The sequence below is a fragment of the Rhinolophus ferrumequinum genome, chromosome 24, assembly GCF_004115265.2.
Source record: "Rhinolophus ferrumequinum isolate MPI-CBG mRhiFer1 chromosome 24, mRhiFer1_v1.p, whole genome shotgun sequence".
Classification (NCBI taxonomy): Eukaryota; Metazoa; Chordata; class Mammalia; order Chiroptera; family Rhinolophidae; genus Rhinolophus; species Rhinolophus ferrumequinum.
In genome coordinates this window covers 30659957-30804135 of record NC_046307.1, presented here as the reverse complement: position 1 = coordinate 30804135, position 144179 = coordinate 30659957, and the positions used below count along the sequence as shown (strand labels likewise).

At 35.4% G+C, this 144179-nt stretch overlaps 1 protein-coding gene across 1 annotated transcript; it reads right to left on the bottom strand.

Annotated features, from left to right (window-relative positions):
* Window positions 1-60721: 60721 nt before the first annotated feature.
* Window positions 60722-114550, bottom strand: GABRA1 (gamma-aminobutyric acid type A receptor subunit alpha1). Its single transcript, XM_033096730.1, has 10 exons — window positions 114087-114550; window positions 111703-111791; window positions 108171-108283; window positions 95028-95095; window positions 88673-88893; window positions 86298-86380; window positions 79788-79931; window positions 70346-70498; window positions 65540-65742; window positions 60722-63060 (listed from the first exon to the last, which is right to left on the bottom strand). The coding sequence occupies exons 2-10, from the start codon at window positions 111774-111776 to the stop codon at window positions 62749-62751; spliced, it is 1371 nt and encodes a 456-aa protein (XP_032952621.1). The 5' UTR covers window positions 111777-111791; window positions 114087-114550; the 3' UTR covers window positions 60722-62748.
* Between the last annotated feature and the right edge of the window lie 29629 nt (window positions 114551-144179).

The window sequence follows — 144179 nt, the reverse complement described above, 5'->3', positions numbered from 1 at the left end:
TATAATAAGACTGCAGGATACAAGGTTAATATACAAAAGTCAATTGCTTTCCTGCATGCCAGTAAGGAACAATGGAATTTTAAAATTAAAAATGTTAATGTCATTTACAATAGCAGCAACAAAAAAATGCAATAGTAAGGTATATATCAACAATATATGTAGTCTATATGTGGAGAACACTGATTAAAGACAAATCAAAGATCTAAGTAAGTAGAGTTCATGGATTGGAATCAGTGTTATTAAGATGTCAGTTTATCTTAATCTGTAGATAAACACAATCCCAATCAAAATTCCAGCAATTAGCAACTAACTCTATATTTGATATTGATGTTGATATGATATTGAAGGAAAAATAACAAGGAAACACACTATCTTATTTCAAAACTTACTGCAAAGGTATTGTAATCAAGACAGTGTGGCATTAGTAAAACAATAGATAATTAGATCAATGGAACTGAATACAGAACCTATATACAACAGACCTACAAATGCAATCAACATCTTTGACAAAGGCAAAAGGCAATTCAGTGGAGAAAGGAAAGACTTTCAAACAAATGGTGCCAAAACAAATGTATATCCATATGTAAAAAAATTAATCCAGACACAGACCTGATACCTTACATAAAATTTAACTCAAAATGGACCATGTAATTAAATTTAAAACTCAAAACTATAAAAGTTCTGATTGAAAATATAGAGGAAAATCTACATGAACTTGGGTGTGGTGATAACTTTTTGGATATAAAACCAAAAGCACAATTCATGAAAGAAAAAACAACAAAAGTTAGACCTTATTAAAATTAAAACTTTCTGCCCTACTAAAACATTATTAGTAAAATGAAAAGTCACATACTGTGACAAATTTGCAAAATATATCTGATCAAGAACTTGTATACAAAATATACAAATAAATTTTAAAGCTCAAAAATAAATAACTGGATTTTTGAAATGGGAAGAAAAACATCTGAGCAGATACTTCATCAAAGAGGATATCAAGATGGCACATAAACATATGAAAAGCTGTTGAACATCATTTGTCATTAGGAAATGCAAATTCAGAGTCAGTATAATACAATGCACATATGAATGGCTAAAATCCAAAAAAAAAAACCTGACAATACCAATTATTGACAAAGATGCAGAGTTCTAGGATCTCTCCTTCCTTGGGGATGTGAGTGCAAAATGATACAGCAACACTGGATGACAGTTTGCTGGTGTCTTACAATGCCAAACATAGTTTCACCATGTTCCAACAATCATAGTCATAGATAGCTAACTGATTTTAAAACTTGTGTGCTCACAAAACCTGTATATGAATGTGTACACATTCAATTCATAATTTTCAGAAACTGGAAGCCATCCATTACAAAACTTTGCCTCTCCATTCACCTATTGAAAGACTGGAAGCGAACGGATAGTCGAAATGTTGCATCCATACACTGAAATACTATTCATCAGTAAAAAATAACAGAGAATTAAAAACAACAACAAAACAAAACAAAAAAATTAGTGAGTGAGCCAAATGGCAAGCCACCCTTAGCCAAAAGAAGTAAAAACAAAAACAAAATTCGCCAAGTCATTATTTTTTTAATTAGCCAAAGTCTTGAACAAGCATTTCTCAAGGTTACCAACTGATCAATGACAAAAAAGTGAGCAATATCATTAATCATCAGATAAATACAAATCATTAACACAGTGTAATACAACTGTGCACCCAACAAAAATGACTAATGTTAAAAAGATTTGACAATACCAGATGTTGCCAGCGTACTGCCTGTTCCTTTGCTAGTAAATTAGTATTGCCACTTGGAAAACCATTTGGCAGATTCTAAGAAAGTTAAACATATGTGTACTCTGTGACCCAGCATGCTCAAGCAGTTTTTTAATTTTAATTTTCTACAAAGTCTAAATTAAAAATAGCTCAAAAGTCTATCAAAAATAGAATGGATATAATCTGAAAAATCACAAATTCTTCAAGCCTCTGAAACAGCCTCAAACCCACTGAACTTTGAGGCATTAATGTTAGGTTGTAGCCACCCTAAGTTAATTAGACCCACACTGATAGATGACTACTAAAATTAGAATCTTGCATTTGGAGATGATGGAAATGACAGCCTAAGTGAATTTTGCACCCTCTTGAGAAAATGTTAGGAACAAGGTACCATCTGCTGGGTGCATGTACACGTGTCGGTGCATAAGAATCCATCATGTCCTTTGGAGAACAATAAAGTGGCTGAAAATCAGAAGTTCACATTTTGAACAGTGTATTTCACAGGTCTGTTAACTTTACACCAAATATTCTTCCTGATATTTTCGGGAACAAAGAACAATAGGTTATAGAATATAATTTACAACATTCTAATTATGATAGTAAATTTGAGTAAAAGTTAAACACATCTTAAAGTATTAAATACGTAGATACTCAATATGGGTGGTCACACATATTCCCAAATACGTTTTTACAGTAAAGTGATGAAGGATAGTCAAAATATTTCACAATATAAATAAAATACATAACAAAGGTCACAATAAAATTAGAAATGTAATCAATCTCAGGTCACTTATACAATAACTTTAGATTACTGATAGGTAACAAAATGATGTTCAAAATTCATGAGAATTCTTGCAGTTTTACAAATGAAAATTCAAAATTTTCACTTGGTTTGTTGTGCAATATTTTGGTTTGCATTTTTTTAATCAATGATTTTTGAAGAAAAAGATAAACTAAGAACAATACTGTAATATCACTTAATCATAACAAAATAAATAGAAAATAGTCATTCATAGGAACAATTTCTCATAATTATCATCCTGACTGTGCCTTTTGTCAGTAGCCTAAGGTTACTTGGCATTGGCGAATGTCTTAGTCTGCTAGGGCTGCCATAACAGAATACCACAAAGTGGGCGGCTTACACAACTGAAATGTGTTTTCTCACAGTTCTGGAGGCTGGAAGTCCCAGATCAGGGTCTGACAGGATCAGTTTCTAGTAAGGACGCTCTTCCTAGCTTGCAGATGGCCATTTTGTCCTCACAGGGTCTTTTCTCTAAGCAAGCTAGAAGAGAGCGTGAGCATGTCAGTGTCTTTCTTTAAAAGGACTCTAATCCTAGAGTGCAGGGCACCACCCTCAGACCTTATTTAACCTTCACTTAACCTTCCTTAGAGACCCCATCTTCAAATCCAGCCACAATGGGGCTTAGGCCCTCAACATATGGATTTGGGGAGGTACACAAACATTCGATCTATAACAGCAAGATTTTTTTTTTTCCTTTTGACAAAAAAAATGAGTATACTAGTGAAGAGGGAATAACATTCTTAAGCTAAAGTATCAGTTTACATTTTATGAATGATTAGTTGCATGTCTGACCTCCAGGAAGATGAGCGATACTAAAATTTTTCTTGGTTAAAATTCACTTTTAGTTAGGAGTATACCTCACTTGCTTGTTTGATATCTATATCTCCATAAATACAATAGTGAGAAACTCAGTTTCATAGTATTTAAAATACTATAAAAAAGAAGTTGTAATTGGATCTTGTTATGGACCCAGGGTTTCAAGAACAGAATTGCAGTGTAGTAGAGCCTGCCAGAGTCCTGCATGTGAACATTTGGCAATCATTATTCTCTTCCCTCAAGCAACTGCAATGCCAGCTGTGAGGTCCTTGAACTTCCAGAAAATTAAAGATGTCCACCTTCAAGTAGAAATTTAAAAACTATAAAAGTCATTTGTGGAAAGAAAGTGGGCAATTCTGATTGATAAGGCATAGGGGACTTGTGAAACCTTTTGTCCACTCTGTCTTACGGAGTCCTGAAATTTATGTCTCACTATAAATACGATGAATCAAAGCATGCTCCAACTCAGAATGGGGAGGTCTCGTCCCTATATCCAAACACCCTGATATAAAGGTGATTTCTGAACAATGTTTTTCTAGAGTTTTAGCGTTAGTTTTCTCCTTTTTTCAATTGCCATGCTTTTGTTGTTGTTGTTTTTTTTGTTGGTGTTATTAGTTTTCAAGATGAATGTAAAAGAAGCTTGTAAATTTCAAGTTCTAGCAATGTGCTTTTATTTCATGTCTTGTGGATTTTCTTAAAGTAAAGGAAAAGAAAGAGGGGAAAGAGATTGTGACTTCACCAGATGAATAAAAAGTCAACCCCTTTTCAAAAATCTTTTCCCCCCTTAAATTTGCAACCCCTTTGGAACTTTCAGTTCATTCTTTAAACTATGAAAAATGCTTTAGGTAATTTTGATAGTCCACCAAAACACTAACATTTTCACATGATGTTGAAAAGCCATTATAACTTGAAATTTTAAAATGAACCATCAATTTTAGTCTCTGTTGTTTTAGAACTGCAGTTAAGTGTGCCATATGTTAGCTAATCTGCAAATAATACGTCTGTGATCATTTGTGGAATTTCCCTCCTCCAGACTTCTATTCCAAGCGCCACTTAAATAAACGAGCATCTTGTGAGTTACAGTTACCACACTTTCCTGCTATGCGCTGAAGATTTTGAAGGCCTCCATGTAGCCACACATAAGCATAATCTGAATTTAGCAAAAATGATTAGGTTCATGGGGGGAAGAGAGACAGAAAGATGATAGAATTTTACTACCTTTTCATCAATAGTTGAAAAACTCGCTTTTAGTACTAAGATTCTATAATTCATTAAATAGCTCTGTTAGGAATAATAAGTAAGTAATAACAAGTAATAGATAGTTTTACCTTCAAGAAACATATGATTGAAGGGTATGATTGAAGGGACACTGTACAGACACCAAACACAGCCATAATTTGTAATAGATGCACGGGAGAAAAGTAGGACTTAGAAGAGTAAAGAAAAGGGAAAAGTCACATAAAATCACACGTTGGAAGCTCATCTTTTCTCCTGGTCAACTATTCATTTTTCAAGGCCCCACTTAATGTCACTTCCTCCATATATATTTTCCTGGCCCACCTTTGGCACCTCACCCACAGACACATGGAAATCTTCCTTCATCCGTGTTCTCACAGCACTTAGCTCATATTGCTAGGACTTTCATGGTCTGAGCCTTTCCCTTCAGCTTGCGCCTAAAGAGCATTACAACTTCATCACAAAAGCTGTTTCTTTTTTCTCTTTCCACAACATGAAGGAAAGCAAGAGTTAGAATGCAAGAAGGACAAGCAGTCTTTGGACCAAGTTTAGGAGGGGATGTGTCACTCGATGCTTGGAGATTAAAAGGATGTATTAGAACATTTGCTAGGCACCTATGAATCAGATAATCTGTTATGGCCTTCAGAACATGTGAAGAAAAATAAGACTTCCTCATTAATTAACATTTGGTTGTAAATCCCACTGCATAATAGCAACAGTCCTTAGATACTGTGTCATATGGGTCATGGTTTCATAATCACATAACCCTGTCTTCATAGACACATAACACCTGAATATTATACTTTTCACAATACATTGAAATAATCTATTTAAGTTTGTAGTGAGGCAATATTTTGCTATAATAACTGCTGGAGATAGCTTTTCCTATCAACTATTCTCTCTTACCCCACACTCCACTTTTTGCATAGCTGTTCACATTAAAATAGATCAGAGTAATGAATCACACAGAAAATAAGCATCTCTCTCTCTCTCTCTCTTTCTCTCTCTTCCCCCTCTCTTTTGAAACTTTTTGGAGATAATTTAACCTTGAAAGCAAAAGATTTTAGTTTTGCATGAAGTTGGTAATCTAGAATTCAAAAGGCTAAGCCCTGAAAGAAGTTTATGTCATAAAAACATAATTGAAAAAAAAAATGAAGACAGACAAATCTACCCTTACTCATAAAGCCTAGGAATTACTGTCAATATCTGAACCCAGGATTTCCAGGACTATGTAATTAGCTCTTTCTCTTACAAACAATTTATTGAAATTATTTGAGTACTATTTATGAGGTCATACATTTTATTACTATAAAATATTAGCAACATTATTGTGATGTATTTTACAGCTCCCTGCTTTCATTAAGTTTAGGATTCTCTGCATATAAAAAAAAGCAAAAACAACTACAGCAACAGTCGTGGAAACATGATAGAGGTTTTTCTCTCACTCACATGAAAGAAGTCTGGAGGTCGACAAACCAGGGCGGTTAAGAATGTTCCACACTGTGACTCAGGATCCCAGGCTCCTGTTGTTCTGCTCCAACACTCTAGCACATGGCTTCCATTTGTAAGGTCACCTCACAGTCCAAGTTGGCTGCCGGAGTTTTGGAAAGTCATTGCATGGCAAAAGAAGATGTAAGATAAAAATATTTAGCTGGATTTAGCTCCTAATGAGCCAAATTTGTGGAAATGTGACATAATACTTCCCCTTACATTTCATAGGCAATAAGTTAGTCACATGACCCTACATAAATGTAAGACTGAGAAATATAGTCCTTTGTTCTATGCAGCAATATGTTTATATTATATATATATGTGTATATATATATATATATATATATATATATATATATATATATAAAACAGAAGAAGAGAATGCATATATATACAAATAAAACAGAAGAAGAGTTGGATACTGAAGTAGGAAAATGACTGTCTTTGTTTCCCTGAATTATAAGAGTGATGCTTTCTGATTAGACTGTATGGATAGTAGAGAGGTGTAGAAAAAAAATGGATTAAATTTCACCCATAATCTTATTTCCTCAAGATAAGCATTTCTTTACATCACTGTGTATTTCTTCTCTTGCTTTCATCAATGAATAGTTTGTAGGTTACTGTTTTAAAAAAATTTGATGGCATGAGGATTTGCAAAGTGGGCATAAAAGTAGTGTTTTGGTATTGGAGACAGGTAAGCTAGACTAGTTTTGAGACTTTATACTGGAGAACAAAGATGGTTAATAATGACTGAAAATAAAGGGCCTTAAAAGTTAATGGGATTTTTTCCTGTGTTCAGCAGGATGCTTTATGAATTTTTCACAATATGCATCTGAATATATATTTTAGAAATTCCAAATAGATGTTTGGAATATTCTAAAAAGAGAAAAGACTAGAAATAAAAGTTTTACAGTGACTATCCAGTCATGAGATAACAAAATCCTGAAGAAGGGTATGTAATGTGAAGTGAAAGGAAAGTAACATTGTAAAAATGAGAAATGATGGGATATGACGTAAGCTGAATAAATAGTTGATGATAAGAGGTCCTATCCTTATCTGAAAGTATGGATTAATAAAATAATAGGTAGTAAAGTAGGGCCATGAGAGAGAGAAAGATAAGCCATAAATATTTAAGGTGATTTGGAATCATAAGGTTTATAAACATCAGAAGCAGCATTCCCACTGTACATGGGTTTGCCAAGGGCAGACTTCAGAATGGTTCACTGTTAGAGGCTAGAGCAGGCTGTAATCAAACTCCGGCAGTATTCAGAAGGTCACAGTGAGGGTTAGGCAGTGACCAGCCGCCACGGTCATGGACATACTAGGTGTCCAGAGAGAAACAGAACAAGGCTTAGAGGCCCTGCAGGTCAATGTGATTTAGAAAAGGCGAAGACTCCCAGAGGTCAAGAAAGGTCAGTCATGGCACTGTGACCATCTTTGGTTGCCTTGGGAGATTTTGTTTTGTTTTGCTTTAACACTCTTTCTGGGAAAGAACTCGTGTCTTGATGGGGACTACTTGGCAAATGATTGCAACATTTTGGAAAGGGAGATGCTTGGTGTCAGATGATGGTAGGAGCAAGGATAAGAATAGTGAATTAGCAAATATATGAGTTTATTTATGCAAAATATCTGCTTCATCTTTTGAAATGTTCTTCAGGCCCCTAGCATTTCCCAAGAATAAAATGAATGAAGTTTTCCCTTGCCAAATGCCAGATGGCTGCTGTCTTATTTGTGGAATTAAAAATAATTGAGCAAATCACTCTAATTGTTTTGCCCCATCTTCCAACCCACAAGTCTTTCTATGTCTTTCTTCCAGACAATGGATAGATAAACAAATGCTGTCAATTTGATTGTCCTTGTTTAAAGTCCAGACCTCAATTCATCCTGAAATCAGAATTTGATGCTAAGTTTGCCAAAAAGTTATTAAGGAGCTATCATAGATCTAGTCTTCTTCACTACTGCTAGGGAAGTGATGCACTGAAAATACAACTATTTCACTGTTAGAAATGTATCTCCTTTTAATTTGTATATTCTAGAAATAAATTTTAAAAAGGAATTTAATCCAAATTCTGCAAAATAAAAAATTATATCGGTATCTGTCTCATACAGTTTTGGGGAGCATAGAATGAAAAATATGTATACAGTTTGTAGCATAGATCATCAGACTGGCATGTTGGATAGGCCTGACCAATAATACTTGGTAGCTCTTATGGGCTAACTTAGCCATCTTATATTTATTATAAGTGAATTACATTTTTCATGGTCCTGAAATATAGGCTATCCAAACTCCTCTCTATAAATTAGAAACGAATGCATAGTATGGTAAAGTAAGATTCCCGTGGTAACATAGCTAATAGGGAGAGCACTGAGATTCGTACTCAGATCTGTCCAACTTCAAAGTAATATTGAATTGTTCATTTCAATATGAAATTACATCTCATATTAGATCTGGCTTCCAAACTCCTCTATTATCAGAATTAACTCCTAATTTTGCTATAATTATAAGTTCTTAACTTTAAGTTGTTGCTTAACATGAGAAGAAACAATACTAATTACATAATATCTTACTATTTTTATGTCTTTTATAAGTAGAATAACAGATCTGTCCAGGTTAATAAATACTTATTAAGCACCTAATAAGTGTTAGGTTCTACACAAGTTTAGAAATAAAAAACACAAAACATACAAATTTTCTAAATTTCTCAAATTTAAAAATAGTATGAATTCAAATATTGGTAGAGGTATAGCAAAATGGGTGACTTAATTCAATATTGCTGGGATTATAAACTGGCAAAATAACCACGGTAATTAGGTATTATCTACTATAATGGGAAATATTGAATATCTGATTCTACTACAGATCCATAATCCAAATATTCATTTGCACACGTGGAAGAAGACATGGAAGGATATTTTTTGTGATATTATTTGCAGCAGACAAAAGAAAGAGAAAAGAAAGAAAGAGAGAGAGAGAGAGAGAGAGAGAGAGAGAGAGAGAGAGAGAGAGAGAGAAAGAAAGAAAGAAAGAAAGAAAGAAAGAAAGAAAGAAAGAAAGAAAGAAAGAAAGAAAGAAAGAAAGAAAAGAAAAGAAAGGTATCACCCTAAATTTCAATAAAACGGCGAATAGTAATTATGGTATAAAGATGCTCTGGAAAAGTATGAGGTAGATATAGAGATGAGGGAGATTTATATCAGCTTTTTCAGAAAGATTAAGACGTAGTAGACAATGTTTCAGAAAAAGCATGCTAGTATTTAAAAACATTTTGCAAAAGAACGAACTTTTTGCCTAGAGAGATTAAATAACTTTCCAAGGCTCACTCGGGTCCCTGAATACAAACTTAGATCTGTCTGTACCTATAGACCATGCCCTGCACTAGGGAGAATCGGAGTACTCGGTATGGGGAGAATCTCAGAGATGGCCTAGTTCAGTGTCTTGCTCTGTATATACCTAAGGCTTGACAGGACTGCAGAAGGGAGTAACCTGGCTTTTGCTCTTCCCACCCTTACTGCCCTTTTCTGTTTCAACTAGAGCAGCTGTAAAGTTGGGGAGTTATTTAAGAGTTGGATGGGAATTTTTTTTTTCTTAAAGTGTTCTAGTCTAATACCTATGTGAATCATGACTACAATTTAAAAATAAAGAAACTGTAAAAGAAATAAAAATAATAATAATAATAAGGAAACTGTAGCCCAGAGAGGGAAAGTATGTTGCCCGGAGTCACAGTGCAGAGCCAGAAATCAGAGCGGGTCCTCTGAGTCCAGAGTGCCTTCTAGTACATGAGCCATGCTGCATCTATGCATTCTCAGCTCTTACCTCAGTGCCTCTGAACTGTAAGAAAACGTCCCTCCTAGGAAAAGTGGCACGTAAGAAGTCATCTTAGAGAGGCATCAAACAGCAAACAAATGGAAGTGGAGCCTGAAGAGGTGGAACTGAAGCTGCAGATGGATGAGAAAGGTTGAGGAGACTTTTCTTCAAAACATTGTGCTTTCAGCATACATTTTCAGAGGTTCTGTTTTTCTCCTGGAGCTGGAATAAATTTTCAAAGGGGACTAATTGCACTCTTTGAGGAAAAAAAAAGTAATTGCTTCGCAGTTTAATTGAATGTGGATAAATTAGTTTCCACCGATGGTTTATTTGTCTCCTTTTAGTAATGGGGACTTTGCTGAAAATGAGCAGCAATGAGCAGAGGAAACCAGCTCTTAGGGCTCAAACTGATGGGTGTCTGGAACATAAACACTGGTCTTGTTTTTCTCTGTTGAAATTTCAAGTCATATTTGTCTTCTTTTGTTCACCCTCCATCATTAGTTCCTGTGACCTTCACAGGTCACCAAGAAGCTTCAAAGTTGGAACTACTGTTTCACAATGTTGTAGGACCATACTAGACTAGAGAACAGAACACCTTCTTTAAATTAACTTGGGGACATTCCTTTTCACCCCACAGCCTCGCCTTTCTTGCCATCTGTAATTAGAGCTAAAGAAAATAGATTAATTCCAAGAATATCTATTGATTAATAGTTAGGGAGTAATGCTTCTTCTCACTCTAGCTGTTTTCTTTCATGTGAAAGGAGATCACTTCACATGCCTAGGGGCTTCTCTTTGTCTCTTTGCAAACTGATTCTTTGGGGTGGCAGTGACTTTATCTGATTAGATTGAGAAGAGTAATCTGGCCAGGCTCAGTTTAGCTCCTTGTTTTTTCACTGTAAGCCAGAAATCTTACTGATCCTCTAGGAGTATATTCATTTGCCACAGGCCAGACCCAGTCTGGTGTTGCCTGAGCCAGGGAAGGAGAGTCGGCTGATTCCCATTTGGTTCTCATACTAACGCACAGCCTGGAATGTAAATAGTGCTTTGACCTTCATCTGCCGCTCTTGTTCTCTCTCTCTCTCTCTCTATCTATCTCTTTTTTACCTGGAATGCATGTGGAAAAGAGGTGGCCCCTCAGAGACTTTGACACCTTCAATGTGCCGCCACGCTTCTAGATGTGGATGCAGCGGTGACGTGGACAGATGAGGACTCTTCGAGTAGAAGTTGCATTCTGGGGAAAGAAATGAATAATAAAAAGCAACAAACAAATATATAATTGTTTTATGATGATGAGACAGAGTAATTAACTGAGGGGGGTTACTTCACATTGAGTATAAACGTACTCTTGAATTGGGTCTGAATCAAGAGAAATAGGCAGGCATGTGAAAATTTGGGGGGAACAAATTCCCCAGGCAGTAGGAAGAACAAGTGAAAAAGATCTCGGCATTTTCAAGGAATAGGAAAAAATGCTGTTATGACTGGGACAAGTGATAGACGAGAGAAAAGGTAGGGAAATTAGAACAAAGTAATAGCCAGAAACTTGTCTGTTCAAATGACAGAAATGAAAGGTACATTATTTGATAGAATATCACAGGCACACTACTATTTTTCAGGTGATCATAGGGAAATATAGATAGATAGTTGGATAGATAGATAGATATTCAGATATTTCTTTAAAGTGAATGTAAAGTTTAGAAGAACAAGGAGTTTGATTACTGAAAGAAAATTTAAGTGGATATTTTGTTTGCTTTTGTTGTTTTACTCATTTTTTTCATACCTAGCACCCATTCTCTATTCTCCATTTTCATTTTCAGATATACCTATGATCATACACAAAAATGACTGAGATATTTTGTAACCTCAGTGTATAATGTGTGCGTACACACACACACACACACACACACACACACACAGATAATCAGAGGAGAGAGAGAACCTATTGGAAGTTTTAAGGAGATAAGAAACTGACAGCTGGAAGTCACAATATCTTGGTAGTTTTGGTCTATTTTTGCCATCCATTGTGGATTTAAGTAAGCCCTCTTGATCTCAGTGTTTTTGGTTTAGTAAAAATCAGGACAGTCCCTTCTCTGCCTTTCTCTCAGCTACCCAGTGGAAGTAAATCCGTTCAATTCTACCTGTGAATCATTTCTTAAACTCTCTCTCTCCTTTCATCCCCACATTATCTAGACAAAATCTTTCTGATCATCCTCCTACTTTTTCCTACCTCTACATTCTTTCACAGTTTACAGAGATTTAATAACAATGCAACAAAGAAAGAGTATAAAGAGAAATGATGAAGAGCTAGATTAAAGTATGTGGTTCATTTATCTGGTGAATAGCACAATGCTCCTGTGAAATTATTCATTCTCATATCAACGGGTTAAGAAATGTGGAGTAAACACACTTAATTCTGCAGTGTTGACAAGGAGTGTGGGGCTCTGAGCTATTTAAAATAGCGGACAACACATGGATAGCATAAGAAATATTCTGTGTGGCCCACAATTTTTATTTTTATTTTAAGAAATGGAATGCTAAATTTAAATTGGAGGAAATTTCACATAACATTCAAATATCCAGCCCCTCTTTAGCATTTGGATTATCTGGAATTACCCAGGCTACATTTTTGGATAGCAACAATTATCTGACACTGAGCAGAAGCTGTGCCCTCTGGAGAACACATGCCTACTTGTGACTTTGTTCATCTGTACCCTGCTCACTCCATGAATTTATATTACTTGCCTCACTCCTATAGGCAGTGAAATATATTTCTCATGACTTAAGCAAAGACAATGCAGGCCGATGTCCCTAAAATAGAAAGGTAATTAAATTAGGCAGACATGGCTTTGTGTATCTGCTCTTTACCTTGCTTGCCCTTCGGATGTGCACAAATCCCAGGTATGCTTTAGTTTCCTCATCTGCAATAGGAGATGGTAATATTTACCTCATAATGCTGGTATGTCACTGAAGCATTTTAAAGTATTTGAAAGCACAGTGAAAGACAATTTAAAGGTTAGTAATTAAGTAGTTACTGCTGAAGAAGAGTTGACAGAAATCGCAGGAGCAGTGCTGCATTGCTACATTGAGGACTAGTGGTCTGGAGCCAACCCTGCCTTCACCAGCATACTGGTCATCTATCTGGGAATGTTCCAGGAATCCATCGTGTTTTAATAACATCTTGATTTTTCTTTTCCGCATTGGAGAACAAACCCTTCCAGAATGACAAGCCACTTCTTTTGGTTCTGGTGGTGTGGAATTCACCTGCGGCTTTCCGAGTAATTGTGCAACTCAGACTTGAGCATTTATAGCACTGTGACCCTTTCACTCTGCCCTCCCTCACACATAGAGAGTGATTAGTTCAGGGATGGGCATGGAGCCGAACTAGAGCGAGAGATGTACACGATGCAGGCAGGAGATGTTGTTGAGATGATCAAAAGAATGTTTTTTTCCTTGTCCGTGGGGTGGTGAACATATAACGTTGGCCACCTAGTGGACAGGGCTTGGAAGAAAGTGTATCTAACACAAGTCAAGTAAAGCTGACTGAAAAATGGAGACTGAAAAAGAAACGCTGACTGAAAAAGAAAGACAGAAAAGACCTCAGGGTATTGTTTGAACATGGATTAAGCTGTTTCTGAAGCTAACCCTTCACCTACACATTCTTATTACCAGTCCTTTCCCCCAACTCCCTGCAAGGTTTGATGAATATCTTTAAAATTTATTTCTGCTAATTGTAAGCAGCAGACTGCTGATTAATCTTTATACATATTGATATCTATTTATTTATCTATCATCTATCTATCTATCTATCTATCATCTATCTGTCTATCTATCTATCTATCTATCTGTCATCTATCTGTCTGTCTATCTATCTGTCTATCTATCTATCTGTCATCTATCACCTCCAAAATTAGTAATTTCAACATCATTGTCTATTAAATTGGGTCACTTTGAAAGAACTCACATTTCAGTTATTTCTGAATAAGTTTTGTTAATCATTTTTCTCTAAGTTAAGATGTAGGAATATTAACTTTTAGTACTCAATTTAATTTTAGTATTCATCTGAACACTACGGGAGGGAGAAAGCAATAGATATTTAAAAATCCACTCGTAGGTCCTTCTAGGAAATTTCAGTGACTTTGATTCTGAGAACAACATCAAATGCCAAAAATCGTTAAGCACCCCTTAGACTTTGCCACCTCAACCTCAGGGAATTGTATCACCAATCAGCCCATTTCTTGAATATTCGGGAAAATTTCAATATGAGCTCTGTATTTGATGATACAGAGTTATTATTAACATTGTCAGACATAGTAACAGTATGTTCATTAAATAGGCAATGACCTTGATTCTTAGGTGGTGCGTTTTAAAACTCGAGGGGAAGTGCCATGATGTGTGCCAATTATTTTCAATGTTTAAGTTCATATATATGCACTGATAACAGCAACTTTCGTTTGGAGAAATTACTGCTCCACCGTGATCAATTCTTATGCTTCATCTTCCAGCTCCAGAAAGGCTGGAGCCAGGCCTGACTATATACCATCATCCCCTTGTTTACAGTGATTGTTTCAAGATGGGCATGAGATGCAAGATCAATGAGACACATTATCAGGACTGTGACTTCTTCCATTTTGAGTCTATGAGTCAAGAGATGCCAACAATGTCACCAGTTTCCAGTGAGGGCCTACATTAAAATGGAGCCAACGCAGAAGAAAATAGAATAGAGAAATAGAAACTGATGACTGATGAAATTGTTTGATTCCCTGTATCCAGCCATGCCCAGAACCTCCCCTGAGTCTTTCATTTATACAAGCTAACAAATGTATAGTTTCATTTAATCTAAATTGGATTTTGTCTCTGGCATCTGGAGGACTTCTTATCAATACCTACAGCATCAATACTTTATGCCTCGATATTTAGCCTTTAATTTTATAGTCCATTATGTAATTCATGAATGACTCATGTGGATTAACTTTTCTCTAATTCAGTCAAAAATGCCAGTTCTTTAAAAGTGTAGACCATCCATGCCTTCAACCCCTAAAATATCTCTCATTGGACCTTTATATATTATTATGTAGTAGATACTAAATAGATAATAGTTGCTAATGAATATTTGTTTATTAATGGGGAATAATTGTGGATGGTTGCTCTTTGTTAAAGTACATTTGATGAATAAACTAGTGACCCAAGAGAAGAAAATTGCCATCCTAGAGGATGAAATAACTTTTATATACACCCCTATTATTCAGAAGTCCAGTTGGGTTTATTTCATATTTTTTTGTAGTCAAGAAACACTAACATTTATAACAACTGCCTAAGAATAACAATGATACTGATAATAGCTAACTAACACTAATTGAACACTTTCTGTATGCTAGATACTCTGCTGGCTACTTCAAGTGCATCATCTCATTTAATCATATAACAACCCTATGAAGTATATAACTAATTAGTGTTTTCATTTACAGATGAGGAACTTGGAGCTCATCATGATTAAAGGCTTATCCTAATGCCTTAGAGTGGTAGTACTTCAAACTCAGGTAGACGCCCCTGACTGTGCTTTGAAGAAAGTCCATTAATATTTTTACAAAAGAACAGGAATTCTACTACCAAAGACTTACACCTTATCAAGGTAAGGAAGATGTGTGTTGAAGTCAAATCATTACAAATATTCTTCCACATTTGGTAAAAATTTATGAAGCACTCTTTGCATAATCTAGTAATACAGAAATACTAAAACCCAATTTTTAAGTATGTAGAGATTTGCTAGGGGAAAAAACAAACAACAAACAAACAAAACAAAACAAAACAAAAAAACACCTGAATCAAACATGATCTTTTTGGCTCTGTAATCTGTTCTTGGCAAAAAAAAAAAAAAGAAAAAGAAAAGGCATAATATTTCAGAAAACAGTATTGTAGGTTTATTATTGAAAGAGTTACCATTCTTCATGTCTTCTGAGCACCACATTGGCGTTATGTCCTTTACAGGGCATATGTCCTTATACAGAGTGAGATTCATTACTTTTGTGATGAATTAGAAACGTCTGTGAGTCTGATAGATTGCTTGTCTAGAAAGGACAAAGTAAAATACTATTAATTCTTTATTAAGGAAAAAGAAGTATCAACATTGCCAGTAAAACACTGATATGTTTATACAGCTAACCAAAGGTTTATATTCATTGAATGTTTTTTCTTATGTCAGATTGAATTTATACCTCTGTGATTGGCTTTATAGAAATAAGTACATATTTGTTTCATTTATTAACATGTGATTATACAGCTGTTTTTAATGAAAGTTTATTGGGGCGACAATTGTTAGTAAAGTTACATAGGTTTCAGGTGTACAGTTCTGTAATACATCATCTATATATGACATTGTGTGTTCACCACCCAGAGTCACTTCTCCTTCCTTCACCATATATTTGATCCCTCGACCCTCATCTGCCACCCCCTTCCCCCCTTACCCTCTGATAATCACAAAACTATTGTCTGTGTTTATGAGTTTTTGTTTCTTCATTTGTTTGCCTTGTTCTTTTGTTGTTTTCAGTTTTATATACCACATATCAGTGAAATCACATGGTTCTCAACTTTTTCTATCTGACTTATTTCGTTTAGCATAATAATCTCAAGATCCATCCATGTTGTTGTAAAAGGCAGTATTTTGTCTTTTCTTATGGCAGAATAGTATTCCATTGTGTTATATACCACATCTTCTTTATCCAATCATCTATTGAACCAAAATATATAAAGAACTCACACAACTCAACAACAAAAAAACAAAAAATCCAATTAAAAAATGGGCAGAGGATCTGAATAGACATTTCTTCAGAGGACATACAAATGGCCAATAGACATATGAAAAAATGCTCAACATCACTAATCATCAGAGAAATGCAAATAAAAACCACAATGAGATATCACCTCACTCCAGTTAGAATGGCTATCATCAACAACACAAATAGTAGTAACAAGTGTAGGAGCGGCTGTGGAGAAAAAGGAACCCTCATACACTGTTGCTGGGAATGCAGACTGGTGCAGCCGCTATGGAAGGCAGTGTGGAGGTTCCTCAAAAAATTAAAAATAGAATTACCATATGACCCAGCCATTCCTCTCCTTGATATCTACCCAAAAAATCTGAAAACATTTATCTGTTACCACATATGTGCTCCGATGTTCATTGCAGCTTTATGTACGGTGACCAAAACATGGAAACAACCAAAGTATACAATCTTTTTAAAAGGGAATTGAGTTCATGTTTTTACTACAATATGTATCAGTTACTTGACCTCGAAGAATGATCTTGATATAATGATTATACAGAAATCTAAATTATTTTGAAATAATAACTCAACTGGAAAAAGAAAAAAGAAGAAAACAGAAAAAACAGACTTCTAAACCCAGGAAAGTTTATTCTGAGATATTTTAAGAGTTAAATCTTATTTTCCTTCAACTTTTTAAAAGAACAGTCAGTTCTTAAAACAGAAATGTAAAAAGATGGCCTAAAACCTTTTTGAATCTTAAAAGGTCAAACTTGATTGTATGAAGTTATTTTTAGCTGTGCACTGCAATATCTTTAGCAATCAAGAAGATAGGATTTTTATGCTTCTACTTTTATCTCACATGATGCAAAGACCAAAACCTGGTATTAAATTATTATTAATTTCTGTGCAATATGTATTTATAGAGTGATTTCTTTAGCACATACTCATAATGAAAATGATTTCCAGAGCCCAAATTAAAGAGTCAAAAATGAAAAAAATATTTTAAGAAAATGATCTATAATCTGTTTAGCTTGTTATCATAAATTGACTTTACTATTGTAATACCAAAGCAAAGAATTTCTTAACAAAGCTCAGATTATGGATTCTTAACTATATAATTAAAGCTATTTCATAGTCTAAGATCTGAGGGACAAAGCTAGACTCTGGTATGATGTAAGACAATCAACATTTTAGTAAGGATAAAGGCCATAGAAAATCTGATTAAAGGATGTTTTTAAAACATCGATTTTAAAACTTTATGGGGCATAAAGCAAATGCCACAAGAAAAATGAATTTTGTGAGTGTAAGCCTTGGATAAAAGGATATGGGTCATCTGTATTTCTGACTTGGTAGGTATTTATGAATATGAAGAAAAACATTTCTTTGTAAGGAATATGCGTTACAAAGAGATCTGCAATCCTTTTCCAAAAACCCTGTAAATATCTTCATGAGATGACTAGGCTCTAGATTCAATATCTCCACAGTGAATATAAGAAAACATAATTCATAGAACTAATGGGCAGGGGTGCAGGTCAGATATCCAGGCTAAGAATACATATATAAGAGCAGACCTGCGAATTGTCTAGAAGCAAAGCAGACAAATCCATCCAGTGGAAAGTGTTTCTAATTGAATCCTGCAGGGATTAAATTCTTTAATCTCTCAGTACACATTTTCTTTCAGTTAAAATGAAACCTAAAGAGTTGAAACAAAAATAAATTTAAAAAAATAAATAAAAAGTATTTGTTTTATAGTTATTTATTATTTTATTTTCATAGCTAAATTTTCTATTAGACTCATAGACTCAATTCACACAAAAAAGTATACACAAATTATAGAACCCAAGTCTATTACCTAATCAATAACTGCTAATAGTGAGAAATGCATATGCAAAAGGCTCTGTTTTAAGCACGTAAGGTTACATGCATTAAGTTATATAATCATTACCCTATGAAATGTATGAAGTGGATGCTAGTATTTTTCCAGCCTATCACTATAGGCACAGTGAAATTGAGCAACCTGACCAAATATTCAGCTGGTAAGTGTCAGAAGTGAGCCTTGAACCCAGATATGTTCCACACCCTGTGGTTTTTTTTTTTTTTAATTTTTATTTAATTTATCAGGGTGACGTTGGTTGGTAGAATTATACAGGTTTCAACTGTACAATTCTATAATACATAATCTGTATCTTCTTAACCATGATACTGCACTGTCTCTCTCAAAAACAGAGACACTCTTATATTTTTTAACATTTATTAATAAGAGAGTTGCCGCTCCCTAGTTGATGTTTGCTAGGAACAAAAATGTGTCATAATGACCCTTGTAGAATACAAAGAAATGTACCATCTTCTCAAGATTACTGTGAAAGTCTCTGGCTTTAAAAGATTTATTACTAAAACCAAAACTAAGTTAGGAAATTCCAGATAGGATGCAGACATGTACCCAAACTTTTCAGAGAAACTATGGTAGATTTCATCTATTTTATTTTATTGTAAAGTCTTTATTTAGAAGCAATATAACATGAATTACTTACAAGAGTGTCTGGCACATTGTGCTGTCTCAGTGACTATTGCATATATTGTAACTACAATACATGTATGTTTTGGAAGACGATGGGGATTTGGGAAGATGACAGGTTTGACTCTATTTAAAAATGTTATGTCTGACATTTCGAAATAAAATGTGTTTTGAAAATTTCATTTGAAAAATTGTTTTATGAACTGGTGAATGGATGCAGAAATTGTATTCTGTCCAAATTATAGAATACTCAAATAAAAAGGAATGAACTACTGATAAATTTAAAAACATGGATGAGTTTCAAAAGCACAATACTAAGTAAAAGAAGGAAGACACAAAAGACTGTACATTATGTGACTCTATTTACATGAAACAATAGAAAAGTCTAGGCTGTAGTAACAGATATAGATCAGTGATCACCAGAGGCCTGAGGTAAGGGGAGAGGATTGACTGAGGTAACCGGCAGGAGGGAAACTTCTGAGATTTTCTTGTGTATGGCAATGGTTATTATGACAGACTATCTATTAATATCTACCCACCTATCTATTTATCCATCTATTTATCTGTACACATGTATAACATATACAGATGAACAAGGAAAATGTGAGGGCTGGAGAGAGTAGGAAATGGGGAGGTGATAATCAATGGACATAAAATTTTAATTATGCAAAATGAAAAGTTGAGAGACTTGCGATACAACATTTTGCTTATTAACAATATTTTATTGTACACTGAACATTTTCTTTAGAGGGTACATGTTGTGTTAAGTATTTTTATCACAATAAATAAGTTATAAATACGTAGATCAATATATACTCATAATTGAAGATAACTCATTTCTTAATAACTAGGAAAAAAAGAGCAAACATAAGAAAAAATCAGTAAGAATAAATGAAGAAACCTGATCTATATGAGAAATATAGAGTGCTGTACTAACCCAATGCCAAATAAATAACGTAGAACACTTACTAAAATATACCATGTACTGGGCAATAAAGAATTATCAAAATAATGTAAAGATTAGTAATTATACAGAGTGCATTCTCTACTCATAAAGAATTTTTTTTTTTTTTTTTTTATAAATAACAACAGGACAGTAACTAACTTTCCCCCTTTCCAAATGCTTGGGAAATAAGTAATACCATTCTATGTAATCCAAGTGTTAAGAATTTACATGGGAACTTAGAAAATGTTTTGAATTAAATTACAATGTAAAAGCAACATTTTAAAATCCAAGGAATGGAATGACATATTTATTGGAAATTTATAGCTTTATATTTGTAAAGTATATAAGTATAGATATTAAATCTTCTAATTCTGCTCTAATAGGTCACTTTACTGAAATTGTTTGAACATTTAGTAATCAGTGCAATTGTGATTTCACCTATTGAAACTAACCATAATAATTCCTCCAAGTTCATCATATTTTAAATTATGTTTTTTATTTTAAATATAAATTTATCTTATTTTAACATAGATTTTTAAAATTTTTATTGCTAAATATAACATGTATACTCTGAAAAATTCACTTACTTTATAAAAATTATATCACAATAAAGGCAATTTAAAAAAAATTAAAAATCCAAATTTGAACTCCACTAACATCTTATTCAGGAAATTAAAGAAAGAATTTGGGATTATAGCTTAATATTTTAATTTAATACTACGTTTTTCTATATTTTCCTTTTCTTTTCTTGTTTTTTTCTTTTCTTTTCTTTCTTTCTTTTTTGTTTATGAGAAGTTTCCTGTAACTCTTATTCTCTTGGTTCTATATGTAATGTATCTTTTTATCTCTGGGTACTTTAAGATTGTCTATCTCTGATTTTTAGCAATTTTATTATGATAAAATTCACCTATTTCAATAAATGTTTCACTCTTTACTATCAAGTTTGACCTTTGAAGATTTAGGACATCTTTTATTCTTTAAGGTCACCCAAGTAATACATATTAGTAGAAAAAAAACTACTCAACCCATGTAAGAAAAATGTATACTTGGATGTTAAAAAGTTAAATGCTCATTTTATTAACAAAAAATAATCAAAAGTCAGAAATTAAACTGCACATCAGAAAAAACATTTAATGCATTTAGGGAATATAAGCCTTTATTTAACTAGATAAAGGCATCATTTTTACTGAGAACATTGGTTCTTCTGTTTTCTTAACAAAGTTGTCATAATATTTTCTTTTGTTATTTTTCTTTTGTTTCAATAAAGTCAAAAATCCTTAGGAAATCATAAATGCATTCCTGGAATAGAATGAGGAGGTCTGTATTCTATATGTGCACTGGTATTAACTAACATTAAAACCTTGCTTAGAGTTTCCTTAAATTTTGCTGTTTAGGATCTTTTTTTTTGATAAAGATTACATAAACCTTGATTATGCCACAGTGGTGTCATGGTCAACTGAAGGCAAAATGAGGAATTTGACAGTTTTCAACTTAGCAGTGTTTAAGAAGTCACTATGACTTGATTTATTATCAGGAAAGTTCTGAAATTTTAGACAGTATGACATTCAGGCTAAATATTTTTCTCTTAAAATTGTATTAGCAGTCAGTCATTATAGCAATTCTTATCTGGATGATAGCTACATATCCTGGGAGAAAGGGGTCATGACTCATCAAATACCAGCCAAGGGAGGTTTGCCTTGCAGGAATCTTTGATAGAAATTTCCAACTGTACTCTTTAGACCTATACTGTGTAGGGTAAGCAATACACATAAGTGGCCTATCAGATTGTGATCTATAAATGTACTTATTTACCATCAACATAAAATCTTCACAAAATGTATCGATACTAAATCCAGTAAGTAGATTCAAAACATTTTTGGAAAAGATACCTTTTACTTTTATTTATATTACTTGAAAATAACAAGAGTGCCTTATAGGCTGAAGACATTTCTCATTGAGGTTAATGTGTATTTTTTTGTAGGATTACTTATTATTTCCCCCCCTTCAATTAAATCAATGGATTTTACTCTCCCTTACCTGCTTTGTTCACCTGGCCAGGTTTTTTTGATATTTCAAGGCTCAGTAAAATACCACCTTTTTTACAAGCCTTTCCTGTCTTTGCACAGGTAGAATTGATAGTTATTTCCCATATGTCCAATAAATGCTTTTCACTTTATTACACTCTATTTCACTAGATACAAAACACCAGGCTCTGTTACAGACACTTTGGTTGTATTCTCATTTAATCCTCCCAACAATCCATGTGATAGATAAACTGTAGTATTAGCACTCTAAATTTCCCAAGGAGGAAATGAAACATATCTCCTAAATTCCAATGAGCAATAAGTACCACAGATGAGATTTCAAGCCAGAGGGACTGCGTCCAGAATGGATGCTCCTGTCCACAATGCATGCACCATATGCTTATCTCTATGTTAGAAAAAAGAGAACAGAAATATTTATAGCAATTATATTACATAGAAAATAAAACATGAAAAAGTCTATATTGTGAAATATATATGTATATATATATATATCCCCATTCTTCCTATCACACATAGCCATCCATCCAAACTATCTCCAAATTCTCTAAATAGTATTTACCCTCCGATTCTCTAAATCTCTAATCCTTTATGTCCAATACGTCACCATACCTCACCTGGAAAACCTCTTGCAATATCCCTTTAACTGATATCTTTGCTTTCAGTCATGTTTTCAGATAATCTAAGATCCACACGGCGGAGTCTTTTAACATGTAAATCATATTATGTCATCCCAAGTTTAAAGTTATCAGTGGCTGTCCACTGCACCTGTGTAAGATCTGACTCAGTTTCCTTTTCCAACATCACTCGATGCCACATTACCCCTCATTTAAAATTGTGCTGGAATACTGGCTTTTCTTTTCTTCCAAGATTCCAAGATCCCCTGCTCCCATCCTCCAACTTACTGCTGTTCTGTCTGCCTAAAACAACACTTAATTCTACCTGACCTACTCTTTCAACTCACAATCATATTGACACCCACAGATGACTTTTTTTTTAATCTTTCAGATCTAAACTGAGATACTGTCTCTGCAAAGAGGCCTGTATTGTTTTTCCTAGTACAGCGCTATACTCAGTTCCTCAAACAAGCTCATTAAACCAGTAGGTGTTTTTGATGTGACCCAACACTCAGACATTCATGGAGTGGTCCACAAGCAACTAACATACGGGTTACCCCGACCTCGGCCGCGGGCCATACACACACACACCAGAGACCCACAGGGCAACGCGAGATTTCCTCCGAGATTGCGTCTTTCCCAAGATGCTTTGCTCGGTCCCGGGCTGGCTCTCTAATTGTTGGCTCGTGACCTCAGGAGCTTCCAGGGTGAAATCTGAAACTGGCTGCGTACACGGAGGGTAAGGGGAGACCGAAGAGGGAAGGAGAGCGCGCTGGATTGGTAGGTGGCAATTTTAATACGCAAGGGGACCTACATGTGAGGCTTGTCTTGACGGCCCAGAGATGAGTAGATCTGGGCATCCACCTGCCAGAATCTTAAAAGTTTTATTTAGTGGCCTTAACAGGGTTTAGTCACCTACCGTGTTTCCCCAAAAATAAGACCTAGTGGGACAGTCAGCTCTAATGTGTCTTTTGGAGCAAAAATTAATATAAGACCTGGTCTTATTTTACTATAACACCGGATATAATATAATATAATATAATATAATATAATATAATATAATATCAGGTGTAATATTATATACTTTTGACCAACATTCCCTGGAAATTTGAAATGTGGGTTTCCCTGTACTGGATATTTAACAATCACTCAATCTTTAAATGTATATTCATTCAGGAAATCATTAGGTATTTCAAACACAATTTTATGTTCCTACTGAGCATTAGGAACAAAATAGTAAATAAGAAACACTTGGCCCCTGCCCTCAAGGGGCTCGTAATCTATTGGGAAAAGACAGATGAAAAGGCAATTACAATGCGCGGTGATACCTAAGAACTATGAGGAGGAAATATAGGGTACCACAGGAACACACAGAGGGTCACTTAAAAAAAGTTAGCCTTGGGGAAGGAGAGAAAGTGATAAAAACATGGCTGATACTGAAAGATAAGTAGTTTTCTATATGTAGACAGTTGGAGACAGTGTATCAGGCTGAGAGAAGAGCATGCGTGTTGGCACACAGGCAAAAGCCAGATCAATGGGCACTTCCTGGAGTATTCTAAAGACATGGGTGAGATCTGACTGGTTTTGAGTTTAAAAAGAACATGTTTATGGAGTTTTAACTAGAGAAGACAAGGTCAGCATTATGGAGTAAAGTTAGAAGGCTGTCACAGGAACCCAAGCTAGAAATGGTAGCAGTGAGAATGGAAAGAATTAACATGGTTTTGTGAGTTGGTTAGGAGAGCATCAACAGGACATTATGCCTGGTTAGATATGATTGAAGAGGCTTGAAAGGTTTTAAGGATGATATCCAGGTTTTTTGTTATGCCATCTGTTAAGCCCCCTGGCTCTGGTCAAACTAAGATTATTCATGGAAAAAGAAGTAATAATTGTGAAAACAAACAATTGTGTGTGTGTACACATACGCGTATACATGTGGGAAGGGAGAGGAGAAAGAGAGAGAATTTTGTTATTAAGCTGATAGTGAAGAGTTGGAAAATATGCAGTGCTAATGAGAGCTGTGGGAAGGTCTCTGGAAGAACAGCTTTGTTCTTACTGTTGTACTTTTTTTTAAAAATCACTTGTCTCCTCAATCAAAACAGGCGTTAAGGCAGAGTTTTCTTTCTGATCAGTGCCCTCATCACTGACTATATGAATGTGCAGAGTCTACACACATAAAGCAGGTCAGAATTGCTAAGAAGTCAGTGCTCCAGGAATTACCCTCAACCAGTGAAGGACAGAGGTGCTGGAAAAATAAACCAGCTGCCCACATTCCTCAGTGGGATAATTCTAAAGTATGGTAGGCAGAATCTTCCAGAAGGTGCCCAGGAGAACTGAGCCCCATTGCTCATGGTGGAATCCCATTCGTTAACGTTAAACTCTTTATTGAGTTTTCGCTCATCTTTGCCTCATTATTGCTCTTTTTGTCATGCGTCCTTGGATCGTATCCTCAATAAATTGCTTGTAACTAGGTGCCGTTTCCTTGTTACTATAACTTTCTACATATGTTGTCTAATATTTTCTGTTAATTGTAAAACAACAGAATTTCTTGACTTAGGAAAAAAACGATGAGTATGTGTAGGTAGGAAGGAGAGCCTACGATAATTGATTAGGCTTCTTATTTAGGGTAATTGACTAGGTTTCAGATCTGTGTAGTGAATGAAGTACAGTATCTTTAACAGGCATTATTTCTTTTGGTAGAGAATATTTGGTATGTCGTTTGATTTTGTGATTCACATTTGTTCTGTAGGAACTTTAGTTTCTACTACTGTTTTGTTCACTCCCTTTACTGCTAAGCTTCTAAGATATGTCTGGTCCTTCTTCAGAAGTACTATTTCCAGACAGTCACTTCTTGTTCTGAGAAATTTCAAGTCCTTTTCTGTTTATTTCCCTGTAGCCAGGGTTCTGATGCCCCAGGGTCTCGGATCTGTTCTTATTATGTCCTCGCTCAGGTGAGACTTACTTTCTTTTAGGGAGTGCTTTCACCTGTTTTCAGCTATCAAGGTGTTCGTGCTAGAGCAGGCCGAGCAAAGCCTGGGCGTTTATCTTCCTAACGTGTAAATTGAGAATACTGTAGTAGGACCCTGTGTTCTTTACATTGTAGGCATGGATTTATGTTTTTCATTTTTGTTTGGAATGTCTTCCTATGAATCTTATCTGTATGGTTATCGAAAAACAGATTTTCATTTAATTAGCTGCCATTGTCCTATAAACCTGAAAACCCACTTTTATGAATTTGAAACTTAGCTTAAGGAATCTAATTTTTTTTTCTCATAGCCAACGTGGGATATCAAAGAATGAAACAATTTTGCTGGAAAAAATAGAATCAGACACCGCCTTATATAAAAAACGCAGGTAGTGGTAACATGCTAGTTGTTCGAATTTACCTTTATGTTTCTTCATTTGATTATTAGAGAGGGAAAAATGACATGGTATGAGAGATCTGGGAAAAAAATATCTGTGAACACATTGACTAATAAATATAGGCTATTTGATGGAAACCAGATTTCTCCATTTACTACTAGCTGTGTGACTTGGGCAAGTTACTCAACTTTCTAAGTTTTAATTACATCACAAATTATTTAGAAATAAAATAGATAAGTTATAGTAAGTTTTTAGAACAATCCCAGTACTTAGAGTTCAGACTATAGTAGTTATTATCCTGTAATATGAAAATCAGAAATAAATTATGAAAATGTATTTGAGTAAATTGTTCCGTGCTTAATTGTCTTTGCAGGTTTCTACCATTTCTTTTGTCTAGCTATGATTCTTTCAGCACCATCTCTGTGTGCTCCAGAAAAACACTTAGCTGTTAATCGAGCCAGTATACTTGAAGAGGCCCTCTTTTGCATGTATCAACAGAACTGAAGTAGTGTATAAACATTGGGATGCGTATAAAAAAAAAATTCACTTTGTTGTTACACTGAAAGGGAAAGGACAGAAAATGTGGGTGTTCTGGTTTTTTAACATTTAATACGGGATGTAGCACAGTGAAAATGACTAGCTAGCTGCTGATGCTTGCCAAGGTAAACCCAACTGGGACAAATATTGCCAGAGCTCCTCGGGATGGAGACAACTGATGAGGGTGGGACACGTTTGTTAATATTTGTTCCTAAGGTCTAGATGAGTAACTATTGATTGATAATAAAAACTTACCACTCTTCCTACTTGCAGTTGGAATGGTTCAGAGTAAGATAAACATTTCTTTTGTGATTTTAGTGATAACAATTCCAGCTCTAATGATGAGGAAAACTGTTTAGTTATTTCTCTGGATTTAGAAACAATTGCTTTTGATAGCAAGAGAGCTGTCGTAATTGTATGCCATCTTAAGGTAATCATAAAAATTTTTCTCAACTAAGTCATCGTATAGCAATTCATGCTAAAATATTCTTTTGCAAGGTAAAAACAAAACAACAACAAAAAACGAAACAACAAAAAAACTGCATCCAGAAAGCAAACACATTTAATTTCAACCAAAAAAGAACATCTTGTTAAATTTGATGTAAGGCTCATAAAACTTCAGAATTTCCTGTTCTACTTCAGGTCAAACACAGCATACATATTGCCCTGGTAGAAGGGCAAACATAATCTTGATTTAAGTTGACAAACTATTTCTTTTCCAGACAAACATCAGGGATGTTATTTACAATTAGTAAAATGACATATCAAGACTTCCATTTTTGTAGATACTGATTATTTATCACCCTAGTTCATTCAGATGCTTTTGTGTTTCTTCTTTTGAAGAGGAAAGAGAGTAATCTTGAAATACTTGCTAAAAAATTGCTTTGGGAAATACAAAGAAGGGTTATTTACAATCCTATGAAATATTCTTAAATGGCTATTCCCATTCAGCCGATTGCAAAAGGACATCCCAAAAGAATTTGACAATCATTTACATTACGTATTATGGGGGGGAAAAAGCACTTTACACAAAATATCATACTAATAACTTTTATTTTCATGTACAAGGAAAAAATGTTGGGCTAAGTGCAGAAATCAAAAGGAACTCTACTTTAAGGAACAAGGACTTTATATGCGGAAGTGTATCAAGCAGTAATGCAGTGCTTATGCATGCATTTAGCTATACTTCACCTTGAAAAGGACTTATCTGACTGATTCTAATTGAGAATAAGATTTTCTCCTTAAGGATGAAACACCCACCTACCCATACAAAAGTGGAGACACTCGAACCATTTCCTCTTTAACCAATAATTATATCAATAGTGGGTAATAAATAGTTTTGATTCTGGATCTAAGAAAGGCCAAACTACTGATACCAAGTTTTTAAATGTCTACTTGCTAACTTTAAAGAGAGACACTCTCCATGAACAAAATGTCAGTAGATGTATCTTAATATGTTCCGCTTTCCTTTTAGGGGAGGGTGGATATTAATTAGGAACTGACTGATAGCAATCAGTAAATATTTTGACTATTATTGATTGAATAAATATCAAAGGTAAATATGAGGTTAAGTGATAATGTGAATTTTAGAATTATAAAACAACAGAAATATAACTTTATTCAGGGCAGTGCCCATTTCTTATTATTCTATAAAGTATACAGTTGGTGTCTAATATGTACCTGACATATAATACGACATGTAATGTGATACAATGAGGTATACTTAACTTTCTTTAGCAGATTTTTAAAAGGGCCTAACATACAGTAGACACTCAGGAAATATTTTTGAATGAATTACAAATATGCCAAAAACAAGTCTATGAGGTTACAGGTTGGCTTAGAGAATAAATTACACTATTAGAAGATTATAATGTTATAATTCTATAATGGTGATGTAAAATTCAGCCAAGTTTAATGTTTCATTTTTATTGTAAGTAATTCATCTTATTTTTTCTCATTAAATTTCAGCCAACTTTTCTGTTGTATTTAATTTTTTAAGGAGCCTTGAAATAAAGAAAAAAATCAATGTCAGACATCTTATTGTTGAAATCGGCAAATGGTTTCTTCATCTTACAGAGCATGCTATTCTGATTGGATGTACTGGCTTCTTTCTGAAAGGACAGCCAATTCACTAAAAGGCTCAGCAACAGAGAGAAGACATTTTAATTTTCCTTCTAGCTAAAACTAATGTCTGAACACCCTAACTCTATAAACTTTCAATAACAAGAAACACAAAACATATTTAAAATTAATGATTAACTTAGTATTAACGCTACTAATATTCCAGGTGTGCTCTAGAAAGTCACGTGGTCACTTTGCTCATTTCACTGGGTCCGTTGTGATTTTATAAAAGTGTTTTCCTATGAACATACATGGATGAAATTCTGACTGATCATGAGGAATGATTTCAAAGCCTGCGGTTACCAGGAAGCAGTGCCAAACAATATAGATGATTCTTATTGGGTTTTTTCAATTATGCTCTCTTCTAAAATATTTTTGATGTCGCAACTCTTTTTCCTGGCAACAACCCTCTATGGCAGGTATTTTACAATTGATTTTTTTTTAATAGCTGCAGAAATTAATGCATAGAAAACCTGGGAAACTTTTCCAGAGTGACACGGTTAAGAAGTAGTAGTTAATAAGTAGTAGAGTTGAGATACAGACACTGGCAGTCTGGCTTCAGAATGTTAAGAGCTACTCTCCTGTAGTTGTAGAACAGAGAGCTTGAGGTATGGTAGAAACAAGTTCTAGTTCTGGTAATCTTGGGTCAGCCTTTTGACTGAGTTCTTTGATTTCAAACTGCAGATACGATGTAGTTCTTGTGATGTAATGTAGTGTTTGAGAGCTTAGATGCTGGAGCTTGACTGGACTAAACTTGAAGTCAAGTTCTGCTACTTACTCACTATGTCACTTGAGTGAGATATGTAGCATCTTTGTGCCTTGATTTCCCCATCAGTACTATGGCAATAATATTACACATACCTCATAGACATTTTGCGGATTAAATTTGTTTCTCTGTCCTCCTCTGTCCCTTTTTCTCTTTCGCTTGGAAGAGAGTCTGGTAAATGTTAAATATAAGGATAACATTAATGTAAATAAATAATGGCTGTAAAGCACCAAGTAGAAACTAGAAAGTAGGCATTGTTTTCTCCAGTAATCTAATACTATCTCTATTCTCACCTCTCATCAAGTTTATCCTTGGATTATGTGCTTTATATGAAACTACTTTTAGTTACGGTAAAATTCCAATTTTCTTTTCATTACTTGTTCCTGCTATCTGGACAACTTTTCCTCTCTGTGTCCTTTTTCTACTTCCTCACAGCTCTGCATTATCATCATAATTATAGTCATTATCATTACCATCATTACTGAGCTTTTCACTTTGCCCTCACTTTCCTCTGGGAAGCCTGCTCTGGCTTGTTCAAGATCAGTACAGCAGACCTCACTGTATGTTCCCATAATACCCTATGCAGACCCTGTCATAATACTCACACCAATCTGTTATTACAATTGATTTCCTCTTTGCCTATTTCTTTTCAACTAAGCGTATCTTATGAAATATCCATCCCTGTAGCACCTATCCCAGTTCCTCAAACAGCCTTTTTTCTGTATGCGTGTTGAGTCAATTGAACCTCTTTTTTTCAGTTGACTGATAACAAGGTCTAGATCAGTGGTTTCCAAAAGACAGTGTGTGGGAATGTTTTCTCATCCAGTGAGAAAATAAGTAAGACAATGTGATCACTTTTCATAAAGGTACATTTAATTAACTTTTTTAATATTCTGAGATTATAAATTCCTATTTTTAATGATAAAGTTTTTTTTCACTGAATGAAAGCAATGATAAAGAAACTGTTTATTTGTATTCTCTTTACTTGGAAAATTAAAACGCTGGCACCTTATTATTACAGAGATCTTTATTTTTCAAATTTTAAGTAATCTGTGAGTTCCAAAATTTCTGGTGTAAAGGAAATGAGGCACAGGAATAAGAACATAAGTGGATGATGCAGACAAGTTCGATGAAGAAGCTCGAAGAAAGATAAAGATATGTGGTATCTTTTTTTTTCATAATATTGCTTAGAATTAGTGAAAATTTTACTGTTGATAGCCATACGTGTTAAGCTATTCATTGTAATCTCAGTGAATATTCCATTTGCTGTACCTTTCTGAAAACCTAGCTTTCACAGACTGGAATCCATAGTGCTTCTGCATTTCAGTAAGGCATTTGACAGTGTTTCAAGAAATGTTATTGGACCAGGTACAGAAGTACTTCATAGCTAATAATGGAGAGGGGTAAAATCATAGCCTTCATGTAATGGATATATGTCAACATCAACTTGGAATGTTACAGCATTTTCTTTGGCTCTGGAACGTTCAAAGTTGTATTAATGAATTTCATCAGGACATTGTTACCTTGTCTAATTTTGAGTTTATAGGTATTATAAGAAACTAAACTGATCGATTACAGTATCAGATACAAAAAAAAAAGTCCTTGAAAGTTTGAAATAATTGTCCATTTAAGAAGAAGAAAATTATGTGACAATACAAATGTATGCCAAAAGGAAATTCACAAGAACAATAAGTTAGTTACCCATTAAAATAAAGGTAAAAGATGTAGGAATTTTACTTCAAAATGAGCTAATAGTAGAAAGTACTAAAAGATAGTTGTGATCTTTTGTATTAATAAATGAAAGATTACAGTCAGCACAAGAGAGAAAACAATTCTTTGCTGAGTAGTGGTACATAGATACCATATTCCAAGATAGTTTGATAAAGGCATCACGTCTATAGTTGAATTACCAAGTGTTGAAGAGAATTAACTGAACAGGAGAAGATTCAGAAAAATTTTGTCTGTATCTTCAAATTTTAATTTCATTTCAGTTTTTCATTCTGGGAGAGAGAGAGAGTGTGTGTGTGTGTGTGTGTGTGTGTGTATGTATGTATGTATGTGTATTTTGCCCAAACATACATATTTCAGAAAGGTATCCATGAAAGACAATTTGTTTTATTTATTTATAAAAATATTTCAGATTATTTAATGTCAAAGTAAATGATTATAGAGACAGTCTATTACAAACAGAGGAAAATAATAATGAAGTAATTTTCCTGCAATTGAAGGTCAGAAAAAAATCGTGTTTTATTTCCTCCCAAGAGACTGTTAAGAAATGTGATTACTGTTCAAACTTATTCAAATATTGTGAGATGTGAAATATACATCCATTGTAATAAATTTGCATTTGATTTTTGCAAATAATATTGTAAGTGAAGGAGTGAGCCATATTTAGAGGACAGTAAGTTAGGTTTGAATGCCTTTTAAACCTTTCTGCCTCTGAAAATGTATTTTATTCATGATAACTAAAGGGAGCAAATAATAGGGAGCTGAGAAAATGACTTTATAAAATGTTATGTTTGCATTTGGTTAGTATTGACTGCAAATTCTGTGTGGGGACAGAAGGGAAAGGGATGGAATCTAAAAATCTATATGTCACTCTGGATACTTTCTTTACCCCAAATATTGTCCTTCCATCTTGTTCCCAGTAATTGTAATAGGCCCATGGGATGAAAAGTCATATTGGTAAATTTGAAGTTACTGTAAAAGAGGAATACTCTTTAACTTGAATAAATGGACTTTCTTACTCTTTTCTTTTAATATGAAAGTCATACCTCATTGGTCTAGCCTATAGGTAATGTGTCACCATGATGAATGCTACCCACTTCTATCAGACAATGCAGTCTAGTGAAATGAGGACTCCATTACGAGCTGTAGTTTATTTCTGATTTTAACACAGATTGGTTGAGTGACCTTGAGTAATTTGGGTCACGTCAGCATATTGGGAGCTTTTTGGCTGCATCCTTGCCTGCCTTGTATATAACAAATGTATTGCATATGGTAACCTTTCACTATGAATAATCAGTTACCAATAAGACAGTACCGATATCGTACTAGTTTATAACTAACATTCCTAATTTCCTAACTTCATCTCAACAGCTAGTTTCTTTATCAAGATTATAGGAATGTTTTTTCTTTATGTATGTATGTTATTTATTTCTTTATATTTTTTAAATTTAGTTTTCTTTATTGAGGTATAATTGACAAATAAAATTGTAAGATATTTAAAGTATACAATGTGATGATTTGATATATGTATACATTGTGAAAGGATTCCTCCTATTGAGTTAACACATCCATCACATAACGTATTTACGTGTGTATGTGAGAACATTTAGTTCTACTCTCTTAGTAAATTTCAGTTATACAATACTGTGTTATGTATGCTATGTAAGTTTTATTGATTTTGGTAGACAATATTTTGGAAGTTTAGCTTCAAAAGTGGTTCTGAACATGATCATAGCAGTAACTTTTGTTGTTTAAATACCATCGCTTCCCAAAGGACTTACGCAGAAAAATGTTTTTATCCATATATCCTTTCTCTTAAAATAATAGCTTATTTATTTTTTGTGAAGATAAAAAATGTAAAGGTACAAAAGTGTAGAAAGTAAAAAATGTCTCCCACCCATAGCCACTAATTCTTTCTAAAGAAATGTTTTTATCATCTATTAATATACAATATCTCTACAAGTATGTGTGTTTATTTTTGCTTAATTTCAATGATATTCAACTCTACCTGCTCTTATACAACTTGCTTGTTATCACATAATAGTATGACTCTGAGATTGTCTGACATCAAGATCATGTAGATATATGCTGTATTCTTTTAACAATTGCATATTCTTTAATTGTAATAATTTATCATAATTTATTTACTCAATTCCCTATTGGTGGACTTTCAAATGTTTAGAATATTTTATGATTTGAAACTGTGTTGTAAACACTATAGATGTACATACGAGTATATTTAGTAATTTTAGAGAATTACATATATATCTAATTTTAGAAAAAAATTGTTAGAAGTGGGATTGATAGGTCAATATGTACATGCTAAATTGTGACTGATATTGCAAATTGTTCTCCCGAGATTTAGGTAAATTTATCATTCATCAGTAGTGTTTATAAATATCTATTCCTCTTTTGCTCATCAATAGATAAGATACCAACCAATTAAAGACATGATTTTTAAATTTTTTATTAATTTTGCATCCCTTAATTTTAATATAAATATAAATTTCATGTAAAAATAAATTTACATGAAAAATAAATAATGCATACATCAAAAAATCTAAACAGATAAAAAAAGATAAACAGAAAATTTGTTTCAATTATGTATATTTTCCATTTTCATGTTATAACATTAAAGTAGTTATAAGAAAATAAAGAAACAATATCACATTGAGGTCTTTGGGTTTTTTTAATCTAACCACATTCTATTAATTGAAAATTTAAAGACAGTAGTCATCATTTCAGTATTTTGAAAAGCAAAGTAACCAGGCTTCTGATATAGCAACTCTACATGTGACTAACAAGTTGTCACATGTAGAGTTGCAATTATTTGTTAACTCAAATAATTTATTTTAGATTATTGACACCCTCATTGCATGTAAGAACAAGTTTCAGGAAGAAGGAGTACTACCTGAATCTACCATCCTGCAGTGTGTCATTTAAATAAATTTCTTAGACTTTTTATATATTCATGTAGGACTCTCTGGCTTTTGAACAACTGGTAGAACTGTTCTTGTGGCCTGATGAGGATCAAAACAGAGGAAAGATATTGCCTAGTTCATATTCTCCATCAGTGTCTTTTACTCAGTTGGTTGGTGTCAGTCTTGTTTCGATAGCTAGGCCTAAAGTTACCAACTAGAATTCTGAAATCTCTTAATCGGTTTTAGAGATGTTGAATTAAAGAATTATGGTTCCATGTACACAGAGTATTGTTTTATTTTACTCTTTTTAAAAAAGATTTTATTAAAATATAGCTAACATACAATATTATATTAGTTTCAGGTGTGCACCGTAGTTATTAAACATTTATATACCTAAAAAAGTGATCACCGTAAGTCCTGCAACCATCTGACGCCGTACAATGCTATCGCAATATTGACTATGTTCCCTATGCTGTACATTACTCCTCCATAACTTGTTTTATACTTGGAAATTAGAACCTCTTATTCCCATTCACATTTTCCACCCTTTTTAAAACTTTTCGATTACAGTTGACCTTCAGTATTATTTTATGTTAGTTTTAGGTGCACAGCATAGTGATTAGACATTTACAAATTCACGAAGTGATCCCCTTGACTAGTCTAGTACTCACCTGGCACTATACAAGTTATTACTGTACTATTGACTATGTTCCCTTTTCTTTACATCCCCATGACTGTTTTGCAACTACCAATTTGTATTTCTTAAATCTCTTTTTCACAATGCCCTCCAACCCCCCTCCCATCTGTCAACCATCAGCTTGTTCATCTATGAGTTTATTTCTGTTTTATTTGTTCATTTCTTTTGTTCTTTAGATTCCACGTATAAGTGAGATCATATGGTATTTGTCTTTTGCTGTCTGACTTACTTCACTTAGCATAATACCTTCCAGCTCCGTCCATGTTGTCCCAAATGATAAGATACTGTTTTTTATGGCCACGTAACAGTCCTTTGTGTATATGTACTAGATCTTCTTTATTCAATTGTCCATTGATGGGCACTTAAGTCGCTTCCACATCTTGGCCATTGTAAATAATGCTGCGATGAACATATCTTTTCAAATTAGTGTTTTGGATTTCTTTGGATAAATACCTGGGAGAGGACCTCTGGGTCATAAGGTTGTTCTATTTTTAATTTTTTGAGGAACTTTCATACTGTTTTCCATAGTGGCTGTACAAATTTGTGATCTCAGCAACAATGCACGAGGATTCCCTTTTCTCCACATCCTCGCCAACACTTGTTTGTTGATTTATTGATGATGGCCATTCTGACAGGTGTGAGATGCTATCTCATTGTGGTTTTAATTTGCATTTTCTTGATTAGAGACGTTGAACATCTTTACATATGTCTGTTTGCCATTTGTATGTCCTCTTTGGAAAAATGTTTATTCAGGTCCTCTGTCCATTTTTTAATTGGATTGTTAGTTCCTTTGGTGTTAAGTTGCATGAGTTCTTTATAAATTTTATTAACCCCTTATGAGATGTATCATTGGTGAGTATCTTCTCCCATTCAGTAGGTTGTCTTTCCGTTTTGTTGATGACTTCCTTCACTGTGCCATGTGCACAGATTATTGATAAAGAGTTCCTAATCAATAGTTTGACAATCATAATTCAAATGTTATCTTAGCCTCTGGACCTCATATGTAACTTAGGCCATTTCATTTAACACTCAAAATCTCTGCCTTCTCATTTGTAAAATTGGTGTGTGGAGGATTAAATGAGATAACACATAAAGCAATTAGCACAGCTCCTATTAAGTGCTTACCATCACTGACCCATTTTACAAATGGTGATATGAAGGCTGAGAATTACAAAGTCAAATTCATTGAAAGGAAGTAAAGTCTAAGTAAAGTTGACATGGGAATCCAGTTATAATTATTTGTTAAAGAGTAGAAATAATACCTGAAGCTAAACAAAAATATTTTTAAAATTAAGTTTAGTCTCAAAAGAATCCTATCGGTTGATTTATATTTTATCATCTTCATTTAATTGGGTGAAATAAATTTAAATTCAGATCTCTCTACTCCTGAGCCCATGTGCTTGGTCATTATACTTTCTAGCATACAATCAGGAAAATGTACTTAAAATTTTGGAGTAGTAGAAGGAGGAAATATTTGATAATACAATTGCCATTCTTCTTCAGTAATTCTAACTAAAATAAGTTGTAAAAGGAAAAAAATGGTAATTTCCAAAGAATGAAATAGAATGTGAGATTTTAGAAACCAATAGAAAGGCTAAAACTTAGAATTGGATTTAGTCGCAAGGTATTGATGAATAATACTGCGTGATATCACTTATATGTGCAATCTGAAAAAGCCAAATTTGTAGAAACAGTAGAAAATTGGTTATCAGGGTCTGGAAAGTAGGAGAAATGGGAAGATGTTCGTCAAAGAATACAAACTTCCAGTTAGAAGATGAGTAAGTTGTAGGGATGTAATGTACAGTATTATGATTCTAATTTACATTATTGTATGATACACTTGAAAGTTGCTAAAAAGTAGATCTTAAATGTTCTCACCACACACACACACAAAAGGTAATTATGTGACGTGGTGGAGGTGTTAGCTAACACTGGTGGTTAATCATATTGCGATATATCAAGGTATCGGACCAACACATTGCATGCCTTAAACCAATACAGTCTTATATGAGTTAATCATATCTCAGTTAAGCCTGGAAAAAATGCAAGAAGAAAAAAAGCCTTCTGATTTTCAAAGTTGGATTCGAAAAATGCTTTCAATAAAATGGGTTTACTACAGATTAGAGATGAGGTACGAAAGGTATCAAACACAGTACATGATGACCTTTGGTAAATGGTAGTGATCGTTAATCCTAGATGTAACACTAATGGTAGGAATTTATATAATTACAAGCTCAGTGGTACAATCTGTAGAAGGCTAATAATTTAATTATGCCAATATATTGTGTAAGTTTCTGAAAATAAGTGTGTCACGCGATTACATACAAGCCTGTGATTATTAGGGTTTTTTTAAATTTATTTTTTTATGAGCATGCATTCTGCCTTCATTTGGCGGGGTTGTTCAGGTGGGTGGCTATGATATCACCTTTATCTTCAAGGTAACATATGATTCAGTCCCGGGCAATCAGAGCATATCATTCTCTGTCCATAGTTGTTGGTCTCGAGAAACACGTGGCTTAATGAAAACTAATTCCTGTCTGTATTTCCAAGGCTCATTCAAGCGAGAGAGACACTCTCTTTCCTGTAGTCTTAAATCTAGAAGTGTAGACACAATCCTGCAGGCAGCAATCTCACATTCATGGGGAGGCTGAGGACTGAGCCATTTTGCCTGAGCATTTGAATCCAATATGTGAAAAGAGAAATTTGCCTAAGCTGATCTTCCTCTCTGCATTCCTTAATCTTTTCCTTTTTCAGTGTTTAATTTAGATTTTAACAACACTGTTCACCCAATTCCTTCTTTGAATTCCTAGAGCACTTCTGGCTCAGATAACATGAATTTTTGGCACTTCCTTCTAGTCTACCTTGGATACTGCAAATGCACTTTTCTTGTGCTTATTTCTCACCATTATCCTTCTAGTCTACCTTGGATACTGCAAATGCACTTTTCTTGTGCTTATTTCTCACCATTATCCCCAACACTCTCCATCACACATACAGATGGGCGCGTGCACGCACACACATGCACACTCTTGATTAAAAACTCAACCAGTACATGGAATGTTCTTATATACATTTATCTCCCCACAAGGTTAACACATGTTACTTTTTCCTGACAGAATGCTTAGAAAATACTTGTTGGTTTATATGTATTTTTCAAAATTTCTTCAAAATACAGAAATTTGCTGAAACAATGAGTTGGATTCCGTTGTGAACTTTGATATATTCATAAGTCTACATGGTTTTATAAAAGGGAATATGTTTTGATATTAAGACTAACTTGACTTGAAGAAATGAGAGCCTGTCATTAAATATTAAGCCAAGTGTGTGTGTGTGTGTGTGTGTGTGTGTGTGTGTGTGTGTCTGAGAGAGAGAGAGAGAGAGAGAGAGAGAGAGAGAGAGAGAGAGACCGACCAACTGACCAGACCCCAGGCAAATGCATATATACAGGCACAAAAGACAATTAGGAAATATTCTATGAAATGTGTTTGGGGGCAGAGAGAAAACTTTGGGGCTGAAATCTTCCTTGGACTAATGCTGCAATTGTAAATACAAAAACAACTGCATTACTTTTATAACTGTGTTTTATAATTTCAAACACTAAGTGATTTTTAGACTGAGTCTCTTGGAATCAATGAACCTGAAAAAGGAAGATGTTGAGAGTGCTATCTAAACATTTTTGTCAGCCAGTATATGTGTTGTCATTCCATAAAAATTAAGAATAAAAACATTGCAATATTAAATACACTCAACTTTAAATATACTGTATTTACTAGCTATTGTGAAGACATTAGCTGGAAAAAAGTATTCTCTTTCCTGTTACTTTTATTTTTGCATTTCTTTGACCTTCCACTAAGTAAGCGATCAGCATTGATCAGTAGCACTGATTATAGTTGTGCCTTTATGTTAAGGATGTATTTGATGAGATCTGTGTGTATTTGATGAGATTTGTGCATGTCATTGATATCTTCTATAACTATGCAATTTTAGAGGTTGTATTTGAAGATAACCCTGAAAACTGAACATGATTTTTAAATATACTCTGCTACTTTTTTCTTTGAACAATTCTAAAGACAAACCAATTGGAAGTTAAACAGAAATTTCTACTCCATCAAATTTTCATGAAAACTACATGTGATTTAACAAAATTGCTGATAAAATACATTTTAACATTATGTCTTTGTGTCCGAAGTGCAAATACGGCACATAATATTTTTCTTGCCATATGTTTTTAACACTTTATTCTGCTACTCTTTTTTCATTTGATTTTAAACATAGTTTATTTTAGATTATGTAATAATAATTTCCAAGTGGTATACATACGCTGCATTTGGAAATCTTTAAAGTGTTATTTTCCAATGTTCCCAATGTTCCCAGGCTTAAAAATATAAGTGATGCTTTTTTGATTAAGGTTATTCTTTAGTGTAAATTTGAGTAAACATAGGCATGGTTAAATTTTGTGAGATTTAGTTACCATGGAGAGTGTGTAAAAACAAACAAATGCATTTAGCACTTCAAATATAGGCTGTGTATCCTGCACACACAGCGTGGTAGTATGTCATCTATTGTTCATGTGTACAGGTTATAGTACTAACATACATAAATAATTTCTCATCAATTGTCTTATACTGTTATAGAGACCATGCTGATGTCAGAAGACATCAATTGTCTTATACTGTTATAGAGACAATGCTGATGTCAGAAGTTGTATTGTATTCCATTATCACTATTGTGTTTAGAAGATATTTTTCTGTACTGCCTTAAATGGAGTTATTAGCTATTACACAATTACAAAAAGTTGCAAAATGTATTACAGATATTATTGTATCTTTATACAAATAATTCAATATTTGCATGGCAATTGTGTGTCTTCTGTAAAATGCAACTTTTAAGTTTTGTATTTATTCCTAAACCTTAGCTGCTTTACCCTTAAATTCCTAGTTGAAAGCCACTCCAAAGGGAGATCTTGGTATGATTTAGAAATTAATTTTAATTTTATTAATGATAATGACTATAATAATAATTCGATAGTTATTACACATTTATTACCCATGTACTAAGCACAGCACTAAGTAGCTTTTTGCATGATCTTCTTGGTCCATACAACAACATAAAGTATATGATACAGTTATCCCCCAAATTTTACATTGAGCAAACTTTGAGCTATAAGGATTAAGTGATCACAAAAATATCCTGGCACTAATAAATGGTAGAGCTAGGCTTTATGTCAGGTCTGTTTTGAGACTTGAATAGTTACAAATGGAAGAAATGTGTCAGGAGTATGAAGGAGCTTCTGTTTATAAGAAGTTATGAGAATGTGAGCAGGAAAAAAAAGCACATATGCGTACATGTTCAACAGCATTAGTCATGGTTTCTTAAGTTAAAAAGAGGGGTTCTTATTTTTTAAGGTGTTAAATATGTCAGTGTTTTATTTTTCTACATTTATTATTTAGGTATATAATCAGATATTGGTTCTATTAGTTTTAGGTATACAGCATAGTGATTCGACATTTGTATATCTCACAGTGTGGTCACCCCACTAATTCTAGTAATCATCTGTCACCATGCAAACTTATCATGATATTATTGACTATATTCCCTTTCTCCTTTTCACCCATCCCTTCACCCCTTCCCTTCTGGTTACCATCTCTTTGGTCTCTGCTTTTGTGAGTCTGGTTTTTGTTTTCGTCTGGTTTGGTTTGGTTTTAGATTCCACATATAAGTGAAACCATATGGCCTTTTTCTTTCTCTGCCTGACTTATTTCACTTTAGCGTAATACCCTCTAGATCTATCTACATTCTCGCAAAAATTCATTCTTCTTTATTGCTGCGTAATATTCCAGTGTGTGCACGCGCATATGTGTGTGTGAATCACATCATCTTTATCCATAATTCTCTCAGTCTAAAGTAAGATTAGGGGTAACAAATATTAGCTGTGTAATTCTATTTAATGATTTTTAACTGTCTATAATTCTAATTAAAGAAAATCAGAGACCAAATGAATATACAGCATGATACTTTCAACTTGGTGTGAGTGGGGAACAAGTGGTATATGAAATTTTGATCTCACCATTGTGTCCTGTTTTTTGACCCAGAATATGTTATGTCTCAATTTATCTGGGAATGCTTTAACCAAATTATACCAACGTTGATGAATTTTTATCAAAAAAATCGTATTTTATGATAACCCAATTCAGTAAATGTAATTCTTTGATCAGTATTTTGAATAAGACAGTGTAAGCATGCTTGTCAACAGGAACATTTATTTTCTGATATATTTTATAATGAAGACTTGCTTAATTTACTGATTTTTCTTTACTTTAAATCTTGTTTACTGTAGCTTCTGTGGTTTTGGTTCTCTTCAGTCTTTTGTGTTATATATTCCAAAATGAAATTGTTAGGAGAATGACCTCATGAGGAAACAAACCACAGAAACTAAGGTTTATTAGTCTCTGTTGATTATTTATGCAAAGTTAATTTTTACTGTGTCAATTAGTATAATTTTAAAATGGTATTGACATTTTCTCATTTATATCACATTTTAGTGTCTGCAATGCTAGATACTCTTTTTTCTAGGTCGATGGTCTTATCTAGTTACATGATCTATGAGCTGAATAAAAGATACATGATTTGTATTTTATTTCCTAGCTAATTTATTTTAAAAATTTGAGCAAATCATCTCATGTATTTCAGTATTGAACTATGATTCAAGATGGATAGATATTATCGCTGTAATAATTTTTCTGTATATTTTTGACCACGGTGAATTCTGTACTTGAAACATTCATGCTGTTTTCTAAACAAAAAGCAAATGAGTGACAAGGTCAAAATGCCTTCGTAGTAAACATGTGCTTATGACCAAGTCAGTGTGGGCAGAAAGGCAAAGCCAAAAATGGCCTCCCTGGGAACATTCACTCTGAAGTGTTCTAAGTGATTCACCTCCATCTGAGTGGTGCTAATATAGGTAATTTTATTTTCTTCCTTTTGATAACCTGGCGTTCCATATTTTTTTGCCATAAACATGTGTTACTTTTGAAAAATAAAGAAAAGAAATGATGCAAGAAAGCAAGCAAACAGAGACAAATGACATATGGACTTAGAAAAGCCTTCTGGTGTTTTTGTAAATGGCAGTCAATATATCACCATTGTGGAGGCAGATTCAGACTTTGAAAGAATAGCTAGTGTGTGTAATGTCTCCAGAGATGGACCATTCTGGAGGCTGGGTGATAGTCCAGGAGGCTGTCATGACATTGGGGGTGAGGACTAAGGACTCCCTGGACTGACGAGGCCATGGCGATGGTGGAAAGTCAGCAGCCTTGCAAACATCTATGGCAGGAGAAAGACTTAACCCAGCAGAAACAAGAAACAATAAATGTTTAAATGGAGTAAATTCCAGGCTAAGGCTCTTAGCTGGCTCTCCGATGTCAAAAAACAAACAAAAGAAAAACACCAAAAAAACCCACAACATAAAAAGTAGTAAATGGCCATAAGAAAAGATGAAATGCTGCCATTTGTGACAACATAGATAGAGCTTGAGGTTATCATTCTAAGTGAAATAAGTCAGACAGAAAAAGTTGGGAACCATATGACTTCACTCATACGTAGGATATACGCGTAGTATTGAATCTGCCAAGTTTTCCCGGCAGTCCCTAAGTGTCATCACCAAATGATTAGCTAACCAGAATTACAGAAAGAATTAAAATTCTTCTACAAATTATAAATAATTAATGATAAGTCTTAGCAGTTATTTGAAGTATTTTGTAGCTGTAGAAATGGTGCCCATAGGAATGATAATTTATCACTCTCAACCATATACTTAGAAGTGTGTTATGATCCATGATCCATTAAAAATATATCTAAATATAAATAAGAGAAGTTTTGTGGAGAGAGTGCTGAACCTGGAATAAGAAACCCCAGATACCACCCTCGTCCTATTCATTGATTTACTTGTGTAGCTGTGAAATGCTGGACCATAGTTGTGCAATAAATTGTAAACTAGAGGTTGGAGGTGGTTATTGGTTTGAGGCTGACTTTTAGTTTTAAATTTCTGTGTTTCCTTCTCCTTTACCATTTTAGTAAATGTGCTTATATTAAAAATTTGGATGCAAACTACATACTCATCAGTAAAAGACTAAATAATATAAACTCGCATTTATTTAGCAACTACTTATTGTCTACTAGCTTTCTGTTTGTCTTTGTCTGCTTGAGCTACTATACCGAAATACCATAGACAGGATGGTTTAAATAATTGAAAATAAACCTTTATTTTTCAAAGTTCTGGAGGCTGGGAAGTGTAAGATCAAGGTACGGGCATGGGAGAGTTCTGGATGAAGGCCACCTTCCTGGCTTTCGGATGGCAGCATTCTCCTTGTGTCCTCACATGGTAGGTAGAAAGCTCTGGTCTCTTTATCTCCTTTATAAAAAGATTCATTCAGGGGGCCCTGCTCTCATGACATCATCCAAACCTAATTACCTCCCAGAAACCCCACGTCCAAATTGCCATCACATTGGGAGTTAGGGCTTCAAAATATAAATTTTGTGAGGAGGCAAACATTCGGTCCGTAACACTACGTACTTTACATGTAGTAATATATCAATTCTTATTCCAAACCTATGGGGCTAAGAATTTTTAATATCTTCCTTTAGAATAGGAGGGAATTGAAGCAGAGAGAAGGAAAGTAATTCACCACAGATCATACAGTTAGGAAAGCTTGTTACCCAGAAATGCAAATTACATACAAAAACCCACATTCTTAACTTCTGTGCTGTGCAATTGTGATTGATTATATGTTGTAGCTACTCAGTAAAATAAGTTAAATCTGTATCTTTCACAGTAGGATTATTTACGATACATTCTTTTGTTTACATTAACAGTTGGCTAGTTTTAGGGACTGGGATGACCCTAGATGTTGAATATGCCATGACAATAAAACCTCATTTGTATTTTAAGCTTTGTGCTTTTCTGAGCTGTTCAGAGAAATTTTAATAAAAATTTCCAAAAGTAATATATGTTATGTTAGAACATCAACTCAAAAATGGTAAAAATCCCCTGTAATGTCACCTCTCAGGAAAAAGATCACTGTAATTGTGAATGAAAACAATACTTTAAAGAAAATAACTTTCTAATAGTTAAAAAACATTTCATCTGAGTTCATATTTTAAGAAATAGCAACAAACATTTTTATTTTAAATCTATTCAACAATATTTGTTCTTATGCATTGCTGTCTCCGTTGCCCATTTTAGTGATGGATTTAAATGCTGTACACCTCAGCTTCATGCAAGAGTCTGCACTAGAGGAGGCTACACAATGAAAACCTTTTATTCCTGAACAAATGCTTTATTAATTTTATTCTATTCTTCTTTCTCTCACTCGCTCACTCTTTCTCAAAGAACAGTTTTCAATTTTGTTCTATTAATTCCCAGATCATTCAGTCTGACAATTCAATTTACCTTTAAGGAAAATGTTGAAATTACATCATTTTGGTCATTGATTTCTGGAAAATGCGTCAGAAATGATTTATGATATAATGATAAAACATTTTTAAAAAACATTATAACCAATAGTGGAATCTGGGGCACTAGAATAAGAATGAAAATATATGGCAACTTGATGATAGATACTATGAATAATGAACAAAATTAACATTTAAAGTCATATAAAATAAGCTATTTATCTCCAGATGCTTGAGTCGAGGCTCTCCATTTTTAAATCTGGGCTACAGTATAGAGGAATTAAGCAAAACAAGGAAGTCTGCAGAAAATAATAAAGGTATAATCCCAGTAAAATAGATTGATGTTAAATATGATTAAAGAACTAAACATTTTTTGTTAGTTTTTAGTAATGTAAATTCAATGTTAGTATTCAAATCTGACAAAAATACAAGGATACGTATACATATATGTAAAGTGAGTCTGCAAATGTGAAGTATACTTGAAACCTATGCTGAAAATAAGTCCTATTATTTTAGCGATTGGACTTTACTGGGGCCAGTAAATAAGAGGAGTTAGCAAATTTGTTCCAGTGTAAGAAAAGCTGTAAAGTTTATATTCCTACCTTTTGTTTTCTTTTTGGAGCGACATGATATAAAGAATGACTATATCTAAGGTAAAACTTTAACATATTAAACCATTCAAACGAATAGTATAAATGCCTGTGACTCAACATATTGTTTACAAAATTTAACATTTTCCAATTTGCTTCAAATATTTTTCAGAGAAAACAAGTAAAAATATTCTTGGAAGAAGTGAAATTCCCTGTGTCACCTTCCCAGATCAACCAGGCATCGTTCTAAGACTTTACATGTATTACATATAAAGTCCGATCTAATTAATGCTCATAACATTTTTATGACGTAGGCTTAATCGTTATCCTCATTTGACAAATAAGAAAATCAAATCAAGATTTTATGAAAATTAAATGAGAAGGATTTAAACCCAGGCTATTTGACTGTATGTGAATTTGTGTACATTGCTCACTGGGTTGAGTGAATCCAAAATCTACCAGATATTTCCCATAGCTGTTGTATCACTTAACAAGTGTGGTATGAGAGTTCATGATTCTCCACATCCTTGTCCACAGTTGATATCCTCAGACATTTTAATTTTTTGCAAATTTGATAATCTTATTTTCATTTCCGTAAATCTTAGTAAAGTGAATACCCACACAGAAGTGGAATTGCTGGATTATATGTTCGTTCGGTTCATAATTTTTTGAGGAATCTCTGTATTCTTTTCCGTAGTGTGTGCACCATTTTATATTCCCAACTACAGTGTATGAAGGTTCCCTTTTCTTCACATCCTCGTCAACACTTGTTTTTTTTTGTCTTTTTGATAATAGCCATTCTGACAGGTGTGAGGTGGTATCTCATTGTGGTTTTGATTTGTGTTTCCCCAATGACTTGTGATGTAGATTATCTTTTCAGCATTTTGAAGATAATAGTTTCATGTCTTTTTGTATTTATTTATGCTGACATCTTCTTGTCTATCTTTTTCTTAGGTTTTAAGATGATTTTATTAACTTCAATATTCGGTAGATTGAGAGAAGAGTGTAAAATGGTGGTTACCAGAGACCGGAGGGTGGAGAAATTGGGGAGATGTGGGTGGAAGGGTAAGATCTTGCAACAAAAAGATGAATAAGTTCTAGAGATCTTGTACACAGCATAGTGATTACAGTTAACAATACTGAATTATATCCTTCAAAGTTGCTGGGAGCCTAGATCTTCAATGTTCTCACTACAAAAAAATGATAATTATGTGACATTATAGAGGTGTTAACTGATGCTAATCATCTTACAATATGTAAATATAGCAAATCAACCATTGTATACCTTATTAAACTTGCACAATATTATGTCAATTATGTCTCAATAATTGTAAAAAGATAGGGCAAGAGAGGAGAGGAGGAGAGGCACAGAGAGGAAAAGGACATGTTTCCTGGAAGATTGATCGATTATATTCTTTCAGATTTGAAGTGTTCATTTGAATTGCAACACTATGCCAAAACTGCCCTTGCAGTCGTATTTCCTTAGTCAAGAGTAAGCTTCAGTTGTGAAAATAGATCATTTTTTTCCCCTTTGAGGTCAACTTGTTACAGACAGAACAGCCTGGTACTGTGTTTATACTGAAATGGATTTTTGAGCTGCGCAGGAGCAGAGGTGGTAATACATGGTATGATTACATTTAATTTATATTTCAGTTCTAACTCTCTTGAGCTCTGGCTCTGCTTTCTCATTTTCCTTTTCTGTGACAGTGGTGCATAGGATGATGACTATGGATTTTCATCAGTAACTCCCAAATCCCTACTTGCATCTATATGCACAACAACCTTCTCTGTAGAACATTTTCTTTTTGTTTTGCTTTATAAATTTGGCGATTTTCTTTTTCCCTCGCTCATCTGTTTCTGTTCCAGAAATATAAAATTGTCTGAAATTTGGGCTGCCATTATACTAATTTAACAAGTAAAATTATTTAATTATTTTAAATCAGAGTATATTAAAACTTATTAACATCCATATCTTCCAGTTGATCACTGTCAAATTTGAAGTGCAGGGGAAATTATTTTTATTTTCTCAGAAATGGGTAAAGAGTAAAGAACATTGCTGTTTGTTACAGTTGTGGAAAAGAGAGGAGCTGAATTCTGAGCTTTGCAAAATCCTCCATCGTTAACAAAGCTCAATTTTTAAGTCATTTATCACTCTTACCGATCCACCTACTAAGGTTTTCTGCCGTTTTGCATTTGAACCAATGCCTGCATGTTTTCAACACTGTATTTTTCTACATCTTCTTTTTTCTTCTCGGATGAAAATTCTCTTTCAAATGAAATGATGCCTTCTCCCTATGAACAAGTTACTTACTTTTAATTAGGCACCAAAACTGTAAAATTGGGGGATTAAAAGTTATTATAAATGATGTGAAAAATGAAGAACAAGTTGAAATTTTGAGATCCTGTGATATACACAATGTACACAAATGTCAAAATTTACTAAGTACCTAGAAGCCAGCGCGTTCTGTATTTAAATCATATAGATATTTGGTGAGCTCCTGCTTTGTTTCTGGAAATACACTGGCTGCTATGATACAGCGTAAATCTCCCCTATAAATAAAGATACAGTATCACCTTGCTTTCTTTCATTCTATAGGATTGATATCTTTTGAACCAATTTTCTTCTCTCTGTCCCTCCTACCACTTCCTGTGTACAAATCTGTATCCAACATCTCACGTGTGTATGCCTGCAGTACTGCAGGATAGTCCACCCTTAATCTGTTCTTCCCTTTGCTTTTCCTTGAATACAGACCTGCTCTTGTCATTCTCCCATACTACCTATCATCAGTTTGAGTCCATCGCCCTCATTTTGACGTTCAAATTTCCCATCTTGATATAGTAGGCATCTCTTGAGCCTATTGCTCTTTACCCCTTGTAGCTCCTTATACCAACATAGCACCCCTTGTGCATATTTGTTTTGGGGGAAACTACCCTCTCATTTCATAGGGTTCTGTTAGCACCATCAATTGTAGTGTCTCTTCAAGGAATGATTTCATGACCCAAGCTAGACCAATCAAACTCTTCCAAGAATTGAATCCAGAGCAGAGTGACAAAAGAGGTCTAAGGTGGTTGGAGCTGAGTCAGTGCAATGTCTGTACTCTAGAGAAAATGTCAAACATTCCTGCTACTGAGTTTCCTGGGAATCTCCTAGCTCCCACCGGTAGATTTCTTGTGATCTGGTTATATAGCTTCTCTATCAATTAAGTGGTTTAATCAGTTCAGTATGTTTCTTTATTTTCTAAAAAGTCGCCTATACTGGCTTTTGATTGCTTTTATGGACTTTTATTAATAGACCCCTTCATAGATCTTCAAACTCATCTCCACTTTTCCTCTTAGACTTAATTCTCTGTCCTTCATTAATTCACCAGTCCATTTTATCTCATTGTTCTCACAGTATGTCCCAGTTGTTTCTTATCTGGCTTCAGATACTTGCTCCTCATGTCCCCTTTCCATGAAAACCCCATTCCTCTTATCTGTACTTCTCTAATTCCTACATATTCTCTAAAACTCAACCTACATTATCTCTAGGAGGACTTCCTTTATATCCCAGATGCTTCTACTATGTGCTTCTTTTATCACACTTTTCAGTTGTTGCTTATCTGCTGTGAAAGAAGTTCTGTAAGTGTAGAGTCTCTGTCTATAATATTAATATTTTATTCATAGTGCATAGCTCAGTTCCTAGTACATAAAAACAAATTTAGCAGATATTTGTTCAATAATGAGTGAATTAATGAGCAGAAGAAAAATTCACTTTCTACAAGAAATTGTATAATCATGCTCCACATTGAATATAATCATGGTCCAGGCAATGAGTCTTCTGGCTACTTAAACAAAAAGGTAGGGAAGGATGCAGGAGGACATGGGGCCTTATTGAGTCTATGAAGACAGATTGGATCCAAGATGTTGCTGAAAATGAGGATGACATTTTGGGTCCAGTGTTGCAAACTTTGTTGTATAATCTGCAGCTTTTTTTTCTGGGGCAGCATTTCATCACTGTGTAGAAATGTTAACAAATAAGTTTTTTCTCATGTCAATTTTGATTTTTGGTGGGATAATGATGCCTGATACAGTCTTGACATAACTAAGTATGGTGATTAATTAGCAACATGTACTTTGGAAAAGGAATGAGGAAGTGTGAACTGAAATGATAGGTATTTTCCATTCATAGGCTGATGTAATCCGTCACCCTCTAGTTGACTTTCTGAATTAAATGATTCCAGGAATTTCCCAGGGAGATGTAGAAAATGCCCATTGGACTGAGAAATCTGTTGAGGGCACATACAACATTATAGACATCTAAAATCGTTAAGATATGTCAGACACATCTATTTACTTCACAGATTTGTAAGTCAAGGGCTGGAGAGGATAAGAGGGCTTACCCAGAATGCCCACCAATTCATCAGCAAGAATATTATTTTTTTCTGTTTCCTGGTCTGGAGTTTTTAAGTTACATAATCAAATTTAAATTTTCTTTTGAAATCAAAGACTGAATTAATACACGGCACTTTTTGGTTGTGAATACTTGCCTAATTTATTGTAGCCCCTCCATTTTTAAATAAGGAAAGCATACTTAATAATTATACCACACCATAGAATATATATATATAGTCATTAGCCAATCTGGGCACATAGTAATAAATAACCAAGTGCTTGCTGATATTTCTGTTGTGATATTTTAGTATAAGCATAACATTGAAGTGACTTAACTTCCAAATTCCTTGAAAAAACTTTGTGTCAGTTTTCACGTCTTGGTAAAATCAGTTCTGTTTAAGGGAATAGGACCACATGTTATAAAGGGTTACCTGTGCCATTGTGACTTCCTCGCCAAACCTTTCCTTCCACTTCAAACACTACAAGGATGAAGACAGTCCAGAGAATTGTGAGTAACACTTGGATCATGGAAGAAAGTGGAGAGGAGAACTGGGGGGCAGAAGGAAGTCTGAAGAGGGGGAACCATGGAATAGAGACCAAATGATCATGCATGATATATATATTTTTATTTATTTTTTTTTGTATTTTCAGGTGTACAAAACAATATACTAGTTAGACATTTACACCCCTCACAAAGTGATCACCACCTCCCCCAGTCTGCTACCCCTCTGACATCGTATATAGCTGTTACAGTCCCACTGATTCTATTCCTTATGCTCTACTCCACATTCTGTGACCATATAGTTGCCATTCATTGTTATTCAGCTTCAGCCTCCGGTGTACAGTGCAGTGGTCAGGCTATGCGTGATATTTTAAACAAGGTTTTTTCTAATTCATCTCTTTTGTAATCATGTTCCATTTCCAAGGTTAAGTTTTATTTTTCTCAACATAAATTTTATGGATTATTACATTTTATTTACACGAGCACAGGTGGTAACAGCCATAGGCATGACTTTGGAACTTTGCCCACACTCCGTAGCCAAAGTTACTGTCATCAATAACATAATTAGTGGTAAGTGAAGCTACCAAATACAGTCCTTGTCATAGGCGAGACACTGAATTAATTGCTTGTTTACGTTACCTTAATCATCATAGTAATTCTAGAAGAAAAATGGTCCCCATTTTATGGATAAGGAAAAGGAGGTTTGCAACAGTTAACTTGTCCAGAGTCACGTCGGTAACAACCGAGTATAAAAATACAAAAGCTCAGTCTCCAAAGTTCAGGCCTCTAACCATTTCAGCAGACTGCTCACCTCCCTCCTCTGCTTTCTCCTCGTGATTTTCACACGTGAGTTAACGTCCTCCACCATCCCCACTCCAATCAGTGTTGAACAAAAGCAGATCCTTGGAGCACCCTCTATTCGCACTTCCTATCCTGGCTGGACAGAGGTGTGCTCCGGGGACACCATTTGGCTGGGCCACTCTGGACTATCCGTGATCCTTTGCTCCTGCTGTTCCTTCTGCCCAGGAGCTCCTTCCTCAGTCTCGTCAGCTCATTACTTCTGTGTCTTGGAAACATTTCCTGAACTCCCAGTCACGAATCAAATAAGCTCCTCAACCCCGCAGCCCCCAGGGCTGCTCATTCCACTGTGGACTCACCGTAATCACATTACGTGTGACATAGTATTCAAACTGTTGGGTAACTTTCCACTTTCTTCAACAGATAATGAAATGAGAATAGGGACTCAGCTTTATTCTGTTTCTGTCCCTAGTGCCCAGTGCAGCAAACAGAACCTCATAAATACTGCAGAAACGCTTGCATAATTGAATAATAATAATAATAGTAATAATATAATTCCTGAATAATTCTCTGTGCTATGCATTGTGCTTAGTTCTCCCATGCATTACCTCTTTCAGGTTTTCCAGCCGCTCTGGATGCTAAATAATATTCTTTACACTCTAAATCTTCCAGGAAAATGAGACCTAGGGAGGATATGGGATTTATCCTTGTTTACTCGGATAGTTAGTACCAGAGGAAATGTGAATTTTGGTCTCTCTAAAGTAGAATCCGTATTCACAAACACTGCACTTTATTAGATCCCTTCATGAATGGAAATAATGCAAACATCAAGACACATGACTTAAGAAGATGATCTTACAATGTACACTTCCACTATTGCTCTCCCATTTAAAAATAAAATGGTTTAACGAGCCCATTTGCTCATCATTCTCACAATATGCCCCCGTTGTTGTTTCTAAATTGGTACCTTTGTCCTGTGTTCTCCCTCTCATGATGCTCCTTTCTTCCCGCCTGCTTATTCACACCTTACCTGTCCATTCGGGGTAGCTGACATAATGCCCGTCCCTGATTTCCTGAGCTCAGACCGACACCTCTGAACTCAGTGCATTTTGTCCCTTCTGTTCACCCTTTTTCTTGTGTTTTTAGTGAAATTCTGTGGAGGTTAAGAGCGGTCTATAGAGTCAGTCAGAGCTGAGTTTGTAGGTGACTCAACAGCACACTAGCTTTGCCGTTAGGTCAGTGTTGATTTTACATGTTGGAGGCGTCCATGGGGAGTTACTTGGCCAGTAAGAATCTCAGGATTCACAGATGGGTGTGGGAGTGGGCAGACAGGGCCTGAGGCTGTGGAGGCTAGGCAGGCCTGGGGAAGCTGGGTTGCTGGTGAAGAGAATGAGGAGAATAAGAAAGCCAACCCTGCCATTAAGTGGGAGGAAGTAAGAATTCGAACTGGATCTAAAACAGAAAAGCTCAGCCATAGAGATTGGGGGAGACTTTGGGCCCAAAAGCAAATATTCACAAAGAAGTGAAGTTTTGGTCTGTGAACTTGACGAAACCCATGCAGGAGACAGTCCTCGCCGGGGCAGAGAGAGTTGAGCACCACACATTCTGTTTGTAATAACTGTGGAAGTCTTTGTCCTGTGGCTATCTCTGCCCTTTTCTGCTTCTGACAAACAGACTCTTTTTGTTGTTGTTGTTGTTTATTATTTTTTTCCCCTTGGGTTTGTATTTTAGTTTCATGGCCAAAAAAGAGGATGTTTGACCTGTCCTTAAAAGCAGGTCCTCTTTGCTCCTGAGGACATTTGTATTGAAAGAAGATGAGCCAAATGGAACAGGTGGATGAGGAATATTTACTTACTTCTCCTGTGTTATTCTAGGATGCCCTGATCTCCATGCCACCTGCATCATTTAGCAGTCCTGATTCAGGAGCCCAGGGCCTGGCAGTGTAAAAAGCTGCTCCCTGGTGCTGCCTGGACTGCCGTGGGCTGCTGGCAGCCCTGTGGTCTCCAGGCAATCTGTCATTTCTGCTTTGTCCCAATAACCTTTGCCAATAACAAAAGCAAACAGGTACCTGAAAGCCAGGGATGCCAATATAGAGAATTTGCCCTTTCTTTATTTTTAAAAAAACACAGGTGTCATTAGCACCACAAGAAGTCATTAGCTCTTGAGCAGGTTCATTTAGAACCAAGGTCACCATTGGGCATGTTATAATTTTAGGCCCCCAAATATGTGGTCACCATCTTTGTTATGGTTTTTACTCTCTCTTGACCATATTTTGCAGATAGGAGGAAATATTTGGGAAGGTAATAACTGTGTGTGTGTGTGTGTGTGTGTGTGTGTGTGTGTTGTTACTCTGTGTAGCAAAAGAGAGATACAAACAGACTCCTATATAATGCATACATACATACATAATTGTTATTTACCCAAATATAAGAGAAAGAGTAAACTACTCAGATACAGAATCAGGCACTGCACCAAAAGTGTAACATCTCAGCTTCCATTGAGATGGCGTGGAGCTCCAAAGGACCTCCAAATGCCTACAGAATTGGCACTTGAATATCAGTTATTGCGGCCAGGCCTGTGTTCTGGGTACTGGGGACAGCACAATAGAGGGTCGTAGGATTATGAAGAACTGGAAGGTTCATGCCCAAACTGGAAGGTTCAGCAGCCTGACCTTCAGTTTCCTGTGACCTTGCAGAATGCAGGTCCATTTTCGTATCTCTAGATTTTCGTATCTCCATAAAACTGGAAAAAATATATAAGCAAACAAGCCTTCAAATTAAAAACAAAAATGTGGATGTCTAATTCTCCCATCCCAACCTCAGCTTCAGCTTCATCTATTATTTATTATTCAGTTGTCCCTTTCTCATTTCCGGTTGCTACTCTTTCTTTACATATTCAGGTTACACCCTGGGCAATGGCCTCATTTCATAGATGAGGTCACTAAAGCACAGAGATGTGAATTACCCGGTTTGCACAGTTTATGGCAGAGATGGTATCTGAAGTGTGATTTCAACTTTGCAGCCAATGCTATTTCCAAGATGCCTTAGTCACATGTTTCTATCTAAACAATGCAACGATAATCAGTGTTACTAAAACAACTGAAAGTTTATTGCTGATATTGGATTAGGGAGAAGCTAGAGAAGATCCTTTTATTGAGTCAACAAATTTCATATAATTACACTTCCCATGCAAATGGTGGCCTGAATTATATTTACCAATCATGGATTTTTGGAATATATTTTGTTGACTTTAAAAATAACATGATGTTATCAATAAGCAATATTTTCTAATAGATGACGTTAGTATATTACTAAATCCTCACCTCTATCCACTGCAAGCACGTAGAAGGATTTCCAGTCAAAACCCAGGTTTTCTCTCATTTATCTGGGATCATTTATTTGAACAGTATATCCTTGTCAAGTCATACTGAGGTTTGTGATTAGCTCATGCATTCTGTCAAAATTAAGAGTTGCTATGCTAGCAATATTCTGAACATGAAAAAAAATTACTTAAACTACACTTGTTAGAATATAAATATACTCATCAGTGAAACTACTAGCCCATTTTCCTTGTGAAAGATCAATTTACTAGAACAAGGCAGGATGGACAGAAAAAATAATTTATTCTTTTCTTTTAGAAAAAGGGATGGTTTTGGGGAAGCATTTGAAACACGCTTTGCAGATAGTTAAGTCTCATGTAAGGAAATGAGATAATACATGAAAATGATACAGTGTAATCCTTGACACTAAGAAAGCAGTACATTATTTAGACTTATTAATCAGTGATTTTTATCCCTGTTATATTGTACAATGGTTTATTTCCTATGAAAAACTATATTTGGGAATCTTGGAATATACCGGTATGATTGAATATCAAGATTTAACTTTTCTCTGGGGCACTGGCCAAAATTTGTTGAGGAGGCAAAGTCCCTTTTCTTTGGGCCACTTATCATTTTACTCTTAACTTTTGAATAATCCCTAACTCAAGAAAATATTTGTTGAATCAAAAATGTTCCTGAGAATACTGCTTTAATGAGTACTACCTAAGGCTTGAATCTGAAAACAGCTTTGGTGTATTACTAATGTTTCTTTCTTTCAATTGTTGGAGTGCCCATTGAAGGGAAATAGCTGAATGTATGTGGACAACTGATGTCCAAATACGTGGATTCAGAGCTCAAGGTCAATTCACCAACTCCCCGGTGGTAGTCTGTGCAGAAATAGGAGTGTTGAGGATCACCAGTATCAATGAAAACAATTTTAAATCTTTACCTTTTAGTACTTGAATAGCTTTCTTAAAGAGAAGTGCTCAAAAGTATTTTGAAGAGAACTTATTGTACCCCTCACCCTGAGATAATTGTGATGCCAGAAATCCAAATTCTATTCAACAATGTAATGTGGTTTCACATTGTTATTAACATCCAGTCAGTGTTTCATTATTGTTTACACATTGGCCACTCTCTACAACTAGATCCTTTGAGCATAAATTACACTTCATCTCTCAGGATTATAAAAATTTCGTACATTATAACATCCAGAGACATTTCCCTGCTCTTACATCAGTTGGAAACTAGAGCTAATTGGCAAAGTAGAGATAGCTACATACAGCAGGAGCAAATATTACTGCTTGACCAACGGATAACTTCGGTAATGCAGAGAGGAGAGGATAGTCTCATTTATAATGTCGAAAATTGAGTTTCCTCTTTCAAGGACACAGCAATTGATTTTTAAAAAATATTTGAGTTTTATTATGTAAGAAAAAAAAAACCCTCTGTTTTAACAGGTTCATTGAATTTTATTTATTTTACTTGCACTTTTCCATTGGTGGGTGGAATTTATTGTAGTGACTGTTTTTATACTGAATGAGATAAAATCTTCAAGATGAGTTATATAAAACTTTGAATCTCTTGTCATTGTCAGTAAAATATATATACTCTCCCTAGCCAAGCTATACTTTATTGTTTAAATCCTCAGTCTTCCCTCCTTTCTCACCCCCATGTATTGTTATTTTAGTTTCTGAAAGAAAACCAATGAATCAATAAACATAAGCTGTGGGTAATGTTGATACCACATGAAAATGATAAAATAACATCTCAAATTTGCTTTTGAGCTCCTCTAGTAATTTTATCACTTCAGTTATTCTTATTTCCAAGTTCAGATGTTCCCTGTAGATTTACTTTTTAAATGTTTTTTATCTCTTTATGGAGATTCTCTGTTTAATGCATTGTTGTCATAGTATTTTCTTTATTATTTGAATATACCTAGCTTATTTCATTCTTGCAATTATTATATAGTAATTCTTCTTTATCCACGTGGGATATTCCAAGACCCCCAGTAGATGCCTGAATCCGCCAGTAGTATTGAACCCTGTATGTACTATGTTTTTTCCTGTACAAACATACCTATGATAAAATTTAATTTATAAATTAGGCACAGTAAGAGATTAACAATAAGAATAAAATAGAACAATTATAGCAATTTACTATAATAAAAGTTATGGGAATGTGGTCTCTTTCAGCAATCTAGCATAAATTTATTTTTCCTTCTTCACTATTTTACAGATAAAAGAGTCATTTCTTACCATAGGTCTTAGCAACACACACACACACACACACACACACACACACACACACACACACACATATATTTTCCTTATTGAGTTGAGAACTTTCACCTTTTCACTTCAAGGAAGCACTTTCCAGCTTCTCCTTAGCATATCCAGACTTCCATCATTACTATTCTTGTGCTTTGGGGCCATTTTGAAGTAAAATAAAGGTGACTTGAACGCAAGCCCTGGGATACTTTGACAACCAATCTGATAACTGAGAGGGCTGCTAAGTGACTAACAGGTGGGGAATGCAGGGTGAACACCCTGGACGAAGGGATGACACATCCCAGGCAGGTCGGAGTAGGACAGCATGCGATTTCAGAACGGCATACAATTTAAAACTTATGAGTTGTTTATTTCTGGAATTTTCCATTTACTGTTTTTAGACTGCAGTTGACTACAAGTAACTGAAAATGTGGAAAGAGAAACCGTGAATTAGAGGAGGCTAGTGTACTGCTTTGAAGTTAGCCTACTATGGATGCCATATTTTGCTCATCTTCCCGGTATGGTCGGTTATGTATGGAACTTTTGCATGCTTTGCCCCAAATGAAGTAAGAAGCCCCCAGTGGTGAAGGTGTCTGTTGACACAACTTGTCCTTCACTGGTGGTATTATTGCAGAAATGGAGCTGAAGAGGTCATGAGTGCATTTCCAGTTTAAAACATTATGTATAAGCATTTGTATAAAAGGTTCCATTGTGTTTTTTGAACAAATATTCTTTACTTTATCATATGGCTTTGGTTGATTTCTATAATCCTGAAACTATTGCTTTAGAAAACCTGTCAAGTTTTATTGCTTCCTTACTATGTCATTTTAGAAAGTCCACATTAATTATTATTATTCCCTTTCTTGAAATAATGAGGTTCAGAAGGAACTGCTCAATGGACCAAGTCAATATATGAAGTGATGTCTGACTCCTGTGGCCACGTTCTTTATGTTGCAATGGCGAATATCAAATATACTAAAACATATCAAGGAATACCAAAATGCCCGTGGTGAGCCATCCTCATGTCTCTAGCTTATTTAGGATGACTTTTCCTTTTGACAGGAAATGACTATGCTTTTCTTGTTGTATGTAATATTTTATAAGATTATCAAGTTTTCAAACAAAGGATAGATTGCTAATCAGGGAGATCCATTACATATTTTTTAAAGATGAATTTTAAAGATATCAGTTTTGAAATGAATACAATTTTTATAAAATCTGGCAACATCACTTACTTTCAGTGTTTTAGGCAAATCAATAGACCTATATGAATTTCTTCTTTTATAACTGCACTACTTATGGTAAGAATCAAAGAAAGTAATACTCGTATGCATAATTATACTTTGATCGATTATGAGTGAGGAGATCATCCTTCCTATACTATGTGCCACATATTATACTGTTTTTTTCCCTGAAAATAAGACCTAGCCAGACAATCAGCTCTAATGCGTCTTTTGGAGCAAAAAGTAATATAAGACCTAGTCTTGTTTTAGTATATATATAACATAATATAAGACCTGGTCTTATATTACTTTTTGCTCCAAAAGACGCATTAGAGCTGATTGTCCGGCTAGGTCTCCCTTTCAGGGAAACACGGTAGTTAGAGAAAGACAGTAAATTATCAACCAAAAACAAACAGAACCTTAATATTTTACAACCCCATTGAAACTTTGACCTCTCTTTAGACCCTAAATGGTTTATTGAAAAATAGTGGGACTTTGAAAATGTTATAATCAGCATTCTTTCAAATAAAGTTTTGAAGTTTGCTAACAATGAGGAGGACCACCCTCCCTTTCTTTGTGAAATAATCCTAACACCAAACATAATATAGTTGCTCAATTAATGATTATCAAATGAATGTATGAATCTGTATTCTGAAAACAAATCACTAATCAGTTGAATTAGCCAAATTCAGCTGGCTCATATATTATGTTTGACAAACAGTGTAGTTTCAAAATTGGAATTAAAAAGAATTTCAATATCAAGCGTTTTTTTGTTTGTGTGTGTGTGATTTTTTTTTTTTTTTTTTTTTTGCTATCAGTGGAATATACAGCAATGCACAGCATCTTTCCGCACATGATACCACATAGTTGTAGCTGAGCCTAAGGAGACTGTGCACATACTGTTTTCAACAGTCCTCACTGCTTCCTTTAGTGTCAGATTGGGTCTAGTTGACACAGATATGTTATTTTCCGGTAATAGACCTTGTGACTCTGAGTTAACTTTTAATGTGATATTATCTTTGAATGAAAGGTCTGTCCCTTATCACCAGCAGCCATCCTCGATACTAAAGTGCCTGATAAATGTTGAATCATCCTTCAAAACCTAGCACAGCCAACACTTTCATGGGAACATGTCCCCCATACCACTTCCCAAGTATAAATCCCCTATACTTTGGACATTTATTGGTTGTTGTACATCTTGTATAAAGTGTTGTGACTTTAGATTCACTTGAGTTCTCTATAAAATTATGAACTTGCCAGGAGCATACTGTCATCTTTATCTCTGTAATCTCAGTAGCTACCACAGTAGCTGAAGGATTCTGAATCTCAAGTGTTAGTGTTGAAATGGCTAACAACTCATAGAGCTGGAATTATATCCCAAGTCCACTGACTTGTGGTCCAGGGCCACTTTATTTCCTCTTATATTTCAAATTTCATCTTCAAAATTATTAGTTCCGACAGATTGAATTATCTAACCTTATGAAGAGTGGCAAGGTTCCCGTTAGGTGTCTCTTAGCATATTGTACTTTTATCACAATATTTATATTATGTTTGCCTGATTCTCTGTCTTCTGTCCTGATCAGAACTGTGAATTCCTTAAGGAAAAGGACCCCAAAATATTTATATTTACATCTCTATCATCTAGCATATACTTAATGCAGGGTAGACACTCAGCAAATGTTAGTAGAATTTAGCTTAATGAAATTAAATTAACATTTGGAGTTAATTTGTTTGACTGCATTTTGGCTACAATGTAATCAAGTCAGATATTTTTTCTTGTTGGTCACAGAGCTGGATAGATTTTAGAAAACTCCAACAAAAGGTCTTAATAAACAGGTATCATGAAATTCCAACAGATGGTCAACAGTAAAGCCAAGTCCACCCTTATTTTGATTCCTTAGATACTTATTGAGTCTTGACACGGATATAGTTTGACTGTCAAAATAATCATCATTCACTACCTTCATTTTTATAAGAGCCAAGAAATCATTGAATGTGATGGTTTAGCTAGTTTATGTGGATGGTTGTATTTGGATTGAATAAGTGAAGTTAGTTGCAGGATTTTAAAATTAATGATTATGCCAAGCCCTGAATAACTAACTAGGAAAATGCATGTTTTATTTCTAAAAGTACAATTTATTTTCACCTGGCCACCGTTGACACAGAAAGATTTTGTCTTACGGGTCTTGTCTGTAGAAAATAGGTATAGTTTTATGCCTATCGTTGAAATCATTTTTCTATTGTCTTTCAAGTAATTATAAGTATTCTGTACTTTCATTTGACTTTGTCGTTATAGAAACATCAAGAAATATAAGAGCTCCAGGGGAGCTTTTAAATAAAACTATAATGCTCAGACACCTCCCCCAAAACAATTAGACCAGAGTCTCTTGCAGAGTAGATCAGAAAACAAATTTGCCACATTAACTATAGATATGAACAAAATCTATCATTTCAGCATTTTGATTTTGTTCTATTAATGTTTTATATATTCTGAGTTGAAGTGCTACTGGTAACACCAGATACCAGGTGTTGACTAATTCTTCTTTTAAAGTTATAGTTTAGGATAATTTAAAATGATAGTTTAGGATCATACTATTGCTAAATCTTCAAGAATCTTCTGAGTAGCCTAGATTCCTGCTAGCACTTGGCACTTTCAGGTGCTCCTGCCTGAAAATGTATTAAAACAGGGCAATGGCAGATCTTATTGATAATATGAAAAAGAGAGTCAAACATTTCATCTTGTTATTGAATAATAGCTTTATTATTATAATAGAATACAGTATGACATAAAATTAAGAGCTTTTGCTAAACTTTGTAAAGCAATACATGCATCTGCCATAAACAACCTCAATTCATGTTAGGTTTTATTGCCACTTCACTGCACTAAGGTGCAATAAACATTCAGTGTCATCTTTTAAAAAATATTCCTGGGAGTAAACAGGAACTGTCCTCTATAAGAGTATGTTTCAAGGAAGACTTAACTCGTATTACATGGTTTAGCAAAGCACTGTAGAAAAGGTACATGGAATAATTTGTCTTTGATAAATTGTGCAATCAATTTATACAATAGAATACTATCCACATATACTAACAAACTAAGAAATGATAGAAATGCAGTCATTGCATAGCAGAAAGCAGACTAATAAATATTCACATCTAATGAGCAAAATACAGACCAAATGTTAACCATGAGGACTCTGGAAGATAAAATGCTCTCAATAAACACATTAGGTTAACGCCGAAAAATAACAAGATAAACAGCAACACGGAAGTTAGAGCCATATTTTATTTTATTTTCTATACATGATATCTACACAAGATACCAGAGGATGAAACATCCTTGGTTCAGCCTTTGTTGGCCTAGCTTATCGAATTTAGGCAGGACCAAATCAAACAATAAAGCGCATTTAAAAAGAAAACCGGAGTTTGTTTAGGAAAACACAGTGTATTTTCCTACATCATTGGATAGCAGCTTTTTGAGAAAATACATTGCTCTAAGCTTGGGTATGGATCCCAACTGTCATATTTGGCAATTATGCTGATAGGTTTATGTTGTAGTATTTTAAATATGTCTAGACCATGACCTAGGGATTCTGGATGCTAATTTTAAATATCTCTGCAACTCTATCAGACAAAAGGAGACTTCAAAAATACCTTCTGCATAAATATTTATCTCTAAAACACCTGGGAAATAGTGGAACAGACTAGAATTTTCATAGGGAGCATTAATGGACCTCTTGCAGTTAAAGCCCTTACATAGTATACCTACAAATATATTGCTACAGTATAAATGAAATCTAATAATATTACTCAATAAAAGCTATTCTGTACATTCTTTCATATATTTTTTAAAATTTAATGCTACATATGGTACAACACTTGTTGAAATAGTTGGTATCAGCAAAGATAGCGATATAATATACAGTTGATTTTCTAGCTCCCACTAATGCTTTCCATGTTCTTTCTATATTACAAGAGCCTCAGATAGGGAAATGTGGCATAGCTTGAGCACATAGAAACTGACTTGCTGCTGTCCGCCGGACAACAGTTTAAAACTAAGCTTTCCCTGTGTAAGTGGACTTCATACGTGTATATCTTAAGTTCCATCTAATCCCTGCAAGCTGTTCTGGTCTTAAATGCAGGCTCTAATGGTATTTCCATAGCGCTTAACAACATTCTAACAGCTAAGAGCGGTGAGTCTTACACAATATTTTAAGAACACAACTTTAAAAAAAAGTAAAAAATGTACAATCTCATGCTGTATATTTACATGTATAATTTATATATTCTATTTTTACTAGTCATAAATTTCAATCTAAAGCTTTTAATGTGCTGTTATATAAAATAATACATTCAACAATTCTAGAGCTTGCAAAATATTTTTGCCCTTCTAAAAACTTCTTCATAATGAGAATCAAGTGATTATTGGACCTATGTGCTGTCTGGAAATAGACAGGGTGGGAAAGGGAATCTTTTTAAAATTATTTAATTTTTTTTTTTTTTTTTTAGTTTTTATTGAGTGTATATTTCTGTTAAAACGATTTCTCATCAAGACTGGTGATTAAAAACTCAGATGATTGCAAAATAGCCTATTTAAAGCATTTCTCTCCATTGGATTAAATGTGCTGTACAGTGAGGAACTGCCCCTTTGCCTATGCAATGTCCATGAAATTTAAAATAGTATTTAGCAACAAAATAACACATTAGGCATTTGTAAAAGGAGAAAGGATAGGGAATTTTAGCTTTGGAAACAAAATGTTAAAGTTATACTTCAGTTTAAAAAACAAAACAAAATGTATGCACACCATAGTTTGTGTAATAAAGACATCAATTCTTTAAAATTTTTCTGCATTAAACATTTATAATTTATTTTAAACACCTTCACATAAAAATATTTTTGACATATACAGCATCTTCTTTCTTTTTCTTTTTTAGAATATTTGGAAATATATATCTACAGATGACCTGGAGTAATTTTTTTTTTTCCTTCTACTTTTCCACATATCTTTGGACCTACTTCATCCTCCTTCCCTCTCTTTCTCTTTCTGTCTCCTTCTGTTGTGATTTTGCGCGCGTGCTCTCTCTCTCTCTCTCTCTCCCAGAATCCTGTCTCTCAGCTGCATACTCTGCTCTGCTCTGGACTGCCAGTCAGGGGTCTGTTGTTCTTGTATGAATTATGGAAATAAGGAAACCTTCAAATTCTTTAAGACAGAGGCAATAAAGCAGATGGGAATTACTGCGTTGAGAACAGAAAGCAATTCCCAGTGCAGAGGACGGAACAACAGAATGCGAATAAGAGGACCTATTGATGTGGGGTGGGGGCTTTTAGCTGAGGCTCTCTGTTTAAATATGTAGCCCAGTACACCAAGTTAAAGATTCCAAATAGCAGTGGGAAGGCTATTCTTGATAGCCGGTCAATTTTGCTGACACTGTTAAAGGTTTTCTTGGGTTCTGGTGGTTTTGTTTCTGGCTTGACTTCTTTTGGTTCTATGGTTGCACTTTTAGCAATGGTGGCCAAGCCAGGGTCACCCCTGGCCAAATTAGGGGTGTAGCTGGTTGCTGTCGGAGCGTAAGTGTTGTTTTTCTTAATAAGAGGATCCTTCACTTTCTTCGGCTGTAGGAGGAAAGAATAAAAGCATTTTGTTTAGTAAACGGTGAGAAGCAAGTTTATGAGTTGCTGGGCAACGTGACCTTTACTTTGGAAGCCACATCTGTGTTTTATTTAAACATCTAAGAAATGTCATTTATTCCTGTATTATTGGGATACATTAAAAATGCAGACACCAATATCCAGTTATAAGATTAACAATTTGGGGGATCTAATATGCAGCATGATGCTAACAGCTGATAATACGGTGTCATATATTTGAATGTTACTAAGAGAATAGATTTTTAAAATTTTTTGTTATTTTTCATTTATAGTTGGCATTCAATATTATTTTACATTAGTTACAGGTGTACAGCATAGTGGTTAGACATTTATATAATTTACAAAGTGATACCCCCGATAGGTCTAGTACCCACCTGGCACCATACATAGTGAATTACAATATTATTTACTCTGTCCCCTGCGTTGTACTTTACATCCCTGTGACTGAGAGTAGATCTTAAATGCTCTCACCACAAAAGGACTGGTAACTCTATGATGGGGTGGAGATGGTAGATAATGCTGTGGGGATAATCAGTTCAAAATACGTAAATGTATCAAATCAACCACATTGTATACTTAAACTTGTCCGATGATACGCGTCAGTTACATCTGGATAAAGCTGGGAATATAGGTACAAAATACTTCCAAGGCTTTCCTAGCAAAAGGTGGAGTCCATTTCCCCACCCGTTGGATCTAGAAATGGACGTGTGACTTTGGCAGAGTGATGCAGTTCCAGCGTAGGAGCCTATCCTCCAGCAGCTTTGCCACCTCAGCCTTTACCCTCTGGAAACATGCCACTGCCCAGGGAAGAAGCCTGACCTAGACTATGGAGTGATAGACACCATGTGCAGTGAGAGGCCCAGCCAGCATCAGGCCCCACGTGTGAGAGAGGCCCTGGTGGATCTTCCCACCCTGGTGGAGCCTCTGTTTAACTGCAGCCACATGAGTGAGTCCAGGGTAGGCTCCTGGAAGTACCACCAGGCTCTTCCCAGCCCAAATGCTTGGTGGTTCTTTCAGGTCACTAACTTTGGGGTGGTTAGTTTTGTAGCAATACATTGCTGAGCCAATTATTACTTTCTCCTTCTCCCCCTCTTTCAGATGGGCAAATGATAAAGCGGGGTATTCAGGGTATCCTGAATCCAGTTCTTGCTCAGTGTTAGCTGCTTATCAATGTTATCTATGCGATAATTGATGACAGGCGTTTCGTAGGGTTTCTGTCATGTAGACATTTCTAAAACTTGGAGGGCCTGGTTCTGGAACATGTGGGCTGTGGTAGTGCATCCCATAGAGAACCTTCTTTGCCTTTACTCCTGTAGGTCACGGGGACGGATTCATCTGTGGCTGAGGCGTAAGCCTAAAAGAGCCTTTACTTGGCGGCATATTTTCTTTCAGATACATAAATGGTACATCTTACAATCAGTAACACTTTAGATGCTGTTAAACATGGTCAATATTTCCAACACAAAGGATTCTCTCCCCTAGTACATTTGCAGAGTTGTGGGCGTTAATCTGATATCTGTACTACAGAGACCCTCAGGGTGTTTAACGTTCTGTTGCTCTCAGATAGTTTTCAGCATCATTCAAGTGCGTTGGACCACATTAATTGTATTTTCAGGGACTATCACAGGAGGATAGCATTCTGTGGCCCAGGATTTGGGGACAGATACTGTAAACTGACTCCTCCTGGATTGCTCCTCTTCTCTATGTCTTTACAATCGCTGTGTCTCTAACTTTGCCCTTCTTCCCACCATCCCATGGCACACTTGTATTCTGACATATTTTTCCTTCAAATCTCAGAAGTAGAAACACCCTCCCCAACTGTGCTTTAAAATACACTCTAAAATAGGTTCTAATTGAGGAGAACAGTGGAATACTGACTTGGTAATTTTCTACAGTGAAGAATTTTTCTGTGATTTCTCTGTGTTATGATCCTTAGAGCAAACTTGTATTTTGGAAAGAGAAAATGTTTCCTGCCCTTGGATTCACTGATAGTAGGAGGTAATGCCTTTTGCAAACTCAAGTCAATTGAGGCATTATAGTAATAAAATGTATGACCAAAGTTATTAGGCTCAAAAAGTAACCAAAAGTCTATGACTTTCAAGTTATAAAATTATAATAGTGTAAGTGTATTTGCTCATATGTCAGTTTTGTTAAAAATCTTTTCAGATCAAGAGAATGTAGGAAAGCGTATGTGAGTAGAAATGTTTACCTTTGTGTCTCTCCTTTATCTCCTTCACTCTACTCAGCACATCTGCCCACTCAACCAACCTCTCCTTAGCAGTAGCAAAATTATCATAGCACTTAATCATTTATGCAGGAAGAAAAAAGAAGCTGTTACCCTCTTTCTGCAGTCTTCTTCCATTTCCCTAAGAACAAACATTGCATCTAATACGTTTTAAAAGAGCTCTCAGTGCTATATCACAGGGACTATTAAAGCATTTACCTTTTCTGGAACCACACTTTTGCCGTCCCATGCATACCCTCTCTTGGTGAAATAGTTTACGGTGGCAAACTCGATGAGAGCTGAGAACACAAAGGCGTAGCACACAGCAATGAACCAATCCATAGCCGTCGCATAAGCCACTTTAGGGAGGGAATTTCTTGCACTGATGCTCAACGTGGTCATGGTAAGCACAGTTGTCACTCCTGGAAAGAAAGAAGTTAAATGAATTTGTAGATACATACTGCACCATTTCATCACTGAAGGTCAGCCCTCTTGCACCAAGGGAAACTGACAGTACAAATGGACAGAGTGTGTTTCTGTGTTCATCCCATGTTGGTTTGGCATGGAAGAGTTGTAATTTAACCCCAGTGTAGTTTGCAGTTCATGGTATGGCAGTGCTGAGGGATCTCTTGGAGGGACAAACTGTTTTGCTATTAAGGAGGAGCTGTTAAAAAAAATAGTAACTTTAAATGAGCATCTTGAACATAGTGCCCTGGGTAGAACAGAAAATACTATTCCCTCACTGCCCCCGACTCTGTGAATTAGAAAGCGTAGATCTTTGCTTCTCTATCCATAAGAAATCTTTGGATCCTCAGCTCTGTTTAATATTCTATGTGCCCTAAATGTATAACCCAGGAAACCAGTAGCTTCTTGATAATTGAAAATGGATAGATAATTGAATTATCTGAGGATAATACTGTGTTACATTATGAACACTTTTGCTTTTATACTATTTTCCCCCTGATTCTAAAATAACTACTCTTTTGAATAAATTCCTGAAATAAGTTGAATGTAACTTGTGTGAGGTTACGCATCTCAGAAGTGGCAAAACCAAAATTGGAGCACAAGTCTGTCTGATTGAAGTGTCCACAGTCTCTCCCTTTTTGTTAATGTCGCCTCATCTTCCCGGTTCTGTGAATCCCTGCTAGTGATTAGAATTACCTATATTCAAAGCAGTTTTCAAGTCAGTTGTTTTTAGTTTATTTAGATAATTATATGAGTTGGTATATAAATGATTATATCCATTAATGTTCATTTAACAAATTAATACTATCAACCTACTATATATATGAAATGCACTGTACCAGTTAGACTATTTTAAGGTTCTTTTTAAGCCATTTGAAAATGTAGAAAAAGCAATTCACAGTAACCGAGTGAGGGTAGCTCAGGATGCACAGCGTGGAAACAGTCCTGACCTCTTCCAGTGACGAGTCCTAACCTCACCACTCATTAGCTCTATGGCTTGAGTAAGTCAGTTAACTTCTGGGGACCTCAGTCTTCCTGTTTGTAAATGGGATGATATCGACTTCATTCTCTTGACTGTCTATATCATTGTTGACACTTGAAAAGAAAAAAATTCTGCATGGCCATTCATAAGATTATTTGAGGATTAAATGTAATAATATGTAAAAACGTTTTAAAGATATAAATTATTAGAATAGAACATACTGTCATCCCATCTGTCTAAAATTCATATCTATGATTCCCTCTTTTGATTAATGTTTAGACAGTAGGGTTACACAGCTTGTAGGTGGCTAATTTTTCTAAGTTGCTTTAAACCGTCCAAAATTCCCTAGTTTTCTATGAATTTCAAGGTAGATCTTTGTAACTATATTAAAAAGTGATAGGATTAAGAAGAAACGTTGAGACTTTTATTTGATCATAGTTTTGATAGATGATCAAATGTGTAGAGAATAGATTTGCTTTGAACTATGGTGGTGTTACAGTTCTGGGGCATTATTCATATTACATAACCAACAAATGGTGTAAAGAGTATTGGATGGAAAACAACCCCCCAATTTTTATATCAACATTGACTTGAGCAAAGATCAAGGTAATTAAATGTCAGTATTTGGGGAACAGAGCAACCCAGTTTCACATCCCAATTCTATAATTGCTGAGTGACCTTGGGAAAATTGCTTTACATTCCCGAGCTTCAGTTTTGTTTTTTATATAATTATTTTCTTGTAAATTAATTTCAGTAAGTCTAACTCATAGGGCTATTGTGAGTATTAAGCAAAATAAGGTAATAAAATGTTTAGTACTTAGTCTGATGTTTACTAAGGGCAAAGAGAATGATTACTATTATATTATTGACAATTTCAGTCCTTTTGGATAAATTGCTGCTACAGTGAATTCCATTTTTTTTTTGAATTTTAGTTTATGTCAGCAGCTGTCAGAAGTCATGTGGGAATATGTGTTCTTAAACCAAATGTATGCATACATTAAAAGCAGTTAAGAACAGCATAAAGAGAGGTGTGTGTGTGTGTGTGTGTGTGTGTGTGTACACGCGTGTGTGTTCTTATCCCTGCTATAGGGAAAAGGAAAGGAACAAAAGTGAATTGAGCATCTATTAAGTTCCAGGTACTGATCCTGACAATTTACATACTTTATTTTTCTCTTTTATTTTAAAAGATGAAGGTCTTTTAAACAGCATAATTTTACTTTAATTGTACTCTTCTCTTATATGCGACTGAAGCTTAAAAAATGGAAATTGAACCTAAAACTTGGATCTGTCTGGCAGCAAAATGTCACGACCACATTGCCTCCAAATGAGAGCACTGAAGGTCAGGAATGTGATGTTTTAGGACACAAAACAGGCTTCAGCTTTGTTTCATTCTGAATGCCTTTTAGTAAACTGTTATAACGTACAACTTTTTTTATTTTTGTATTTCTTTAAACACCCATGACCGTCTCAGGTGTCTCAGGCAGCTCAGAAGAATATGCTGAGTTCAGACTAAAAAGAATAGAAACATATGTACTAAATAAATGTTAAAAGGCTAAAAGTTCTTATAAAATTGTATTTGTGATTTTATTGAACTTAAAACATTAGAAATATGTAACTTGATAGACAGACAGCTGAGTTTACAGATTTGCAGTTATGTTCACCAAAAGGGCAGGAGTTGCCTGATATATTGTGTTGCTGAAAATGTTAAAAGCGATGTTTTTTATTTCTAAAACATTCCAAAATACTTGAGAATTTCCAAAAAGAAAGGGTGAGATTCGTTGAGGTGAGAGTGCAGAAAGCGAGCATTAAAACAATAACAACAACAGCAATAAACTTTTTCACTAGAGCGGTAGGTTCATTCTACATAAAACAAACATCTTCTGTGTTGTAATGTTTTTAAATGTGTAGTGAATAAAGGTTTCAGACGACATATACACACAGAAGTGAGTATCCTGATAAGAGTTCAATCTTCATTTCTAATAAGTGGCGTCAATGCTAGTTAATATTGACACACAGTAATAAGGAAAATAAAAGAGTTTGAAGTGAACTACTCCTTTGCTCTGCAGTTGGACTCAATCTGGATCTTACTGTCAGAGCAAAGATTTGATGGTGTTCAACCTGGAAGCACCTTTCTATGTTCAGGAAAAAATAATCTTTCTGGGAGCCTTGCTTTTTTCTCCTGCGATAACTGATTTTTCATACCTTGCATATTATTGAAGGATGATGTCATAGGGATCTTTGGACATGAACAATCTTCAGTTTAGATTATAAACTTCTTTAGGCTTTGATTCTGTAGTAAAACATCTTAAATGTAGCCTGTGACTAGTTGATATTTTTGGAATGAACCTTGATAATTGCACCTTTCGCCGATGAATATGGGGTGGTTATGTCTAAGGGAATGATGTTGCCTAGAACAGCCCCATTCCGTGTCTTGACCTTGCAGCCGGAGGGCATGTTGGAGGTGGTGCAGCATGGTCATTAAGGGGACGGACTCTAGAGCTTGGAGTCTAGATGATACTCTAGACTCCTTCACCTACTAGCTTTGGACCTTGGGCAGGTTACTAAATCTCTTGTTCCTTAGCTTTCTCATCCATAACACAGGGGTAATAATAGTGCAGAGTGTTAAGTACGATAGCGTAGATTTATTCATAGAACAGAGCCTGCTCTAAGAGCACTGAATCAATAGTATATATGATTTTATTGTTATTCAAATGTTAAGCTCCGGGATAATAATGTTCATGACGGGAGTGGTTTATGTTAAGGTCACTGCTGCATTTCATGCCTAGCACATAGAAGGTTTCAAATAACAATTCACTGAGTGAATGAATGAATGAATCAGTTTCAGGTAATGGAATCTTTTGTTTATATCAGTCTTAAAAAGTACAGTTACGATAGTGTGCTATGATACAAGTAGGGAATACCGCTTTGTATGAAAAACAAATTTCTAAAATAATAAATTAGGGGGTGACTTTTCCTATCAGTAAAGGTTATTACTCTTTAAGCAGTTTTACATTAAATTGCCTTAACTGGAAGTATCTGGGGTATTTCAACCATTTTAATATAAAAATATATATATTTGTAACTCTTTAGAAGTGTACACTTTAGGTAAGTGAAGTCTTCCTGTACTGGTCATTACTGAGCTCTCCCTACATAGGATACCCATGTTTTCATATATGTAAGTAAGTAGTTCCGTTGACATTTTCTCAGATTCTCCAAAAATGCACCGATGCATGATTGTAGATTCTAAAAGTATGATTTAAATATTAATGTCGTTATATGTGTATATTTTTAAAATAGTATGATGCATCTTATACCTGCTTCATTCCATTCCTCTCCCAAAATATCAAGTCTAATGTTCAATAATGCCACTGTTTTACCTGCATGAAAGCAGCTTGCAGTTTAAGGAAAAATTAAAAAAAAAAATCATACCATGATGACAATGGTAAATCCTTGAATCTTTCTGTTGTACTAACTTCAGATTTTAATGTATAATTATTTTTTCATTCCATTTGCAGTGTCACCAGTGTGGTATAACTTGCCCTCCAGACCCTTGCATGCAAGTCTTGATTGGCACTTACCAAAGACTGTCCTCGCTGGCACAGACTCTCTGTTGAGCCAGAAGGAGACTTGGGAGAGAATAACCGTCATTATGCATGGCAGGTATGTTTGAATAACAAAGTAGCCAATCTTTCTTTTCAGGTGGAAATGAGTAGTCATAACGACATATTCTCCTAGAGGGTGAAACAGACAGTAAGGTTGATCAATTTTGACCTTGGAAAAAAGTTAATCTCTGAGGTTTTCTATGAGCAGCAAAGACCTGGAGGTTAGACACATCATTTCTCCACGTAATTTCTGGTTCCTGAAGAGAAAAACGTTTTTCCAGGGAAGGAAAAAAAAAGACATTTTAAAAACACACCAAAACGTCTCTGAGGGTGAGACTGAGGCAACAGTGGGCTCATGAATAGTGTTAGAATCTAATGCAAACCATACATTTCAGACATATATTCACGGATTGTCTTTAATGGCCGCGGAGGCAGTGTGCTAGTTCCTGATGACATAGGTGTACACCAATGGGTTAGGCAGACCACATCCCCAGTGTGGCCACTGCAAGGAAGAGTCAGGCTCTTCAGAGAAGGAGCTCTGCTGTCCAGGTCAGGAGAGCTGAATTTTAGCTCCAGAACTCCCTAACAGGAGCTCTCTGACTTCAGGTAAGTCATTTAGTTTTAGTCTGATCTTCAAAAAGGAAGAGAGTGGGAGAGAGTCCAGTGTTTCTCAAAATACATTTTGAATTCACCTGGGAAGATTTTAAGACATGCAGCTCTTCAGATCCTAACTCGATACACAAAGTATTCTTTGAGTTGGGGCCAGCTTTTGAGATTGTCCCAATTGTTAGCCTGGTCTGGGAAACCATGGACTAGCTAGGTACTCTCCATGGTCCTTATATACACGCCCAAATCTGGTTTTGTGTGGCGGTCAAAGGCAGTAGACACACAACCCAAATTGCAGGACGGTTTTTTGTTTGTTTGTTTGTTTTCAAATTGATGTTACATTTTTTTCAATCACAAATCTTAGAAGTTTTTAGCTTTATTTACTCTGAAGGTAAGCTTAGCTACCTGTGAATAAGAGAGAAATAGGTGTAGTTTTGCTAAAGAAACATTACTCTCCTTGGTATTTACATTTTTCTACCATTATCATTCAACTCCAAACTTTTTCTTACTCAACCTGGGATTTATGTCTCCGACCATGGATATCCAGCTTTAGGTCCTATAATGTGACTAAAACTGCTCATGACTTCTTAATACCCATGACTGAAGATATCAGCCTTCAAGGAGATCTGTCTTCAAGTTGGCTGCTCACCGTCTTTGCGGCGCTGAGAATTAAATAATGCTGACTGCCCCTACCGTCTTGATAGCACAGTCTTGATTCCTAGTCTCCCTTTATCTTTCATTTTCACTTTCTTTTGATAACTCACATATTGAGTTTTTTTCTGTTAGGCACTAATCTTCATCTTTCTGCAAAGTAACTATAGAAGTTCCTGGTGTAGTTCTATCTTCAGCTTTCTTTCCCATTTTTTCTTGACTCTAATAGGAAATTTTCCTTCTCACCTCTGTTCCTTGTGGCACTTTTATCCAGATGGCTGCCTAATCTACATCTCTCAGTGATGTTGCTCTCTAAGTCACAGCTGTTTTTTTTTAAATATTTACAAGACATCTCCTAGATACTGATTTTTCACTAATACCACCAGCTAAATATGTTAACTGTCATTAATTAACCCTTCCCATAAAACATAATGACCAATATATAACAGTGCTGCTTTTCCACTTTGTGTCCTTCTCTTAATTAATGGTATAGTCACGTGCCTATTCACTCAGGCTAAAACCCTGGAATTAATCTTTAAATGTTAAGTAGGGCTTTGGAAAGAAAGAGCAAGGAATCAGTTGATCATCAAAATTTTAATGTCACCTGGGTGGTATCTCTCAGTCTATCTGTTATCTTGTGGTCACTGCTCTTATCTCCTTTGTAGACTTCTTACAGCAATCTGTTAAGTGTCTTGTTTGTCTCCAGTCATGTCCTAACTCTGATTTTTTCTAAATTTTGATGTCCGAGTGATCTTTTCAAAGCATATGTAAATACCTTACACTACCTTACTGGGTTCCCACTACCCACATCAGAGCTTCTCAGCCTATTGATATTTTATACCATATTTCATAATTATTTGTTGTGGGGGCTGTCCTGTGTATTGTAGGATAGTTAGCCACATACCTGGCTCACCTCTGTCCACTAGACGCCACCAGCAAACACTCTCCCTAATGTGACAATCAACAATGTCTCCAGTGTTATATACTAACAGGCAAACTCCCTAACCTCTATTCAAGACTCCCTACATCATAACTCTAATATGCATTTCAGGATCATGTCTCATGTCTCGCCACACATTTTCACATCTCAGTAGCTCGACCTACAAAATTCTCTACTTGACATCTCCTGATGCTGAATATGTTGTTCATTTATGGGTTCTGAGTCCATAGTGGAATAGGAAGAAATGTACTACCATGTTTCCTGGAAAATAAGATCTAACCGGACCATCAGCTCAAATGCATCTTTTGGAGCAAAAATTAATATAAGGCCTGGTGTTATTTTACTGTAATGTAAGACCAGGTCTTTATAATATAATATAATATAATATAATATAATATAATATAATATAATGTAATGTAATATAATTCCGGGTCTTAATTAATTTTTGCTCCAAAACACGCATTAAAGCTGATGGTCCAGCTAAGTCTTATTTTGGGGGAAACATGATATAGAGGAAAGTTTATTAGCTTTGGAAGCAAATAAATTTGGGTTGAAAACTAAGATACGCTATTTTCTTACTTAAATTATCTGATGCTCAGTTTCCTCATCTATAAAACACTGAGAAGTACATCGTAGGGATAATAAAGAATAAAGGCTCTACTTCAGATCATGCTACAGAAGAGTTTTAAAATCAATTTTAGTTCTTTTCACCATTTTCTTCTTTCTTTTCTCCAATTAGAATTGCTGGAAGTATTGGTAGAAGAAATGCATATACTCTATAGTAGGAAATCATACACACATTCATGTATGCCTTCACTATTGTTATTGTTAAATCTGCCAGTAAGTGATCAATACTAACTTTAAATTTATTTATAGCTTATATTTATAATAATATCTCATATTTTTAATTTTATATGTTTATATGCTTATATCCTTCCCACCAAACTGAAAACAAATAAAGAGAGGCACTATTCTTTGGATACAGTATGGCCTTCTCTATCCTAAGTATTTAATACCTGCCGATGGTGAGACGTGATGCACTGAGGCTTACCATCCAGAAGCATCTCTCTTTGGGAGGGTAAATAGAATGATAACTACAGAGGGTAAATAGAATGATAACTACAGTTGACCTCTAAACAAAACAGATTTGAACTGAGTCGTTCACTTATTCATGGATTTTTTTCATGGAATATGTACAGTAGTATAAATGTATTTTCTCTTATGATTTTTTAATAACATTTTTTCTCTAGCTTACTTTATTGTAAGAATACAGTATATAAATACATATAACGTACAAAATATGTTGATCAACTGGTTATGTTACCGGTAAGGCTTCTGGTTAATAATAGGCTGTTAGAACAAAATAATAGGCTGTTAGAACAAAAAAAGTTAATTTTTTTTGGGGCCAAAAGTTACAAGTGGATTTTTAACTGAGCGGGGTGGTGGGCGGACAACATCCCTGACCCCTGCATTGTTCAAGGGTCAACTGTAATTTCTTTTAATTTTCTGTAGATACCTTGAGAGATGTCTCCAAGGTCATCTGAAAGAAATAACTGATTCAAATTTGAGAAAAACGCAGAAAACCAATTTTCTCAGGACTCTGTTAAAATGCAGCCTTGTTGTGGACATAGTCATGTTACATTTCACCCTCCCAGGAGTATGCATTATTATTCCTAACCATGCATTCAGTTGGGGCCTGCAAAATGTCATCAGCTCAAAGAAAAAAATTGCATCTTTCATATAATGTCAGAAAGATGAGTGTCTACATATATTCCATTATCATCTTTTGTTGTTCACAACGTGACATTTTGGAAAGATTCTTCAAAGAATATGATTTTGGAGATCTGAAGAGCAATTATTTGACATTATATTTGTTTTATAAACCACTTTCTCACTAACAAATTAGAGCAAGAATACAATTTCAAATCTTTTAAAACCATCTTTCTAAATTAAACAAAATCTAACAAGTTTTGGCACAAGATGTTTAAATAAGAAAAGGGCAGCAAAATCAAAATCATATTGTGATAATTTAAAAATGGAAGAAAAACACAACAAAAAAATTAGTCTCCTAAATTGGATTGAAAGAATATGTCTAGACATCAAGTGTTTATGCACTAAGCATGTCAAATTCTTTTCCTCTAATTCAACAGTTTCAAAGAACCGTAATTCAAATATTCTTGTACATCATGTAACCCTGAGGGAAGCTTGTAAATTAGATGTGACAATATTTCTGATACATTACATTACAACATTAAGGAGAGAGGAAGAAAATAAGCAGGAATTTAATTTCGTAAAGCAGAATCGAGGGTTTGTTTAGACCTGGCTTCCATTCTTTGCTGTCTCAAATGTTAGTTACTTCAGGGGTAAATACCTTGCTTAGACTTTTTGACTTTAGTTTTCTCATTTGTTCAATTAAAACGAGAGTTAGTGGTTTTCTTAATTATTTCTGGGATGTTATGAAGATAAAATGAAATGATGGATGTGGAAATACTTTTCAAACATTGTGAGTCGCATGCAGATTTATAGTATAAAGACAGGAAGATTAGAAATGTATGCTCTTCCAGCTCAAGATATCAACAATTCACTTGTTCAGAAAACAATTGTAGTGAGCATTGATTCCATGTAAAGCTTTCTTTTCATGTATTCTAAACTTAGTGTTTTCTATAGATACTACCTTTTAAAGAGGAATAGGATATTAAAAATATCATTGAGTATTTGTTAAAAAATATCATTTAGGTATTTTAATATCTGCTTCTAAGAGTACTGAAATAGAAATAAGGAAACAGTGGTTATAGTTTTAGGTCACTTAGCCTCTCTGGACCTGTTTCCTCATCCAAAATATGAATAGGTTGACCAGATAACTATATAAGTCTTCCCCTTCTGCTCCCAGTTTTCCCATTTGATGGTAATAATTATTTCTCTGGAGATCCTGAGTGGGAGCCCTGAGGTTCCTCTGATGAATGTTCATAACCACTGTTGCTCCCTGTGAGGGATGACAGCTGAGTTCCTCACTTACTTGACCCTGCAGGGTCATCCTTAAGTCAACTCATCCAGAGGAGACCGTCTCTAGGAGACCATCTCTTGGTCATCTGTCCTAAGGATAAACAATAGTCATTCATGAAGAGAGGACCTTCTCATTCAGCAAGATGAACCTGCATTTCCTTTGATCAAATCTGTCTATTGACTTAGGTAAATATGAAGACTTTGCAGTCATCATTGTGTGTTTAAAAAAAATTACATGCTGTTACATTTTTACTGTTTTCTGGCCATGGTATTATTATGCCTAATGACAGTGTAATCATTTTACTTCTCAGTGTAAGTCATATATTCATGTCCTTTAATCACTGTTTCAGTTTTTACATGAGTTCGCCTAAGGAATCACTTAGAAAATGTAATGTAGTGTAGTAGAATGAGATGGGGCCATGTCTAGGGTCTGCTCCAAACTGCCTTCCCTGATAACTTCGAGCAGAAATGACTTCTTTATGTCATTATGTAGCTATCATGTACTAACTCCATCATTAGTAGTAATATCTAATATCTATTACGTCATTTTTACACGTGAGATACTCTAAGCAGTATGTGCATTTTTCTCATTTCATTCCCACAATAACTCATGAAGTAGATCCTTATCTCCAAATAGTACAAGAGAAAAGATAAACAGAGAAATGTTTTGCCAAAGGTCATGGTTAATATGTGGTAAAGCCAGCATTCACACCTCATAGTGTCACTTCAGAGTCCACAGTCTTAAATGCTGCTGCATCACGTTGTATTTTCACACTCGTCTATCCTTCCTGTTACTAGTATGACACGGGGTTGACAGCATATACTCTGTAGCTAGACTACCCAGGTTCAAATCTCACCTCTGCCACTTGCTATGTGATCTTGGAAGAATAGTTAAACCTCTCTGGGACTCAATTATGTATCATCTGTAAAATAGGGACACCAATGCCTACATCCTAGGATTGTTGTAAGAATTAGAAGTGAAGGTTAGAGCAGTGCCAATACATGTTAGCTACGTACTTATCTTACTCAACTCTGAGCTTCTTGAGAACAGGGACTGTGTGTCCTTCTCCAGGCCTAGTCACAGTGTCAAACACAGTAAATGGCAAATAGTTGAAGAAGTACTGAATAAATTAATAACAGCGAATTGTATTGGAGTTGAAAGCTGACTGGACTCATCCTTCTTTGTGCCTCTAAAGGTTTTGCTCTGCCAGGACAATAACTACATTTCAAACTAAGTCTCATTGTCTTCCCCAAAATCTGATGGCAGACTCCAAGCAAGTGGGGCAACACCTTATAACCTTCTAAGAGTTGATTTGAATTGATTCTCTCCCTACAGAGAATTTTAAGATGGAAGAAGATGGGCTTTATTTAATCATTCTCAATGTGTGTGCTCTTTCCTGCCATCATTCCTAGTCTTCTGGCAGAAACGGGAAGGTAATAGCCCAGAATGTCATTTATTTTGATGTTTTCAGGGCTCCACAAGGAGATGTGAAATATGGGACTGAAGACCTTACAAAAGATCTTTGTTTGCTCCCACAGAAATCTATCAAAGTGGATTTCTGATAAGCCAAAGTAGACCCACAGGAAGTGTAGTTCAGTGTCTTATTCTGGAGTCGAAAACATATGTCACATTGAACTTCCACATTTGAGAATTCGTTCTTTATTCTCCTCATCCCCCTCAATGTTCATTATGGGAATGACAACAAACAGCTCTAATTATGTACAGATAAACTTGCTGCTTTAGCACAGAATGGTGACTTTTAATGGACCCGATTTATGAGGTCTAGCCAGCTTGGTGGTGGTGAGTTGGGCCACTGTTTCAACTCATGTCAATGACATGTCAAGGTCACTAGTGCTAGAACTAGAACGACGGTACTCCCTCCTCTGATAACTCCGTGGCTTGTATATACTTCTACTGTATGCATGCTACTGTGCTTGAATTAGTCTTTCCCTGACAGCAGCCAACCTCCATTCTAGAGATAATAGGTGGATAATTTTTGAGGAACCGTTCTATGTCTATTATTCTGAATGCCCTGGGCCTAGCACAGTGATTATTTGGCTCCCAACAAATACAGATTAACAAAAGGAAAGTCAAACTCTGCAGCAATCCTTCCTTGATTATCCTAGGATGGATTCATTCCTTTTTTATTTATTAATTTAAAATATGTATTTAGTGCCGACTCTGTTTCAGCTACTATAATAAACAATAGGGATACAAAAAAAAAGAAGAAGAAAAAACAGATGTAGCCCCTCCCCTCACAAAAATGTTGATCACACCACTTATGTGTTTGCCTTCCCTTAGACTTCATGAGAGTACGATCTCTACCTTGTCTACCACTGACTGTCTAGTGCCTGACACAATATCCAGCTTACAGTAGTAGCATTTGATTTTTAGAAAGTAAACCCTGCTCATTTTAATACCTTTTCCAATGTACCCTTGTGAGGAAAAAAACTTTTCAGTATTTTCCACATTCTGTGATATTTCCAGGACTATCAGGACTATGGCAACAACTACTGAGTACCATTTCGAGCATCTATTACATAACACTTTGCTCAGTGTTTGATATTTTCTCACCTTTAAGGCAAAATTATAGAACCTCCCTTCTTAGAAGAGACCAGAGTTTCTGGTTGGATAAATGGCTTTCACAAAGTTACAAGGCTGCTAAGGGAAGGACCAGGACTTGAGTACGTATCTTTTTCCCTGCAAAACCTAAGACCTTTTCACGCTGCCATGTGCATTTCTAATATTTGCAAAGCTGAGGAAAAATCTTCTCCATTTTTCAAAGCAAGAAACATAAATATTTGAGCTTCTATGGTAGCCATGGATACTTTAAAGCAAGCAAAAGATGGATCCCAGTAAGCAGGGATTATCCAATAATTACAGTAAGATATATTGACCTATTCCTTAAACATGTTAAAATGATCATTGTCCCAATATAAAGTCTGAAATCTAAGATTTTTTTTTTCTGTGAATAAAAGCACTCCTGCCCTTATTTATTACTAAATTGTCTTTCTTTAGAAATTACAAATCAAAGTGAATGAACTAATTTAATTTTTTTTAAAAAGCCATAAAAGTTATTATTGACTCTTGCTAAACTTTCAGTAATTGAACATAGTTAAAAATATTGGGATTAGTGGGGTGAGTATTCCTATTAGTTAGAACCCAAATTTTATTTATAATTTTTTGGCCCTATGATCACATTTCAGTCACAAAATGCATACTTGTATAACTAAAATCTTATTTCTTGAAACACTTCAAAAGTTTAAAATTTTGGATCCAGCTGCTTATTAGTATTTGATCTAATTCTCAGTGTTTCATTGGCAAAATGTTACACTCTAAGAAGGATGGCACTCCATCTACTTATAATTCCAAAATGGAATGATCAGTAATATTTTTGTTTCTGTAGATTTTAGATGTGAAAAACCCTTGGCTAGAAATGCGAATGGATTTGTAGAAGGAATTGGCTTCTTGGTGTCCTATATGTAATGACCACTGCTACAAATTCACCAACAAACTTTGAATCATGGCAATAAATGGGGCCTAGAAGGTATTAATAGCTAACATTTATTAAGAGCTTTTTATGTGCCCAGATAAAGTACTTTTCATAGATTTAATGTTTTCCTTTCCAACGACCCTGTGAGGTACCAGAAACAACTACTGTGTTTCCCTGAAAATAAGACCTAGCCAGACAATCAGCTCTAATGCGTCTGTTGGAGCAAAAATTAATATAAGACCTGGTATTATATTATATTACATCATATCATATCATATCACATCATATCATACGATATAAGACCCAGTCTTATAGTAAAATAATACCTGGTTTTATATTAATTTTTGCTCCAAAAGATGCATTAGAGATGATGGTCCAGCTAGGTCTTATTTTCGGGGAAACGGTAGCAAGGTAGAGGAGTAAAGATTTAATCCAGACATCCTTCCTCAAGAGTTCACATACCTAAATTCTGTGCTACCCGGATCATATAGAACCAGTTATTTATTTTGCAAACAAAGGATCCAAGGGCGAAGGGCATTGCACAACAAGTCTAAAGTCCCATGTCCTTAAAGATCATACTCATTCCCGACTCAATTGTTCCCCTGTATAATGCATTTTTTTATCTTTCTACTAGTGCTATTGAAGGACTTACTGAATTATCACATTCTCACAAAAATTCTTTATGTTCCCTCCTCCATATATGGAGTAACCAAAAAGTATTTACCTGTACTAGACTGAACAATTCCGGAGTCTACTGTTTGTCCAAGAAGATCATACTGGTTGAGGCGTGACCCATCTTCTGCTACCACCACTGAGCGCGCTGGCTCCCTGGTCCACTCATAAACAACTTCTGCTCTTGTGTACGCATCTAAAAAGAAAGAATGGAAAACGGTCCACGTGTCATGCCATTTTGCTTCTCCTAATTAGTCGGTGTGTTTTTTCAGCTTCATATTTTTTCTCTCATGGTTCCCGGGGGCAGGCTGGGAAAAGAGAGCCCATATCCCTTAGTTCAGGAAAACTGAAACAATTTTCTCATTCATTCAGTTATCTGTTCATTCTTAGAAAAAATGGTTAGTAAGCATCTGTAAAGGACAAGGTACCTTGACTTTTGCAGGGTACCTGAGTACCCTGCATATACTAGTGAACATAAACAAGGTTCCCTGAACTTACAGAACATGCATTATAGTAGTAGGGATAATTTATTAGCTTCTCTGATTCAAGTACTGTTATATGCAGTAAAGCCATACACAATAGATAAGGGGATAGAGAATGAAGGGGATGCCCGAGGCCTGTTTTAGATAAGGGACTCAGAGAGGGTCACCGAGGAAGTGACATTTATATAAATGCATGACAGAAATGAGAGAATGAGCCATCTAAGTCTTAGAGAAGAGTTCTCTGGATAGGTCAACTAACAAGTTTCTTCCTCCAGAGCAGGAAATAGCTTGGCAAATTTGAGGAAGAACAGGAAAGCCAGTGTGTCTGGAGTGAACTAGATGAGAGGTGAAATGAGGTTAGAGGTGGTTGCCTGGGGCCAGACTATGTCACGCTAGGTGAAGGTCATGATAAATGTGAAAAGTAACACTGGACATTTTACTGAGCATCCAATTTTAAAGGAAGTCTGATTTCTTTTTTTAAAAATTAATCATCCTTTTTATAGATATTTAGTATCATGACAATGATAACAAGTTACTTCAGACTTCTCATTTTCATGCCGATTGTTAACCTAGCCATCCTCCTATGGAGAGGTTAGGTCATAATCCTGATCTTGAATCCAAGCAGGTTGAGGGAGGAGGTGTATAGAATGAGAGGGAAGGAGAAGGAGAAGGAATTCGATAGCTTTTCTGATTTCTTGTCACAAACACCCACTTCACAGAGGTTGAAGTGACAGCACGTATTCTCCTCCGTTTAGCTGTAGAGTGATATTAAAATGTAAAAGGATATCACATTAGCGAAAGCAAAGTGTTTCCAGGGATTTGAGAGGAAGATATGCCAGCAAAAGTTGGCCTTAACAGTGAAAGCTTTACCCCTTGGCCAAGCTCTGCCTTGGACTCAGTAGACATGGTGCCCAGGCCCACAGTACTTTTAGGTGGCTACAGAACTCCTTTAATTTCTTTTAAACTCAGAAGAAACATGCATATCAATATTTAAATATAAATGTTTAAAATGTAAATAACATTTAAAAATACAATTTTAATACATGTTTTTGGCAGAATGGCCCACAAAGGCCACAGAGTCCAGGGCCCGTAAAGGTCAGTGTATCCCTGGTTGGCCCAACCTCCACCCCAGGGTTACCAGGCTTGGGTGTTTGGTCCAAATTTATATTTGTCTAACGTAAAATATGAGATGTAAAAGAATGGTTGCCTTTTTACACAAACATGACGATGCCAAAAAAAAAAAAAAAAAAAAAAAAAAAAAAGATGTGAGTCATGTGCACCATTCTCTGAACCAAACAAGGCTCCTTGAAGTGACCACTTGTGTTTGGGTTGAGTGATGCAGAAAATGCAGTCAGTATTCCCTAGATTTTCTGTGGGTATCCCGTTTGCCCCAGCATCATTTCTACACCAGCTTACAATCAGTTATCTTTTACAAGAAATTTTTTCAGAAGTTTAAGAGAATTTAGTAGTTATTGCTTCTTTCATGGAACATGTAAAAGGGACAAATGGATAATTCTGGAATTTATCATTGTCTTTGCTTTTTAAATTGTGGTTTCCTCATTGATATTTTCACTCCACTAGTCTTTAATTAATTTGTTTATCTATTGTCAGCTTTATTGAGATATAATTGACAAATAAAATTATACAGTATTTAAAGTGTGCAACATGAGGATTTGATATATGTATACATTGTGAAAGGATTTCTCCCATTGAGTTAGTACATCTCACTGACTTAAAATTTTTTCTGAAGCATTCATCATTGCATGTAGTAGGATTGCATTTGTTAGGAGGGTCTAAAACTTTATTTATTTAAAAGAAAATCCCTTTGAAGAAAACAGCACACTAGTTTGGAAAGAACTGTATTGTTTACAATTTGTAGGTACCGATATTAAGTAGAATGTTTTTCTGATCATGATAAATACTTGTTTTTTAAATAGAAGGGTCTTACCCTAAGAAGACATATTAAGTTTATGGTAACACAGAATCATTGAATGTTAGTAAGGAAGGAATTTACAGGTCATTTATTTTATTTTATATATGGTAAACTGAGGCCCAGAAGCATTAAATGACTTGTTTAAGGGGGAATAGCTACTTAGTGGGAAAACCAAATGTCATTTATTCTACTCCACTGCTGTTAGTAAGGAATTTCTATTAATTAACGCTCAAAAAGTCATGAAAGGGTACTTAGTGGTAATGTAATTAGTGATGAAGCCAATTCTAGACCTGGTGATATTTCATAACAAGTTAAAGCTCTTGCTATTGTGTAGAGCTGTCATTAGCAACAGTTCATGACTCTGTCTTTTTATACCTTGTTATGTATTGCCAATGGGATTCTAATCTAGGTGTAGATGGAAAAAAGGTTTTATTATCAACTTCTCATTCCATTCAATCATTTCTTGTAATTTCTTAGATACTCTGTTGTATATGAAATGTACTATAAACATGACATAGTTTTGAAAGTGGAGAATTACTTGTTGCTCAAGTCACTCAGTAGAAATCTCCCAAAATGTATAATTCACATGATGAACGTTGGTGTTTTAAGATGTAGAAGACAGGTATACTTAAGGCCTCAGAATATATCTTATTGTTTGTTCATTTCAGTATCTGGAAAGTAGGTCCAATGAAGACTTCCTTGATTTGAGATTATTCAGCATAAAGAGAAGAAGGTTAAAAAGAGTCTTTAACTACTTAGTCAAAAATGTTGTTAAGCTCTTCTCTCTGAAGTCTTTGAAAGGTCCCTCTGCAAGCAGACGGCAGAGGACGGATGGGAGATGGTAATATTACCCCAGCTTTCTTGCCTTCCCTCTCTTGTATTCTGTACTGTCCCCCAGAACCCCTGTGGGGTATGGTCCCATCTCCCACAGTGGTAGCTGGTTGAATAGCACATTCTTTGTTGGTTCCCTTCTCTGCTTCTCCTCTATTGGTATTTTGGTGTTTCGGTTTTTTCCCCAAAATTCCAAATACACCACTTAAAAAAAAAAAAGAAATGTTAAGCTCAGATCTCAAATAAATCAATAGAAAACAAAATTTGAAAATGTTTTGGATGGAATTTTGAAAAAAAACAATACTGCGAGCATAGTTAGTATTAGAAGAGCGTGTGCTAATAGACACTTCTCTTCTATGAACCTTTGTTTTTCCATTTGTTTAAAGCAGGTGCACTAAATAATTTGTCAAGTTATTTATTCAGAATTCATTTAAATTTCTGCTGTTCCTTTCTCCTTGTTTACAAGGCACTGTGCTTGACAATCAGTCAGGAAACAATCATTTATCAAACGCTTACTAGATCTAGCACTTGCATAGATCTTATTGTCAGAATATAATCTGAATGTCTTCTTGAAGGATCAAGGCCTTATTTTGTATTTTTCTCAAAAAAAGCCGTTAAAAGATGTCAACGGCATCATGTACATTGACTTCGGTTGTCTGGCCTTGTGAAGAGGGCTTTGTCCCTAACAAGCAGAAAGTTTAATTTAACCTGACAATCAGAATCTAATGGAGAGTGGCAAAGAAAACATCTGCTTTTCCATGTTTGGTTCTTATCAACATACTGACAAAGTTACTTCAGATGCTTCATAAACATTTATTACACAGTGTTCTACTAACTTATTGCAAAATCCTCTTGCTTAAACATGTCTCTGATATGTTGGCAAGACATTTGCTTCAAACATTGGGCCATAGCATTTTTTAGCCACTTTTGCCTCAGTTTCTTCATCTCTGAGAAGTGCTAGTCAGGCCAGGTCAGAGGAACGACCACAGTGAATGGACTGCTGCTGCTTCCTCTCATGCCGGTGGCGGGCAGTGCTAATTGGTCACGGTGCCCTGTCCCACTGAGCATGTGCCATCCGAGCCGAGTTTTCAATATCAAGTCTTATCTATTTAATTCTCCACGTCTTAAACCCTCTGTTCTGAGACTTAGAACACTGAAGGGGCATTTAAATGTGATTATTGTCATCTTTATCCATTCAAGCTAGGAAATGCTGGACAAAATAGATCGTGCTCTCATAGAGTTTACAGGTTTCCCACAATAGAAATGTTAACCAATAACTAAAATTAATAATTATTTCTGTGAAAAAGAGCATAAGGTAAATGTATATTGTGATCTAGGAGACTGATACAAATTTTGATAAGGTCATCAGGGAAGGCCTAGGAGGGAGGTGATATTTACATGAGATATGGTGAGAGGAAAAATGAAAAAGCCAATCATGTGAAGAACCCAGGCCAAGAAAAGAGCATGTGCAAAAGCTCTGAGGTGGAAAACCTCTTATTTTAATGTTTCTTTAGCTTCCGTTTTCTTATATGAGATACTGTTTCCTACTCACTATTCATTTCCTCCTTCCTAAAATACCTCCAGTTTTCTTCAGGATGACGATGTGCCTAGTTAAAAATATTTCTCCCCAACCTCCTTTGTGGGTAGCATTGGTGATGTAACACAGCTTTGATTAATACGATGTGAGATGTCTGTTAGGATTTTAGGAAAAGTTTTTATCTTTCTGATACCGGCACTACTGCTTGCTTCTTTGCTTACTATCCTTCATCATGAAAGCAGATGCAATGGCTGGGGTTGTAGCACCCATTTTGTGATCAGAAAGAACATCCAAGGACATTTTAAGATATCATCCTTCTTAAGATGTTAAATTACTCAGCACTCAACCAACAATCACTTATATGAAACTATAAACCCGTCTTTTTGTCAGCTATAATTACTGCTTGACAGCGTGTATATTAAACATATAATTCATTGTCCAAAACAAGATATTTTTGAAGGCAAAAGGTGGCACTCTTAGTAGTTATACCAGGATATTAGGCATAAATCAGTATTGTCCAAGGAGAACTATGATGCATGATCTCCCTTCCTATAAGGTTATTTTGTGGCTTAGATTAACTGATCCATATGCAGATGCTTCCGATACTGCCTGGCATACAAGTGATACATAGCACATAGAATTGTTAAAAATGGAACTGGTAATCAGGAGAAAACATAATTGTCCATGACACAGAACATCCGTTAAATTGGGAAAAGAATGGGGAGGAGGGAATTATCATCAAAGATCTGTTTAGCTGACAGTTTTTGAAGTAGTTTATCCTTGGGTCTCGGTATAGAATGAGATTTATAAATAAATTTGTCTCTCCACGACTAGTGCTGCTGGGAGCCTGAAGGTCCTTTTCTATTTTCTTTACTTGTTGTCTTCCTACACTACCACTCTTTTTCTTCTATGAATCATATCGTCACCGAAATAGTTGCTCAGACAGCCTATCTAAAGAGAACAGAAAGCTGGTTAGGTAGTCCAGGAGCTGACTCAGTAATTGTATGTAACTCTGCTACAGGAAACCAGGAATACATTATCCCCACTCACTTTATGCATGCGTACTAGCCAAAAGCAGAAAGGTAGAGGAAGACCAGAGAATCGGGCTTTGCTGGCCGCTGTTCTCTTGGCCCTTCTAATGTGTGTCCACATATTTTTCAAGTAGCAGGAATGCAGAAAGTTATTTTAAAGGGGATTTATTTAAGATACCTTCAAAAGTGTTAATGTATACATGAATTTCATGGTCTATCTGAAGGGATCTGTAACATTTCTGAGACTACATGATTACGGTAAATTTTTTCCTGGCTACATCTTTTAGGTTGTAAGTTTCATTGTTAAGAGACACCTAATTGTTGTCTTTTGCCAACTACCAATATTTTCATCTGATAAAAATGTTGAATTATTCCTAAGGTTAAACAAATGTCAGTAATGATATAAAATAAACACAATTATCACCATTTATTGGAAAGAAGATGTTAAGTACGAGGTATAAGCATCTATACTCCATTTGTTTTTCTATGAATAAACCTTCAACAAAAATAGAATTTTTTCTCTATAGTTAAATCAATTTTTTCTAGTCCAGGAGATAGGGAATAACTCCTTCCTGAAATAACATTAAAAAATAAAAGATTATTATATAGAAAGCACTTGCAGCAAATCACTATTTCAACTTTCTTGATGCTCTTTATCTGTCTCTAGATGCAGACTATTTGGAGATCTCTTGCTAAAGACTTAGGCCTCTCATAAAAATTAAATAAATGAATGAATGAATATACTCACAGCTTCCAAACTTGAGTGGGCAGGCATGGGCATCCATGGGGAAGTCCTCTAAGTGCATTGGGCATTCAGCTCTCACTGTCAGCCTTATCATTTAAGGAACATATAGGATACAAACAAGAGCCCTATAGATTAGATACTTACTGATAAATACCATTGGGATATTATTAACTGTAACAAATATCTTTACAAAGCAGAAGAGACAGGTACAGAATATAGCACTATATTGAGCTCTTAGTAGTGAAATGATCTAAAAAGAACTATTTAGAATGACTGGATTCTATCCAGGTTTGTTTGTTTTGAGAAAAATAGGTAACACCTGATTCTGTATGATGGGCAAGCATTGTTAATGTTTTCCAAAACATGTGTCATCAGCTAATCCACCAAGCTACAGCAAATCCTTTGAGGATGAAACTGGACATAAGCAAATAAATACTTGCAAAAACATTAATTCATCCTTGGTTTAGAAGAGGACGTGGATAGCAAGGAAAAGAAGAGAATTTCTCCTTTCCAAGTGCAGCTCCCCCTTTTTCCTTCCCTAAAATAGCTCCAAATACATAAACATGGAAGAAATAGCTGAAGAAGGGACTGTCGTTGGGCTTCGTGTAATTGAGATGAACGTAAAGTCTCCTGGAGAGTGTGTATGTGATCTCACTAGATCCCAACCATTTGGTGTTATTTACAAATCCATGGCCTGATTGAAGCAACGACTCTGTTACCCTTCTCTTTAGTCCCTAACTTCTGGGAATGTCAATTCCATTTATGTTTTTAAAAGGGTATGTATTTAAGAAAAGAATTCACTGAAATATATTTGATCTCCTTTGTTGATATGAGGGAACTTATACCCAAATTCCTCACATGATCTTTAGAAAAAACATATTTACCCATATTATTAAGTAGCTCAAGAAATGCAGTAGGATGGCTTTATAGCCAGTAAAATTATTAAGTGATTACAACACTGATTAAAGCAAATATGAAATGTGTAAATTAATGATTAAACTCACGTTCTTAAGTCAAACTATAAAGGAAAGTGTTAATGCATTGGCAAAAGTGGTGAGAAATTTAGGAGATGGGAGATATAGGTTAGTTTTGGATGAAGAACACTGCATATTGAAAAACCATTAACTTGTAAACTTTTCAGTATATGTGAACCACTCCCAGAAATTGGCAGCTGGGAGGAATGAATACTGAATTTAGGCTCAAAAGTAAGTGTATGGTATTTTACAAGGGGAGAACATTTCAAATTTCAAATAGCAAATTTCAAATTTCAAATGCTGGGATGACCTAGAAAGGTCTCAACACATCTGTCTACTGATCCTCTATTTTCTCTCTCTGTTTTGGATTTTTTCATTCTTATGTCCTATTACACTTGTACTAGCTGAGTCCAACATCTGAAGTGGTTCTTGAAGCATCTTTTCTTGCCTTTTCATTTGAATATTTGTGTATAAAAAGCTAGGAGTTCCGGCAGCTTTCTCCAAAGGCAAAATATCACTCTATTCCTATGCTAAACAAAATCCACCTAGTCTAAGATTTTGCCTGCATTACCTTTTCATGCCAAAGGAATAATTGGATGGTCTGAATTACCAAGTGCTAGCCAGATCTATAAAAACAGCTTTTTAACAAGTCACCTGGGTATGAAATAACTGCTCCCCTTAAGAATGAGTCCTGGACAATTCTTAATTAATCATAAATTATGAATATTTTTAAACATCTCTTTTTTGTTCTTTAATAATCTTCAAAATTTTATTTGAGTCATGTTTCCTACATTCAACTATATACAAATGATTGGTACCTAGGTGCTAGGCTTTCCAGTAATCTCAAAATGGAGAAAATGTTTATAAAGCATAAGTATATATTTGTCTTCAATGTAAGCAAAATTAAAAATATCTGTAGTCTTAATCTAACTAACAATATCATTGCAAATTTATGTCCCTCTTCAAAATGTATACTTCTACATGACTATCATTTTTAAGAATTTTGAACTTTCCTCACATTCTGTTTTTCCCCCCTTCCTTTTAATTAGAAACATTTTCAAACATACATCCTGAGACAGCTTCTAGAATGAAGGTCTAGACCTTACTGGAAGGAAGGAATATATGAGGTTAATGGTAAGGAGAGGAAGTTCCTCAGATTGCATTAGAGCATGTGGGAAAGATATCTTGCGTTACTTAATATATGTTGTAAGCACTGTTTTCAGTTTATCTTATATAACACTTAATGCTTGCAGAATATTCCAGCCAGTTTATTTTTCATAGTAATTATTAAAGTTGAAACATGGAAACCAGGTGCCCTACCATAGCTCATCAGCTTGATGAGCCGCTACACGTGGAAGAGAAAGAAGGGCAGAAAGGTTTACATATGGGAACAATTCACCTTACCTCATGGTGTACAACAAGGTCCCGTCCTCTGTGATTCTTAGGAGTTTGTTGGGCATGGTCATGTTGTGTGCCACTGACTTTTTCCCATTGTGAAAAAAGGTATCCGGAGTCCAGATCTTACTTGCCATTAGGTTATTTAACCGGAGAACTGTCATGGGTCCTTTAAATTTTAACCTTTCGTCCTTCCAGCTTTGACGGAAAAATACATCTATTGTATATTCCTAGGTAATTTTTGGAGAATAGCAAAGAGTTCATCGTGATGTATTTTGCAATGCAAATACACACACACAGACAAAGCATAATTTTTGCAACTTTAGAAGAAAAATAACGAGCTAGGTGATATTGCTAGAAGTAAACTCGTGGTGGCCTTGTACAGTTGGTGTCAGGTTGGCATAATCATTTTTTAAAAATATCTTAAATGCTTGAAATATTTCTTGGTCAAAAAAAATTCTGCTGATTATCTCCTCAGATATCTGAAAGGAAAATAACACCCTACCCCCACCCCACCTCCACCACACCAGCACTTGAGATGGAATATATTACGAGTAAAAATAGAACTCATGTTAGAGGTTATGACATATAAGAAAAATTTTTATTAGACAATTCCATTGTATTTTTGGAGATAAAGCACAGTCTTTCGGGGGGCCTTCTCATGGTCTCTGAAAACCTCACACCCAATGCCAAATCATCCACGGTTCTAATGCGGGTGTGACAATTTAATCTCCTTTTCAGCCAGTAAACATTTTTTATCACAAATAACGTACACAGACTTTCAGTTCTACACAATGAAGATGATGATAAAATAAGGAATCTGTTTCACTAGTAATTTGGATGTTTTCTAAAAAAAAAATGTGTAGTATATATACAGGTATGTGTGAGTGTGTGTTTGTGAGTGTATGTGTGTGTATAAGACACATAAGAAATGTATGAAGTCATCATCATTCACAGCCAGGGACTCTATTTATTTGAATAAACTCAGCATCCCTTATGGCAATACCCAGAGACAAACATCTGCTAATCTGAAAACAAGCAATGTGATTTACCAGCTCCTAAAATTGAAAAGGGTAATATCCATCTTCCTTGCAGGATATGCTACACTGACACTAAATTTGGAACTCAATGGTTTAAATTAAAGATTACCACATTCTCCATTAATCTTAGCATGCCCCACACTAGAAGGAAGACTAACTTGAAAACATCATGCTACGTTTTCTTAATCCCCTAAACCCTGATACATCAGAAAGCTGTTGTGTTTTTTTTTAACTCTTATACATATCAACTTTAGGATATGCAAAATAAATAATGCCTGTGTGTAGGCATTTTGTGCGTGAATTTAACTCCTGTCTCTTCCCCAGGATTTAAGCAAGATTAGGTAAAGATTGAATGAAGGTTCATCCTTTTGGAACAAGTTTGGCATTGCCGAGCCCTTACTGATCAAGTAACTAACAGTTATTTTTGGATAGTTTATAATACACTGGGCATAGTACTAAATTCTGATTGAAACAAAAAAGTGTAACATGATGCCAGTCTATCGTTGTAGGCAAGAGAAGTTACCTTGTCTGTTGGCTAAGTTTTTCTGTGTCTGGAAGTGTCAGATGAAAGGCTCTGGGATACATGATAAAGGTATTTACTCACCAAGAAACATTTGTCAAGCATCTGTTAAATTCAGCAGAGGGAGAAACTGTTTAGTTTGGATGTTGTAAGAAAACTTCTGCAGAAGGAGGATGGGCATAGAATGGTATTTTCCATGAGGAGAGAAATGGGGATGGAGCCTGTGGATTCCATCAGGAAGTGATAGAGAGTAGTACTGCTTGTCAGGGAAGCTGAGTGGATGGATTTTCTCTGATATATATATACATATACATATACACGTATATACATATATGTATATCAGAGAACATATATATATATAGATATATGTAGATATACATAGACATGTATATCTATGTATATATCAATGCATTTATAATGGGTTTCTATGTAGTCGGGAATGAAAAGAAGGCTTGTAGGACAGAAAACCTGAGGAATGTGAGACGTTGATCCTACCCGAGTAAAGTAAAAACAGAAGGCAAAAGAGAGGACTCCACAGAAGATTGTCAGAACAAATAGGAAGCTGTGGTGAAAAATTTGTTCAAGGTTCAGAGGTCCAGCCCCCACCACTCAAGTGAAAAGTCTCTCCAAGTTACCCTACCTTCAATAGAGTAGGTCCCTGGAGAATGTGAGGCTTATTTTGAAGATTGGGACCAAACATGTGCAATGTTCCTAAATAAATATTGTATTGAAATGTTCCCACTCACACCATTTATTGCCATCTGTGTGTGCTTTGACTTACTACATTCTCAGCACTATGGAAAACAGGGCTCTATGATTGTGCCGCCTGGATATTTCTGTCAAAACCTAGTGCCCTGGGAATGTGCTATTTGATTGCTAATTAATGGTTTTTAAAATAAAGTGAAGGAGTTGTCCTAATTTTATTTTCTGTTCCAGATGAAGTCAGATACTTAGGGAGCTGTGGAGTCTGTAGGGACAGAAAGCCTGAGTTCGAGTTGCTAACCTAGCTGGCTCAATTTCCTCCTCTGGAAAATGTGGATAATAAGACTATTTAGCTGAAACATTTGACATGAAGATTAGATGGAATAACATCTATAAAACCCTTAGCATTGTATCTAACATATTGCAAGCATTCAATAATATTCAATATTGTTATGGTTATTATTATAAATTAGATATTGTGTTCTCACTTAAAAATCTACAAAGCTTTTCCTGTCTTCAAAAAATAGCTTTGTCATTCTGCCTTCTAATTTTGATAGCCTCTAAATCATGCTACTTTCTTACGCATAATTCTATTGTAATATGATTTAAATGATTATTCTTCTCAAAGTGATCAGGTACAGTTTTTTTTTGTTGTTTGTTTTTTGTTTTAAGGAGGGCGCAGCTCACAGTGGCCCATGTGGGGATTGAACCGGCAAGCTTGGTGTTATCAGCACCACGTTCTAACCAACTGAGCTAACCGGGCACCCCTCAGGTACAGTTTCCATTAGCCACTTAGCAAATCAGTTGCAGACCTATGGCTAATTTGACAGAATAATTCAAATATTGTCTGGTTCAGAAGTTTTAAGGAATAGGGACACTTAGACAGTCTGCCTCTTCTTTCTATCTGATATTTGACTTGAGGCCATGTATGGAAAGTAATTCATGATAATCATAGGATTAGCGGTATATCAGAAATCCTAGTGTGCATCTCTAGTCGAAGATAAAAAAGGACATCATTGGTTCCTTAAATCACAGTCTGAAGCAATAACTCAAAGGCATGCCAAATATTTTTCAAGAGAAAAGTTTTTGATTGCCTATCGCTGTATTTGGGCACTGTCCCTTTACAACTGCAATAGAGCACCTATTCTTTGTGAGGCATCAGGCTAGGTGCCAGAGAGAGAGTAGCCATTTATTAGTAGTAGTAGTAGTAGTAATGATAGTAGTAGTAATAATAATATAATTATCCATGTGTGATGTCTGTAGTGCTTCCTCCCCTCTCTCGATGTTCCCATTGATGAGAAGAGAGCTCCATGGTATAAAACTTGTGAATGTTCTCTATCCCCTTATACTCTTCTGTTTGGGGAGGGGAGAGGAAGGAGCCGTTTAATTTGATGGTTGAATTTGGAAGGAAGAAACAATCTTGCCTATTTCAGCCTCTTCCTCTGTCGTTTCAATTTTGGATGCTGGCTGTCCATAAGACTCACACATTTTGCAGTGTTTCTACGTGGACAGTGTGCACCCTAGCCAAGGGTGGCCACCTATGACTGGATGGGTTAGCTAGCTGACCCTGATATTCCTCTCTGAAGACCCACTTGTCTGCAGATGTAAGCCACATGCAATATCATCCTTATTAGTCATAAAGATGATACTTTCACAGTCCATATCCCTTTCTCTATTGTCTTATTTCTCAAAAGATTCAGAACTCAGGAAAAAAGGGTGTTATTTATTGAGTCCTGTAAGGCAGTCATTTTTAAAGATAGCAGAGACTTTAAACTTATCATCAATTAAGTAGCAGTTCAATACTTGCTGTAAGCCAGCACTGTACTGATACTCTGAGGGATGTGAAACAAGTGTGTCTTTAATGTTTTTTTGGCATCAATTTGGGAGAAAAAGACATTTATATAAGAGAAATAACATTACAAAGTAGTGTTATATGTGAGGCCAAAAACTAAATTGTATTTTAGAGTCAATAAAAGTGATTAGAATGCTGAAAGGGTAAGTTGATTTGTTATTGGATTAATTAAAAAGATGTTTTCATCAGGCCTTTGGGTCTTGATTTGGGCCTTTGTGGAAATACAGGATTTAGGTGGGTAGAAAATAGAAGACATTTTCATGAAGGGTGCATCGCATGATGTAGGCTTCAGAGGCAAAAATAATAACTTATTTCTGGAACACGACTGATAGACTTTATTTACATATTTATCTATAATTATAATAATATAGCCATTACAAACTTATGTGATGTGCCCAAGGTCATGCCGCTGCTAGCGGGGCGATTTGCTTTCAGCTGGCCTGAATCCTAGAGCCTCACAGAAAATCGTTCTTACGCAAATGACTGAAGTAAAGCGTCAATATTGGGAACAAGTGAGCACAAGTGATAAAATCATTTGTGGATTATATGGAATACAGGCAGAGGAGTTTACATTTGACTTTAAACACGACTGGTGTCTAGGAAATGTTCTTAATTAGAAAAGTAGCATGAGAGAATGGTATTGTGAGAAGGCTGAGTTCCAACCTGGAAGAATCACAATAGGTTCTCAGAGAATGATCGAGATAGCACCAGATATTATATCACACAGTATTTCAGTAAAGTGGTCTACAGACTGACCACAGTGACAAAATGAGTTGCCAAAGAGGAATAAATCCACAATTATGGCTAACTTTTACATTTTTATTTCTTGCAGTGTAATCATGGCTGACATTTGTTGAATGCTTACTATATGGCAAGAATTTTTAAGGGCTCTTCATGTATTAATTCACTTAATACTTGTGATAATTCTGTGAGATAATATTATTACTTCCATCTTACACATAAAGAAACTGAGGCAGAAAAATATTAACTTCCCCAAGGATTATATACACCCTAATTAGTGGAGGAGCTGGGATTATAAACCCAAACATTCTGATTCAAAAATCTGTATTGTTTACCCAATACTGTGCTGTCTCTCCTATTCTTTGCTGACCCTAATTTGCATAGTTGGTATATTTTATAACCTGTCTTAAGATCTAAAATATCTAATTATCCCAAGCCAGCATTTCCCAATGTTTGACTCACAGGTTACTAGTTCTACATAATGTCAACAGGTATTGCATGAAGAAAAAGGGTTTGGACAAATATGATTGGAAACCACTAGAACACATGTAGTTAAACTGATTTCCTACCTCAGGACTTACCAGAGCTTTTACCCTTGGTGCACTGTGAATTTCCATACTTTGGGAAATGCTGGTCTAAGCTGACACTTTCTATAACTTTTATTCTGAATCATCTGAGCTACTATGAAATCAGAAAACTTTCATGATAATAATGGCATATTATCAACAAAATGCCATTTCAAAAATAATATTCAATTAATATATCTTTGAAACATTCATAATGATGTATCTTCCTGGCCTCTTTATGCTTTTTTTTTGTTTATATAGGAGTGTGGCTGCTATGACTTCGAAAATATTATGTAATATCTGCAGAGCTCTAGTGATGTACCAATTCCTATCAGATAGAAGATAGATAAATTCATGTTAATTTATTTGGGTTGGGAAAAGAAAGAACAGGCATATATTCATTTTATTCGCACTCTTTGTAATAATTTAATGAGTGCCTTTTGCCGTGAAGCTTAACATTTCCCATTGGTGTATTTTAACTATTTGTCTAATTCTAGTTAAGTATTCCCTTGGATTTTATACTCATTTCCCCTTTTAAGCCAAAAATAATTCAGAAAACATGATGTTTATGGCGATCCTGTAACAGTGTCACTACCCAGAAACTTAGCATCCTTGAGGCAACATCTCCTCCTACCTAAAGTGGTAGACAACTCACACTGTTTGGCTGGCAGACCATAAGCCAAGGCAAAGCAATCATTTCAGGGATAGAAAAAAAGACTGCAGAGGTTGATGGCCATAAAGGTTGATGGTCTGGGAAGTAAATGGGTATTTTCTATTCTATATATAGTATTTAAATATTACATATTATATATTATGCACACAGAGAGACATAAAGATATAGCCAAGCAATTTCCAGTTGCTCCCTAAATGTAAGCTTATATTTTTCTTTAAAAAGTAAATTTAGAAAACACCCTAAGAAAATGGAAAATGCAGTGTCACTTACCATATCATGGTCTGAAACGGGTCCGAAACTGGTGACGAAGATGTCAGTCTTCACTTCAGTGACACGCTCTGATGAAGCAGGAAATTGGGACAGTGAATGTCTATCAACAGCCCTTATTAGATCTCACCACCACATACTTACACCCAAATGAGAAATTTATTGGCTTTGATTAGCTATTTCTAAAATTGGTCTACTGTGTAGTCCTGATAATTTACTGCTTACACGTGAAATTTCACAGTTAATATTTTTTTCAATGGAGACCGGAGCCTAAATATGCTACTTTGAGAGGCAGAGATTTTATGGAGAAGTCAGCTACTGCTTAATGGATTCTCCAAGAATGGACACACTTTCCTAAGTGATAGCAAGCCATTTCATATTGCATTAAAAACGTGTTAGCATATGGGTGTGGTTTAAGCTTCGGTCTTCTTACACTGTTCGCCAGATCCTCCAGGTATTTAGGCCATTCTTGGGAAGTCTACACTGTGCTATAGCAAGCTTTATTAACTGTTTAAGGACTCAAGGGTATATTTATAAATGATTGCTTTCTGGCACTAAATCATAACCGAATCATCCAAATTACTCCCTGGAAAAATCTGGCAACCCATACAGTATCTTCAATTTTAGGATAAGAAGAACATATTATGGCACAGAAAAGTTCATTTAATAGATTCCATTTCAAGTTCAATGTGATTTTATTTTATTGGTCTCAGAGGCATATGTATCAACCACTAAAATATATTTATTGTAGTTTGGTGACAATGAAACAGACATTTTCAAGGAAATACATTCACTCACCAAAAAAAAAAAAAAATACAAAAAATGTTTCTTCTTAAAAAGAAACAATTTGTTGAGAGGTGAGACTAGAAAAGATGGCTGTAATTTTCAATTTTAGCTCTGACAAATAACAATCCAGTGTATTAAGCAATTCATTTTCTTTGTTGGGACATTATATCTCTGGCATAGGACATTAAAAAGGTGATCCAATATATGCAATAATGAATTCTTTTGAAAATCCATTTTATCCCTCAGCCATTCATTTGTAAACAGCTAATACTCTCAGAATAAAGTTCTCTTGAGGAGGTCATGATATACAGTATACATAATGCGTACCTCAAAATATAAAATAATTTGGAGGTGGGGATGATCTCTCTAACAACCAATCCAAAATTTTTTGGCTTGTTTTTGTTTGTTTGCTTTTGCAAACAATTTTCTTGGCTCCAAAATGCTTCAATGAGCCCTTTGAGAGAAGAATTATCTGGTGTTTACCTTTAAAAACTTCAAAATGGAGGATATAGGTTTGGAGACAAAGAAAATAGAATTGTGTTTTTGGAATTAACTTCCAACCTCAGTTTTAACGTTCTGTAGCAACTGTGTATCTTGAAAGAAAAAGCTGTCAGCAATAAGTCCCAGCTGTATTAACCATCCACTTCTTATTTGGGTCCCTATGCTCACCCCTTCCAGCCATCATTTCATTTATACATTGCACACTTTCTTTCTAAAAATATATATATTTTATTCGACTGAGTCTTTTTCTTAGTTTAAACATCTATTATTTCTTAAGACTCCATCAAGAGCTCACATTTTATTAGAATGTCAGGACTGACAATTCAATTAAAATCAATAATAAAAAGAAAATAAACACTATCTATTCACAAAAGCTAGAATTTATCTTATTAACTGAGCTCATTTTTGTCCTTTCGCAGCATTTTCCTTTCTCGATCAAGCAAAGGAGATTTCACTTAGATTTTTTTTGATATAACAAAAACATGCATTTATTGTCATGAAAAAAAGTACAAAAAGAAAGGCAAAAGATAATAGAGAATTGGGCATATTTTCATCCCAGATTCTTTGTGTCCCAGATATGACACCCATAAATTCAAAATTTATTGGAAATAATTTTATTTCTTACTATTTATGGATTAATTTCTTGCAATTAAAAGCACCTTAAATTGTGTGATCAAGGAGCACTAATATCTACATTTTCTTCCTACATAAGTTTTGAAATAGTCAGATCCTCCTTTTTTTTTCCCCCCGTTAGTTGACTCGACATCATTTTGTTTCCAATGCTGATTTTCAGTTCTCTCCACATTATAAACTATAAGATTTATGGTGATATTTTAAGGATCTGAGTGACAGCTACAGAATTAAAATTATGTCCACTCTTTAATGTTTATTTTTGTACCAGGGACCTACCATTAAATGTATGCTCGTTTTGGTAATATACGATTCCCTGTCTGTACTTGCAAGTGGTTAACAGCATGGGCAACTCTCCTGGACTATATCATTATTACCTATTTCTTGAGTGTAGGGAAAGTATAATTTCTTCGCTTTCAGGTAATTCCCCAAAGTAGCTAGCTTTACACTTACTGGTTTACCAGATGTTTCAGGAGCAACGGATCTGTTTTGTCTAGCATGACAAAGTGCTCTGAAGAAGTGAGATATCCACTTGCTAAATACATGTGCTATTTTCCTCTGCTGTTTTCAGGTTTCTAATAGATTACTGTGCTATATAAGCAACAAATGATAAAGAACGAAAGTCTATTTCTAAAGATCACTGTGCCATTCAAGTAGAACATAAAACATGCTTAAATTTGCGTACATTTATTGCCAGACATAATTATTACGGTTCCATGTAGGGATTAGGCATAAATGGAAAGCAGGCCACATCAATGGTTATAACCACATTTAAAAAGTGTATTTCTTTAATCTTTACCTATCCTTGCACCTAAGTATATTTACCATACCAGTTCATTATCTTTCAGTGCTTCGTTATTTTCTACTAGCCACCTCCCTCTGAGATTTTCTGAAACTCGCTCTGATAACATACCAGGCATGCACCCAGACCAAAAGCGCTCACTTCATGAGCCTCTCAAATGACCGTCTCACCAGGCGCTATAATCATGCAGATATCCTTGAAGAGATTCTCATTTTTGCTTTGTTTATCTTCTTTCTCCTCCAAACATAGTCACAAACCCTGAGTTTAAGGTACCAAAATTTCCAAGTCCCCAAACTGAAGTTTGCCTGTGGGTGATTGTAGTGACCTCTCAACTACTAAATGGAGGAGGTGAGTGATGGCATCAGAAGGAGAAGCACAGCGCAATGAAATCGGGGATAACGCTTAGAAGGAGGGATAAGATAATTAGATAACAATCACTTTCTATACCTTCCCTTCCAATATATTTCCCTTGCTACAGACCTAATTTTCTTCGATTTGTCATTAGCTGTTAATGAGTGCCCAGTGGAACAAAACAGTTTCCAGTGCTGGAAAACTCTGCTTATTTTATATGCCTCTGGAAGATTCCTCATGAACATTAGTCTCTAAGAAATTATGTTTTAAACACATGTTATGTAAAACATGTTACATTATGTTTTAAATACCTTATTTACCTCAGTGTTTTCCAAACTTACTTGGTAATGCTACTGTAAAAAATTTGCGAATGCTTAGGGTAAGAATGAGGCCAATATAACACGTTATGTTGTTTCTTAAAAAAAAAAAAAAATCAAAAAAATATGTCTTCATAGTATAAATTTTGAAATTTCAGAAAAACATGAAAAAAACATTCAACATTCCATGAATACCACCATTCACATAAATCCACTATTCTTATCTTGATATATTCTATTAACATCTTTTTTTTCTATTCAAATATATCCTTAATGACTAGTCTCAAACCACATCCTCACTCAGTTAAGTACAATGTCAGTGACAAGGAATAGACTCCTTTGACCTTTTAAAGTATGTCTTTCACTACAGCTCACCAGGAATTGAGTGGCACGTGAAGTTATTCTTTAAGATAGATGGTTTATAATCTGGAGTACAAAGTTCAAAATAAGCAGAGGATTGTTGTAAATGAACTGAGGCAAATTGTAAATAGTGGTTAACTTGCTTTTTTGGTAAAGAAATGGTAGTTTGAAATCAAGACCTCTTCAGGTCCAGGATCAGGCTTAAATGGAAGATGTGCTTATATGCATGTGTTTTGGGCTGTGATCCAAGGGAACTGTTAAAGAACATTCTCTTCCCCAATTCTGGGAAAATTTAGTCATCTCTTTACTCTCCCCTTCAATTTGAAATCCCCATGGGGTGGGAGGAGGTAATATATGTATGTAAATTATTTATTATTTAAGGTACACTAGAACATTGGAATATAATCCTGTGCTCTAATACCGGATTTTACCAATTTAGCACTGGACTCTAAAGTATTATTAGGAATGCATAGAAAGGACTCAGTGACTTTCTATGGATCACATGAGGAAATGTCAGGGTAATTTTATGCTTCAAAATATTCTGTTTAAGAGCATACAACATGAGTCAGGAACTTCTAATAAAATTCAACTAGAATGATTTTACACCTAGCCAAAGTTAAACATGAATGAACCTGTAATATAAGCTAGGAAATTGTCTGAAAATGAAAATAATTTAAAATAATTTGATGGAAGACGTGCAAAGAACAGATTAATCACCACATTTTTTCAATCAAATATATTCTTTATAATCTTTTCCCTGTCCAATGTAAAAAGAAAAAAAGTCAACATATTCTTTAAAATTAGTGTAAATGTATACACATGTTCAAGTTTTCAAGGGGTAAATGTGGAATAGAGTTATGTAAAATGGGATCATGATGATGATGATTTGGGAATATCTTAAAATAGTACATCAATGTAAATGAAGATTTTTATGACAAATCAATTAAAATCAGTCTTTCAACAAGCACAGCCTTCAAAAATACATTATATATATGAATATATATATATATATATATATATATGCACACTGTATTACGTATTCTAGAACTACTAGGCAGCAGTATATCTGTTCTTACTGGGGATTTCTTACAATGTTGATAACCTGCTGATAAGTATTGAAATAACAGATGTTTTGAAGTGATAATTTGAAAAATATGATTAGTGCTTGAAGTAGAAATAAGAAAGCACTGTTGTATAGTAAGTAGTAAGCACATTGGATTAAGAGTCCAACACTAAAATTTTAACTGTGATTTTCCTGGAGAACATGCTGTGTGATTTTAGATACTATCCTTTTATCTCTCTAAGTCTGTTTTCTTACTTTTTCAACAAAGAAATAATACCTGCACAGTCAATTACACTGCATTGAAGTGAGGGTCAAATAAGATTGTGATGTCAAAAACACTTTGAGATGTTTTTTTGGATGCATTGATTTAGTCAACAGATGTTTATTGAGCATTTTCTATGTGCAGGACAGGTACTGTTGTAGGTAATACATTGGTGAACAAAAGTGCAAATATTCCTGCTCTTCTATAGCATATCTCATAGTCTTCAGAAAAATATGTTATAGATAGATTAGAAACAGTTTAGGTAGGTAGGTAGATTAGATAGATAGATAGATAGATAGATAGATAGATAGATAGATAGATAGATAATCGGGTATATAGTTATATACAAACACATACATACAAATTATACTAATGAATTTCAGATTACTATGAATGCCCTGAAAGAATGTCTTTTGAAGAGAGGACTTTGACCTGAGACCTAAAAGATGAGAAAACTTCAGGGATGAGGCGATCCAGGGAGGACATTTCAAGGAGAAGAAAGAACAAGATCAAAGGTAAGTGTGTTATGTTTAAGAAGCAGAAAGTTTAATATGTCTGGAGTCTGGTGTTGCTGATGATCACTCTAGAGGCAAGTAGGGCCACCCCCTAAAGAGCTTTGTGCATTTCACTAAGCAGTTGACCTTTATTCTAATGCAAAAAGAATCCTTTGGGTAATGAAGTGAAATTATGTCACTTGCAGTTTAAGAAGATAGTTGGTACTGTGTGAACAATTAATTGTAAAAGTGTACAAGAAACAGTGAGGAGGGAATCAACAGTGAAGAATTAAAAGTGGTCTTTTATTAAGAATGCCTATCATGACAACCTATTTAATATGGCATTGGCCATACTTTCACTGGAAATGCTCCCTACTGAGGAACTCAGGGTAATATTCACTACGCCCCGTTCCATGGACTTGCCACTTAGGAAGGAGGTTACTCACTCACTACCTACTTTAAGCTACTTTGTGTCTATTAGTGCACAGAGACAGTCACTGTATGGAGACTAAATGGAGGCACATCAGTCATCATAATAACCTATATCTTTAAATTCCACTTTGAAATGATTGTCTTTGGAAATTGAAAATATCCCGGGCTCTATCATCATCAATATCAACGTAGGCTCCTGGATTGAAGGATGGTTCAGCTCCATGCCAGTCTGCCTGGAACAGTGTTTTTGCTCCGTCCTTCATTTCCATCCCTTAATTCTTTAGAAAAGTTGGCAACTTTCCCTACTTAGTATGATGAGCTACTTAATTCTGTATGTGCTCAGTTACTAAAGATGGATAGAGGATAGAGACTCACATGTCAAGGTGCCTGAGTAGTCCCTGAGCCTTTGGTTTTTCGGATTCCACAAACTCAGATGATAAAAACATCTCCCAGGAAAAACAGGTAAATGTTATTGTGGCAGACATTTATCTCATCTCCACTGAGAATCTCCCTCCTTACGTATGGGCAGTTTCTATTGACAGAGGGCTAACCTTTAGAGAAGGGTGTGATTGCTGTGTTGGAGGAATGGGTTTCTTTTGATCTAGGTTAAGTCTGGATCAAAATTCTATAACCTGCCGTAGCTACGAGGCAAGATACTTCTTGTTCCCATTATAACATTTTCGTTATATGAGAATAATAATATGACAGTCTTAGAGGGACATGGCATCCACTTTGTTTCCTCTTAAATTTTCCAAAATGGCAGAGTCCATGACTATTAACAATGAGATTTTCACCTCAAAAGCACTACATTATTTTTCAAATAAAGACTTCAGATTTTACATGAACAAAGGAATCTTGTATAGAAAACACTTAAAAAAAATTCAACATCGGTTCCAGAATCAAGATGAGAAGTGGAAACTAATGAAAGGTTAAAAGTAGCTGCACTAAAAAGTCATCTGTAGCTGTTTACTAAACATTTGTCCTTTATAACATGAGCGTCGTCTCAGTGGCTATATTTTATCTTAGGAAATTCTTGTCATTGAACAGATAGATGATTTATATACACCAGGAATAGATAAGAGTAGAAAGTTTCTAAACATGCTGGAACATTCCTTTGGGCGTTTGGTTGGATTCATTAGATGAGCTGGCTTCATGAGCTGACTGGCGATCTCAGCCAGTAAAGGTTAAAAGGTACTGTCTGTTCATTTTAACAATTCCTCTCGGGTTTTTGGTAACTGCTTTTTCACTGAGATTCAACTGAATGATAGAATGTGTAGATATAGTATTTCTGTGGAAATGGATTGCGTTATGGCTAAGTTTGAGCATCTGCTACACACCTTGCATTAAAAACGCCAGATAAAAACTACAGCGAATTCAAAAAGAAGGGTTCCACAGTAGCATTTCAAAAGATAATAATAAAAGCCATTATCTGGAAAAGTAAATATGTTAACAACAACAACAACAAATATTGGATGAATCAAACCTTTTTAATATTTTGGATATTGTCAGTAAGTTAGACACTTTTATTTTGTTGAAAGCTATTGCATTGTGACAGAAATAGCTTATCCTCTAACTTTTTGAAATTCTAGCTTTGGAGTATAAAATATGTGTTTTAACTTTAGTTGAACATGAATAAAACGGTTGCCTCTAATCTCAGTGTCACACAACATACACAAAATAATAATAAAAGTTCACATGAGTACCATATTTCTTAGAATCTTGAGCTAGAACAAAACTGAATTTTTAAAAAAGATTAAGCTGTACTGCTTTCCCTATCCCCTAGTTACTTAAACTTTAAAAGTTGCACAAAATTTCACAACATTTAGTCCACTCCCCCCATTCCCTCCTCCATCCCCCCCCCCAGCACTTAGTTTTCCACCTTCATTTATTATATGTTGATGTAACGAAACAAAAACCAAGATCCTAAGCTAATTCTCAGGGAGCCCACACCACCTTGCCAGATGCGTACATATGCAACCCCGTTACCTTACTTAGTTAGAGATGTGTATATCGTAAAGCTGAGATCTTTTGCAATAATTGGGCTAAAGAAAATCTAAAAGGCATAAAAAATCCAAAATTTGGAAAATTTTGAAAATAAGGAGAAAATTGGCTTTGAAGCATAGATTGTTTGTTAAATAATATACTACTGCTAAAATACTTGGAGAGAAACCCCAGTTACATTCCAGTTACAGATACTTATCTAACTGATACTGTCAATTAAGTAAAATCTGAAAACAAACAAAAGCCCTCAAATCTATAATACTTACAGGAAAAAGAAGAAAATATTAACTAAATATCTATTAAGGGTCTAGTAGGGATGAATAAAGTCCATTCTTTTACCTATATTCATTCCTACCTACCTATTATCTACTTTTCCTCCCACCCATCTGGGTTTGTCACATGATAAATACAAGAGCTGGGTTTGTCACAGCTCTTGGCTGTGAAAAGGATAATCTATTTTCCTTTGCTTTCTTTAGCTATATGGTTTGATGATAAAATCTTTGAGAGGTATTCATCATCCTACATATTATTTATTGACATTAAACTTAAGACAGAATTTAGAAATTTTAACAATTTCAGGAAATACCATTAGCAGGGAGAGAGAGGGTGCAAAGTTCTGTATTTTGTTTAATGTGGCTTAACCAAAATCTCATACCTTTGGCACTATCCTGGTTGAGCTCCATTTAAAAATGGTTTCATCCTAATGTGTTTTTCACATTAAAACACAATAAAATTGTGAAATAAATTTTCACAGTGAAATAAAATTGTTCATAGAAGAAAAGGTCTTTTATAAGCTAGATGCGTGAGAATGAACCTGTGAAGATGGTAAACTCTCAGCTAGGTGGCATGTCTCAGACGATAAACTTTCTGACATCACCCTGGCTCACCCTGGGATTTTGTCACATCATCAATAAAGTGTAGCCTGCATGTGTGATGGGGCAAACAGGAAGGGAACAATGTCACTGGAAGGGCATTACTTGTCATTAAAAACCCGAAATCTTCCTTCAGAATAAAATGTTGGATCTGTTTGAGTTGTTTTTCTCCCTCTCCCAGAGTGCAGGGCAAGCTCCTGTGATGGTGGCTGAACTACAACCACATGGGTGCCTTTGAAAGGGAGTATCATTTCAATTTTTTTAGGAAGCTGGAGAAAATTCATGTTTCTTTATTTTATTATATTCACAGTCAATAAGGAGAAACCTTGGGAAAATGAATTTTCTCAGAAAGTTTTTGGTTTGTTCCTGATTGAAAATGAAAAGAGGAATCTTGATTCATTGAGCACCTGAGCCTACCATCCTCGTAACACAGATCCCTCTCCTTTACCAGTTTCTCTGACACTGTCTTTCTTGTCATTCTTTCTGGCTTTTACCTTCTTCCTTTCCCCAATCATTTTCTTCTTCTATACTTCTGTATGTGCTTTACAAGAAGAGCCTTTCAAAAACATTCTTCAGCCCCTGGCTACAAGAAACAAGTAGCCCTCTCCACCTTGACCTCAAAGAAAGAGATTTTAAATGAGAATGAATTCTACAACTACTGAGAATTTTGATTTTGATTTTCTGGCTACTGATTATATCAATTTAAGTCTATTTAAAGATTTCTTCATTAATTTTGTACTTTAAAATATGAATACAGTCAACTTATTTTTCTCTTTGCATTCCTGAATAGAGTATATTAAATCATTAGAATTCCACACATTTTATTCCTTTTTATCTTCTGTATCTCAATAAATAAATAAAATTAAAAAAAGAAAGAAAGAAAAAATCCAGGATATCATTTTTTTTATATATTATCCTTTTATTTGCATTTTCTCAGGATTGCTCTTGGCTGTGAAAAGGTAGCCTTTTAAATAGTGTTATAATATCTGCAAACTGATTTCTATCATCTGTATGAACCAAGTTATATATTTTGTTTCCTAGTTATTGGGCCCAAGGTGTATGTCTCCAGAGATTAATGCTAAACATTCTGATGCAGTTTGTGTTTCTGAAAAAGAGGTCATGATGAATTTGCACATACAAGAATTTCTTACATTAGTCTCAAGTCTCAGCTTACCACATTTTTGTATTTTCTGAGGACATTTGGAACAAAATATCCCTGCCTTCTGCACAATGTTGTTATTTTTAAAAAAGCAGACTTTTGTCATAATAAAGAAGAGAGTGGGTCCCTGTCTCTTGCAAGAGTAGGTTATCCCAGCTGTGATCATAAGCTCTACTAAGAGGAAACTTTTACCCCTGATAAACTAATGATAATCTTTCAAGTATTTCTTCTACTTGCTCTTTTCATCTGAAAGCAAGTGGATCATGTTAAAAAAATAAATAAAAGGTACATTTTTGCAATGGAGATCTACTGGAATGCATGTCATACTTATCAGAAGTCTGTGGTAAAGAAATGAAATTAAATAATTCTACAGAGAAATACATATTAGTTCATTTCAATTTATAGAACCCAGAAATAATGGTGTTAACATTTTTCTCTAATTCTGTAGCTAGTTATGTTTTTTAAAAATCTAAAAACTATGTTTAATATTTTAAGATGTAGTTGTCAAAAGATAGATATTCTCAAAATGTACTTAAAATGTTAATGACTCTGGAGATATAGGTAATAAGTGAATACCATTATATCCCTTAAGGCTAAAAAATGCATTCCAAAAAAAATAGTAAAAATTAAGATAGTCAGTATTGAAGCTTTTTTGTAAATGTCATATTCATCAGATTGAATTGCAGTAATTCACAGGATACATACAATAGAAAGAGAGGAAAATGTTTGAGCTACTTTTTAAGTTGTTTTAATGTCTATTATATCTTCAAAATCACTGTTTCCAGGAATCATAAATATCAGAAAAATCATCTTTAGCAAAGATTAAAGCACATTCATTATTTTCAATTTTCCCCGATCCCTTGAATTTCCATTGCTGTAGCATATTTTATCCATTTCAATTAGAAAGAATATACCTTGACTGTATTTAGCCAACTATCTCTGTTCTTCAAATACACGCCTATTATTATTTGGGGGGATTCAATAGATAATAAAAGTAAATTCTACCAAAATAGTAATGTTCCATTATGAATTAATATCGTTATTTCTGTTAATAAATCTACCATTATCTCAAGTCTTGAAAATCAGTTTTTCAATCCATTCTTAGTCTATATATACATCCTTAATATCTGTGGCTCTCCCAAGACCTAGGTGTACAGATGAGGGGTAGATAAAATGCTTCCTGCTTACACTATATTTGATTTATATATATTTATATATTTATATTTATATATATATTTATATATATATATATATATACACACACACACACATATATATATGTATATGTATTTATTAAACAGTTATTATATATAATTAGGTGTAAGTGAGCAGTCATGATCTTGTTACCAGTACTCCAAAGAACAGCCACACCACTGTTCATTAAAGGTGTGTGTGTGTGTGTAAAATTCTTTAAAAAGCTGATAACTATGCACAGGGCTTACTGCAGACACTCATATTCACATGTTAACTATTAAATGGGAATTCTTAAACTAGAATAAAGACAAGTTTTTCTAGGTGTGTTGTATAAGTCTGCTGATTTTGTAAGGATTGATATAGAGGAGGAAGGAGAATAAGTTAAGAAATCAGATGCATGCCCCTTAGTACATTAGAAAGTCTTGCTTTTTAGAAGTTATATCAGTGTCCTGACTGGGTCTTCTTTTTCTGCACTCCTTCCATACTTGCAGTCTTTCTCATTTATTTCAGATTTTATGACTCAAGAACAGTTTTTCTGAAGCCAATTCAGATTTTTAGATACACAATGACATTAAATTAATACATCACATACACAATTATGCACTCCATTTTGTGACCAATACGTTTTGTTCCTAAAGTCTTTTCCTAAGAACGTAGTAAAGGAAAAACTAGGTGAAATAAAAACCTGAAGGAATTTATATAGCATGTCCTAGAATGAATATTTATAATTGATAAGAAAGGACACCTGGTAAGATCTTTGACAAGTATTTGCGTCATGTCTCGGACAAAGCACTTCCCCTTAAACCTCTGAGACACTAATGGAGTTTAGCAGCCTCAAAAGAGATCTATGGTCCCCATCATGTGATTACGCTACCCTATGTATTTAAAAATAATAATAGTAAATTAACTCTAAACCTATGCTACCATTCAGTTTTCAAAGCAAAATTTGAATTCTTAAACTTCTTATTTTTTGCGTATCTTTGCTGTCTAAATGAAAAGGAGATAACTTTCTTTATACTGCCATTTAATTGTAATTTAAATATTGCCATTAAATAGTTTCTACAAATGTTTTGGAGAAGGTGCAGCGTAAGCTATAGTTGGGAATTCTAGATTCTGACCTTGGTTTCCTGTGTGACTTTGAACGATAATTTATTTCCTTCATTCACTGAGGACAGTATTTTGTTTTGGCCTCATTAGTCTTTGTTTAACTAAATAAGTTAGGTTGATTATCTTATTCAAGAGTTATTCAAGTAAGTATGTAATGTCTAACACTATTTACTCTTATTGTTATAAATATTGTATTAAGTGCTATCTTCTTCCTAAGTAAAAATTTATTAGTATAAGCCCTTTATTTTAATTGGTTATCATTAAAATGTATTAGTATAACCAATTAACTATACTAATACAAAGAAAATATACATTTTTACTGCAGAAAATAAGGGTTTAAGTACAAATGCATGGTTTAAAAAAAACTATCTCATTTACCATTTTCTTAGAGGTGGTGGTAATCTAATGCATCATAGTGGATCAGTAAATAGTATTTTGAAATAAATCTTTAAAGCAATAGATTCAGAGAAAGTCTACTTGAATTTAAGGCAGACATAGTATTGCAGAATGAAGTAGATGCAGTCTTTGCTCTGGAAGGGAGGATATCACCCCCATTTTTTCTCTGTCAAGTTAAAGTAACATATCTTTCATGTCATTATGAGAAGTTTGTATCTACCTTTTACTACATATGGGTATGTTCACGTAACTACCATGGTAAATAGAATTAACATTGAGGAATCTATTAAAAATAGGATTAGTCATTAAAATAAATGTTGCTCTTCTTATTGCTTTACCATTTATTTAGAAGGAAAGCCAGGCTTTCATAATAAGGGTTTAATATTGTTCTCTAAAATAAAAATAATAATGTGACCGACCTCCCAGTCCCGGTCTTAGGCGATTGTCATAACCGTCCAGGAGTCGGTCCAAAATCCTGGTGAAGACAGTTGTATTGTCTTTAAGTTCATCTTGTAATGAGGGTTGTCCATCGCTGAAAAGGCATAAAGGGAGGAGAGAGCTATATTATACATTTCTACTAAAACCTTTTTTTCCCAAATAAAGCCTTCCCCAGATTCACCCTCCTTCCTTTCTTTCAATCTTAATTTGAAAATTCCTTCCGGTTAAGTAAAAACAAAACAAAGTCATATTTTAATTCTGAACATTTTCTCATATTTGTTCTCACATGTGATAAGGTCTTTATTCTAATATTTCTAACTATTGAAGGAAAAATACAGGAAATGAGATCTGTCTCTTTACATTTGTAATTCTCAGCATGTACACAATGCTATAATGCATGTTTTCTGTTTTGCTTTTTTTATTTTCTGGGAAAGCAAGAACAGTAATGCATACTGTAAAAAAAAAAATCCGGGAAACTTTTTCCAAAAATAAATAAATAAATAAATATATACGTGTGTGTGTGTGTGTGTGTGTGTGTGTAAGCTACCAAAGTAATTAATAGTTTTATTTTCATTTAATTTAACATGTAGCAGAAGTCTAAGATTTCATCTACCAACATCCCCTTCTTTATCCATTTCATATGCATATAAATCTGTGTTTTGCTTTTTTGATGTTCTTTCAAGATATTAAGATGAGAAAAGTAGATAAAACTTGATTTTTAGGATAATTATATTTGTACATCAGTGTGCAATTTCCATTCACCTTAAGGTTTATGAACCTATTTTTATAATTTGTCTATTCAAATCTCTAATTAATTGAATTTTTGTCATTTCCGGTCTTAGAAGTAAAAAATACCTTGAAAAAGATATGATTCAATATCCTTAACTTATGGTTTATTAAACTGTAGTACACGATTAGTGTTTTCTTTAAGAAAATGCAGCTATTTGTGAGCAGAGCTTGAACTAGAACCCAGTTTTCTTCAGATTTTAGTCTAAAACTTTATTTCTAGTTATCTAGTTTATTTCTACTTATCTTTCTAGTTGCAGGTACAGTTTTTACCCCTTACCATTACTAGTGTTTGAGTTTCAACCACATAGTGACTACACTTCAAATAGTGTGTATTTCTTACATCAATCGCATTATTATCTATGCTCCTTGAATCATATTTTATATAATGATTAGGATGACACCTCCAAAATCCCGTGAGAGAAGAGTTTTCTATTTTAGGATGGATCACACTCACTGATTTATTTCAATGATAGCTCTGACCTTGAGTAAAAATAATGAATGTGGAGTATAAACTAAGAAACTGTACCAAATACCACTTTCATACTTTCTATTTTATATGCTTTGGCTTCACTCTTGTGTGTTTATATTACTGATCAATCTAGAAAAAGAGTAACATTTGAAACCAAGCTTCACTAATTTGACAGGAGCAAGAAATATAACCCAAATATCATTTAAAAAACAAATACTTCTGTTTAGGTAATATATTTTATATCAGCAAAATGTAATGGTCATTTTTTTCCTGATAAATTTTTATTTAATAAAATTATTATAACTGAAAACTATTCATAATGTTAAATATATGAACTGTAACTATATGAAACAATTTTTCATTCTCCTAAATTAAACATCAATATCATGCAGATTGAGGGTTTACTTTCCTTCGGCAAAATGAAACATCTTAGTAGTTTTTGAAATCAAATTTTCAATGAGCTTTGTGTCTTCTAGGATGTCTCGTTAGTAGTTGACAGCAGTAAAGAAAAATCAGTTTTATGAATGCAGTTATTTATAAAAAGTCTGTCACAAAACCAACTGCCATACATGCATCTTTCAAGGATATCAGAAGGTCATCTTGATAAAGATGGAAAAAGAAATGTTAGCACACCTTAAGTTGTGAGGAAGGCCTGATGGAGTAGTTTAAGGAAGAAAGCAATAAAATAAAAAGGGAGAGAGAACGAGACAGGGTGACATGACAGAGCACAATTAGATTGTTACTATAATTCTTAGAATATAGAGTTACCTGTTATACTTGCCTGCATTCCCTTTGTTTTTACAGCTTATGTCAAATTCAGGAAATGCTTTTTTTCCCCCTGGTTTTATCTTATAAATTTTGTTTTCACCAATTGTTTGCATTAGAATACAAGTTCCAAGAGATATTTCCCCTCTCCCAGAAAACCACTCTGCTATCCCAATTGTAATGGTAATTTTTTAAATGTGATTTTCTAATTAGGTTATTCTTCATCTTTACTTCTAATTTACTATGCCCAATTATAATTCTCAGAGAATAGCCCTGGGATAAAATTTTTTTTATTTGCTATTAAACACCCATGCCAATGTAATGTTTCCTAAATTAAATATATAATTTGAAGAGAAATGTCAGTTACAGTACCTGATTTTGATTCCATATGAACCAGTATATAATAAAACACTGTGCACTAACTCCATCTACAGGTCATTACAATAGTAACACTTCATATAATTTTTCAAAAACAGTAAAAAACATTTAACTCCTCAGATTAAGAGTATCTGGCAATAAAGCATTTCCTGTTCATCTAACAGTCATTATTTACCACACACAATAGCAAAAAATAAAAACAGACAACTTTTCAATTAAAAAAATCCTCTTAAATTTGTATCTTCCCAGACTATTCCATCTCTCTGCCTTAACTCATAAGGGTTCGCTTTCCATTATATTTTGACGAATCTTAGGTTTTTACATTATATGTAAGACTTTCTTATGGGCCAAAGGAGCAGGCTACACCAGAAATATACAGACAGATAAAGAAGAACCTGAAATATCTGGTCATTTATATTATTGCTACTCTTAAATATGTTTATATGCTTGATTGTATCATTAGCAAATATTTTGAATACAGTTAAGTATACTATTAAATTCCTCTTATAACTTGTTTCCATAGTAGTTATACTTAAATACAGAAGTTCAATTTTATATAATATTCTTAAATATTTCTCTGGCCTATTTTTTCCTCTACTGGTTATATAAATAATGTTTTCAAAACATAATATGTGCAGGCATTTTAGAGACTTAATAACTTTCCAATTACAAATATTATTTTAAACTTTTAACTTCCATATAGTCACAAGTTACTCTGTGATTTTTACAATTGGCTAAAATTGTTCTTGTTGAAAAAGCGACTCTCACAGTATGCAGACACAAATTGGGTAACTTTTTTATGAATTAGGAAACCGCAGGTTTTGTTCAGTTACAACTGAACAGTGAAAAGTTCAGTTTAAGACTTAAATGTTGATACATTAAACATTAATATACCCTTGAACAAAAGCGTGCTAAGTGTATTCTAACTAACACAAATAAGATGATTATTTTTCCATACTGCTCTTCGTTACTCTTAGCTGGAATTTTATTGCAGTTAAGTTTTTTGAATTCCCTTAGTCATGAATTCATCCAACGGCAATTTTCTTCCCCCTAAAAGAATAAATGAAAAGTTACAGAAATTCTCATGCAAGATTTAAAAGAAAGTTTCCCACCTTCTTCCAGTCAGTGTGCTCAGAAGGAGGGTCCAGGCCCAAAGATAGTCAGAGAGACCCAGGCTTCTCTTCATCGCGGGCTTGTGCAGCTGAAAAGTAGAACAAGTGGAGATCAATGCCTCGTGTAGGAAACATCAGGTTCTAACCACTAGGGCTGACTGAGGCAGTTCAGATGAATGCTTTGAAGTCAGGAAATGACCTCACTGGGATATGACACCTCATTGGAAGCAATGGAAACCTGGACCATCGATTCTCCACTTTCCCTTCCATTTTTCCATTCAGAAATATACCAGTGTCTTAATTTCTCCTGTAAAACAATACAAGTGGCAATGCTTTCAAGTGACAGTATTGCTCAACATGAAAACCGAGTTGTTGTTTTTTTCTCTAGGCTTCATACTTCCAATATAGTTTGCATTCCTCTCTTGTTTTTTTATTGTCTGAAAAATTTGACCTTTCTGATTTGAGTTTCCTCAACTGAACTGTGCATTGAAATTTGTAAGCCGGTGTCTGTAACAGAGCCAGCGTGTTTAGGGGCTGGAGTTGGGTAGGTGAATAGCCTTGATGACTGAATTCATCTTTGCATTCTGGATGTACCTTGATTTCAGAAGCAAGTGTACTTGTTTTTTTAAAAAAAATAGGAAACACACTGTTGAATGTCGAAGTCGTGCTTGTATTTGCTGCCTGTGATTGCCTTGTTAAATATGCTCACTAATGTTTCTGTGAGGCTAAAGGACACACTTGATAGTCAAGCCATGTGCTCATCTCTCCAACACACACATACCAACACTCACATCAACACGCACAGACATGCCCACACATATCTTTTAAGCTCTCTTGAATTCTGCCAGGTTCGCTGCTAGAAAATGTTTCATTCCAAACAGATAGAAGCTGGAGTGCTTTGCTTTGCATGAATAAGGGACTCTTTTTTTCCCCCCTCTTTGGTAAAGTATAATCAATCACCATCTGATTGCTGAATTTAGACTTGGTACGGGGATGCTAGGGAAATGGAGGAACGTGGAAAGCTTAGGGAAATTTTAAAAATTATAATCTTATTTGTGAAGTCAGTTTTCAAAAACCAGTGCACCACTTGGTTAAACAGCAGACATGGTAACACTTTATTTAATGTGTTAAAATTCATTCCAGTCATAATATGAGAAATGTTCAAGGTATTTGTTAGCACTTTCCTGAATCTGTACTTCTCAGTAGGCTCAGTGATTCATGGATAGCAAGTCTTTTATAGCATATTTTCATTAAGCACTCTATAGTTTCATGTGGTATGCCTTTAAATACATCTACACAAATGCTTTCCACACTCTCTGGGATCATTTAGATCAGTAAAAAACCATTACAAATAGGCATGTAGGCAATGAAACATAATTAATGTGTTTAGAATGAAATGGTCTAGATCTAGAGATAAGAACTGTGAGCTTCATAGTTTTTACTTAATTTAATGTCTGGTTCTGACAGATAAGTTGCATATGACAAGAAATATTAGATAAATGTTATATTGAAATACTGCATCTAAGCTGCACAATTATAATTCAACCTTTTATTATTAATCTTTGATGTCTGCCATGAGGAAAAACTTCTCTCAATAGGTTATATATCTATTTTGAAATTTATTTGAAAAAGGTAATTCCTGGAGGGGTAAAAGAACCAAAACAAAACCCCAAGGCAAGGTACCACAGCTTTTTGTCTTCTGACATTTACAAAAGAGGAAAACAAACCTCTCATGACACTTGAGTTGTTGAGTAAGAAAGTTTCTTGCAAATACAAACATAATAGTTTAACAGAAACGCTAAGCTGCCTACTTAGCCCTTTCCACCTTCAACCTCCCCCCACCAAATACACACACTCTAAATACCCAGGTCCCACGTAACCCATATCAAATTGTAAGTGGAGTTTTTCATGTTTAGAAGAGGAGAGACCCCTACACCAGAGGGCATTTCAGCAGCGTCCACTGGAAAGAAGAAAAAAGGCATTTTTGCAGCCAGCATGAGAGAGTGCCTTCCTTAGAATGGAACATTGAGACAGGTTTTCTGTCCCAGCCTTCTGAACTTTAGACGATGCCCACCATCGCCCCTCCCAACCTCACCCCAGCTCCTTCTTGGGGGGGGGGGAGATCAAAACAACAGGTCACCACCCACCCCGCGGAATAAATTCAAAGCTGCCTAAGAAAGGGGGAAAGAAAAGAGAGGCAGGAGGAAAAATGCTCCTATATCGCTGCGGTTTTCAGCCTGAAAGAAAAGCATTCGTTGTTTCTACCTGCTGTGGGATCAGCCTCTTGTCCTGTTCCCTCTTTCCCATTTCTATAGCATTCCTGTCTCTCCTGCTATGAAAAGCCACGTTCAAGGCTTTGTGTTGCGGTCAGAAGCCGCGCTTACCTTGGGCCCCCTCTGGGCACAGGATCGCTCAAGACCCGGGAAAAGTCTGCGAGAGAAAATCGTAGCGAGACTGGAGCCAGCGCGAGTCCGCGAGTCCAGGCGCGCCAGGAGCGGAGGGGCGTCCTCGCTCTGCCTCTCACTCACTGGGTCTGAGCCATCATGGACTCTGCGTGCTCCTTTGCTGAAGATTTCACACCCAAATTTGCTTCCCAATATCCAATCTGCAGCTATACAACAAAAGATTTCTCTTTACCAAGACAGTAGTAATACGTCCCAGGGCAAACCGGATGTGAAATAGGCGGTGACTTCATGCCAGAGAGATTTTATTTTAGAAAGGAAGGTGGTACCAGCCTCTGGATCTGGAGACCAATCCGCCCATTTTTTATATGCAGCACAATTTAACTTGCACCGCTCTGGCCCTAATCCCCTTCTCTCTAGCTGCAGACTCAAATCCTTGTACAATCTGCTGCAAGCTTTCCTTTTTGGAGGGTAGTACTAGTGGGGGAGGGAAGGGTTAGAGACCTAGAACCTGCACTCAGAATTTTTTCACACTTTCAATTTATAAGCACGCCGTTTTAAGGTGTGCCCATTAAAAACAAGACTGACCAGCATAAGGGCTTCACCTTTGATCAAATATTTAGCCACTGCATGCATATGAATAAATGAAAGCTATGAAACGAGGAGAGGCAGGGCTACACATGTGGCGAGCGTGCTCTCTCTCCTCCCGCCTGTCTCTCTCACATGCACTCCCACACACATGTCTGAGTCCCTGCGTCTTGCAGAGTCACGAATGATCAGGAATGACAGGGGAGCGTTCTGGCCAGTAAGGAAGTGGCCACCGGGTTTTAGAGAGTCGTTAGCACTTTTCACACACAGGTTGTGAGCGCTTTCCACCCAGCCTTAGCCTGTGGCTTAGAGGACAGTGAGAACGTACTCCGAATGGAATCGAGTTTTTAACCTTTAGAGGCAAGTATTTGTCTGTTTATGTCACAAAGGAGAAAACACAGGCTTTTTAAATAGGAATTCTGCTGGGTTCCTAGGACCAGGAGTATTTAACTTGAAATAAATCACCCAGATCATTTCTAGGTTTGAGAGTCATATCTCCATTTCCGGAATCATTCCCTTGCCTCGAACTCCATCATTCTCAGGATTAGGAAAATGGGAGAGAGGGAGGAGGAAAAAAATGAACAGAAAGATTTTTAGAAGTCAGGATCAAATCGTCTTCTACCTTTTTTTTTTTTCCTCTTCCCTCTTCTGTTACCCTCCCTGGTGGCTCTCCACCCACGAATAATTATACACTTAGGGAAGGAGGGTGTGTTTTAATATCAGTCTAACTAAATTTGCAAGGAATCAGGGACGACTGGAGTTGTTTTCTCGGATTTTGTGAATGGTGTTTGTAAGAGAGAGGAGATACCTTAGGTGCTGTCTTCCTGGGATAGCTCACTCAAATGACCTAAAGCGTTGGGAGCTGTCCCTTCAGCACTTTCGCTCTGACTAGGTAGGAGGAGCTGAAAAGATGAGGTGCCTCCAAGTCATGCTTCTGGTAAATAAGGTCTGAACTTCGGTGAACTCCCTAACCATTTTCCCCAAGAGGACCTGTAGCAGAGGAGACATTTGTAATGGGGCGGAGCTTGGCTAAGGGAAGGAAAAACTTCCCTTATGGACAGTCCATACCCCTCATGGGTCTTTGATTCTACAAGTGTTCCTTCCCCTTGAGTGCAGTGCAGCCAGCTTACAGGATTGAAACTTAAGACAGGTGAGTGAAATGGCAGGAGTATAAAATGAAAGGCCACGCTCAGAATTGGGCTTGGTTTTCTGCTGAGTTTTGAAAGGGAACTGGTGCTATTGGAAAACTATTTTAAAAATAAATCTTTAAAGGAAGGGAGATTTGAAGACCATCTTGTTTCTGGGCAGTAGTTGCCTACTCTGTTCAAACTCAACAAATGTTAATGTATTTTTAAAGATATTCATTGAAGGAACATCATAGCTTCCTTATGTGACACTACCCAAATTTTATGTATTTGTGTATCCATTACCTCATTTATTTTTCAGTTCTAAGAATAAAACTCACTTTAGTATGGTGCTGAAACCCTCAGTTGACAATTAGAAAACACATTTTCTTACCTGACAACATATAATGCAGTTCCATTGTTTTGTTTTGATTCAACAAAGACTGATAGTCCTAAAAACATGTGATATTTTAATTGTTTTTTCCCGAAGTTAAATTGCCACAGCTCTTTTTACTCAGTTCTACAAATTGAAAATAACATAACGCAGCACCAGGGAATGAAATACAAGAAATTAATTGCAAGGAAATAATTTGCTTTATATTATTGTGTTACATTATTAATGTTCTTTACCCCCACCCCTCCCAGGGGACTAAATCTCTTCAAAGTGTGTATGCATCTGACTGAAGTAAGTTTTGAAATAATAATAACCATGATGTTTAATATTCTTAAAATTTACTTGGTGCCAAGTAATGTGCACACCAATTTGTATAAATCATGCAATTTAATTCTCAACACATGTCTGTGAGAGGTAGCCTTAATATCGCTGTTTTACAAATCATTCAATCAATTAATGGTTTATAGAGAGCAAGAGACTTACCCAAGGTCATACAGCTAAGTCGGTTGTCATGACGGAATACAAACCCAGATCTTCTGACTTCAAGGTTTATTCTCTTATCCACATTTCTACATTATTTTATTTCCTTACTATCTGCATGGCAGTCACACAAAACCTTCCTCTGACTATTTAAAAAATATATATTTATTCAGGATGGGATTCTTTATTTTAATAATCTGGTACATTTAGCTGCAACGTAATGTTGGGCTGAGTATTTCAGAGGTTTCTGCTGTTTTCCTTCTGTCTTATGAGGCCATTCTCGGAGGCCCTCAGGTCACCATTTCTGGGCAGAAGGGATTTGAGGTCAAACCTAGGACCAGGTTTCCTGGGGAGGCCTAATAGCTCTATTTCTTGTGTTGCAGTCTGGTACATTTTGCTTTTTCTGTCAATTTTAAATGGCAGGAAGCCCTGACCTAATTGAAGAAGTGGTACTGATTCTTTTCAACAGAAATGTTTTTACTTTCTCCAACTACATGTGAGCCAAATGAGAAAAAATAGTGAGTGTTCTCATTAATTCAGTGTGGCGTTCTATCATGGACGAAATACATTCGGGTGAGGGAGAAGAAGAGACAAGGAAAAATGATAAAATATCAAATACGCTTCAGCTGCAATCTAGAATAAAGTGGTCTTTCTAAATGTGTTTGCATGGCTCAGATATATACATTGAAAGTATATTTTAATGTAAACGTACTGTGAAATATGGCTATCAGTTTGCAACAATAAATGTCCAAGTTGCAGTTAAGCATGATTTCACCTACATTTGTGTATATATATTTGGATATCCATCTGGAGTATTTACACTCACTAATCTAGCCCCCTTTTCTAATTTTTCTCATATAAAATATAGACCATTTTGTCAGTGACCTATATGAGCACATCCAGAGGGCTAGCCCTTCTTTTATAACTGGTATTGAAATAATAGCTTAGTTGGGACAGTAAAAGAACTGCGATGTATGTAATGGTATAATTTTTGTACCTTAACCTCGTCAATTTTGTCATCTGGGCTACGCAGAGAAATGATTTTTCCCAGGCTGGAAGGCCAGTTTGACATCTCAGTGTAGTGAGAGACATGGCAAAGTATAGTAAAACAAAAATCAAATTTTTTAAAAAAATATTTGAGTCATAAATGGTTGTCACTCCAAAGAAACTTAGGGGTTGTTTGCCCCAGCCATTTTGACAGATCACAAAAATTATGTAATTTTTTTTGTGATCTTTGCAGAAGTGGAACCAGTGTTAGCATGGCACAGTGAATGCTCATATGTGGATATATGTGTCTGAAGTCACTGACACCTAACAGCTGTGTGACCATTGGTGTGTTACTAAACTTTTATGAGCCTATTTTCTGCAGTTTTAAAATGAGGTAATGTTACTCCATTAGTTGGTTGTGGCCTAATATGGGGAAACATGTGAATCACATGGTCCTCTTGCATAACATCCAATAGGTATCCAGTGAATGACAGTTTCCTTTCTCTTTTATCTCAACACAAATTCATTATTTTTCGAGCATTTTAGTATTCTCTACAGTATGTTCATGTAACTCATATGCTAATTATATTTTCTACATTTTGCATAATATTTAACGGAAACATAAAATTCTTAGTTATCAGACAAGACACCATGACAAGCTAGCTCCCACTCTGCCTTAAATCCTAGGCCCATGTTTTTATTTCTAAGGGGTTCTGAGAACAGTAATGCTTTTCACTACATCTGCCTTAAACACAGCATATTTTACATATACTTCAAACCAGGATGATTTGAGAGAGTATGCTCCAAGATGGACCCAACCACAGCACATGTTCAAACCATAGCTACTAGAATCAGCAATAGAATTCCCCAGAGGTACAGTTTACATCATTTTTTTCTGTAAGGTTTAAGAAGACCCCAACCAGTACCCATTGGCAATAATAATGATATATATTAGAGAGACAGATTCTATTTAATAGTCATCTAAGTAGGACAATATCCAAGTTTCTTCTGTGTCAATTTTCAGTTATCAGCAATTCACGTGTAAGTTCACCCATTTTCTTTCCAAGTTTTTTCATTTCACATTTGTTAAACCCATCAATCCAAGCAGGAAAATGCAGACTTATTCAGACTTAAGCGGGAAGATAATATGTTGGTAGTCAAAAGAAATTATTTTCCAATATCAAATAAAATATCAGTAATCTCCAAAACTTTGAAGATGGGTTTTGGACTCTGTAGAGACCACTGGCAACTTGAAAATTGTAATGTAAGGCAGGAGGGAGGTGAGAAAATAAACATTGTTTATTAAAATGTCACAACACAATCTAAGTAGATTAGATATTTTAAAATGTTATATCCTATATGAATTCACTGAAGAAGCACTCTCCTTTTTATGGCTATGTTAAGGCATTCAGGTATAATGTGTTTCCTCAGCAAACTTTAAGAGAGTGTGTGTGTGTGTGTGTGTGTGTGTGTGTGTATACATAGTCTCTGTGTAAACTTCTTTAAACCATTAGAGTCCTTATTTATCTCTGTTTTTTTTTTGTTAGTTTGTTAAGGTGGACATAATGAATATACATTCAGTCAATATCATTTGTTAAGTGGCCAGCATGCAGAATGAAAAAATAAAGATCTGAGTTAGGGAATCTATTAGAGAGATTACTTATCAGAAATAATAACAAAAAAATAATAAGCATGTTGGTACCAACAAACTGCATTTAGTTTATGTAGAACCTTCTGGCATGGTTAGGATATGCCTCTTTTAGAATATTTGAGGATTTTGATGTGACCTCGTTATCCTGTTGACCAGCTGCATTTTACATATTTGTTTGAAATTGTAAACACAAAAAGTAACAGAAACATTAAAGCAGCATTTAAAAAACCATTCATCCTGTCCTGAATGGCTATAGTATTTGTGGAATAGATATGAAATGGAAGGATTTACTAGAACAAAGATCAAGAATTAAGACACTAATGCCCCATCTGTTCAGTAGCTCCCAATTCTTGATGTTTACAATAATTGTGTTCCGTGGAATGCAAGGAAAACAAGTTTGTGGATGTGAATGTGTTTTTTATTATAGTTGTTGATAAATATATTCAAATGTAACTAATGTCCTTATGTTAAATGCAGAAAATAGGACTAATTAGATTTTTTTGCTGTAATTTACAACTAAAGAATTTCTCTCAACCTATCCCATTTCCAATTTTGATTATAATAGCATTCACTTAGATTCTTATTAGAGAAAATATCACAGCTTCCATTTTAATTACATATACGAGCTTGGGCATGGGTAGGGAGGAACTGAAAAGTTTTAAAGATGAGTGAGTGATAATCACTTTTGAGTAATTGTATTTATGGAAATATAAGCCAATGCGAATCTTTGAAATGTGGACTTTGCCCCCATGAGAACTGGAGATTTGGCCCAGAAAGCTTTGCTCTAGTTGAGTAAAAAGATAACAACATCAGCAACCATACAGTCGAATACCAACTTAACATAAAGACTCAAGATGACAAGCAACGGTATATTTACTTGTCCTACACTTCAACTGCTTATAAAGATGACAGCTCGTAACTGCCTTTGAAAGATGTAAGGTGTGATTTTGAAAACAATAGAATAGGCTCACTGTTTGCCACTACTCACATTCAGTGTTAGAATTTCAACATAAAGTAGACCATTTTTTAAATTTCTTTTAAGGAGATGAGAGAGTGAACTCCAAAACACCACTTCCTCCCCCCACAAAAAGAGATTATCTCCTATTGAGTAGCTGTAATCTACCAGACACTGATATTTTCCTCACATAACCTTTGCAGTTGCATTGTCACAGTAATGCTGTTTGCAGATAGAGAACCTAGGTTCAAAAAGAAGACATTTTCTCAAAGAGACAGGGTTTCTAAATCAGAGTCTGGATTTCAACCCCGGCATAAATTTTGAGGCTTCAGAAAACTTATGATTGTAAGGCAGTGAAGGTAAATCCCTTCCACGTAGCCTGGGAAAAGAACTGTCATGAGAGCCTGATGAAAATATTTTTCATCATAAAACTTGCACAATAAAATGTGGTTCTTATGAATGAAAAAATTTTAAATGCTTAGTATAAGGAAGCAGAGTAACATATCTGGAGTCAGACATTTTCTTTTTCTGGCAAGTATTTACTGTTTGGCCACCTAACTTCTCTAAACTTCAGTTTCATTATTTGTAGTAGAGAATTAATAATTTCATTTTATGTAGAATATTAATGAGAATGCTTGCAAAGTAGTGAATACATTAAAACATTTTTATCAATTGACAACGGTGGTTATTATTAATACAATCTTTTCAAAGTAACAGTCTGTGAAAATATATAACTTTTCCTAGAACATTTCTTAGCCTTTCAAATTTTGCAATAAAGTTTTTGTACATGGCACCTAATTAAGGTGAGGATTTGCAGTTGAAGCAAATCACTCAGCCAAAATTTATCAAATATCTGATTGACCATTTGTTTTTGTTATTTTTTTCATATAGTTATAGTCTGAAGTTAGAAAGTAGTGGCCTTTGCAAGGAAAGTGAATCCATTATTTCAGAGAAATTCAACTCAGCAGGTGGTAGGGCATGAGACATAAAATGCTTAAAGCTGAAGCAATGTCAAGACTCAACCTTAACCCCAAACAGGAGGTGAAAAATTCTGTCTCCATGCGACTTCTTCTCAACTATTTTGCTATTAAGAAAATGTATGCTTAGTAAAAATATAGGATGGCTTAATATTGAAGTCAGATAAAAAGGAATACAAAACAAAGGGGATGAAAGTGAAAGAATAAATAACAGTTTAAGGAGAGTTACCTACTTTTGCTTTATAGCTCCCTTTTTTCTGACAATTGGAGTAGAGAGTGCGGAAGAAGGAAGCAGTTCAGAAACACAAGAAGGGAACATTGAAAGACAAGGCATTTCTTACGGTTTCAGCAAATTCTGAAATTGAAATCACCTTTACACAAGAAAGAAAGGGTCGGGAATAACTCTTGTGGAGATCCACTTTCTCACCATGCTTTCTTTATCTTTTATATATTTGTGTGGAAATATTTTAGCAGGGAAGCTCATCCCATGATGAACCAAATGAATCATATCGATGTTCTGAAATTCAAATTAAACACAAATGTCATTATTAAATTGAAAGCCATACAGAACTTTTGTTTTACAATCCCTTAATAAACCGATTTGAGTTAAACAGTGTGTTTATACATCTTTTAAACTATCAACTTAGAATAAAACCAGAATTTAGAAGCAGAGTCTGAAAAGCAGGTTAAGTAGTCTGATGTTCTGTTTTCATCCTTTATCGTTAGCTCTGCGAACCATGTTAAAATATTATAGTTATTCTTTGGGTGACCTTGAGAGACTCCATACCTCTAGGAAAACTAGCTATTTCAGGAATTGAACTGTCCTAAGTTACTCTGACAGCCATATGTTTAAATTATGATTTCAGTGCCTGGAGAAATTTTTGTCAGGCTCCCAAGCAAGTCAGTGAATTCAGGAGAACTGCCCCGTGGCTTTGGAAGAACATGGTTGGGGAAGGTCAGTCAAGGTTCAGAAAGCCTTCGTCAAAGGCTTAGGGAGGCACAAACACAAGTCCTGTTCTCAGCCAAAGCAGCTTCTGGCTCCCCTTATATGCTCATGGAAGGCCCCATAAATTATGAAAAAAAAAGTCCATTACAAAATGTAGCTTCCTCTTATTACAGTTCCTAAAATCAATGTGTAATTTGGCTTTGAACAATATATGAGAACAAAAAATAATATAATCGAAAGTTCAATGAGCTAATACCTTCCTTGATAAAATCTTGTGAGGCACTGGGAAAATTTTGAGAAGAAAAAAGAGATACACTTTAGCACTAAATTTGTTTAAACCTTACAGTAGCTTCTCTACTATAATACATGAGTACAGGTAGGAGAAAGTGTAAGATTTGAAATTGTAGTCCCAGATTTTCTTATTGTTCTTCCTTTTGAAGTACCATTCTTACTCTAAAGTTGCTAACATTCCTTATGTTTTGAAGCACATTTAGTAAGCATAAAAGTATAGTCTTCAGAGCTCTGCATATCAAATATCATGGAAAAATAAATATTTGTATAAAATCGAAAAAAAATGGCTTTTGAACAATATCAAGTAGATCTTTGGTCGTGCCATTTTTATTTAAAGAGGCCTCAGTACCCGTCCTTTGTTCAGATCATTATTTCTGTCTAGTTTCCAAATCCAAATCTGAGATTTCCTCATTTGACAGCATCCTTTGTTAGAGGACACACCTGCTCACGCCTCTATTTGCACTTTATAATGGTCATTTGCATAATTCATGTCTATATGTATTCCTGCTTTGGAATTTCCAGAATTAATGTCATACAAAAGCTTTACAAATGTAATAAATAATTTACTCAAATTACTTTTAGACCCAGTTAGCTCAATTCATATATTCCTCTGAAAGAGTAATTGTGAACGAAAACATAAAATTTTTTGAGAAAAAATCTTGGCATAGTGATTGTTCTACCAGATGTAAAAATATACATGAAGAGACTATAATAAATAAACTCAATAATTCTGGCCCAGAAAGACTTGTATAGATATAAAAACAATGAAGAGCCCCCAAACAGATCCATGCATATGTGAGATCCCGAGATACAAAAGAAATGAATGAGTGACACTAGAGTTCACATCAAACCCCAGAAGTCTGGCTCTAGGTTTACAGAGACAGATTTGTTATTATAATTATCACCCAGGAAGGGTTGAATGCTCAAAATTACTGAGATTTCATTCACTTCTCTTAGAAGTTGAGGAGGAAGTGGCAGCAGAGTGCTAGAAGCTCATACTCACTTTCTCCGTCGTCCTAATTACATTGTCATCCAGGAGTAATACTTCTTTTCAGAAATAAGACACCTAGTTTAGAATCTTAGGCATTGCTCCAAGTAATGTGCGTATAGGTTTACTGTAAACTCAATAACAAGTGATTGAACAGTACAGGCTGTCAGTCAACTGAAAAGACATGGTTGAGTATGAAAGACTCCCTGGTGCCTGTTATAAACGCCAGATCATGTTTTAATATTATCAGTGTGGAGACTTACATCCACTTTTGTTTGTTTGTTTCAGGCAGAATTCATTGCAATACCCTAGGGAACATCTGTTGAAGCATGTTAGTGTCACACTGATGGAATCCAGAGTTCTTTGCCTCGTTCTCTGTCTATAGATGTGGGAACTCGAATAACATAATTCTTACAACCCTGTTGTTAAGTGAATTCCCTCTTATCCCTTGTGTTGAAGGAGGTTTAAGTTTTGCTCGGTGGTTTGCCATGCAAGTTATATAAATAAACCGCCACAAATCCCTATCAGGCGTGATCTTTTCTCTCATTTGGAAGCTTGTGATTTTTGGTATATTTTACCCCCGACATAGCCTCAGCTAGAATAAGTTTTAAAACAGAGAGTAAATTTAAATGTTTCAAGTTTATTTATTTTCACGCCTAAGGGGGGGGGGAAGTGAACCTCCAGGTCAAGAGAAAAGTGTAATTTGCATCTTTGTAAGAATAAAGACAGCACTTCTTCCATATATGACTATACATTGCATTTTGGGCATCTGTTTTCTATGGGTTGACAGCACAGGTTTCTGTCCAAAGGATGAAAAGATCAAGCTCAATCTCTGATAAATATATGTGCAGGAATTTGTGGAAACACTTCTAAGTTTAAAACTTTGATTATTGCATTATAGTGTTGAGTCCTGGTAGATGAGGTTAGCATTTTATTTCTCACCTAACTTAAATAGCTTTGTATTTCAGAAAAGTAGGGGAGTGAAGGTTAAATGTGGTGCAGTAAAGTACGGCATGTGTCAGGCTCCAGACTCTGGTTTTAAAGAGGAGTACTTCCCTTCTGCTCTTGAGATCAAATGAGAGTAGCGTTTGGAGGGAGGGGCCAAATGTCCCATCCAGGTTGGGCATGAAGACGACAGAGAGATTTTATTCAAAACAAACTCAACAAAATAAATGTCCAAATTGGGGTAGAGCAGAGCAGTTTCAGGGAAGCATGGGTCATGTCCTAGCTTGGCTAATTACTGAGCTGAGACAAGTTATTTGACCTTTCTTGATCTCTAATTATTCACCTGAAAATTAGGAATAAGAGCCACTTCATTTTTTTTTTCTTATGGAGCCTAAATTAGATAAAAAAGTGCTTCGCACAGTACCTAGTACATGATAAATGCATAATTAACATTTTAAAAATGGTAGTGATATTATTTCTATTCTTATTAATATTATCGTTATTATAATAAATAATATTTCTTCCTCCCAGTGAAGTTAGAAATCAGTAATCCACAAGAAATTTCACTGTAAGTACCATTAGTGAAGAAGACACTGATATGAAACCATTTTTATTTAACGAATAGCACTATGTTACTATAACTTGTTCCAAAAAAGCCACACATCAAAGAACACATGTCTCTCTGTACAATTTAGCATTTAATGGATGGTTCCAGATTCCTAGGAGAAGAGATGTCCACGCATGAGCAGTCATAGGCTTTAGATAACCCTATCTCGAAGAGGCCACTCTATAGTTCCCCAAGTCATGGGAACACAAATGTTAGGTCAGTCAGAATGCACAATTACTTCTCCCCTTGGCGCCATGACTCATGCATAGGTAAAAATATGTTACTGTTGCATTTTGCAAGTTGGTTGTGTTCTCGTCCCCTTCTCTATGTGTTTTCGAATACTAAAGGCTGTGTCTCTTATTGCAGTAATTAAGCAAGAAAATTATTTCTTCATGTATCATCCCGTATATCCATATGCATAAGGCTGAAGACCTTACTGAACATTTTCAAAAACTTGACAGCTCAGGTATTAGTGCCTAGCCTTCTACTGGACTAAAAATGCCCTCCCCTAATCCTGCCCCTTCAGATGTAGACATCACATTCCATAGGATAACAGGCACGTTTCCAACTCCGAAGTACTGGAGTCATGCTGATTAGGGATATTCTGATTATTACCAATACCAATAATAATGATTCACAGAGGGAATTCTCCTCAGTGCAATTATGCTTTAACTTACCCTGCTGGGCTTAATATTTCTAAGTGCTTCCAAGGATAGCCAGCCCTCCAGTGTCACTGGAGAGCACTTGACTACCTCCTCTCTGCTGTCCTTAGGAAGATAGCCCGAGCAATAACAGCAGCAATGCAGCTCTGTAGGAGGCTGCCCTCAGGGGAGTGGGTGGAGTAGAGAACACTGGTTGTGGAGCTGGGAAACCCAGGTTTCCTTGTCATATTAGATTGTAAGCTCCCTGAGAGCCAGGAGTACTCGGAGCAAGGAAATGAATTGAACAAATGTTATATAAGGGAGAATCTAGAAGAGCAAAATAGACATTGGGGTGAAATGTGAGTAAAAGAAGGACTTGTTGGGAGATAATTCGCTGTTATAATCTAGCATCTCTGCCCATTTTATGAGCAGAGACAATGGTTGCTTTATTCCCGATTTTTTTGTCAAGGATGTTTCTGTAGGAAACAATCTTAGCAGATAGAGATCGTGTCTCTCCTCAGAGAAAGAGCAGGGCTTTTTACAGCCTTGGGAGACAGAGATAGCATTTCCCTCTGGGGCAAAGGGTGTGCTTGCTTCTCCTAGTAAGTGATGTGGGTTCCCCAAGTTCCGACTTCCTGGCCTGTGATGCACCGCACTCCGTCTGTAGAGTCATCTGGCACTCTGGATGTTGCCCTGTGGAAATCGGGGTATGAGGCACTGATGCAAACACGATACTCATTGTTAGGCCTTGGGTAATCAAGGCCTCTGTCTTTGATCCAGGAGTCATGTCTGCCAGCGCCCATGAAGCGGCCGCAGAGTAAAGCATTAGCTTGCAAGCAGGGGAAAGTATTAGACGCTTCGTAGTTTTTGACAGAACATAGAGAAATAAAGATACAGCATATAAAAGAACTCTAGAGGGGTAAAACGGTAAACAATAGCCTGTGAGTCCCTTTCTTCCTGTTTAATCAAGATTTACTTAGCATTAATTCATGTACTGAGCAACTTCCAGGTAGTAGGTGTTCCAGGTATCAGGAATACAGTAGGATGACTGACAATCCCCCTCCTTCTTGCCTCACAGCTGCTCATGAGCAGAGACAAATATAAATAGGTGAACAAATACGGTTTTGAGTCTTAGATGGTTATGAATATTATACAATTAAATGAAAAGGATAATGTAATTAGAAATGGCTTCTTTAATTAAAGTGGTCAGAGAAGACATTCCTAAAGTGATAACATATGGTGCGAGGTCTGCCATGTAGAAGTTTGGGGAAAGAACATTTCAGGAGAACAGAGAGAAGGAGAAGGAGAGAAAGAGGAAGAGAGTGAAAGGGAAGGAGGGAAAAGGAGAGAGACAGGGAAAGGAAGGGAGGAAGGAAAAGAAAGAGGAAAGGGAGAGATTGAGACACAGAGAGAGAAAGTGAATAGAGACACTGAGGCTTGAACAAGAAATAAAAGCAGAGCTGCTGGAACATAATGAGTGAGAGGAAAAGTGATACTGGATAAATTTAGCAATCTGTGCAGGAGCCAGATCATGTTGGAAATTATAGGCTACAGTAGGCAATCACATGGGACAGAAGTGAAATTGGCTCGCTTTCTTCATTTTAAAAAAGACACAAAGTTTATTGATGCCATGCATATTCTGAAAATAAGGAATACATTTGCACTGTGGAATGGCTTTCTAGAAAAGAATTTTACCTAGAAACTTTTGGAGAACAGAACTATTAATAAGTATATGTGCAATTAAGTACTACTTTTACTACTAAAACACTAATACTACTACTGAAAATAATATAAGGATGAAGACAGGTGGCTGAAGGATGAATAATATAAAAAGAAGACAAGAAGAAAAACAACACATTTTGGAGAGACTCATGTGCCAAGAACTATGTTCATTGCTGTACATACCTTTTCTAAGCTTCAACATTACTCCGCAAAATGCTTTGATGCTACTTTCAGAGATGGAAAGTCAGGCGCAGAGAGGTCAAGTTCTCTGCCTGAGATTCTCCATCTAGCTTGTGCCTGACCTTGGATTTGATCCCTGCAACTATCTGGCTCCAGAGTCAGGATCTTTGCAGAGTATGCAGGCTGTCTTCTAGTGCATCATCTTTACCCTGCAGATGTTCCTTTCCTTTTAAAGCAAGCAGCTTTGTCTTCAGTTGATAGACAATTGTAGTATCCTAACAGAGATTGTTAGGTTCAGTCATGGGACAAAATGATCAGTGGTTTTTATTTGCATTGTTTGCAAAGCCTGGCTCTATACAGTCACTGAAATACAACATGTAACATATTTTTTTCGTCCAGTGGTTGCCATAGCAGACAACAGATGTACAACGTCTATACAATAAGATGGGCAGAAGTGCCTAACTCAGTCATCTAGCATGAGGATATAGCGGACCCATGCTTTATTCCAGGTGCTTCTAGGAGTTGGTCCTTTGGAAGAAAAATTACGAGTTTCTGGAAAATATCTATAAAGAGAAATCCTTTTTATCATCCTGAAGAAAATACTTCATAAATGCACCAAGTCAAAAGGAACATAAAAAAAATTATCTGAACTACAAAGGTAGGTTTTGATGTAATATAATAATAGAGTATCAAAACCGAGGGGATCTGAAATTCAGCCCTTGGGTAGTTAGTAACTAATGACATGTTACACTGGGGAAAAAAATGTCTAAAAGAGATTGTCTAGACTGATGTTCCCCCAACTGTGTTACAAATAATGCATGTTTCTAGAAATACTAATTTTTTTGAAGTTAATATTTCATAGTTTGAAAAACTCTAGCAGAATTTATTTACCCATATCATGTATTTCTTAATAACAGAACCCTCTATAGTTTTATTTGGGGAAAGAGTATAACCACTTTAATATGTGTATTAAAACCAGGAATATATAAATAAATGTATATATTTCCCAGCCTGTATTTCATTGAAGAAGTCAATGACATGCAAGGCAAATTTTGGATTGTGCTATGAGAAGAGTTCTTTAGAGAGGACTCTAAGTAAGTTTGGAGGGGACCCATTTTGTCACTTCCCTGTTTGACTTTTCTGTTTGGTAGTTAAGTGTGGATGGCTGGAGTTCTAGTAGTTCATAATCTTGAGACATTGGATTTTTTTTTCTATTTTTAGGATAAAACTCACAAAGTTAGCATAACCAAGCTGTTTTGTTTCAGTCTCAGCCTGTCAGTAACCAGTGTTGTTGCTGGACCTGCCCATACCGTTTTTATTATGATTTCAAGATGCCGTCAGCAATAATCGACAGGAAACTAAAAAAGAAAAAAAAGGTTTATTCCTTACAAGTTCTGGAAACCACATGCCACCCCTGGGGCCACACAGGAAGGCTGAGGGGAGAAAGAAAGTGTGCACATGGGCCTGAGGTTCTGAAGCTTTTATTGGGGTGCAGGGTGGGGACTGATGGTTTCAAACACTCACCCTTTATGGGTGACTTTAAAACCCAGGAGTAGGAAATTATAGAAAAGGAAAACAAAAATAAGTGGCCCAAATGGTCAGTTTTTGAAGTTAACCAACATTTTTAAAACAAAAGAAGGGTTGTGTGGAGGCTTCCACAGCCTAGCTCTTTTGCTAGTCAAGTGACTGGCCTGGTGTGCGTTCCAGACAGCCATCTTTAAAGTGGGTGCCTCTCTGAAGTGACTGCTTAAGTCAGGCACATACGTCATGACAGGAAAAGTCAAGTGTCAACACTTACACTACAAACACCTGTAGATGAAACTTCAGTTTTCTTTCTGGCATTACCACCTTAGCCCTGGTGTACCCACATCTTACCTTGATTTTGGTGAGCATATAAAAATCTAATGTGTTTAAGCCACTGTAACCAGATCTGTGTTCCTTACTAACAATTAGATGCAATTCCCGATACACCCCGTATATCCCACATTTCTCTTAAAGGTTTGCAGGAGCACTTCCTGAAATTAAAGATCCTGAAACTGTCATAAATAATAGATACCTAAGTAAAACAACTGTTAAGGAATTACCATGTGCCAGACACTGTACCATATGCTGAGGATGTGGGAAAATAAAAGAATAATTGACTCTCGTGGAAGTCTTTCCAAAAGGTGCTCAGTTAAGTTTTAAAGGATGAATAGGAGTTTTCTAAATAGAGAAGAAATGGAAACACAAGACAGGTAGAAATGTAATGAATGAAAAGAGATAGCAATGTGATGTTTCCCAAGAGCTTCAGTATCTTTGATACAACTGGAGAATAAAAATGAGTTGCTCTTTTTGGTAAATACATGGTCCTTGGTGGAATTACACATTTGAACAGGCAGACAAAGGCCAAATTATGAAAGGTGTTTTATGCCAATCTAAGGAATTTAGGCATTATACTCTAGGCAGTATGGCAATATTAAGCGATTTTAGGTGAGGAGAAACAAGATCCAATGTGTTATTGAATGACTTCTCTGGCATCAACGTAGGGAATGTATAAAGGAGGCTGAATATGGAAGTAGGGCGTGAAACCAGATATAAGAAAGCCAAATTAGAGTCTACTAGAATGGTCCAGAACAGATAGCAAGAGGCACAAACCACTAGTAACTAGGTACAGTAGTAACTTTTTGGACTGACTAGTAAAAGACCACAAGTACTTATGACCAACAGTCATAGGAGATAAAGGAATACTGACTCTTATACAAGAGAAAGCCCATGTTTGAGGCAACTGATTCCACGAATTAAAATTTAAAAAACAAACAAAACCCCAAACTTCCCGTTCTCTTTTTTTTTTTAACACAAAAATCACAACCGTCTTCAGCTTGCTCCATGCTAAAAATGGTTATGATTTCTCTGCCACTTTGCAGACCTGTCACTGTCCCAGGATGAGAGCACAGAGCCTACTCATCTCTTCATGTCTATAGTCAAGGAGGTGTCCATTCTCCTAGGGGTCACCATTCCTGGGATTGAGGAGATGCTGTGGCATTTAGCACTCTGTACACATAGAGAACTGTGACTGAATCTAGGGCCATTTTCGCTGAAGTAGTGCTGTTTATGCTAAAGAACCGATGACCACAGCATCAATGAAAGCCTGTGTAGTCTCTGTTTCAGAAGAAATCATCATTTCCATGGGAACATAAAAACAATGACACTGTTAGGATCTCTTATCTCTAAAATTAAAACAAAGGTATATATCCAGCTTCATAAGTTCTTGTACCAACCTCCTATCCACCAAATCCTGAGGATATTCTGAGCTTTTGAACAATCCCACCTCTGAAGTATAGTGTTTACTTTGCAGCCTTTTTGGAAGAGCTGTAAACGTTTCTGAATGAGATTTCTAGCTGAGGAGCTACATTTTTATCAGGGTCTTCCTCTTGGGGCAGTGAATTATCTACTTTATTATAATGGTGGCTTTTGCTGTCATTTGTATTCAATCCACAACTCTCATTAACTCCACCCTACCAACTATATTTCTGGGAGAAATGCATCCGTGCATGAAGAATTAGAACTCAAGTTCTCCATGATGTATCTGCCCACCATCTATATTACTTTACGAGGACCCTTCCCTTGACTTTATTCCTTTAGGAATCTTTTTTATTTCAAATGCATGAAATGCATCTTCTCATACAAGAGAATGTATCCAAAAACCACTACTCAGGAGGATTTTTGGCAGAAAGCACCACTTTATGCTTTATGACTGAGGCTGAGTGTACAAATTAAGGGAAAAATTGATGGTGTTGCATACACATGGGCTTAATAAATATTTTAATTAGAATATAATTAAGTAGCTTAGAAATATATTACATGAAAGTAGCCTACTTATAGAAAAGTATATTTTGTTTATTTATATTTGGATTCCACCTAGTTCCCAAAGAGAATTTGGAGTGGCTGGTGCTGTATACTACCTCTGCTTTATTATCATTGTTCTGCTAAAAGTTTTACTTATGTCCTAGGGCACAAAATCAAAAGAGTAGGACATTATTGCATAGGATAGAACTTTTTCTTTTACTCCAATTAAATCCCTTTAAAAAAAATTTCCATAAGAGCAATAGGTTCAATGAGACAAAAAGGCAGTAATAGATAGTTTGGGAATTAGGAAGAGAAAGAGCCATGAACCTTAGTCTTTGTTTTTCACAAATGGAAATGAAATCACTGAGATAAAAATCATGGAACTGAACCTTTAAAATATTTATGAAACAAAACTTTTCAAAGATTATAGGCATTTCCTCATGTCTAGAAAACGTCCTGGCTACAACCCTATAAAATTGGTAAGAATCAGGAAAATCAGAAAATACGGAGATGGATGAGTTTATGGAATGATGATTCTTAGAGAGCATTTAATCCATTGCCTGGAGTTCACAGTTAGGAAACAAAAAATCTCAGAGCAGTTAAGCAACTTTTCCAATGTGACACAGTAACAGAGGCTAACAGGCCTTCTGAACCCTACTTCAAATTATTGACGTGCTCTCAGGCAGCTAATTCTAGGGGGAAGCCTTGGGTAGTACTTTCCCTTCCACAAAGTGGACAGGTGTGTTTGTGAACTAGGGCACATTTACTTTCTGAAGTTTTGATAGAAGGTGCATTCCTGATTGTAAAAAAAAAAAAAAAATCTTGAAAAAAAGGAAACAGCTAAAGAAACGACATTTGAACCAGTGTCAGAGATCAAAGACTGAAAGTTCATCTGTTCAGAAATTAAATGTGACATAATTTAAATCAGATTTTAAAAACTAGATAGAACACTTCATGTAATTCTTTTAAGAAAGGCCGACCTGAGAACACACTATTTTCAAATAATAAAAAAGGCCTTTATTATATTTAGTTGAGGCCCCACCAGTTAGAAGATTAAAGAATCTTCCTTAGGTTTCTAGAAGTACTTAGTAACCCAGTTTCATCAGATCCCATTATATTACAGCAGGGTTCATGTTTGAGAGCTCTTAGATGTAAACGTTTAGCTTTAGGGAAAAAGAAGAGTCAGCGTAGTGAAGGGGAAGTATTCTCCTTTTTGGAGTTTCACCTTTAGTAATTAAATTAATCAAATAGATATTTTTCACTTTCCTTCCATAAGCTACGTATTTAGAGACCATTCAGATATAAATTGCTCTCAGAATCATGCTAATTGGTTCTCTGGTAATTCAAGAGATAACTTCTTGATGAAGGTAATGATAAGCTTTCAAGAGTATATAAGGAAATTCAATTTTTAAGAGCAGTTTTACTCAAATTTTTTTCAAGTTATAAATAAGAAGAATGGAAGCATGAGAAGGATTCCTTAAAGGGATAGTTATGCTGATATTCACCATCTCTAATCTTCAAGGTAAAGGGAGAGAAACCTCCAAATCGCAACTTTGTAAGTTGAGTAAGAATCACAGTTGTCTCCGACAATAGGATGAAGCTCTGTGTCCCACTTAGCTCCACAATTCTGGTTTTCCCCAAATGTAAAGACTGCGCAGTTGCTCACATTCCATTATTCCATGCAGGAGAGAAACATCATTTTCCACCTCCGTGCTTCACAAGAAATGTTTAAAATTTTTAGAGCAGAGAAGTAGAAATGGTCCTAGAAGCTAGGAACCTGGCCGTCTCAGTTGGTTGCCCCATCTGCCTAATTCTTTGCTGCAGAATCTCCATTTGTTTGGGTGTTCCCCTTCACACGACTCAAAAGCAAGTAGAGGGGGCAAACTATGATGGGTGTCATACCCCGTGGCAGTCACTGATCGGGCATGAGTGTGTGACCCAGTCCTGAGCAAAGGAGCAGGTAGGTAGACCTATCAGTGTGGCTTCAAGAGGAGAAACATCCCTCTTTTTCACTAGATATGACCATAGGATACCAAGAAACTGCTGCAAACATTATATCCATTCAAATTTCAGTTGGTAGTCAATATATCATTCATTAGTCCATCAAATGCTGAGGTCGTACCACGTTGATCGCACTGTTTCAGGTGCAGGATTTATAGGTGGGACCAAAAAAAACAAAGATCCTGCCCACAAATATACTAGTGGAATCACATAATCACGTCAGATCTGTGATTGTTTTTCTGAAGTAATGAATTTATTTCAACATTATTTTGATGTATGTTACTTTTAGATATTCCAGTGGCCTTGTAAGAGAGCAGGGAATCTGCAGAGGAAATGATAACATTCAACAGAATAATAAATATATCCACTGAAGCCTCTTCTCTATGGCAAACGTACTGTTTCCTAATTTCTAGGATTTTGAGTCTAGAAGGTATGTTGTATTCCATGATTATTACCAAGTTTATAAATAGAGTTGTTTTTTGTAAGCTTTTCCAAGTACGTTGACAAATATGATCTAGTTTGTCAGAGCTGACGGTAGTCTGGTTATACACGGCCTCCTCAAGTTATAAATACTGTATTCTTTTCCTTCCAGCACCCAGTTCTTTGAATTTCAAAGGTCAGTACCATTCTTAATAAAAGAATAAAGACCAAAAAACCCTTATAAATTGTTGTGGAGGCCCTCAGTTGGAACGTTATTTTTAAAGTGCTTAAATTGAAACAATAAAGAAGGTGGTAACCATGTTATATTGAGACATTTCTCTCAAGTTCAGTTTTTTAAACAATAATGCTTTTTATTGGCTCTAATTTGTCCTTTATTCTATATTATATCTGCCATAAGTAATAGACTTCCAAAACAAAAAAGAAAAAATATTAACGTTATTAACAATGTTTGCAATCTCACTAAGGATCGATGGTTTGCTTCCTTTTGTTTTTCAGGTTGTGATACTTTTTGCAACTGGTATTTGACAAAATAATAATAATAATTGTCCTGATTTCACTCTTACTGCATAATCTGAATTTATTTTATTTCCACATGTTTAGTAGTTATTCAGAATTTCTGCATATTTGAAAGTAAAATTCAACTTAGAACATAATCATTGAATGGCTAAACTGTCTCAAATCCAATGCTACTACATGCATGAAACATAAAACAAATGAAAAGTAAACCTTCAACAGGACACTCATTTTGGTAATAAATAAATAGAAATTCAAGAAAAAATTCATTAATATATTCGTAAGTAAGTGGTAGAGAAAATTTAAGAGAAAAATATGACTGCCTCCAATTAAGGAAGTACCAGGGATGGCTTTCAAGAGAAGATGACAACTGAGGTTTTTAAGATTGAATAGGAGTTTATCAGACCAAAAAGTAAAAGTTCCGAACGGTGTAAAAACATAGAAAACAAATCACAGAATGCGATGAATATATTTATTACTACCTCTGCACAAAGTGTGTGTGTGTGTGTGTGCGCGCGCGTGCATGCGCGCATATTTGTATGTGTGTTATGAATGAATGGGGATTGCTTATAAAGGTGAGAATGGGAAGGGATGTGGGGTACAGATCATGAGGAACTTTAAATGCTTGAATTTTTTCCTACAAAATAAAGGAAAATGGGGAGCTGGTAAAAAAAGTTAAATGGCAAATCACATGGTCATGGAAAAATATTAAATAAAACAATAGTTAGCAATTGAATAGTGTTCCGAAATAAAATGCATCTTAACAAAATATATAAATTATTGTGTATACTGAACATTTTGCTTATGAAATTATGTCTAGTCACGTGTTCCATTCATACCAGGTTGCCATCTGTGGGGTACACCCCATTTTGTGAGACTGGTCACTCATGCTGCTGGAGAGAGCAGATGACTGGGCAGAGAGAGGGAGACATATCATCTGGCATTCAGAGACTCGGGATTCTATCATCAGCTTCCCTGTCACCATGTTCCTAGCATCATGCAAAATACTTTCTTCCCCCACCCTGCACATCCCTCCACAGGCCGCAACATGTGGTCGCACATACACATGCAGGTGTATGTGTGTGCATGTGCACTTTGCCCGTTCCTGGTTCATTGTCCAGTCCGTTCAGAAATTCAGATCAGATTATGTCACTCTTCTAACTTAAAATCTTCACTGGCTTCCTACTACACTTAGAATAAAATCTGAATTCCTTTATATAACCAACAGGACCCTGTAGAAACTAGAGCTTGCTAACTTTCCCAGTCTCATTTCAAACACTCCTTGTCACTCTCTAATTTCCAACCAGGTTTGTTTTGTTCAGTTTCTAGAATAATCTGTGCTCTTTCCTGACATATGGGCCTTTAAACTCACTGATTCTTTTGTACAAGATATCCTTTCTATTAGCAGAGTGACTCCTTTATATACTTCATATTATAGATTAAATGCCACTAGGCTCAGAAAGGCAATTCCATACGGTACAAAGTAATATTATATCATGCTGCTCTCCATGACCATGGTGACATTAACTGTGGGAAGCAAGACAGAAACAGTTGGCACAATGGGATGCCCACAGGGTTTGGACTCAAATCTGTAGTTAAAATTTCAATTGTAAAACTTACAAGCTGTGTGTGTTTGGGTATGTTCCTTAAAAATCTCTTAGCCTCATGCACTCGATTGTGCATTCACAGATTGATTCACTCATCCAGGCACTGTTCTGGACACTGAGGATTAAGCAGTGACCAAGACAACACCTCTGCATCTGTGAAACTTTGACTGATAACGGGAGATACAAATTATAAATATATGTTAGAGTGTCACGGAGTGATGAGTGATGTGGCTTGGGTGGAGCCTCTTTTCCAGTTTGATTAAGAAATCTTTCGTAGGAAATGGCATTTTTTTTTACTTTACGTTTTTGTGTAAAGTGAAATTAATGACAGAAGATAGACACTGAGACCATTTTACAGAGGTGCTGTTCTGGGAATTAAGTGAAGGGAAAGGTATGCAGCATGGTCCATGAAACCTAATCATTCTTCAGTAAATGGATATTCCTTCCCTGCTGCTCCCATCTCCCGTCATACTCCCTGAGATGGAGGAGGCCTGGGAAAGAGATAAAATTGTACTGACGTTGGCCGGCTCTGTTATTTCTTGCAAACTCATACTCTCTCATACTCTGTGTGCATCTACACATGGCAAGTTGTAAGTCTCGCTGAAATATACTAAGGAAAAAAGGTGTTTCTTTTCAAATGTTTGACCACAGTTCTAATGGCATCTTGGTTGGTAGTTCTACAGTTAGAATTCCCCAGTAAATGTCATGTAAAAAGGGGAAGGGGACTTAATTCAAACCAATTTTAGTGTGAGTCTGTGATCCATCATTTGCTAGCTATGTGACCTTTGTTTAAATTTCCTCATCTTTTTGAGATTTCTGTTTCTCACCTATAAGATGACAATAGAATTTTAATCATGAAGTTGCATTTAATGTGCTGACAATGTCATATCACTGCGTTAAGCATGTTCCACGTGCTAATACATATTCTTCACCTCCTGGTACATGTGTATTATTATTATTCCCCTTTTACAGTTGAGGGATTTGATGTACAGACAAGTCATCTGACCAAAGTCTCATCACTGGTGAGTGTAAGAAATGATACTTGCAACTTGTCTACATTTAATATGAGTGAGAAAATAACGTTTGTTCTTATAAGCTATCGATGTTGTGGTGGTGTTCATCACAACACACACCTGTTGTGTTGTTGGAGCTATTATTGTACTCAGGAATTGTGGCACTAATGAGGGAGCTATCGTATAAGCATTCCTCACATGTATTTTATTTAACATATTTAGTGTAACAATTACTATATATAGGCAATGTTCTGAGAACTTCATAACTATTAACTCATTTAATTTTCATGTCAGCACCATGAGATAAGTACCAGTTACTATGGTACTGTGGACTAAGATACTATGAGGTAATGTTTCCATTTAACAGCTAAGAAGACTGAGGCACAGATAGGAAAATCAGGTTGCCCAAGGTCACATAGCTATCATGTGGCAGAACCAGGCTTGTAAGCTAGGGAACTTGAGTATGTGCTCCTGTGCTGTGAAGCTGCTCGTATATTTGATGCTATGCTTCGTGAATCTCAGACTAATTCCTCGCAGAATTCATGTGGCTAATTGCTGAATGTTGGACACGTGGTACTGATTTCTGTAGAGCTGAATCTCAGACAGACTGACTATCTCTCCAGAGGACCACCATGAGCTATGGCCCTTGTTTCCCTGAAAATAAGACCTAGCTGGACAAACAGCTCTAATGCGTCTTTTGGAGCAAAAATTAATGTAAGACCCCGTCTTATTTTACTATAAGACCAGGTATAATATAATATAATATAATGTAATGTAATATAATATGATATAATATAAATCAGGTCTTATATTAATTTTTGCTCCAAAAGACATATTAGAGCTGATCGTCCGGCTAGGTCTTATTTTCGGGGAAACACAGTAGGTACCTGTTCGGCTCTCCATTAATTCTTTCCTTGAGTAAAGAGGATGTTATGTAGTATTTCTCTTTTTCTTCAACCAGGATCTTTACTATGTCTTCCCATCTATTCAGTTTATTAGGCTTTGTGAGTTGAAAACGTATGGATGACTGGAATTTCGAATGGTGCTACTTTATGTTTTTTCATAATATAAACACTGTTCTCAACTCTCGTTCCTGAAAAATACAAACCCGGTTGCCCCCTTCATCTGCAGTAGTACATACTCTCTGTGTCAGAGATCAGAAAGGAGAATATATTTGCTTGGAGTCAGTGATAATCTCTAAGGGAGAAGCGTTATTCACGTGATTTCCATTCTTGTGGCTCTGTTCTCCACACTGTATCGCTGTGTGAATAAAAAATGAGAGACAACAAAAATATCTTTGCAATATGGATAGGGGTGACTATTAAGAAACAAGCTGAAGCGGGATTTAGAGAGCAGTGGATGACAGTGAAGGAAGATGGCAGGTGCATGTGGTAAAGAGAACCCTGCATGTGCCCTGTTGCACATTCTGTGCCTAGTCTGCAGTGTAGGGCCTCAAAAACACTTGTTGGGTGAATTAATGAGGCAGGTAATTGACATAATGAGTAGAAAGAAAAACTGACAGTAGGAATGGGTATTATTTGTATTGAGGTGGTGACATTTTACCCTAAAATCCTTGTGCCTATGGAACATGAGCATCCAGCTCCTCCAACGTGGGCAGATGTAAATTCAAGAATCAGTGGCTGCTTATTTCAATGCTTCAGAATTTGGACCTTTTTTCTTCATTTTCTTTGAAAAGATGGTGTAAACGACTGAATTTAAAATTTACAAAATGATTTAATTTTATGAGGTTGTTTTTTTTTCTATTTTAAGTAAATAGTATTTATATAAAATGATTTTTCCCCCAATAGAGCCACCCCTGTGGGGAGGAAAGTACGGGTGAAATCAGAAATGGAACTTCCATTGAGGCCATATACTTTCTAATATATGCTCAGCTGAGAAAAATATTTCTAACTATTTTGTCACAGTAGACTTAAAGGATTTAAAGAAATTCCTAGTATTTGTCCTCTTTCCTGTTTTAGATGTTTTCAGTTAATGACTGAAATTGAGTAAACTCTATTATAATTTATTTTGTATCCTTTTGAAACATGAGGAAAATTTCCTCTTTTGTTAATGGGAAAACGTTTTGAAGGCAGTATCCTGTAAGTTAAAATATACCTTGAAAAATTTCAGAAACTGATGCCAAATCAATGATAAATTGTTCAGTTTAAAGTTAATGCAGCCTACTTAATTTTTAAATAATTGTCTAAATGTGGAATTATAATATTGTACGAATTTAGACACGTATCTTTGGTTATTGTTTCTATTGAGGCCTTACTATTTGTAGTTTACTAATATAAATCTAAGTTGTGTGTAGTTATATTTATCTGTTGTTAAAAATGTCTTGCATTAAAAGCATTCACTCTACATATTTGTATAGATTCCTAATATGTGTAAGTGAGTGTTTTAGGTGCTGGTTATTATCAGTAAAACAGCAGCTAAAAATCTCTGCCAACATGGAGCCTTCATCCCAGTGGAAGGAGAGCAAATAAACAATATGAAAATTACATAATTTGTTAGAAGGTGTTAAGTGCTAGAGATAAAAATAAAGCAAGGAAGGGGGATAGGAAGTGTAGATATGGAGGTGCCATTTTAAATAGAGGGACCGTACAAGACCTCACTGAGCAGGTGCTGCCTGAGCAACATCGTGAGGAAGTGAGGAAAAAAGTCCTGTGGTGGTAGAGGATGTGCTCCACAGAAGGAACACGAGGCGGAGTTCTGACACACCGTGCCTCGTGTGTGAAAGATGCCAGGCGGGCTGGTGAGGAATAAGTGGCTGGAAAAATAATTTTAAAGAGTATTTACAAATAAGAAAAAAGTCTTTCTCTGAAAATTCTCACACATTGCATAAGTCTAAAATGAATAAAGTATCTGTCTATCCCCAACTTTTAAATCAGAATACCGCAGGAACAGAGATCAGTTGCTTTCTAATTATAACCACTAATTAAGAAGCAGAGCTCAGATTAAGCCTGTGGAACCTATATTCAAGACAAAGACAAAGACTTTAAATAAGATCAAGGACCAACAAGTTTTTGTTTGTTTGTTTTTTCCTCCAGCTTTTCTCTCCCTCCCCTCATACTGCATATAATAATGTGTCTCTGTACGAACCTACATAGACACTAGCCACAGAAATCCTATTTGATTCCATATTTTTTCTTGACACAGCTCCAAAGATAGTATCCCCACTTGAAAAATAAAGCAGACCATTATGATGCTATCCATACAACACAAGCAAGCAGAAAACCTATTAGTCTGAGTTGCCCAGATAACTTAGCCAGTTCATTGTCTCAGCGTTTTTCTTTTTTTTTTTGCTCACTATAAAATTGAACAAAGTTAGATCTCCATGTCTTCTCTCTTCCTCTTCTCCTTATAATAACACTATAACAATGAACTACTTACGTGTAATCCAAGTTATCAGAAATACCTGGAGAGATTCACCAGATCACCTGTTCTAGTAAGACCAGAGTTCAAGCCTCTCGGGGGACCCCTCAATGGAACGTCCTTTCTTGCTAACTCTGGAATGCACACCCCTCTCACTTTTTCTTTATTTCCTTCCAGTTGTGATCTCTCAGGAAGGACATTCAAGCCTATTGTCTGAAAGTTTATTCGGAATGAAATGATGAAGAAGAGCTTCAAATAGCTTCTTTCCTAAGAATATACAATTTAACACAAAATCAAAGGCTCAAGGTTAGATCCAAAATTCCATGGTTACTAGAGAACAGTTTGGGAAGAAGTTCGCAGGCTAGAAGATGTTTTCTAGTCAGCTGTGAAGCAGGCTGATTTCCCCACCTGTTTGTTATTTTCTGTCTAAAACAAGCCAGGTCCCTGGATAAAAGAAACAACAGTTATTAAACCCAATCCCATGCTCTTTCATGTCTTATATCACAGACACTTAAACAAGGGAGCAGAGGATGCCAGCATCTCCTATGAAAGACATAGATACTATATATTATAGATACTATACACTATAGATACTATATACTATAGGTACTATAGTATAGATACATAGATACTGTATACTATATATTATATATGTATTATGCATGATACATATATATGTATTATATATGTATTACATTTGTATTATATGTAATATATATTAGATATATATTTGAATCTACCATGTGATATGATAGCATTAAAACGTTTAAAATTAGACATTTCAAAATGGTGTGTCTGATAAGGGGTTAATATCCAAAATATATAAAGAACTCATAGAACTAAACATGAAAATAACAATCTAATTGAAAAGTAGGCAGAGGACCTTGATAGCCATTTCTCCAAAGAAGACATCCAGATGCCCAAAGATATATGAAAAGAGGCTCAACATCACTAACTAACAGGGAAATGCAAATCTTCATACATGTTAGGATGGCGATTATCAAAGAAAAAAAATGACAAGTGTTGGTGATGATACGGAGGAAAGAGAACTGCCATACACTCTCGGTAGGAATGTAAATTGGTACGTTATGAAAGACAATATGGAGGTTTCTCAAAAATTAATTGAGGACTTTTTAATCCCGCAGTCCCTCTTCTGATATTTATCCAAAGAAATTGAAATCAGGGTCTTGAAGACATACCTGTACCCCCATGTCCATAGCAGTATTATTCACAATAGTGAGAGATGGAAACAACCTAAATGTCCATCAGTGGATGAATGGATAAGGAAAATGTGGTGTATACATACAAGTGGACATTATTCTGCCTTAAAAAATTAAGGCAATCCTGTCATTTGGCACAACACAGATGGACCTGGAAGACATTATACTAAATAAAATAAGCCAGACAAAGAAGGAGAAATACTGCATGATATCACTTACACATGGAATCTAAAATAGTCAAACCTATAGAAGCAGAGAATAGAATTGTGAGTGCCAGGGGCTGGGGGAAGAGAGAAAGAGGAGGTATTGGTCAAAGGGTACAAAGTTTAAATTATGCAAAATAATTAAGTTCTGGAGATCAACTGTACAACAAAGGACTTCTGATTAACAATATTGTATACTAAAATTTTCCTAAGAGGGTAAACCTTATGGTGTCTTCTTACCACCAGAGGAAACAAAGAAAAACTGAAGGGGGCAAGAGGAAACTTTTGGACGCCATGGATAAGTTTATGCCATCGATAGTGATGGTGATGTCTTGGATGTATATTTATCTCCAGACTGATCAGGTTGTACAAATTAAATACTTGCAGCTCTTTGTATGTTAATCGCACCTCAGTGAAGCAGTTAAAATTATATTGTTTACAATTTAAATTTCACAATTTGGGAACATGATCCCTTTAAATGATATGTCCTCCATGTTACTGTTTTGCTTTTGCCCTCAACAGAGAACAAAATGTGTGTGTTAAATAGGAACATTGTTTTAAAGGCATAAATCTCTCGAAGGGGAAACATAATCTTACTATCAAATAGTTTCTCTCCTGCTTCTGTGGCGCTATCTGGAGAGGTGCACAGTTGCTAAGGTCAAGAAGCATGTGTGTGCTATTGTCTGTGAACTTGTCCCCAAGGGGGTAATTTAGAGGACACTCAGCCTGGTGAACATGGCACACAGATGTCCTGTTTTCTTAGGCTGTTGCAACATTTAAATGCACTTGGTAGTCGAAGCACACACAGTTTCTTTCTGAAGGAAGTTTTCTGCTGAAGGGTATGCTGTGCTTTCCACTAAAACATAAATCCATTGGCTTTTTGTTAAACCTCCTGTACAATGGAATCAAAGCAATCATCCATGGATGTGGTTCACTGGAAACTGTAAACCGACTTCTCCACTACAAGGAAAATGGATTAAGCAATGCAGGGTGTTTTGCACACACTGCCTACACACAACAGCTCTCTATGCAAGGGACATTTTTACTATAGCGCTTCTTGTTGCACCTGCCAACTCCCTCTCATCTCCTGAAAACACAGATTCCCATTCCACATCGAAGAATGAGTAATGCTTCTAAATGCCCAGCATATGTTTGTAATAATTGATATTTCATCCTCTGCTGCCAGGTCTGCACAAATGGAGTGCTTTCCGTTGAAGGCCCAGGAATGTGCTTTTGTCCCTTTGGTATCCTGCCCAGATTTAGTACGCCTGCAATCAACATAGGACTAATGAAATCCAAGTACATCAGAGACAGCGTCTCAAAAACACAGGGGCACCAGAGGCTTGCGCTATGTATCAGAGATATGAGAGTTTTCTTGAGGAAGGTAAAATGTGATTCAGAAAATTTTGGGGGGGAAGATAAAAACATTGGGACAAAGAACCTTGTTTTTTCCCAGGAGTCATATCTGTATTCATAGGGATGACATAGCACGACATTTAGACTCCAAAGCTATCACACCTCTAAACGTCCTTTATTTAAATTAGTTATTCTTATTTAGTGTCATAAATTATATCTGCTCTGTACCAAAGCTATCACCACCAATATATTTTACCTCAGAATTAGGTTTGATCACTGATGCTTTAACAAAATGCTTCATCTACCCTTTCCACATATCTTTGAAAAATTGTTTAATTACAAATACAGGCACCTCTTGATTGAAGTAGTTTTACCATGATTAAGACTATCTACCTCAATGACAAAAGAGATTAAAGGGGAGATGAGAAAGTAAAAATGACCGTAAAAGTAATATGAAGGCTGGCATATGAAAAATCAAGTCTCTTTCAAATATTGGGAATTTAGGGGAGGGGAAACATTTACGGTCACGTGAATCTCATCTGTTATTTTATTAATGTAGCTTTATTAATTTGAATAAATTTTAACTAGTTATTTAACTTGGATATTCTTTACTGCAAAATATAAATTATGAACATTTTAAAACAGAAACTAATATCTACTTCTGAGTAATTCTAAAAAGTGCACAGTTGATGCTCAACTAATTATTGTGCATTATTAATTAATCAATTGACAAATTATTAGCACTTTTCTACTCCCTATGCTTTTTTACCTTACCTGTTTCTTTGCATCCTCATACCTTCACACAGTAATATTTTTTTCCCCAATCAGGGAAAGAATAGCCTACAGAAGACTTACCCAAATGCCATCAATTGAAAATCAAAACGTCGATTTCTCATTCCTCGCCATCATCTCCAGTTGTCATCCCTGGGAAGTTAAAAAGCACTCATTGGCAAAGGTAGTGGACAGAAACAAGAGCAGCACAGACATGATTTGTTAGGGTTTTTGTTTTAATGTTTGCTTATCCCATAGTGGAACACGCATA

What these genes read in the sequence shown, in the direction of transcription:
- GABRA1 (XM_033096730.1), bottom strand. Translation starts at nt 111,776, where the DNA reads ATGAAGAGAAGCCTGGGTCTCTCTGACTATCTTTGGGCCTGGACCCTC. An exon ending in CCTAAGACCGGGACTGGGAG is followed by an intron (nt 95,096 to 108,170) that starts GTCGGTCACATT and finishes CTGCTTCATCAG; the next exon opens with AGCGTGTCACTGAAGTGAAG. An exon ending in AATTGTTCAGTCTAGTACAG is followed by an intron (nt 70,499 to 79,787) that starts GTAAATACTTTT and finishes TTCACCCTCTAG; the next exon opens with GAGAATATGTCGTTATGACT.